At 41.8% G+C, this 144,179-nt stretch overlaps 5 protein-coding genes and 1 long non-coding RNA gene across 16 annotated transcripts in view; all 6 read left to right on the top strand.

Annotated features, from left to right (window-relative positions):
* The window catches only part of LOC112231742 (SLAM family member 5), an 18,476-nt gene extending 6,921 nt beyond the window's left edge, over positions 1-11,555 (top strand). The window contains exons 3-7 of one of the 3 annotated variants that reach the window (XR_002950510.2): positions 7,086-7,403; positions 7,822-8,100; positions 8,243-8,362; positions 9,668-9,738; positions 10,230-11,555. Coding sequence is in view for 2 of the 3 variants with exons in the window: in XM_024398499.2 (XP_024254267.2) it covers positions 7,086-7,403; positions 7,822-8,100; positions 8,243-8,362; positions 9,668-9,738; positions 10,230-10,346 (905 nt within the window). In the remaining variant the exon portion in view is untranslated. The remainder of the gene's footprint in view (positions 1-7,085; positions 7,404-7,821; positions 8,101-8,242; positions 8,363-9,667; positions 9,739-10,229) is intronic. The other 2 variants (XM_024398499.2, XM_024398500.2) reach the window with 2 other exon arrangements.
* Positions 11,556-35,673: 24,118 nt separating this feature from the next.
* Positions 35,674-45,165, top strand: LOC112231737 (T-cell surface antigen CD2-like). Of its 5 annotated transcripts, none has more exons than XM_042311837.1 (7): positions 35,680-35,829; positions 41,174-41,276; positions 41,534-41,854; positions 42,208-42,510; positions 42,936-43,037; positions 43,154-43,209; positions 43,467-45,165. In XM_042311837.1, the coding sequence occupies exons 2-7, from the start codon at positions 41,204-41,206 to the stop codon at positions 43,596-43,598; spliced, it is 987 nt and encodes a 328-aa protein (XP_042167771.1). In that variant the 5' UTR covers positions 35,680-35,829; positions 41,174-41,203; the 3' UTR covers positions 43,599-45,165. The 5 variants fall into 5 exon arrangements, with proteins under 5 accessions (XP_024254256.2, XP_024254254.2, XP_042167771.1 ...); XM_024398487.2 differs by lacking the exon at positions 35,680-35,829 and adding an exon at positions 39,497-40,093; XM_024398488.2 differs by lacking the exon at positions 41,174-41,276 and having other exon boundaries at positions 35,674-35,829; positions 43,560-45,165.
* Positions 45,166-56,503: 11,338 nt separating this feature from the next.
* On the top strand, positions 56,504-64,490 carry LOC112231774 (SLAM family member 5-like). Its single transcript, XM_042311836.1, has 6 exons — positions 56,504-56,642; positions 60,675-60,986; positions 61,226-61,507; positions 61,639-61,755; positions 62,180-62,250; positions 62,696-64,490. The coding sequence occupies exons 1-6, from the start codon at positions 56,588-56,590 to the stop codon at positions 62,813-62,815; spliced, it is 957 nt and encodes a 318-aa protein (XP_042167770.1). The 5' UTR covers positions 56,504-56,587; the 3' UTR covers positions 62,816-64,490.
* Positions 64,491-79,726: 15,236 nt separating this feature from the next.
* LOC112231740 (SLAM family member 5) lies at positions 79,727-103,430 on the top strand. Of its 4 annotated transcripts, none has more exons than XM_024398492.2 (6): positions 79,727-79,911; positions 97,953-98,270; positions 98,356-98,637; positions 98,766-98,879; positions 99,244-99,314; positions 102,894-103,430. In XM_024398492.2, the coding sequence occupies exons 1-6, from the start codon at positions 79,842-79,844 to the stop codon at positions 103,041-103,043; spliced, it is 1,005 nt and encodes a 334-aa protein (XP_024254260.1). In that variant the 5' UTR covers positions 79,727-79,841; the 3' UTR covers positions 103,044-103,430. The 4 variants fall into 4 exon arrangements, with proteins under 4 accessions (XP_024254260.1, XP_024254263.1, XP_024254262.1 ...); XM_024398495.2 differs by having other exon boundaries at positions 98,766-98,883; XM_024398494.2 differs by lacking the exon at positions 99,244-99,314.
* LOC112231773 lies at positions 85,589-87,845 on the top strand. The gene is made up of 3 exons (XR_002950520.2): positions 85,589-86,000; positions 86,671-86,764; positions 87,320-87,845. It is a non-coding gene; the product is annotated as an uncharacterized LOC112231773 (long non-coding RNA).
* A 23,052-nt stretch (positions 103,431-126,482) lies between the features above and the next one.
* The window catches only part of LOC112231747 (SLAM family member 5), a 30,868-nt gene continuing 13,171 nt past the window's right edge, over positions 126,483-144,179 (top strand). For both annotated transcript variants that reach the window (XM_024398506.2, XM_042311832.1), the window contains exon 1: positions 126,483-126,696. In XM_024398506.2, coding sequence (XP_024254274.1) covers positions 126,627-126,696 — 70 coding nt within the window. In that variant the 5' untranslated portion in view covers positions 126,483-126,626. The remainder of the gene's footprint in view (positions 126,697-144,179) is intronic.

The following is a 144,179-nucleotide window of genomic DNA, read 5'->3' as shown; positions in this document are numbered from 1 at the left end:
ACCATTATACCTCTCCCTAAAGGTTTTAGTCATACAAAAGTTATACTTAAATCCGAACTGGTTCTCCAGCGCAGTAGTAAGAATGTCTCACCCCATGTTCGAGAATGGCTTTTTTTTAACCTTCATTAAGATGACAACCATTCATTATTGGTTTCAGGTGTGATAGGCCAAGGCCAGAGTGACCCCAAGAACCAAGACTGAGCAGCCCGGCAGCTAAGGATTGCCTTACAGACTCCATTTATCATACAGTATTCCATATAAGGAATACAGACCTTATGAAAGTTGCACAGTATACCCTTAATTGTGTAATAAATCAAACCTAGTGATACATAACTTGACATTTCTGCCATCCATTGTGACATTGTGGGAGGATAACCAACCTTCCAATTAATGGCAATGCATTTCTTAGCCACTATAAATGCTAGGTTACACAGTTTCTTCTGATAACAGTCTCCAGTATCAACATTTCCAAGCAAACAAAAACAGGCACTATATGTGGACATGCTGAGTTAAAAGAACATACTCTTTGCCAGAATTCATCCACCCTTCACAAGGCAATAACATGTTCAAATATGCCCCCTTTTGTGCTTTACACCTCCAGCAGAATAATGCAATTTCTGAATGCATGATATTCAGTTTAACTTGCATATACAGTGGCAAGAAAATGTATGTGAACCCTTTGGAATTATCTGGTTTTCTGCATAAATTGGTCATAAAATTTGATCTGATCTTCATCTAAGTCACAACAACAGACAAACACAGTCTGCTTAAACTAATAACACACAAATTATTGTGTTTTTCTTGTCTATATTGAATACATCATTTAATTAAACATTCACAGTGTAGGTTGGAAAAACCCTAGGCTTTCTCCAAAAGCTAATTGGAATCAGGAGTCTGCTAACCTGGAGTACAATCATTGAGATGAGATTGGAGATGTTGGTTAGAGCTGCCCTGCCCTATAAAAACACTCACAAAATGTGAGTTTGCTATTCACAATAAGCATTGCCTGATGTGAACCATGCCTCGAACAAAAGACATCTCAGAAGAGTAACTGCTTCGTGATCGGTGTCCCTTCCAAGGGACGGTTGAGCTAACGTAGGCTAATGCGATTAGCATGAGATTGTAAGTAAACAAGAAAATTTCCCAGGACATAGACATATCTGATATTGGCAGAAAGCTTGAATTCTTGTTAATCTAACTGCACTGTCCAATTTACAGTAGCTAATTACAGTGAAATAATACCATGCTATTGTTTGAGGAGAGTGTACAGTTTTGATCATGAAAAGTTATTAATAAACAAATTACGCACATTTGGGATGTCTTGATATAATTATTCTAACAGAAATGCAATGGTTCATTGGATCACTCTATAACGTTGCACATACACTGTGCAATCTAGTGGCCAAATTCTAAATTGTAGCTGGGCTGGAATAATACATCATGTCCTTTTTCTTGCATTTCAAAGATGATTGTACAAAAAAATACAAAAGAACGGTTGTTTTTTTCTAAGTATTATCTTTTACCAGATCTATTGTGTTATATTCCCCTACATTCCTTTCACATTTCCACAAACTTTGAAGTGTTTCCTTTCAAATGGTATCAAGAATATGCATATCCTTGCATCACGGCCTGAGTTACAGGCAGTTAGATTTGGGTATGTCGTTTTCGGCAAAAATTGATAAAAAGGGGTGGATCCTTCATTTAAGCAGACTGTGTTTGTGTATTGTTGTGAATTAGACTCCAGGTAATTCCAAAGGGTTCGCATACTTTTTCTTTCCACTGTAGTACATTCTATGGATGATCTTAAACTGCAGTCATTTATGTCTGAGATTATATGAACATGATTGGGCATATCTGTATCCATTCATCATCATCAATAGTGTCTCCCTGGTCTTCCACACATTTTTATTTGACATGTTTTGTGTCATCGGGAAAAGCCACTATCAACCCATGATACAGTTTGGAAATCAACTTTAGAGGTTTGTCTGACTGCTTTAAAATAATTTTTATCTTGAAGCTTCTTGCCTGTCCAGTGTTTGCTGCACTGAGAGATAAAATTGTTGTATCTGCAAAAGTTCCCCTCTGCGCAGTATCAGACTGGTCTTCCCTGACTGCCTGACCCTGCTGAGTCCCCTTGTCACCATCTGATACTGCTCAGATGAGGCATGACAAAGAATTACCTTGGTGTGCATTTATACATTATATTATCCAAGAAAACAATCAATGGTTCAATAATTGAAAGTACCATTATTCCCAGATCACAGACAGTGGCTGGCTGTCTGACCCTGCTGGGAAACCTGTCACCATCTCATCCTGCTAAGACATGATGAGCATAGTGTACTGACTGTGCACCATGACAGTAGAGCTGTTCATACCGTGTCAGTGTGAAAAGTAGGGAGTTAGCTGGGGAAACTGATAGATCAATAACGTTACATTGCTATACTGACTAATAAAACTCACATTACGTCGGAATATATATATCTTTAATAGTTTGGCCACTTGTATCATTGTTTGATTCAGGTTTAGTGTGATTGAGTCAAAAATAATAGCTAAATTTAGTGAGCTAGCAAGCTAACGTTTGCCAACTTTTGCCTAGCTCTAGCTAATGGTACATCATAACATTTACTTCGGTATACATTGCCCTCCACTAATATTGGAACCCTTGGTAAATATGAGCAAAACAGGCTGTAATTTGTTTTGTTGTTGCTGTTTATCCTTATGGTCTTTCATTCAAAATGTTCACAAAAATCTGTATAATTATTGAGAAAAAAAAGGTGTAATAAATGTGATAAATATTTCTCTCCGAAACATGTGTGCCACAGTTATTGGCACCTCTAGAAATTCTTACGAGTAAATCTAACTGCAGTCTATTCCCATGAATATTTTAGGTTTTTAAGTTCACCTGAGTTATTAGGAACACTTAAGTGGTAAGCCATGACTTCCTGTTTCACCGGGGTATAAATAGGAGGTGACATACAGGCCAAGTTCCCATATTTATCCATCGCTATGGGAAAGACCCGAGAATACAGTAATGTTGTGCAACAAAATGTTGCTGGGCTGCACAAATCAGGAAATGGTTAAAAGAACATTGTTTAACGGTTGAAAATGCCCATAGAATAATAGTGAAAACTATGAAATAACACAGATCAAAACTATGAAATAACACATATGGAATCATGTAGTAACCAAAAATGTGTTTAACAAATCTACATATATTTTATATTTGAGATTCTTCAAACTAGCCACAGCTTTGCACACTGTTGGCATTCTCTCAACCAGCTTCATGAGGTAGTCATCTGGAATGCATTTCAAATAACAGGTGTGCCTTTTTAAAAGTTAATTTGTGGAATTTCTTTCCTTCTTAATGCGTTTGAGCCAATCAGTTGTGTCTTAAAAGGTAGGGTTGGTATACAGAAGATAGCCCTATTTGGTAAAAGACAATGTTCAAATTATGGCAATTTAGACATGAAAGTCAGTCAATCCGGAAAATTTCAAGAACTTTGAAAGTTCCTTCAAGTGCAGTCGCAAAACCATCAACCGCTATGGTGAAACTAGCCCTCATGAGACCATCACAGGAAAGGAAGACCCGGAGTTACCTCTGCTGTATAGGATAAGTTCATTTGAGTTACCAGCCTCAGACATTTTCAATTAACTGCACCTCAGATTGCAGCCCAAATAAATGCTTCACAGAGTTCAAGTAACAGACATATCTCAACATCAACTGTTCAGAGGAGACTGTGTGAATCAGGCCTTCATGGTCAAATTGCTGCAAAGAAACCCCTACTAAAGGACACCAATGAGAAGAAGAGACTTGCTTAGGCCAAGAAACAACAGCAATGGGCATCAGACCGGTGGATATCTGTCCTTTGTTCTGATGAGTTCAAATTTGAGAGTTTTGGTTCTAACCGTCATGTCTTTGAGAGACACAGAGTAGGTGAATGGATGATCTCCGCATGTGTGGTTCCCACCATAGGGCATGGCGGAGGAGGTGTGATGGTGTGGGGGTGCTTTGCTGGTAACACTGTCTGTGACTTATTTAGAATTCAAGGCACACTTGACCAACATTGCTACAACAGTATTCTGCAGCGATACACCATCCCATCTGGTTTGCGCTTGGTGGGACAATCATTTGTTTTTCAATAGGACAATGACCCAAAACACACCTCCAGATGGCCTGACCATCACATTCCCCTGACCTCAACCAATTGAGTTGGTTAGGGATGAGTTGGTCCGCAGAGTGAAGGAAAAGCAGTCAACAAGTGCTCAGCATATGTGGGAACTCCTTCCAGACAGTTTGAAAAGCATTCCAGGTGACTACCTCATGAAGCTGGTTGAGAGATTGCCAATAGTGTGCAAAGCTGTCTTCAAGGCAAAGGGTGGCTACTTAGAAGAATCTAAAGTATAAAATATATTTTGATTTGTTTAACACTTTTTTGGTTACTACATGATTCCATATGTGTTATTATTCTACAATGTAGAACATAGTAAAAATATAGAAAAACCCTTGAATGAGTAGGTGTGTCCAAACTTTTGACTGGTACTCTATATTTGAGAAAAAAATATTTGTTTTATGATAAGAATGTTTTTTATTCTTTCAATTATTCTACTTTAATTCAAGGTTGGATTTGTGTGATTTTTTAAATGAAAGACCAAGAGGATAAACAATAAAGACGTTTTATCACTGCCCATTTTGCTCGTATTTACCAAGAGTGCCAAAATTAGTGGAGAGCACTGTATATATTGTATCTGTCCCTAACAATATAAACAAAATCATACCGCTGAATTTAGCCTGTACAAAATATATTTTGGCCAGTTCTGAAGCTGTATGTTTAATTGTTTCTTAATGTTTCTTAATGTTCATAAGTCAGGCTTCTGAACAAGACATAGCACCATCTCGGCAGCATCATTGGATGTATATTAAGCAGTACTTGACTAAAAGTAAATAAACCTTAATAGAAAATGACTCAAGTAAAAGTGAAAGTCACCCAGTAAAATACTACTTGAGTAAAAGTATAAAAGTATTTTGTTTGAAATATACTTAAGTATCAAAAGTAAAATCATTTCAAATTTCTTCAATTAAGCAAACCAGACGGCATAATTTTCTTGTTTATTTTAATGTACGGATAGCAAGGGGAACGCTCCAACACTCAGACATCATTTTCAAACTAAACATGTGTTCAGTGAGTCATCAGATCAGAGGCAGTAGGGATGACCAGGGATGTTCTCTTGGTAAGTGTGTAAATGTTATCATTGTCCTGTCCTGCAAGCTTTCAAAATGTAAAAATAGTACTTTTGGGTGTCAGGGACAATGTATGGGGTAAAAAGTATATATATATATATATATTATTTCGGAATGTAGTGAAGTAAAAGTAAAACTGGTCAAACATATAAATAATCAAGTGAAGTACAGATACCCAAACAAACTTCTTAAGTAGTACTTTCAAGTATTTTATTAAGTGGTCAATTGATTGGATCAGTGTTAATTTTGTCAGCAAAAATAGTGACTAAAATATTTCCAAACGCCAGAGTCTCCCGTCTGTCATGAGCCGCCAGAGTCTCCCGTCTGTCATGAGCCGCCAGAGCCGCCAGTCTGCAAGGAGCCGCCAGAGCTGCCAGTCTGCATGGAGCAGCCAGAGCAGCCAGTCAGCATGGAGCAGCCAGAGCCACCAGTCAGCATGGAGCAGCCAGAGCCGCCAGTCTGCCAGGATCCGCCAGAGCCGCCAGGCTTCCAGGATCCGCCAGTCTGCCAGGATCCGCCAAAGCCGCCAGTCTGCCAGGATCCGCCAAAGCTGTCAGTCTGCCAGGATCCGCCAGATCCGTCAGTCTACCAGGATCCGCCAGTTTGCCAGGATCCGCCAGAGCCGCCAGTCTGCCAGCATCCGCCAGAGCCGCCAGTCTGCCAGGATCCGCTGCCCCTCAGTCCAGTGGGGCCCTTTGTTAAGGTTACTATTCCAAGGTCGGACGCTAAGTAAGCGGACTAAGACTGTGTTGGAGTGGGGTCCATGTCCCGCGCCAGAGCCGCCACAGTGGACAGACGCCCACCCAAACCCTCCCCTATGGGTTTAGGTGTGCGGCCGGGAGTCCGATTTATGTGTCTTGATTTATGTGTCTTGTTTTGTAGTCTATGGGGTTGTGTTCAGTTGAGTGTTCTAGGTAAGTCTATGGTTGCCTGGAGTGGTTCTCAATCAGAGGCAGGTGCTTATCGTTGTCTCTGATTGGGAACCATATTTAGGCAGCCACATGCTTTAGGTATCTTGTGGGTGATTATTCCTGTCTCTGTGTTTTGCACCAGTTAGGACTGCTTCGGTTTTTTCACATTTTCTTATTTTGTATATGTATATTGTTCACGTTATCATTTTATTAAAGATGTTCAACCATAACCACGCTGCATTTTGGTCCTCCTCTCCTTCCCAGGAAGAAAACCGTTACATGTTGCCTTTTCTACATTGCTTTGTTTTTGCAGTGATTTTATAGCCTGGTGTATTTTATTTGGATTCTCTGTATATACTGTACAGCATCACTGCATTTGTGAAGGACAACATGGAAAAAGGTCAAATAAAGCCTTCTGTTTCTGGATATTCATGTGCTTCAGTGACATTCTTTCTGTGTTTGTCATCTTTGGTTAAATCATTTTAGGAAAAAATAATACAACCCATGCTGTGATAATATATTTATTCGTCTTTTATGGTGCATACTATAATTATAGTATCAACAAATGGCACAGAAATATGAAAGAGGGTTAACGATGATAGAGTATATTTATAGTTGTAATTAGTATTTATTGGCCCATTGTGTGACAATTTATTGAAATTACTTTTCATTAGATAACAAGTTGTATGTTTTGATGGAGGGAGTTAATTTTGTGTCATGTATTTAATGTTTTGAGAGTCTTAATGCATTTTGCAAATTAAATGTGTCAACGTGTTTCAGTTTTGGGCTGCAAGTTAATTGTTTAGGAAACGTTAATTCTGTTTGGACACATTTTATCAAGAAAAACTGCAATTTGCTACATTGCTATTTTATTAGAGAATAACTATGATATTTAAGTCAATGTGTTGATATTGAGTCTCTCTTCCTCTCCACAGTACTCTGCTCAGCGCAGCATTCAGCCCAACCTGAGACTCGGCAGGTGAAAGGCATCGTGGGAACGGTTTTCTATTTTCCAGAAAGGGTGTTGAACTCTGGCAATTTACTTAATCAACATTTTGGCAGTATTGCACAGGTGTACCCTGTTAAACAAAGTAATACCAACCTTGAGAAGAGATTTCAAAACCGCCTTCACTGGAACAATGTTACTGGAGTCTTCACTTTGTCAGACCTACAAATAGATGATTCTGGGGTTTATACTGTGGAGAATACAGATGAAGGGAAGACGACACGTATATTTCAGCTTACTGTGTACTGTAAGTGTGTGTGTGTGCTGTAAATGACAAAATAATTAAAGTGGCAATCAGCAGTAGAAACAATACTAAAGCTGTCACCTTTTGGTTTGGTAAAACGCTGAGGGATGGGTCTGGAGAAATGTAACAACTCTCAAATTCATAGACCGAGCTATGGGTTCAAGGACTGATCAGCCATCATGTAAAAAATGATAGTGTGTCGATAGATAGTGTTTGTTTACAATTTCTTTGTTTACAAACACCGGAGTAAAACTTTTTTATGTGTTCTAAGCTCAAGAAGCATTTATAAATGTTATTCAAGAATCAATGGGTACATTTCATTCATTTCTAAGTCCAAAAATGAATGTACCAACTGCTCTTTGCTACTTTAAAGATAAGTTCCATTTCACTAATTCACATTTTTTCATTATTTGTCTTCCAGATGTTCTGTCCAAACCTCAGGTGACGGTCCATGATAAAATCTCCTGTAGCGTGGTGTGTTCTGTGGAGAACGGGAGAGAGGTGACCCTGTCCTGGTACAAAGGAGGGGAGATACTCAACCAGACCAGCAGCCCTGACCACAACATCACCCTCTCTCTACCTCTCAAGGTGGATGAACAGAACAGAGACTCTTACAGATGTGAGGCTGCCAACCCAGCCAGCAATGAGACAGCTGTTGTTCCACATTCCTGTATAGAGAGTGATCCCTCTAAGGTGAAAGGTAAACACATGTACAGTGGCAATGTTATATTGCAGACATCCAGACAATACCAACTACTATATGAAACAATAAGTATGGTAGAGCTCATTTTATGAAACCCAATGTTTTAATTAAAATATTGTTTTCTTTCTTTTTATATTAGATGGTGATGAGAGGACTCGAGATTGTCTTATTATTGCTGTAATCTGTGTTTTGGTGGCTTCAGTAGTTGTTGGTTTTGCAATATATCTGAAGAAGAGGAGAAACGGACACTCACATACAGGTATTTAGCTTTTAATGGGGTGAGGTCATTCTCCTTGTCAAAGTCAAAACATGTTGTGCACAACCTTTATTAATTACTATGGATAGTGTTTTATAAATGTAGGAAATGTTTGCCTGAACAACAGATGCAGGTCAAATGAAGTGGCTTATCTTCCACACTTCCTCTGCTTGGTCAGACAGTTGCATTGTCTCAGACCACTTCTCTAAATGTTGATAAAGGAGAAGGCACACACACACAAGCACAGTCTGACAATCATTACTTTATAGCTTCTCTGGTGCCAAAACGACAGCTAGCACAGACACAGGAATCCATAGTTGTCACGTTCTGACCTTAGTTAATTTTTTTATGTCTTTGTGTTAGGTTGGTCAGGGCATGAGTTGGGGTGGGTTGTCTATGTTCTTTTTTCTATGTTATATTTTCTACATGTTTGGCCTAGTATGGTTCTCAATCAGAGGCAGGTGTCGTTCGTTGTCTCTGATTGAGAATCATACTTAGCCTCCCGGGTGGTGCAGTGGTTAAGGGCGCTGTACTGCAGCGCCAGCTGTGCCACCATAGACTCTGGGTTCGCGCCCAGGCTCTGTGGTAACTGGCTGCGACCGGGAGGTCCGTGGGGCAACGCACAATTGGCCTAGCGTTGTCCGGGTTAGGGAGGGGTTTGGCCGGAAGGGATATCCTTGTCTCATTATGCACCAGTGACTGCTTTGGCGGGCCGGGCACAGTGCGCGCTAACCAATGTTGCCAGGTGTACGGTGTTTCCTCCGACACATTGGTGCGGCTGGCTTCCAGGTTGGATGCGCGCTGTGTTAAGAAGCAGTGTGGCTTGGTTGGGTTGTGTATCGGAGGACGCATGACTTTCAACCTTCGTCTCTCCCGAGCCCGTATGGGAGTTGTAGCGATGAGACAAAGATAGTAACTACTAACAATTGGATACCACGAAATTGGGGAGAAAAAGGGGGTAAAACAAAACAAAAGAGAATCATACTTGGGTAGCCTTTTCCCACCTGTGTCTTGTGGGTGATTATTATCTGTTTAGTTCTGCACCAGACAGAACTGTTTCGTTGTTTTTGTTCTCTTGTTGTTTTTTTGTCATTAAGTGTTCCGTTCTATTAAATACCATGAACACTTACAACGCTGCGTATTGGTCCGATCTCTCATACTCCTCGTCAGAGGAAGACGAATGCCGTTACAATAGTAACATGAGTTCTTAGTGTTTGTAGAACCTGTCTTGGGGATGAGCATGTGTGCATATCTGTTAGTTACTCCCACCCACACTGTATATTTCATTTACTTTATTTGCCTTTATAGATTCACCTGAAAGAGAGCAAGATGATGTTCAGTATGCAGAGATAACTCACATTAAACCAGCAGAAAACCAGGTTAGTAATAATTCTACAGGCTGATAAACATAGGAGATGTAATACAGCTGCTTTAGCAGCCCTCATGTCTACAACTGTTGGCTTTATCTCTGTGTCAGTGGGTTAATGTGGTATTGAGTTGCACAGACCACCTGAGTTTGATAACCGGCCTCATTGCAACCAGTTTTGCCCATATGAAATGTTTATGTTGGACAATTAGAAGAGTAATGCCTTTGATCTTCCTATGTCTTTTACAGTATTTGCCAAGTCTGTTGATTTTTAAGCTTGGCTTCATGGTTCCTCCCACTAGATGTAGGAATGGTTCTAGATGTGTTGACTGTTGAGTTACCTACTGCAGAACAATGAGAATAAACAACAGGGCATCAGTCTTGTTTCCTTATTCTGGTACAAAGTATCTGATGACGAAACATATGATCCTTTATTCTTTCCTACCCCCCCCCTTTCCTTGTCCCTCTCAATCCTTCCCTCCCTCCCTCCCTCTCCCTGTCTAGGAGGAGCGAACAGGTATACCAGAACTGGAGTCACTTAAAGACAACCCTAACCTGACAGTTTATTATACACTCCAGTTACATCACATGCCTGCCAGCAAGGATGTTGACACTGCATGAAGGTTGAGAGAGAACAGGAAGTTAATGAGAGGGTGACAAGATAATTCACATCCAAGAGAAGGCGTTATATCCTAAAGAGGACGTTAAGACAAAATTATAGTCAATATTCATTTTAGAAAACTTCATGGAGACACAGTTGTTCCTGGAGACAATTACCATTTAACCAATGCGCTGTTGTCATTTCAGTCATTTCAGACTTCCTTTGTTGGTCATTCTCACTGTCATTTGTTGAATTGAGCCTTGATGAGATTAACCGATGCAGACAAATTAAATAACTATGCCTAGGGTTATTAGTAGGATGATCCCTCTTTTCAAGTGCCCATTGTCCCAATGTATAGGTTAAAACAAATGGAACCTCTGTTAATACAATTCACTAGTGTGTTTGCTACGCTACTGCTGTGCCAAAGCTTCTTTTCAGTTCTGTCTGTTCTGTTGTTTAAATGTAGGTGCCTCCCCTGTATCGTTTTATAGCTGGTCATTGTTTATCTTGCCAGTGGATAGCAGCTGTGTACATAAAAAGCAGATGTTTGGTGAGATAAAGCCGCCTGCTGCTCAGCATAATGGCTATTAGGCTACGTTGGAAACCACCATATAGATTCTGTTGAAACACTTCTGAGTGGTAGATCTTGATTTGCCTTTTGACTCAGAAAGTGTTCTTGGTTGACATTTTACTCTCACAAAATGCAATCGTGATTAAGTGTAGTTCAGATCTTGCTTTGACAACAACTGTGTTCACGCAGTTTGAATGTACCAGAGTCAAAGTTTAGTTTATTATGATGGACCACTTATTGCTTGTCCTTATCTACACAGTATTTAGCTCAACAGGATATCCTGTTGGGGCTAGGGGGCACAAGGAGTTCCCTAAAGGGAACACTCCCTCCCATTCAGCTGAAAAAAATATTCTTTAGAAATATTTAACTTTCACACATTAACAAGTCCAATACAGCAAATGAAAGATAAACATCTTGTTAATCTACCCATCGTGTCCGATTTTTCAAATGTTTTACAGTGAAAACACAACATTTATTTATGTTAGATGACCACCAAATTGAAAAACACACAGAGCGATATTTCACAGTCACAAAAGCATGAATATAGATAAAATGAATCACTAACCTTTGATAATCTCCATCATGACACTCATAGGACATCATGTTAAACATGTATTGTGTGTTTTGTTCGATAATGTGCATATATATACACTGCTCAAAAAATAAAGGGAACACGTAAATAACACATCCTAGATCTGAATGAATGAAATATTCTTATGAAATACTTTTTTCTTTACATAGTTGAATGTACTGACAACAAAATCACACAAAAATTATCAATGGAAATCAAATGTATCAACCCATGGAGGTCTGGATTTGGAGTCACACTCAAAATTAAAGTGGAAATCCACACTACAGGCTGATCCAACTTTGATGTGATGTCCTTAAAACAAGTCAAAATGAGGCTCAGTAGTGTGTGTGGCATCCACGTGCCTGTATGACCTCCCTACAATGCCTGGGCATACTCCTGATGAGGTGGTGGATGGTCTCCTGAGGGATCTCCTCCCAGACCTGGACTAAAGCATCCGCCAACTCCTGGACAGTCTGTGGTGCAACATGGCGTTGGTGGATGGAGCGAGACATGATGTCCCAGATGTGCTCAATTGGATTCAGGTCTGGGGAACGGGCGGGCCAGTCCATAGCATCAATGCCTTCCCCTTGCAGGAACTGCTGACACACTCCAGCCACATGAGGTCTAGCATTGTCTTGCATTAGGAGGAACCCAGGACCAACCGCACCAGCATATGGTCTCACAAGGGGTCTGAGGATCTCATCTCGGTACCTAATGACAGTCAGGCTTCCTCTGGCGAGCACATGGAGGGCTGTGCGGCCCCCCAAAGAAATGCCACTCCACACCATGACTGACCCACCGCCAAACCGGTCATGCTGGAGGATGTTGCAGGCAGCAGAACGTTCTCCACGGCGTCTCCAGACTCTGTCACGTTTGTCACGTGCTCAGTGTGAACCTGCTTTCATCTGTGAAGAGCACAGGGCGCCAGTGGCAAATTTGCCAATCTTGGTGTTCTCTGGCAAATGCCAAACGTCCTGCACGGTGTTGGGCTGTAAGCACAACCCCCACCTGTGGACGTCGGGCCCTCATACCACCCTCATGGAGTCTGTTTCTGACCGTTTGAGCAGACACATGCACATTTGTGGCCTGCTGGAGGTCATTTTGCAGGGCTCTGGCGGTGCTCCTCCTGCTCCTCCCTGCACAAAGGCAGAGGTAGCGGTCCTGCTTCTGGGTTGTTGCCCTCCTACGGCCTCCTCCACGTCTCCTGATGTACTGGCCTGTCTCCTGGTAGCGCCTCCATGCATTGGACACTACGCTGACAGACACAGCAAACCTTCTTGCCACAGCTCGCATTGATGTGTCATCCTGGATGAGCTACACTACCTGAGCCACTTGTGTGGGTTGTAGACTCTGTCTCATGCTACCACTAGAGTGAAAGCACCGCCAGAATTCAAAAGTGACCAAAACATCAGCCAGGAAGCATAGGAACTGAGAAGTGGTCTGTGGTTATCACCTGCAGAACCACTCCTTTATTGGGGGTGTCTTTCTAATTGCCTATAATTTCCACTTGTTGTCTATTCCATTTGCACAACAGCATGTGAAAGTTATTGTCAATCAGTGTTGCTTCCTAAGTGGACAGTTTGATTTCACAGAAGTGTGATTGACTTGGAGTTACATTGTGTTGTTTAAGTGTTCCCTTTATTTTTTTGAGCAGTGTATATAAAAAATCAGTTTACATTGGCGCGTTGTGTGCAGTAATGTTTTGATTCCAAAACATCCGGTGATTTTGCAGAAATACTCATAATAAATATTGATAAAAGATGCAAGTGTTAATCACATAATTAAAGATAAATGTATCCTCTATGCAACCGCTGTGTCAGATTTTTTTTTAAACTTTACGGAAAAAGAATAATCTGAGAACGGTGCTCAGAACCCAAAGAAATAGCAGCCATTTTGGCGTCAACAGAAGCTACAAAAAACACCATAAATATTCACTTACCTTTGAATATCTTCATCAGAAGGCAGATCCAGGAATCCCAGTTCGACAATAAATGACAGATTTTTTCCATAAAGTTCCAAAAAGCCCATAATTTAGCCACTTGTTGTTAGCTTGTTCAGCCCAGCATTCAAACCTCAAAAAGCACGAGCAATTCCTTCAGACAAAAACTCAAAAAGTTCCGTTACAAGTCGTAGAAACAAGTCAAATGATGTATGCAATCCATATTTAGGATGTTTTAAACATTAATCAGCAATAAGGTTCCAACCGGAGAATTTCATTGTCTGAGGAAAAGCATAGGAACGCAAGAACACTCTCTCGTGACCGCGCATAATGAAACCGAGGCTTTCTGCCAGACCACCCACTCAAAGAGCAATTATGAGCCCCACCTTTATAGTAGAATCATACAACCAGAATCTAAAGACGGTGACATCTTGTGGAAGCCCTAGGAAGTGCATTCTCATCCATATCTAAGGTGGACATCCAATGGCACTGTTTTCTAAATTGAGTTCTCACTTCCTGTTTGGATTTCTTCTCAGGTTTTTCGTCTGCCATATGAGTTCTGTTATACTCACAGACATAATTCAAACAGTTTTAGAAACGTCAGAGTGTTTTCTATCCACCAGTAATAATACTATGCATATCGTCTCATCTGGGAAAGAGTAGGAGGCCGTTTACTCTGGCCACGTCTTTCATCCAAAAGTGAAAATGCTGCCCCTAGCCTCAACAGGATCTTAAGAATACAATCACTCGTGCTTCCCGAGTGGCGCAATAGTCTAAGGCACTGCATCGCGGTGTGAGCTGCGATCCAGGATCTCCACTAGAGATCCTGGTTGGAGTCCAGGCTCTGTCACAGCCAGCCGTGAACAGGAGACCCATGGTGCACAATTGGCCCAGTGTTGTCCGGGTTTGGGGAGGGTTTGGCCGGCAGGGATGTTCTTGAGCCATTGCGCTCTAGCGACTCCTGTGGAGGGGCGGGCGCAATGTACGCTGACACGGTCGCCAGACGTACAGTGTTTCCTCTTACACATTGGTGCGGCTGACTTCCGGGTTATGCGGGCATTGTGTCAAGAAGCAGTGTGCCTTGGCTGGGTTGTGTTTCGGAGGACACACGCCCCTTGACCTTTGTCTCTCCCAAGTCCGTACGGGAGTTGCAGTGATGGGACAAAACTGTAACTAACAATTGGATACCGCGAAAATAGGGGTACATTTTCTTTACAAATAAAATAGAATACAGTCACTGACTCCTGCAGACATTCCTTCTTTTAGAGCATTTTGTGCTCCACCTACATTAGCCCACATATATAACTGAAAAAATACCAAATCTACTGATACCATCGTGAGTTTTTGCACTGGAGGTCATTTCATTTTTAGACATTTCTATTTCAGAGTAGTTATTGAGACTGAATATTAAGATAATATTATTCACATTTCACTATTCTAAAATACGCTTATGACTTATTCAAACTGATAAAGATTTGTTTACTTTTTTTTTTTACATGAGCTTCAATATATTACGTCAGACTTACCTATACATTCCATTTAAAAGTATACAATCTTTGATATTTACTGACGTTATATAGTCGTCAATCCCCCATACATGCTTGAAAAATATACTTACCTCATCACAACCCACAATATGATTTAAGTTTACTCCATTGTTTATATTTGTGTTGACATTTGAATTTTTGTAAACAAAGATTGTACTGCTACAACATACCTGTGAAAAATGTCAGTCCTTGCAACCACAGCTACGTTCAAGAGTTTGAGATTGGGAACGTTTCTCCAGAGACACACAACCTCCAGATGCTGGTTTTAATGTTTGACCTAGATAGTTTGTGTGTGTGTATTTATATGTAGGCTTAGTGTGCCTTCTTTTTATTGATGTAGTTCTGTCCTTGAGCTGTTCTCGTCTATTAATGTTCTGTATTATGCATGTTTTGTGTGGACCCCAGGAAGAGAAGCTGCTGCTTTTGAAACAGCTAATTGGGATCCTAATAAAAATACCAAATACCAAATGTAGCCTACTTCTAGGGTCTAGGGGAGACCACTGCAATTGTTTGGTGGTTTTCAAGTGTGTTTGTGTATTTATTGAGTTTAAATGTATTTGGGATGTTTTGTCCTGTTACTTTTAATGCCAGGCAGCTGTATATTTAATTTGACAGTTATGACTAATCCTATTACATTTCAAGCATTGCTTTCAAGGAAACAATGTGTTTTTCTTTTAATGTATTTTCCTCATCTAGTGGTTGAATGTTTTTATCATTCAGCATACTGTACTGTACATACTACATTATGTTGTACTCTGAGCCAGTGTACTGTATATTGTAAGTGTAACTTAAATCATGTGTCAGCAAAATGTTCTCCAACCTTTCTATGCTTTTCCATTTGGACTGTGCTCATGCATTATTGTGCCAAATTATATTTGATATAAAAACATGTCTTGTAAATTATGACATGCCAGTAATGTTTTATCACATTTTGGTCAGAAAACATGAGTGCCTCATTTATCATTCTGTGTATTTATGTGATGTATTTTTCCACAAAGGTCAGATTGCGCAATGTTGTGACTCCAGTGTTTTGTTACAGGTAATTAGCAACACTGTACAAAAAACAGATCAGGCGTACACTCTTTCAGTCTGCAGCAGCATGTACAAGGTAGCTAGTACCTTTTACATTTCAACTTTGATTCCTGATCTTTAGCATTTATGGTCAATGTGAAGAATTCCCTTTGGCTCTCCCTAAAACAGATGTTTCTGCAGCACACACTGACAACCCCTCCTTCTAGTGCAGAGGTGTCTGGGTGTTTAACTTTTCCATATATATTATTAAGTGTATAAAATACATGTAGTGAACAAAGTGAAAACCAAATTAAGTAGAGCCTATACGTTGTGAAGAATTTATTCATATCATCAAGGAACTCAAGACAGGAATCCGATTGGGAGACATTCTATAGGCCTAATATAGAAGAGTTGGCAGAACAGTTGTCCTGTACTAAAATGTAAACATTTCATCTTATTGATTAATTGAATGAAGATACTGGGCGAATCATTTCCTTACACATATGTAAAAAAAACTTTACGATAAAGTGGTCTGACATAACATCACCATCGATAAGTTGTTATATTCAAAACACACACGCTCAAATGTACGTTTCCTCTTCTCTCCATCTGTTTTCTCCACAGTATAACCCCAGAATCTTCTATCTGAAACATTGTCCCAGTGTAGGCGGTTTTCTAATCTCTTCTCAGGGTAGTTAATGCTTTGTTTATCAGTGTAGGTGGTTTTCTAATCTCTTATCAGGGTAGTTAATGCTTTGTTTATCAGTGTAGGCGGTTTTCTAATCTCTTATCAGGGTAGTTAATGCTTTGTTTATCAGTGTAGGCGGTTTTCTAATCTCTTATCAGGGTAGTTAATGCTTTGTTTATCAGTGTAGGCGGTTTTCTAATCTCTTCTCAGGGTAGTTAATGCTTTGTTTATCAGTGTAGGCGGTTTTCTCTTATCAAGGTTGATACCTGTGCAATATTGCCCTTCATAAATTGAACTGCCCACTTCCAGCACCTGCTCTGGGAAAAAGAAAGACTTTCCCACTATCTCTTTCACCTACTCTATAGTTATTGTGCCAGACTGGACTCAATGGACAGATGTTTGGTATTTTACGTAAATCTTTGCCCCTCCAATAAGTAGTATTGATTATAAAGGCAGAAGTTTACTTAAGACAGAAATTATAGGAGGGAGTTTGGTCAGAGAGGATGGGTAGACGACCGTCTAGCAATCCAAAGGTTGTGTGTTTAAGTTGCATCCTCCAAGATGTATGATAGGTTACGTCTTCCAATTCGTAAGGACTGTGATGCCGTCCTCTAATTCGTGTGATATTGTACGACCGCTATTCCATTCATATTGTAACCTAAAGTAAAGTATCATAATAAATGGGGGGGGAACATATTGATATAGTAATCTTACAAATTCCCCTGAGACCAGGTTGCAGATATTGTGCAGACCCCAACCTGTAAGAGCTTCCTTCTCCCATGAAAGAGCAGAGCTCAATTTTACGACCCTATTTACCTCTCTCTCTCTCCAACAGAAGTAAAGAGCGAAATGGTTTGCAGTGAGATAAATAAAACGCACTGTTTCAATACAACAAAACAACCTATAGTTAAAATAGTAGAAATCATCAATGTTGCAATGAAATATAATTGAATGACTTTAATTAAAGTCTGTATCTACTTAACCTCGGCACCATCTTTCTTATATTAGCATAAATAGATCATGATTTAATTATTACATGATTGACAAAGCTATTTATTTATTAATTATATTGTGGAGGGGAATATGGAAAACCCTTTCCCCAGATGTCTAATAAGACACACGACTGCAAGCCTAATTCCCCCATACGGACGAGGACTACCTCAATAAATAAATCATCCGTGTCGTAAGCCTATGTCCTTTCATTTTAATTATATTATTAGGACATACAGGACTACACTTAAGGTTTAGGTGTAGCTTTAAAATAGGCTGCTGGTATGTTTAGCACAAATAGTTGCTCTAACATAATTCCCACCATGTTGGGCTGCAATCAATGAACCAAATGCACATAATTTAAGTAAATAAAGGTAAACCTGGGCCTACATACAGACAAGACATATCAGTCTCAACTTAAGTTTAGCTCTCCGTGTCCTAATGATTAGGAACTTACAGGTGCATGTGAGAGCTCAACAGACCTGATCTCACCATCAACCTAACCTCTCCCTCCATCTGGAGGTAGAGAGAGAACATTACAACTCCATTGACAGCTGGTTAGCTGCCAACCCTGTTAGTAACCAGACCATCACAGCCAACATCACTACACCCTGTGAAGATGGAGACCCGGGAGATGAAGAAGGTAAAATTAATTCATATCCTTTATTGCCATCAGCTCTGAGCTCATTACACTATTGTATAAATCTCTCTTGAGACAAAGGCTTAGTAGACTTGTTGTATTGTGATGAACCTGAGCTGAGATTGGTCAAGAGCACCTTCTATTGGAGAAAATTTAGAATTTCATTGTGAACTTATACAATTCTATACTTGAACTTTTGGACCCCAGGAAGAATATCTGCTGCTTCTTCAACTGTTTGCAGTTTACATTACCTTGTATGCTTCTGTGTTGTATTATGTGAGGTACAGTATATATGTAATGTATTGTATTTGTTTTTCACCCACACAACACCACACAACAGAGATGAGAGGCATGGACGAAGATACTATACTTTTATCCCAGCAGCCTTTGTGGTGTACCCAGGAATCTTTGCAGTGTTCGTCAAAGGACAAAAGGTTATTTTAAAACTGTCCCGCAACTCCTGCCGTGTCCACAGACATCCCCTAAATAATCAAAAACCGACTCTCGGAAAATGAATGCACCAGAGGAGGCTAGTGGAAGGAGCTATAGGAGGAGGGTCCTATGAAATTGAATGGTACCAAACACATCAAGCACATGGAAACAACGTGTTTGACTCCGTTACACTAATTCCGTTCCAGCCTTTACAATGAGCCAGTCCTCCTATAGCTCCTCCTAAAACCTCCTCTGGAGTGCACAACTGGTAAATAGTCGCCTATAGATATGTCAGTCAGTCAGGTGGCTAGCTGCTTCCATATACTTGTATTGCATTAATGTTGAAGGGCTCTTGCTAGTATTACTTAGCCAGCTAGAAGGATGAAATAAGTAAGGATGAAGTATCATGAAGTAACATTAAACAGAGCCTACCGCAGCAGGAGCAAAATAATACCCTACTAAGTTCTAATAACTTTGCTTTACAGAGAGTAGAACACCGAGACAAACATTGATGTAGCGCTCAGTGGTGAGGCTGAGGCAGGCTGCAATGCATGCAGGAGGAAGCAGAGGACACAGAGAGAAAGAGAGGAAGTAAGCAGAGAGAAGTTAGTACATTGTTTCCCAAACTTGGGGTCGGGGCTCTATGTAATACGCCGCTGATGCTACGTGTCAGTTTGAATCATTTCTCATATTTCCCTCCTTTCAGAGGTATAACATTACAAAAAATGTAGGTGGCCAAAAATGTTTTAATAATCAGAAAAGCATACACAATACCCTACTGTAATCGATCGAACACAACACATCATCTAACGTGATTTCACAATAGAGATAAAACAGTCTTGTAGGCCTACGACTCACATAATAAACCATAGGCCTATAATTAATAGACAATGAGACTAGAACATAATGACCTGAAATAGCAGTAATAATCACAATAAGCTGGACAACCTTATCGACCAGGAGAAGCTAGGCTAGGCTCAGTGACAAGGAGATAATAGGCTAGGATAGACTCAGCAACCAAGAGATAATAGGCTAGGCTCAGTGACAAGGAGATAATAGGCTAGGCTCAGTGACCAGGAGATAATAGGCTAGGCTGAGTGACAAGGAGATAATAGGCTAGGCTAGACTCATCAACCAATAGATAATAGGCTAGTCTTAGCAACCAGGTGATGGTAGGCTAGGCTCAGCAACCAGGTGATGGTAGGCTAGGCTCAGTGACCAGGAGATGGTAGGCTAGGCTCAGTGACCAGGAGATAATAGGCTAGGCTCAGCGACCAGGAGATAATAGGCTAGGCTCAGCGACCAGGAGATAGTAGGCTAGGCTCAGTGACCAGGAGATGGTAGGCTAGGCTCAGCGACCAGGAGATGGTAGGCTAGGCTCAGCGACCAGGAGATGGTAGGCTAGGCTCAGTGACCAGGTGATGGTAGGCTAGGCTCAGTGACCAGGAGATGGTAGGCTAGGCTCAGCGACCAGGAGATAGTAGGCTAGGCTCAGTGACCAGGTGATGGTAGGCTAGGCTCAGTGACCAGGAGATGGTAGGCTAGGCTCAGCGACCAGGAGATAGTAGGCTAGGCTAAGCGGCCACAAATGTTACCATTTAACACTTGCTGAGAGCGTCATAAATACATTTACTTTTTAAATTACTTAGCATTTTTAAAGTTATGTCCGCCCCGTTCTTGACTTCCTAAATCAGCCTATTTAACACACTATCATGGTTAGAATCTTAAATATCACAAACAGAATTTGTGTTATGAACAGTTTTACGAGGACGTGTCTTTTGGGGGGCTGATGGCCCATCGAAACTACACCTAAACTATATTGAAACTAATTTCACTCATATAATAATAGTCAGCCTAAAGACAAGATTAAATTGACAATAGTCTGATGGGGGAGAATATTATAAATTGTTAAATTGTGTATGAAGAATCTGATCAACAGCGCAGCTGGGAATTGACACAGAGGCAGGGAAATGAAATGGAGTGCCAAAAAGTGACTTTTGCTCATTCCTGTACAGAGTCGTAAGCAGATAAGACATTTCAACGTCTATATAGTATCATAAAGATCTGATTCTGACCCCTTGAGCTCTATTTCAACATTTTGGCAAGAATTTGTGCTGTTACACGTGCCCTTGCAACACTCAAAGCACAGCAATTTAAACTGAAAATATGCCATTCTGTTCTTTTGGAAAATCATTTTCTGAAATTCATGAATTAATTCCTTAAGACCTGCTCTTAACAAATGAATAATGAATTATATTTGTTATGGTGTTTATTTAATGGATTCTCACACTTGAGTTGTGGTGTTGTAGTGGTTTCTATTTTCTACATACAGCCTACAGTTACATAAACTAATGGAAATGCTATTGTGTTCTTTGAAATACATTTTTCTTTCGTATTATAATGTTACCTAAGACCTTCATAAACACAAGCAAATTATTATTTTTACCCTAGCATAAATTAAATGTATTTATTACACCGCTAGAATGTTGAATTTCAACAGGTTCGAAGGGGGCCCAACGATGCCAGACTTTTCTAGTGTTAATCACTGGCACAGAGGCCAATCAAAGTAGATCAGGTTTGCAATAGGTTACATGCTGCATATTATTAAAGCTTGCTGTTAGCTAGCCAGCTGACCTTAGATGGCTAGCTAGCTAGCTAACATTATGTGTATGACGTGTGTGTAGTGATGTTATCTCAGAATGCCATTTTGCATCTATTGTATAATAATGCTAAAATATTTGTATCTGGAATTTGTATCAGCATCAGTAGAACAGGCCTGACTCTCCTCCACCAGTCATACAAGGAGAATGGTCTAATGCCTCCCATCAAAAAAGAGAGCTGGCCCAAGCAAGCAAAGGCAGCAGCACAGTCATCAACTACATGCACCATTTCTTCACCAACTACAGAGTTGGGGAAACACGTGTGGACCTGAATTGTGAAAACTGCCGTGGCTAAAACAAGAACAAGTTTGTGCTCTGGCATTGTGCCTGGCGGACCATGCACACGCTCCACCACAGTCTGGACCTTCACTTCCTGATCACAGGCCACACCCCCGACTGGTGCTTGGGCCTCATCAAGCAGCGCTTCAGAAAGACCAGACTTTGTCTGAGATTGCTGGTGTTGAGAAGGACAGCACTGTGACAGGGGTCAACATCCCACAGCTGGTTGGACTGGATGATGGTACGGTGCTAGAGGAAAGCTATGGCAGGCAACAACACCTGACAGATCATGCAGTACCAGCACCTCAGGTGAAAATAATGTTCATTGCATTGCATGAGGTTATTCTTCTTCTCTAAACTTGGGAGGTGAATTGATGTTGTGCAGGGTTGTATGTCTTCTGATTTTTTTGTTGTTATTCCCTGTTTTATTCCCTGGAGCATTCAGACTGTACCACTTTTAGTCTTAATCTTTACTTCACTACTCACTGTTTAGCACATGACCTCATGTGAATCCTTAAAGAGATGGGTGGGGCTGGCTTGAGAGGGTGTGAACAATGCTGAATGGGTGTAGACAAAGGAGAGCTCTCCAGTAGGTACCAAAACATTCAAAGGCCCTTTTCTCAAAAGTGAGTTTACAAGTGTATGAACTTTCAAAGCAGAATTAGTGTCACATGAGTTGACGCTGGAGAGACGAAGTAGATACGGGGAGTCAAACAATGAGGAACGGACATGGAACGAGACAGGAACAGCATCAGCATACAAGAAAAAAATATAAAGATGTGCGTAATTGATGGCAGGAGTGTGTGATAAAGGGCAGCCTGGCGCACTCAAGCACCAGGGGAGGGAAGAGCGGGAGCAGACGTGACAGTACCCCCCTCTAGGGGAGCCCACCTGGGCAATTCGGCCAAGACATGGGCACTGGGCAAGCCGGTTGGGACGTGAGAGCCAAACGAACTGGCAGGAGCATGAGCCTAGCGAGCCGGCTGAGGCATGGAAGCCAGACAATCCGACTGAGGCAAGACACCTGTCGATCCTGCTGCAGCGAGGGAGCCCGATGATCCGGTGGAGAGTGACGTGGGATGGGAAGCTGCCGAACCAACCGAAGCAAGAAAACCTCTCGAACCAGTCAGGACGTGAAAGCCCGAAGGGTTGGCTTAGGCACCTCCGGTTCCATCGGGGTTGGAATCTCCCCCGAGGTCACCAACAAAAAACAAACAAAAACTCCTGGGTGATGTTTCAAGATGTTTCAAGTTTTAAGGGAGCATGCAATTGGCATGCTGACTGCAGGAATGTCCAGAGATTTTGCCAGAGAAAGTCATGTTAATTTCTTTACCCTAAGTTGCCTCCAACATTGTTTTAGAGAATTTGGCAGTACGTCCAACCGGCATTTCAACTCCAGATCACATGTATGGCATTGTGTGGGCGAGCCTTTTGCTGATGTCTACGTTGTGAACAGAGCGCCTCATGGTGGAAGTGAGGTTATGGTATGGCAAGCATAAGCTACAGACAACAAACACAATTGTATTTTATTGATGGCAATTTGAATGCACAGAGACGCCATGATGAGATCCTGAGGCCCTTTGTCGTGCCATTCATCAGCTGCCATCACCTTCAGCAATATAACGCACGGCCATATAGCAGGGATCTGTACACAATTCCTGGAAGCTGAAAATGGCCCAGTTCTTCCATTGCCTGCATACTCACCAGACATGTCACTCATTTCGACAAGATGGCACCGACAGAGATGGTTGCCTCGCTTCGAGTCCTTAGGAAACTATGCAGTATTTTGTTTTTTTATGTATTGTTTCTTACATTGTTAGCCAAGAAAATCTTAAGTGTTATTACATACAGCCGGGAAGAACTATTGGATAAAGGAGCGACGCCAACTCACCAACTATACGACCAGGAATGCGACTTTTCCAAAGCGGAATCTTTGATCGGACTACCAGCCAGGACAGTGGATCTAATCCCAGAAGCCGACCCAAAACAACGTTGGCGCAGAAGAGGCAGATGGAGAGGCCTCCTGGTCAGGCTTTGTAGGCTTGCACCCCACTCACCACTTCAAAGTATACTATTCACCAATGTCCAGTCTCTTGACATCAAGGTAGACTAAATTAGAGGAAGTGTTGCATTCCAGAGAGACATTAGAGAGTGTAACATTCTCTGTTTCACGAAATATGGCTCTCTCGAGATACATTGTCGGAGTTGGTTCAGCCACCGGCCTTCTTCAAGCGTCTCTCCAGCAGAGATAAACACCTCTCTGGGAAGAAGAAGGGCGGGGATGTATGCTTCATGATTAACGACATATGGTGTAATCATAACAACATGCAGGAACTCAAGTCCTTCTGCTCACCCAACCTAGAATTCCTCACAATCAAATGCCGGCCATATTAACTCCCAAGATAATTCTTGTCAGTTATCTTCACAGTGTATATACCCCCTCAATCAGACACCACAAACGCCCTCAAGAAATCATATATCCTGAGGCTGCATTTATTGTAGCTGGGGAATTTAACAAAGCACATTTGAGAACAAGGCTACCTAAGTTCTATCAGCATATTGATTGCAGCACTCGCACGGCCAATGCACTCGATTACTGCTACTCTAACTTCCGCGATGCATACAAGGCCATCCCTTGCCCTCTCTTCGGCAAATCCGACCATGACTATCTTGCTCCTACCGTCTTATAGGCAGAAACTCAAACAGGATGTACCCATGACTAGAACCATTCAATGCTGGTCTGACCAATCGGAATCCACACTTAAAGATTGTTTTGATCACGCAGACTGGGAAATGTTCCGGGCAGCCACAGAGAACATCGATCTATACCCTGACTTGGTGAGTGAGTTTATAAGGAAGTGCATTAGAGATATTGTACCCACTGTGACTAATAAAACCTACCCTAACCAGAAACCATAGATGGATGGCGTTATTCGCAGAAAACTGAAAGCGCGAACCACTGCATTCAACCATGGAAAGAGGACAGGGAATATGGCAGAATATAAACAGTGTAGTTATTCCCTCCGCAAGGCAATCAAAAAAGCAACATGTCGGTATAGGGACAAAGTGGAGTCGCAATTCAACAGCTCAGACACGAGACTACAAAAATCACAGACTACAAAAAAGAAAACCAGCCACGCCACGGACACCGTCTCGCTTCCAGACAAACTAAACACCTTCTTTACCCGCTTTGAGGATAATACAGTGCCTCCACCTAACAAGGACTGCGTGCCCCCTCTCCTTCTCTGTGGCCGACGTGAGTAAGACATTTAACCTCTTTGGGATAGGGGGCGGTATTTTGACGTCCGGATGAAAAGCGTGCTCAATGTAAACTGCCTGCTAGTCAGGCCCAGAAGCTAGGATATGCATATAGAAATGAATAGAAAACACTAAAGTTTCTATAACTGTTAAAAGAATATCTGGGAGTATAATATAACTGAAATGGCAGGACAAACCATCCTCCCCCCAAAAAAACAATTCAGCATAACACTGATTTCAATGGCTGGCATTTTTACTATAGGGCGAAATCCTCCCCGATTGCAGTTCCTAGGGCTTCCACTAGATGTCAACAGTCTTTAGAAAGAGTTTCAGGCTGTTTTTTTAAATGAGAGAGAAGTTGTTTTTCTAAGGGCTCCCATTTTGGCTGTAGTGTTTCTATGCACATGGCCGAGATGGTGTGTTATTTTTATCTCCTGTAAAGACAATGACGATTCTCCGTCTTAAATGTATTGTTTATTTGCGTATTAGGGTACCTAAGGATTGATTATAAAAGTTGATTGACTTGTTTGGATAAGTTTATTGGTAATGTTTGGGATGCATTTTGACCGATGGAAACCGAGTGGATTATTGTCTGAAGCGCGCCAGCTAAACTGAGTTTTTATGGATATAAAAAACAAAATCAAATCAAATGTATTTGTCACATACACATTGTTAGCAGATGTTAATGCAAGTGTAGCGAAATGCTTGTGCTTCTAGTTCCGATCATGCACTAATATCTAACAAGTAATATAACCTAACAATTTCACAACTACCTAATACACACAAGTGTAAAGAAATGAATATGAATATGTACATAAAAACATATAAATGAGTGATGGCTGAACGGCATAGGCAAGATGCAGTAGATGGTATAGAGTACAGTATATGCATATGAGATGGGTAATGTAGGGTATGAAAACATATGAAGTGGCATTGTTTAAAGTGGCGAGTGATAGATTTAATTACATCAAGATGCAAGATGCAGTAGATGGTATAGTGTACAGTATATACAGTGCCTTGCGAAAGTATTCGGCCCCCTTGAACTTTGCGACCTTTTGCCACATTTCAGGCTTCAAACATAAAGATATAAAACTGTATTTTTTTGTGAAGAATCAACAACAAGTGGGACACAATCATGAAGTGGAAAGACATTTATTGGATATTTCAAACTTTTTTAACAAATCAAAAACTGAAAAATTGGGCGTGCAAAATTATTCAGCCCCTTTACTTTCAGTGCAGCAAACTCTCTCCAGAAGTTCAGTGAGGATCTCTGAATGATCCAATGTTGACCTAAATGACTAATGATGATAAATACAATCCACCTGTGTGTAATCAAGTCTCCGTATAAATGCACCTGCACTGTGATAGTCTCAGAGGTCCGTTAAAAGCGCAGAGAGCATCATGAAGAACAAGGAACACACCAGGCAGGTCCGAGATACTGTTGTGAAGAAGTTTAAAGCCGGATTTGGATACAAAAAGATTTCCCAAGCTTTAAACATCCCAAGGAGCACTGTGCAAGCGATAATATTGAAATGGAAGGAGTATCAGATCACTGCAAATCTACCAAGACCTGGCCGTCCCTCTAAACTTTCAGCTCATACAAGGAGAAGACTGATCAGAGATGCAGCCAAGAGGCCCATGATCACTCTGGATGAACTTCAGAGATCTACAGCTGAGGTGGGAGACTCTGTCCATAGGACAACAATCAGTCGTATATTGCACAAATCTGGCCTTTATGGAAGAGTGGCAAGAAGAAAGCCATTTCTTAAAGATATCCATAAAAAGTGTTGTTTAAAGTTTGCCACAAGCCACCTGGGAGACACACCAAACATGTGGAAGAAGGTGCTCTGGTCAGATGAAACCAAAATTGAACTTTTTGGCAACAATGCAAAACGTTATGTTTGGCGTAAAAGCAACACAGCTCATCACCCTGAACACATCATCCCCACTGTCAAACATGGTGGTGGCAGCATCATGGTTTGGGCCTGCTTTTCTTCAGCAGGGACAAGGAAGATGGTTAAAATTGATGGGAAGATGGATGGAGCCAAATACAGGACCATTCTGGAAGAAAACCTGATGGAGTCTGCAAAAGACCTGAGACTGGGACGGAGATTTGTCTTCCAACAAGACAATGATCCAAAACATAAAGCAAAATCTACAATGGAATGGTTAAAAAATAAACATATCCAGGTGTTAGAATGGCCAAGTCAAAGTCCAGACCTGAATCCAATCGAGAATCTGTGGAAAGAACTGAAAACTGCTGTTCACAAATGCTCTCCATCCAACCTCACTGAGCTCGAGCTGTTTTGCAAGGAGGAATGGGAAAAATGTCAGTCTCTCGATGTGCAAAACTGATAGAGACATACCCCAAGCGACTTACAGCTGTAATCGCAGCAAAAGGTGGCGCTACAAAGTATTAGCTTAAGGGGCTGAATAATTTTGCACGCCCAATTTTTCAGTTTTTGATTTGTTAAAAAGTTTGAAATATCCAATAAATGTCGTTCCACTTCATGATTGTGTCCCACTTGTTGTTGATTCTTCACAAAAAAATACAGTTTTATATCTTTATGTTTGAAGCCTGAAATGTGGCAAAAGGTCGCAAAGTTCAAGGGGGCCGAATACTTTCGCAAGGCACTGTACATATGAGATGAGTAATGTAGGGTATGTAAACATTATATAACATTAAGTGGCTAGTGATAAATTGATTACATACATTTTTCCATCATTAAAGTGGCTGGAGTTAAGTCAGTATGTTGGCAGCAGCCACTCAATGTTAGTTGTGGCTGTTTAACAGTCTGATGGTCTTGAGATAGAAGCTGTTTTTCAGTCTCTCGGTCCCCGCTTTGATGCACCTGTACTGACCTCGCCTTCTGGATGATAGCGGGGTGAACAGGCAGTGGCTCGGGTGGTTGTTGTCCTTGATGATCTTTATGGCCTTCCTGTGACATCGGGTGGTGTAGGTGTCCTGGAGGGCAGGTAGTTTGCACCCGGTGATGCGTGCAGACATCACTACCCTCTGGAGAGCCTTCCAGGTACCGGCGGAGCAGCTGCCGTACCAGGCGGTGATACAGCCAGACAGGATGCTCTCGATTGTGCATCTGTAAAAGTTTGTGTTTTTGGTGACAAACCAAATTTCTTCAGCCTCCTGAGGTTGAAGAGGCGCTGCTGCGCCTTCTTCACCACGCTGTCTGTGTGGGTGGACCATTTCAGTTTGTCCGTGATGTGTACGCCGAGGAACTTAACTCTCCACAATCTCCACTACTGTCCCTTTAATGTAGACAGCGGGCTGCTCCATCTGCTGTTTCCTGAAGTCCACGATCATCTCCTTTGTTTTGTTGACATTGAGTGTGAGGTTATTTTCCTGACACCACACTCCGAGGGGCCTCACCCTCCTCCCTGTAGGCCGTCTCGTCGTTGTTGGTAATGAAGCCTACCACTGTAGTGTCATTTGCAAACTTGATGATTGAGTTGGAGGCGTGCATAGCCACGCAGTCGTGGGTGAACAGGGAGTATAGGAGAGGGCTGTGAATGCACCCTTGTGGGGATCCAGTGTTGAGGATCAGCAGGGTGGAGATGTTTTTACCTACCCTCAACACCTGGGGGCGGCCCGTCAGGAAGTCCAGGACCCAGTTGCACAGGGCGGGGTCGAGACCCAGGGTCTTGAGCATTAAATGCTGAGCTGTAATCAATGAACAGCATTCTTACATAGGTATTCCTCTGGTCCAGATGGTTTAGTGCAGTGTGATGGCAATTGCATCGTCTGTCGACCTATTGGGGCGGTAAGCAAATTGGAGTGGGTCTAGGGTGTCAGATAGGGCGGAGGTGATATGGTCCTTGACTAGTCTCTCAAAGCACTTCGTGATGAATGAAGTGAGTGCTACAGGGCAGTAGTCATTTAGCTCAGTTACCTTAGCTTTCTTGGGAACAAGAACAATGGTGTCCCTCTTGAAGCATTTGGGAACAGCAGACTGGCATAAGGATTGATTGAATATGTCTGTAAACACACCAGCCAGCTGGTCTGCGCATGCTCTGAGGGCGCGGCTGGGGATGCCGTCTGGGCTGCAGCCTTGCGAGGGTTAACACGTTTAAATGTTTTACTCAAGTTGGCTACACTGAAGGAGAGCCCGCAGGTTTTGGTAGTGGGCCGTGTCAGTGGCACTGTATTGTCCTCAAAGCGAGCAAAAAAAGTTGTTTAGTCTCTCTGAGAGCAAGTCATTGTGATCAATCACAAAGGTTGTTTTTTCTTTTTTAGTCTGTTATTGACTGTAGACCCTGCCACATACCTCTCTTGTCTTAGCCATTGAATTGTGACTCCACGTTGTCTCTGTACTGACACTTAGCTTGTTTGATTGCCTTGCGGAGGGAATAGCTACACTGTTTGTATTCGATCATGTTTCAGGTCACCTTGCCCTGATTAAAAGCAGGGGTTCGCTCGTTTAGTTTTGCACAATTGCTGCCATCAATCCACGGTTTCTAGTTGGGGAATTTTTTAATAGACGCTGTGGTTGCAACATCACCGAAGCACTTGTTAATAAACTCGCATGCCGAATCAGCGTATTCATCAATGTTGTTGTTTGACGCTATCCGGAACATATCCCAGTCCGCGGGATCGAAGTAATCTTGAAGCATGGAATCCGATTGGTCGGACTAGCGTTGAACAGACCTGAGCACGGAAGCTTCCTGTTTTAGTTTCTGTCTATAGGCATGGAGCAACAGAATGGAGTCGTGGTCTGCTTTTCCGAAGGGAGGGCGGGGGAGGGCCTTATATGCGTCGCGGAAGTTAGAATAACAGTGGTCTAGGGTTTTGCCAGCCCTGGTAGCACAATCGATATGCTGATAGAATTTGGGGAGCCTAGTTTTCAGATTAGCTTTGTTAAAATACCCAGCTACAAAAAATGCCTCAGGATATGTGGTTTCCAGTTAACATAAAGTCCAATAAAGTTATTTCAGGGCTGTCGATGTGTCTGCTTGGGCGGGAATATACACAAATATGATTATGATCGAAGAGAATTCTCTTGGTAGATAATGCGGTCAGCATTTGATTGTGAGGAATGCTAAGTCAGGTGAACAAAAGGACTTGAGTTCCTGTATTTTGTTATGATCACACCACGTCTCGTTAATCATAAGGCATACACCCCGCCCTTCTTCTTACGAGAGATGCTTGTTTCTGTCGGCGCGATGCGTGAAGAAACCAGGTGGCTGTACCGACTCAGAGAGCTTGTCTCGAGTGAGCCATATTTCCGTGAAACAAAGAACGTTACAGTCTCGGATATCTCTCTGGAATGCTACCCTTGCTCAGATTTCGTCTACTTTGTTGTCAAGAGACTGGACATTGGCGAGTAGTATGCTCGGGAGCGGTGCACGATGTGCCCGACTACGGAGCCTGACCAGTACCGAACAAAAGGACCATTTGTGATGTAACTGAGTCCTTTTGGAGTGCCAACAGAAGAAGAACTTCAAAGGTAAGGCATGACTTATATCGTTATTTCTGACTTTTGTGTCGCCACCTGCCTGGTGGAAAATGATTGTTATGCATTTGTAAAGTGGGGTGCTGTCCTCAGATAATCACATGGTTTACTTTTGCCGTAAAGCCTTTTTGAAATCTGACACCGCGGCTGGATTAACAAAAAGTTAAGCTTTTTTGACATATTTCATGTGTATTTTCAAGAATGTTAAATATTTACAATTCTGTAGTTTGAATTTGGCGCCCTGGACTTTCACTGGATGTTGGTCAGGTGGGACGGTAGCGTCCCATCTAGCCTAAAGAGGTTAAACGCGTTAACCCTCGCAGGGCTGCTGGCCCAGACAGCATCCCTAGCCGTGTCCTCAGAGCATGTGCAGACCAGCTGGCTGGTGTGTTTACGGACATATGCAATTGCTCTCTATGCCAGTCTGCTGTCCCCACATGCTTCAAGATGGCCACCATTGTTCCTGTATCCAAGAAGGCAAAGGTAACTGAACTAAATGACTACCGCCCGTGCACTCACTTCTGTCATCATGAAGTGCTTTGAGAGACTAGTCAAGGATCATATCACCTCAACCTTACCTGCCACCCTAGACTCACCTCAGTTTGCATACCGCCCCAACAGGTCCACAGACGATGCAATCGCCATCACACTGCACACTGCCCTATCCCATCTGGACAAGAGGAATATCTATGTAAGAATGCTGTTCATTGACCACAGCTCAGCATTCAACACCATAGTACCCTCCAAGCTCATCATTAAGCTGGAGGCCCTCAGTCTCAACGCCACCCTGTGCAATTGGGTCCAGGACTTCCTGATGGGACGCCCTCAGGTGGTGAAGGTCTGAAACAACATCTCCACTTCGCTGACCCTCAACACTCAATACTCAAGACATTTCAGCTTTTCATTTCGATTAATTTGTAAACATTTCTAAAAACATAATTCCATTTTGACATTGGGTTATTGTGTGTAGGCTAGTGACACAAAATCGATTTTATATTCAGACCTTAACACAACAAAATGTGGAAGACATCAAGGGGTGTTAATACTTTCTGAAGGCACTGTATATGTCTCTTTCTCCTCTTGTTTTGCAGTTGGAGTCCCAGCTCCCTATATTAGGAGCCCAGGTCAGCTGTTAGTCCATCAGTATTGAATGCTGTTCAGTGGTGTGTTCTGTGGAGAACTGAAAAGACGTTACCCTGGCCTGGTACAGAGGAGAGGGAAGACAACACAAATAGTCACAAACACACCAATTTGTCTCTACCCTCTGGAGAAAAAGGAAGAGGATAATGATACCTACAGTTGCCAAACCCGTCAGTAACCCGACAATCAATCTCAACATTGAGGACCACTGTCTGCAACAACATAACCAAAATCTATAGCATTAATACACTTGATGTGCTTCGAATATCCACAATTTGATTTCTGTACATTTATGCTCTCTCTCCCGCACTCTATACTGTATCTTCTCTTTTACAGAAGCAAACTCTCTATACCTAGGGAAATCTCCTACATGTCTTCTGTGACATGTCTTCAATGTGCTTTGGTAGTCTGTCCTCCTCAACTGTATCAGACACTAGAGGGAGCCATTGTATAACATGAGCTACTCTTTAGCAACTCTGGAAGATCTTATAGAGAGACTGGTATTTATTTTACCTTTATTTAACTAGGCAAGTCAGTTAAAGAACAAATTCTTATTTTCAATGACAAGCATGGTTAACTGCCTGTCCAGGGGTAGAACAACAGATTTGTACCTTGCCGGCTCGGGGGTTTGAACTTGCAACCTTCTGGTTACTAGTCCAACACTCTAACCACTAGGCTACCCTGCTGCCCCAAGCTGTTGAATCATGAACATATACAAACCCACAAAGACTTCAAAACAAATCCAATTTTGATAAACTCCCATGTCTATTGGGTGAAATACCACAGTGTGCCATGTACAATGGCACCGGAGAAGAAGGCAGACGTTTTACGTTCCCCCAACCGATTGTGTTTTTTTGTTAATTTATCTTCATTGTTTCTAACTTATTTATTTTTTTACAAATTTTGTACATAATGTTGCCGCTACCATCTCTTATGACCGAAAATAACTTCTACTCACCAAGGACTGGCAGAATCATTTTTCTTCTTTCCCGACTCTGACTAGCCCAAAGCAGAGGATATACACGGCTCCCTCAGGAACAGACCCCAACCCCTGTGATCTGCATGAAGAGGAGGCGGAGAAACGACGACAATATCAAACGACGACAATATCAACATACAGCTGGCTGGTTATACGATGTACCGGCAGGATAGAACAGCAGGGTCTGGAAAGATAAGAGGCGGCGGGCTATGTATTTTTGTAAACAACAGCTGGTGTACTATATCTATGGAAGTCTCAAGCTATTGCTCACCTGAGGTTGAATATATCATGATAAGCTGTAGATCACACTACCTACCGAGAGTTCTCATCTGTATTCTTCGTAGCTGTTTATATACCACCTCAGTCAGAGGTTGGCACTAAGATAGCATTGAATGAGCTGTATTCCGCCATAAACAAACAAGAAAACGCTCAGCCAGAGGCTGCGCTCCTAGTAGCCGGGGATTTTAATGCGGGGAACCTTAAATCAGTTTTACCAAATTTCTATCAGCATGTTAAATATGCATCCAAAGGGAAAAGAACTCTGGACCACCTATACTCCACACACAGAGATGCATACAAAGCTCTCCCTTACCCTCCATTTGGCAAATCTGACCATAATTCCATCCTCATGATTTCTGCTTACAAGCAAAAATGTATGCAGGAAGCACCGATGACTAGATCAATAAAAAAGTGGACAGATGAAGCAGATGCTAAACTACAGGACTGTTTTGCTAGCACAGACTGGAATATGTTCTGGGATTCCTCCAATGGCATTGAGGAGTACTCCACATCTGTCATTGGCTAAATCAATAAGTGCATCGATGACTTCGTTGCAACAGTGACCGTACGTACATACCCCTACCAGAAACCATGGATTACAGGGAGCATCTGCACTGAGATCAAGTCGTATGACACCGGCTCTGACGCTCGTCGGAGGTGCCAGGGCTTGGAAACCATTACAGACTACACAGCCAAGAGCTGCCCAGTGACAAGAGCCTACCAGATGAGCTAAGCCACTTCTATGCTCACTTCGAGGAAAATAACACTGTGCCGATGTGAGTTAGACCTTTAGACAGGTCAACATTCACAAGAACGCAGGTCCAGACGGATTATCAGGACGTGTACTCAGAGCATGCACTGACCAACTAGCAAGTGTCTTCACTGACATTTTAAACCTCTCCCTGTCAGAGTCTGTTATACCAACATGTTTTAAGCAGATCACCATGGTGCCTGTGCCCAAGAACACTAACGTAACCTGCCTAAATGACTACTGACTCGTAGCACTCACGTCTGTTGCCATGAAGTGCTTTGAAAGGCTAGTTATGGCTCACATCAACACCATTATCCCAGAAATCCTAGACTCACTCCAATTTGCATACCGCCTAACAGATCCACAGATGATGCAATCTATATTGCATTCCACACTGACCTTTCCCACCTGGACAAAAGGAACACATATGTGAGAATGCTATTCATTGACTACAGCTCAGCATTCAACACCATAGTGCCCTCAAAGCTCAACAATAAGCTAAGGACCCTGGGAGTAAACACCTCCCTCTGCAACTGGATCCTGGACTTCCTGATGGGCCGCCCCCAGGTGGTAAGGGTAGGTAACAACACATCCGCCATGCTGATCCTCAACACAGGGCAACTCAGGGGTGCGTGCTCAGTCCCCTCCTGTACTCCCTGTTCACTCACGACTGCACGGCCAGGCACGACTCCAGCACCATCATTAAATTTGCAGATGACACAACAGTGGTAAGCCTGATCACCGAAAACAACGAGACAGCCTACAGGGAGGAGGTCAGAGACCAGGCTGTTTGGTGCCAGGACAACACCCTCTCCCTCAACATGATCAAGACAAAGGGGATGATTGTGGACTACAGGAAAAAGAGGACCGAGCACACCCCCATTCTCATCAATGGGGCTGCCGTGGAGTAGGTTGAGAGCTTCAAGTTCCTTGGTGTCCACATCACCAACAAGCTAACATGGTCTAAGCACACCAAGACAGTCGTGAAGCGATTAAACCTATTCCCCCTCAGGAAACTGAAAAGATTTGGCATGGGTCCTCAGATCCTCAAAATGTTCTACAGCTGCATCATCGAGACCATCCTGACTGGTTGCGTCACTGCCTTGTATGTCAGCTGCTCGGCCTCCGACCGCAAAGCACTACAGAGGGTAGTGCAAATGGCCGAGTACATCACTGGGGCCAAGCTTCCTGACATCCAGGACTTGTAAACCAGGCGGTGTCAGAGGAAGGCCCTAAAAATGGTCAAAGACTCCAGCCAACCTTGTCATAGACTGTTCTCTCTGATACCGCATGGCAAGCGGTACCAGAGCAACCAAGTCAAGGTCCAAGAGGCTTCTATACACCTTCTACCCCCAAGCCATAAGACTCCTGAACATCTAGTCAAATTGCTACCCATACAATTTTCATTACCCCACCTCCTCCACACCACTGCCACTCTCTGTTGTCGTCTATGCATAGTCACTTTAACAACTCTTCCTACATGTACATACTACCTCAACTAACCGGTGCCCCCGCACATTGACTCTGTACCGGCACCCCCCTGCATATATTAATTCTTACTGCTGCTCTTTAATTACTTTTTACTTTTATCTGTTATTCTTAGCCATATTTTTTAACTGCACTGTTGGTTAAGGGCTCGTGAGCAAACATTTCACTGTAAGATCTACCTACACCTGTTATATTCGACGCTTGTGACTAATACAATTTGATTTTATTTGATAGCAGCAAGATTGTGAAGAACCAACAGCATTGTAAATACAACCCGTATTTCTGTTTGTACTTCAACTATTTGCACATCGTTAAAACATTGTGTATAGCAATATTGTGACATTTTAAATGTCTCTATTCCTTTGTAACTTTTGTGAGTGTAATGTTTACTGTTTACTCGTTATTGTTTATATCACTTTTGATTATCATCTATTTCACTTGCTTTGGCAATGTAAACATATGTTTCTCATGCCGATAAAGCCCTTTGAATTTATTTTAATTGACAAAAAATACAAAGGACACTCCCCACTTTCTCTAACATGTTTTCCTGATAGAGAGAGAGACAGCACACACAATGTGTGAAAGAGATTAAGAGGAATAAAGAGACTGGGCATACAATGCGTGTGAGAGAGCGAGAGAGTGTGAGTGAGTGAGAGAGCGACAGAGAGACAGAAAGACACAGACACACATGCGGAGCAATGACTTTAGAGTGCTGGTGAAAATGGATTTTGGAATTACACTTAATCTGAGTACCCTATTGAAATGGAAAATAATAAGATCCATTCTCTGGATATTACTCTTTCTCGAAAGTGGTAAGTCTACCTTGTCAAACTGAGAGTCAATTACAAAAGTAGGCTACTATCATGTTACATGACTCTCGTGTAATTGATTTGAATGTGCTATATTATTACTAAAGTGTTGTGGCAGATGGTGCAGAAAAAAATGCTGTTATATAATTTCCCTATCGCTTTTTGGTCATGTCGTTGTTTTAAAAGAGAAAATGTGTTCTCGATGACTTACTTGTTAAATCAGGGCTGCCAACTTTTGAAGAATGTTTGGAGTGAGATTTGCTATGTGAATTTCATTGCTCCCTGGCATAGATGAAAATTGTACTGTTTTAAAGCTAATTTCCTGCAATTCTATGTATTTTGACATGACTTAGGCGTATGACATGGGTAAAAAGAAACACACAAAAAAACACAAGTTGTATTCAAAATGATTTGTACATGAAATTAACACTCAAAATCCGACAAGGTTGCTACTTTGAGATTTTTTGGGGGGGTGAAATGTGAAGTACATTTTTAATATTCATGGTTGATGACAGTGGGGAACCAAATCATAGATTGCAGTCTCCTTATACATAGACTGCTTTCAAGGTAATGACACAAAAGTGCTGGGTGTTTGAAAATGTTCTTGTTATAACAATACATTTCTCAAAATCACCCAACCTTCAAGAAGCTTCGAATGAATATCAATATTCAGGTGGTTTATGTTTCCTAGTTGAAGATCCTTTACATCATCTTACTCTACACAGACAAAATATGATGTGTATATAAGTCCCCGTACCATCTCTGCATAGCATGTGCAGAATACTCAAATGTTCAGAATTATATTGATTCCTGGAGCATTCCTTTTCTTTATTAAATATTTTTTATTTATTTATATATTATTTATTTATTTATATATTTATTATATTTTTATACCTTTATTTAACTAGGCAAGTCAGAACAAATTCTTATTTTACAATGATGGCCTACAAAAAAGGCAAAAGCCCTCCGGCGAGGACGGGGATGGAGGCTGGGATTAAAAAATATATATAAAAGAAACAGGAACTAACACACATAACGGCAAGAGAGACACCACAACACTACATAAAGAGATACCTAAGAAACCAATCACATAACACTGTCAAATATACAGGTTACAAAAATTATTTTCCAGTTTAATAAATATATATATAGCAGTTTGCACCCACCCCAAAAATAACGTCAATTTCTGAGAACGGTAATATTTCACAGACACATGAAGGCACCCATAACCAATCATTTCTAATGAAGAAAAAAAAACAGTGGATATTGTGTTTTGTCCCTGAGTAAAGTAGTCATAGTTCTTGTTCCCAGTCAACATTCAAAATGTAAAGTTTCATCATGTCTGTTCAACTTACCCAGAACATCTGGCTTTACATCTGCAACGGTCCGATTATGACAGACACACTCATATGGGCCCTTGTCATTGTGCACAGCGGAGATGATTGTAAGAGAGAGGTCTTTGTTGATTTTCACCCTCTTCTTATTTGTACGACTTATTCAAAACTGTCCATGAATGGCTGCAAAAATACATATCCTTATATCATTTGTTTTCAAAGAAAAAAGCAGGCATATCAGATTTCAAACATGTGATTACAGTGGGAAAATAGGGAGGAAGTGAAATAATCAAATAACTGTAGGGAATAACAGTAGTTTTCTTGCTGACAAGTCAAGCACAGTAATTACCCAACATTTTAGCCCATTGTTATGAACCAGAATTGTGAAAGTGAATAAAGTAAATAAACAATCAAATCTCTTGAAGACAAGATTACATAAATCTGCCCCTACACCCTAACCAAATAATTTTTCTATGTATTGTCCCCACCCTATACTAAAACTTACACTGTAGGTAGGTCTGCCTGCTGCCTTTTCGTTGTCACAGCCTAAATGACAATCGCCAAAGGAGGGGACTAGTGTGGATTAAATCAACTTTTGTACATGCTGTCAAAATGCTGCATTCTGCAATACGGACTGGAGAAACAACCACCTAGTTTTGTTGACAACATATATAAAACAGTGGTACCATGCTACTCTTTTTTAGAGTTGTATAAACTCAGCAGAGATGGTTCTCTCTCCATTCAGCTCCACTCTAATCTTGAGGGGCGTTTCTTTTTCCATCCAATCCCCTTGATCCCTTAGATAACTAGACTAATCATATGCTTCAATGTGTGGCGGTTCACAGTGCTGTGGCACGACATGATGATGACAGAGGTTCAGATTGTGATGCGTCCTTGGTTATGTGCAGTGTTGCTCTATGTTATTCTTGTACAAACTAGCTTTGGTAAATGTGAAACTCCACTTCATTGTATTCAGAGTCTTTCTTATTATATATCCATTAGTAATAATAGCTAAGACACGACAGACAGTGTGTACTAAAGTCAATTTAATCCACACTTGCATTAGTCCACTCTTTTAGTGATTGGTATTTAGGCTGTGACAACGAAAATGCAGACAGATAGACCTACACTGCAATACGTTTTAGCAGGGAAGTTTGGTATGGTGACTTGATTTGTAACTATGAAAATATTTTTTTCCAAAAGATTGTGAACCCAAAAGTGTAAGTTTTATTCTAGAGAGGGGACAATAACTAGACAAATAATTTGGATAGGGTGTAGGGGCAGATATATGTAATCTAGTCTTCAAGAGATTTTATTATTTATTTACTTTCACTCTGATCAGTGGAACAATTCTCATTCTTAACAATGGGCTAAAATATAGGCTAATTACTGTGCTTGTCAGCAAGAACACTACTGTGATTCCCTACACTTATTTAATTATTCCACTTTTTCACAATTTTGTCAGTGTATAATCACTTATTCGAAATCTGATATGCCTACTTGTTGTAACGGTTGTCGTCGGGAGAAAGAGAGGACTAAGGTGCAGCGTGGGTAAGTATTCATTGTATTTTAATAAAGAATGAATACTGAAACAATACACGACAAACAAACAGTCCTAAACCGTGCAACAAAACACAGAACAGAAAATTAACACCCACGAAACACAGGTGGAAAAAGGCTACCTATGTATGATTCTCAATCAGAGACAATTAACGACACCTGCCTCGGATTGAGAACCATACTAGGGCGAACACAGAAAGCAACATAGAAAAACAAACCTGAACCTATAGGGGAGGGTCTGGGTGAGCGTCTGTCCGCGGTGGCGGCTCTGGCGCGGGACGTGGACCCCACTTCACCATAGTTTTTCTCCGTCTCTTTGTCCGCCTCCGTGGCCTCTTAAAAACCCTTGCCGCCGACCTCGGACTGGGGACCCAAGCCACGGGTCCCGAACGGACTGTAGACTCCGGCAGCGCCGGACAGGCGGGAGACTCCGGCAGCGCTGGGCAGGAGGAAGGCTCTGGCAGCGCTGGTCAGGCGGGAGCACCTGTACGGAGAAGACAGAGAGACAGCCTGGTGCGTGGGGCTGCCACAGGGCACACCAGGCTGGGGAGACCAACAGGAGGCCTGGTGCATGGAGGAGGCACCGGATGGACCGGGCTGTGGGGGAGCACTGGAGCTCTGGTGCGCAGCCTTGGCACCACTCCTCCAGGCTGGATGCCCACTTTAGCCTGGACCCTCCCGAGTGCAGGCACAGGTTGAACCGGGCTGTGGGTAGGCACTGGAGCACTGGTGCATACCACTCGCACCTCTCCCTTTGGCTCAATACCCACATTCGCCCGGCATGGGCGGAGCGCAGGCATAGAACGCACTGCACCCTCCCAGCACCTTGGAGACACAGCACGCAGCGCCGACGCAGGATAGCCTGGACCGAAACGGCGTACTGGAGACCAAACACGCTGGGCTGGCACAACACGCCCTGGCTGGATGCCTACTCTCGCATGGCACTTGCGGGGGGCTGGCCTATAGCCCACCGGGCTATGAGCACGTACTGGCGACACCGTGCGTTTGACCGCATAATACGGTTCCTGACCAGTACTGCGCTTCTTCCGATAAGCATGAGCACCCGTGTGCCCCCCAAAACATTTTTTGGGGGGCTGCCTCTCGTGCCTGTCGCACTGCAGTGCTGCCTCCTCATATCGCCGCCGCTCAGCTTTCGCTGCCTCCAGCTCTGCCTTGGGGCGGTGATATTCCCCAGCCTGTGACCAGGGTCCCTTGCCGTCAAGTATCTCCTCCCATATCCAGGAGTCCGGAGATCGCTGCTGCCCGATACCACGCCGCTTGGTCCTCGGTTGTTGGGTGTTTCTTTAACGGATCTCGTCCTCCTCTTCTGAGGAGGAGTAGCGAGAAGGATCGGAGGACCAATGCGCAGCGTGGTAAGTATTCATTGTAATTTAATAAAGAATGAATACTGAAACAAAAACAATACACGACAAACGAACAGTCCTGAACACAGAAACCAACATAGACTGCCCACCCCAACTCACGCCCTGACCATACTAAAACTAAAACAAAACAAAGGAACTAAGGTCAGAACGTGACACTTGTGTCTTTGAAAATGACTTGTATGAGGCTATTATATGCTCCAGGAATTAAATATAATTTTAACATTTTAGTATTGTGCTGAGATTATTAGGCAGAGATGGTAGGGGGACACAACTTATAAACACATATTTTACTGTGTAGAGTAAGATGATGTCAAGGATCTTCAACTAGTAAACATAAACCACATGAATATTGATATTCATTCGATTTTTCTTGACGGTTGGGTGATTTTGTGAAATAAATTTTTATAACAAGAACATTTTCAAACACCCAGCACTTGGGAAACACATTGGGGGAGTGGGGTGCTCCTGGAGAGCAAGCAGGATTTTCTTCCAGCATCCTATTTTAAATAGTTCACCCAAATGACAAAATATACAATGTTTGTGTCCTAACCTTGAAAGCAGTCTATGGACAAGCAGACTGCAATCTATTATTTGGTTACCCACTGCCATCAACCAATAACGTTTCCTGTGCAGAGCCTTGGTGTAGTGGTAACACTCCTCAGCATGTATCTCATATAACTTTCCACCTGAGAACAGAGATCAATGCCTGCATCCAACCTTCCCACTGTTTCTCCCATTTGCCTCTCTCCCCATCTCATTTCAGTACTGTCTGAATAAAATGTCAATCCCACCTAACAAATATTAGCAAACTTTACATTTCATCCCCCCCAAAATCTCAAAGTAACAAAGTTGTCGAATTTTGATTTAACCTTAAAAGCATCCTGAATATACCTAAATATTCCAACCTGATCATAGGCCTAAGCCATGTCAAAATACCTAGGATTACAGTAAATTTGCTTTCAAACAGTAATATCTCCCTGGGAAGGGACCCCGAGTCGCCCGTCTAGGGATTGTACCAGGGGCAATGAAATGCACATAGCAAACATCACTCAAAGCTTTTTTTTAAAGGTTGGCAGCCCTGCATGAGGTGTGCCGTGAATGTGTAAGAAGAGGGTGAAATGCGTGTCTCAAGGCCAATGCGTGGGAGTTGGCAACTCTGGGTTAAATAAAGGTAAAAACGTCTTATTTAGTGTTCACGTGTTAGAAATGTGAACTAGGCTACACCTAGTAGCCATAACTACAACTCAATGGATTAAAAAATAATGATTATTATGCAAAGACAAGTAAACAAAAATGTACGTAGGTCACTGCATGCAGTCTATCATGTGCTTGTCTTGGATCCAGGATCGCCTACAGGATTTAGTCCTGTTAATGCCTTGTATTGATGTAGCTACTGCCCTTAGCCAATGTTTTCTTTCTTCCTTTCAGATCTGATTGATGCTGTAAATGTGTCGGGAAAAGAGGGAATGAAAGTAACTTTACCGACTGGACTTAATGAACTACTTAGTGGCACTATTATGGCATGGTCTTTCCCATTGAATCGTTCAGATTCATTTGCTAACATAGCTATGCTGAATGCTGGTGTGATTACAACGAACTACAGTAGGAAGTTTAAAGACAGACTGAAGCTGGATACTCAGACTGGATCTCTCACCATCAGAAACCTCACCATCAACGACTCTGGACTTTATAAAATACTTATCATCAATACACCGAGTTCATCTAAGATTGCAAATCTAACTGTCTATGGTGCGTGTCTGGCTTCTTGTTTTACTTCCCTTTTTTCGATTCTCCCATTTAGTCTGTTACCCAGAGTTGTTTTCAATGAAGATCAAAAAAATACCTTTTGTATTTAGTTACTTGTTTTTAAACTATAACATGTACCATGGCTGATCTCAAAAATACCAGGAAATTCACAACATTTACACTGTAAACTTTACTGTGAGTCTGCCGCCTGCGTCTGCCACATGTTTGAAAAAGAAATAGCCCACTTCTTCATATATGTTCAGGACTCATTTATGACATCTTAGTTTTACTGTAAACACATTAGTTTAAATCTCTGTTTGTCATTGAGTCACTGCTAAATCATTCTGCTATCCCAGCCTCAGTGTCTGCTCCTCACATCAGTCCCTCAGTGGACAGTCCATTTGAAAAAGTCAGCTGTTCCTTGGTGTGCACTGTGAAGAACGGGAGAGAGGTGATCTTGTCCTGGTACAGAGGAGGGGAGATACTCAACCAGACCAGCAGCTCTGATCTTCTCGCCAATCTCTCTCTCCCTCTGGAGTTAAACAAAAGAAATGTTGACACCTACAGCTGTGAGGCTTCCAACCCTGCTGACTCAAAACCAACTCCGCTCAACATTGAAACGCTCTGCCCTCAATTGTCCTCACGCTCTGCCCTCAAAGGTATGTCAACACTGCATATAGCATTGTTTTTCCATTTTGTGGATCAGTGAGGCACCGTAATGACAGACCACTAAATAACAGGCTCTGTTTATAATGACCTCAGCAGGGATTTCATTGGACAGAGCAGACTCCCATACAGTGTCTGCTCTTTGTTTCCTCACTAACATCTTATATTGTAGGAGAGTAAGGGGAAATATAACCTATTTTATTTTTAACAGTAAAACCTGAAGGCAGTTTTTACAAAATCCCTCAACATGCATATTATCATATTGTATTTACTTTAACTTTTGTATTCCAGCAAGCTGATTTTGGTATTTATTTTCCTATGAGCCGTGTAGCCTACCTTATAATACCTCAATGTCATTCATTAGTATTGACTAAAGCACATGGCATGGGTTTGAACAGCTGCATTTTACTCCTGACAGGGTCTGGTCGCAATCCTGTCCCAATCACACTGGTCACATTGTTAGCAGTTGGGATAATAAGTGGTGGTATATTCTGGGCAATTAAAATAAGAAAATGTGGAGGTAAGTACAATCTGTTACAGTTGACATCATACAGAGCACCCTGAAGGCAACAAACACAGAACATACACTGTAGGTAATCATGTAATATTATGCCCTTTCCCTTTATTTCAATGCAGCCTGCAGGCAAAGAGAAGAAGCCCAACATTATACTGAAGTGAAATTTCATAGACTGGTAAGGTCTATGTGTATGGATGTGTGCATGCACTGTGTGTATATGTGCATGCATATAATGCTACTTTGTTTTCTGTGCATCTTCTGTATTGGTGAACACACACACACACACACACATACACATTTACGATGGAATTGGTCACTTGTTGTTGGCTTCTGAAAATACAGAATACACAAGAACAAGCACAGTTTGCAAATGGTTTGATCTTATTGAATTACAGGGTTCTGTTTCTATTTGTTTATGTGCTGGCTTTGCAGGTTGGGGATACACTGGTATCTGGCACCGGAGGAGTCTATTTACCAGAAGAGTCTGTTTTGTACTCAGATGTCAGAATCTTACCTTCTGTTCAGACAGGACTGGATTCAATCACTCCTCTCTCAAAGCTGTGACCTTGGCGTGGTTTAGAGCCTTGTGTGTCTCAATGACCCTGAGAGCTACGTCGGAGGGGGCTTGGGCCCCTGGTAGACTTAGCCATGCCGGATTCGTCACCAGTGAGGGACCAATAACAGCATTGGTCCTACATGTTTCAAGTCGTCATGATGCTATAGGTAGGCAACCATACCTCTGTGTCAATGTTACATGCTGTGTGTATGTCTTTTCCGTAATTTGAAATGTGTATTTTTCATAGTGCTGTACCTTACTTTGCAAGAAATGTGATTGATAAAAATGTAATATTATTGTTGTTATTTAGGTCAGAACATTTGTCTGAAAACCGGGTTTAGTAGCATGTAAACAAGCAAATGAGTTAAATCATGGCACCACATCCACTTCCTGAAACACTTTTACCATTTATTTTCAAAATGATTGTAACCGACTCTCGAAAACCTGCTGATCTCATGGGCATGTTTAAGCTTGTGGATGAATGTTTTCATGTAGGTTTGTCCTGCCTTTATCTTCCCTCTAGAGAGTCTTATGTTCTCCACTATTTACCAAACTACTGTGATGACTGTTCTGTGAGGATCCAAATAGGTCAGATTAGCTTGGAAACAGATGATTTCAACCAGACCCTCTCTCAGCTACAGAGAGGGGGAGGCGGGAGTTGGTGGGGGGTTGACACCTCACGCCCTGTTGTAAATTACAGGAGAGGAGATCCAGGGTCTCTCTCTACAAATTCACAAAGGAATGTGCTTTGTCTCCCCCCAAAACTCTAACTCGTTCTAAAGTGAATACTGGAACAATATTTTTAACATAGGGGAACATGGGGAATGGTCAGAGGCGATGTAATTAAAAATGCTATAAAGGAAATACTGTAACTTGAAAGTATATACACCACATGTACGAAGTCTCCATCCTTAACGTTGTGTATGAAATATGAACAATTGTGAAATTATTTTTGTTAAGATAGGAATGTGATTTTAGGAGGCACAAGAGATCATTTGTCTCCTATAAACTTTGCACAGTAAGTAGCCACGCCCGATTGAGGTGAGAGAGCGTGTCAGCCTGACCGAACCATCCCTTTTGACCAGAGTGGATAAACGGATTGGTAAAGAAATTAACATTTAGACTAGAAAGGAGACGAGCTGCAGCTCATGACCAAAGTGGCTCGAACTCTGAAATCTCAACACGAGGTAGAGACGATAACGTCAAATCCTGGACAATCACAACTATTGGACAATCAGAGCTTTACAAGCGTGCCGCAGAAAGGCACAACACTCTTCCTAAGAAGGCCTGGTTCCGAAAGATACACGGCGAACGAAGGCCTTTAAAGCGTAAATACATTCATGATTTCTTACTCCAAACAGGCGGCGGTTCATGTGCAAAGTATATGATTACTGTGACTGTAGTTCCTAAAATGTATCAACGATAAATCTCTCTCTTTCATTCGCCCTCTCAATGTCTTTTGTAAAAAGCTGCAATATTGTTTCAGTCCGCTAGGGATGTTTTTCTAATGTATTAAGTGTGTATTTTTATAATGTGTTATCATTTAGTTAGCTAGTAAATAAATAATTAAACCAATTTGTGTCGTACTGAATCATAAGTAAGGCTGGGTTTTTTGCAGATGCAGGAGGTTACGACTGATAAGAATGGTGATGTGATACAAGGTTATGATTAATACGTTGACTGTTTTATGGATGTGATAGGTAAAGACTTGTAGAGTTTAATTCTGGAGATGGTAACTCTTAAAACAACTGCTCTCCTGGTGCCCCATATCCTAAGTTCATTGTTAAATGATTAATTTAATCGGGTAACAAATTAAACATAGTTAATTGATTAGTTAAATAACAGTCATCAGATTAATTAAAGTCACAACAACAGGGTGAACAAGCGATACCTATTGGGAGTGTAGTTTCAGCATGATTCGCATTGTGAGGGCAGAGGTAGTCTGAATGAAACCTCGAAGTTTAGTGTCGCATCGTTCCGTTTATAACCTAAGTTTAGCTGGGTTCACAGCCTTTTTGAAATCAAAAAACAATATTCGATAGATGAGCGTCATTGTCGATTCCGAATCAATTAGCGCATCACCGATTAAGCAGTCCTCTAGGACTACTTCCAGGTAGCGACTTTCAGAGTTGCGTTTTGTGATCATATTACCCACAAAGTGGAGTGGTGGTTCGCAACGGCGTGATGGGTTCATTTGTGTTCATGGTGGAAACAGATTGACTTATTGGAGTTTGAATGGAATTGGCTAATGCAACGTTGTTTAGCTTGTGTGTCACAACATTTGTATCTGAGTATATAGTCAAGTGCCGGGAGCTTGTTTCTTGATCGAGCATAGATGTTCGAGTGAGAGCCGGGGTCATTTGATTGTTTACATCCTCGCTAATGGTGTTAATATCGGTGGACCTGTTCTTCTGCAAATCCGAAGTCATGGCGACTTATCTTTATCCTCTTTGTCTAATTTTTGGCGATTTTGTCATTCTCTCAGCAGCACTTCTAGAGAGCATCGGTCTACGTTTTGATCGTCATTGAAACCTTTGTTTGTTACCCTTGTGCCCTGACACTTTGTGTGGGTTGGGTAATTGTTTTGGTGGCAATGTTCTTTATAATTATTTGGACCACAGTGGTTATTGGTATTGTAGTTTCGTGGTAGATACCATTGTTGTGCGTCATCTCTCAACACTCCTATACCTGATAATGCACCATCTAACAGGATTGAGTGCTCATGTTCAATATTGAAAACTGAGATGTCAGGGCTCTTAGCGCAGCTTACTTTTGATGCCTCATAAACTGTGCTTGCAAGCTCTCTGAGTTCTGAGATTTTCAAGCCAACGTGGGCTGTAGTGCCCAAGTAGTTAATGAAGTTGGGATGCATGCTTGACAAGTAGTAATAGCGCTTCCATTCCTGTTTCAGTGAGTAAGCCAAAGTAAGCTGAACGAAAACTATGATAGTATACTTGTGGGTGTTCATTCCGAGCTTGTTTGACAGTGTTAGCCCAGCAAGCTGTCGTGTTTGGGAGTCGTAGAACCACTGAATTCTATTTTTAAAGCCGTGTCAAATTTTGCGTAGTCGTTTTGCACGTGTTGCTGTTGAAGATGGATGAACCTTGTCACGTGTTGAAGATGGATGAACCTTGTCACGAACCTTGTCACGTGTCATTAGACCGGTGGAAATCTGTCCATTGGTCTAATGAGTCCTAATTGTAGATTTTTGGTTCCAACCGCCGTGTCTTTGTGAGACACAGAGCAGGTGAACAGATGATCTCCACACGTGTGGTTCCCACCGTGAAGCATGGAGGAGGAGGTGTGATGATGTGGGTGTGTTTTGCCAATGACACTGTCAGTATTTTATTTAGAATTCAAGGCAGACTTCTTCTCCTTCTTTAGACTAGTTGAGTATCTGGAGCATCAACATTTGTGGGTTCGATTACAGGCTCAAAATGGCCAGAAACAAAGGAATTTCTACTGAAACTCGTCAGAGTGTCTAGTTTGAGAAACAGACGCCTCACAAGTCCTCAAATGGCAGCTTCATTAAACCTGTAAAACACCAGTCTCAACAGTGAAGAGGCAATTTCTTGGCAATTTCTCGCATGGAATGGCCTTCTTTTCTCAGAACAAGAATAGCTTGACGAGTTTCAGAAGAAATGTATTTCTTTCTGGCCATTTTGAGCATGTAATCGAACCCACAAATATTGATGCTCCTGATACTCAACTAGTCTACAGCAGGCCAGTTCTATTGCTTCTTTAATCAGTACAAAACTTTTCAGCTGTGCTAACATAATTCCAAAAGGATTTTCTAATGATCAAATAGCCTTTTAAAATGATAAACTTGGATTAGCTAACATAACGTGCCACTGGAACACAGGAGTGATGGTTGCTGATAATTGGCCTATGTAGAAATTCCATAACAAATCTGCCGTTTCCAGCTACAGTAGTCATTTACAACATTAACAATGTCTACACTGTATTTCTGATCAATTTGATGTTATTTTAATGGACAAAAATGTAATTTTCTTTCAAAAACAAGAACATTTCTAAGTGACCCCAAACTTTTTAATTGTAGCGCGTATATATATATATATATATATACACAGTGGGGAGAACAAATATTTGATACACTGCCGAATTTTGCAGGTTTTTCTACTTACAAAGCATGTAGAGGTCTGTTTTTTTATCATAGGTACACTTCAACTGTTAGAGACAGAATCTAAAACAAAAATCCAGATAATCACATTGTATGATTTTTTAAGTAATTAATTTGCATTTTATTGCATGACATAAGTATTTGATCACCTACCCAACAGTAAGAATTCCGGCTCTCACAGACCTGTTAGTTTTTCTTTAAGAAGCCCTCCTGTTCTCCAGTCATGACCTGTATTAACTGCACCTGTTTGAACTTGTTACCTGTATAAAAGACACCTGTCCACACACTCAATCAAACAGACTCCAACCTCTCCACAATGGCCAAGACCAGGGAGCTGTGTAAGGACATCAGGGATAAAATTGTAGACCTGCACAAGGCTGGGATGGGCTACAGGACAATAGGCAAGCAGCTTGGTGAGAAGGCAACAACTGTTGAAGAAATTCAAGATGACGGTCAATCATCCTCGGTCTGGGGCTTCATGCAAGATCTCACCTCGTGGGGCATCAATGATCATGAGGAAGGTGAGGGATCAGCCCAGAACTACACGGCAGGACCTGGTCAATGACCTGAAGCTGGGACCACGGTCTCAAAGAAAACCATTAGTGACACACAATGCCGTTATGGATTAAAATCCTGTAGCGCATGCAAGGTCCCCCTACTCAAGCCAGCGCATGTCCAGGCCCATCTGAAGTTTGCCAATGACCATCTGGATGATCCAGAGGAGGAATGGGAGAAGGTCATGTGGTCTGATGAGACAAAAATAAAGCTTTTTGGTCTAAACTCCACTCGCCATGTTTGGAGGAAGAAGAAGGATGAGTACAACCCCAAGAACACCATCCCAACCGTGAAGCATGGAGGTGGAAACATCATTCTTTGGGGATGCTTTTCTGCAAAGTGGACAGGACAACTGCACCGTATTGAGGGGAGGATTGATGGGGCCATGCATCGTGAGATCTTGGCCAACAACCTCCTTCCCTCAGTAATAGCATTGAAGATGGTTAATGTCTTCCAGCATGACAACAACCCGAAACACACAGCCAGTGCAACTAAGGAATGGCTCCGTAAGAAGCATCTCAGGGTCCTGGAGTGGCCTAGCCAGTCTCCAGACCTGAACCCAATAGAAAATCTTTGGAGGGAGCTGAAAGTTGGTTTTTCCCAGCGACAGCCCCGAAACCTGAAGGATCTGGAGAAGGTCTGTATGAGGGGTGGGCCATAATCCCTGCTGCAGTGTGTGCAGACCTGGTCAAGAACTACAGGAAACGTATGATCTCTGTAATTGCAAACAAAGGTTTCTGTACCAAATATTAAGTTCTGCTTTTCTAATGTATCAAATACTTATGTCATGCAATAAAATGCAAATACATTTCTTAAAAATCATACAATGTGATTTTCTGGATTTTTGTTTTAGATTCCGTCTCTCACAGTTGAAGTGTACCCATGATAAAAATGACATGCTTTGTAAGTAGGAAAACCTGCAATATTGGCAGTGTATCAAATACTTGTTCTCCCACTGTATATATATATATATATATATATTCCAGACTCTCACATTACTTGTTCTGATATTTCTTAATTCCATTCTTTTGTATGTTGGGGATTTGTGTGTATTGTTATAATTAGGGGGTAGTTTTTGATGGTCTGAATGGTCTGTTAATTGAATGATTCGAATATTCCGCCCTGAAACATGATTGTATGGAATTGATTCGATTGTATAAAATCATAATCAATAAATGTGTAGTCCTAGTCAGAATCAGGGTAAAACAATATGTCTTTATGGTATTTTAAACATAGACTGTCTGAGCTTGGTGCCAACCTGACTAGAGATTTGGGAGAGAACGGGGAGTACGTCTCAAGGACAAGGTCACTAATCTCTGTCGGCTGGGTAGTGAGACAGACAGTGTGTGCGTATGTTTGTGTGTATGTGTGAGAAGTCGGTATAAAATGAATTGTTTTGTATTCTTGACTTTAGAATGTTCCCGTGAATAAACATTTAACTGTGGTAGACTGGGCCTCCGTCTGTTTTCATTTCTATCAGTATCTTACAAATCCTGATACAGCAGACTGAGTAATTACAATTGAATTGGTTAATGAACACGAGAACATAATTCTCCTATCAGTTTTAGTCATGTCACACTGTATGTACAAGTTGGTAACCTGTACAAGTGTGAGGTGTGAAATGGAAATGTGTTTTGTTGCATATCCCCCTCCCCCCGAGACACCCTCAGAGAGTGGGGTTTCGACCAGGGATCGGCCAATACCCCTGGAGCAATTGGGGTTAGATGCCTTGCTCATGGGCAGAACGACAGATTGTACCTTTCGTTTACTGGCCCAGTGCTCTAAACTGCCAGGTTATCTGCTGCCCTAGTATTACAGTATTGCTCTTTTGGAGCTAGAAACATTAGCATTTCGCTGCACCAGCAATAACATCCGCAATATATGTGTATGTGACCAACAACGTTTGATTTGATCTGCTTTTTGATTAGGTGCAGTACTTTCCATGGTATCAATACACAACCATGCTGTTTTGAGACTTTACACTTTTACAGTGGAGTTTCACACAGCAGCCGTCCCTAATCTTTGCTAAGACTCCGCCATCTGCAAGAGACAAATAAGTACCATGTCCTCAAAATTAACGTAACTTTATTTGGCATTAGCCCTACCCTACTCTACTTTGCTGCTTGTCACCTTGGCCGTGTGGTTGATGATATCAGTCAGAGATGGTGTATTTCTCCCTGCCCCCATTATCTATCATCTCTGTTTCTCTGCAGCCCCACCACATCCTGTCTAGCTTAGAGACCCTAACTAGACGTCTGGTTATCTTACCCACTTTAGTTGAATGCACTTATTGTAAGTCACTATTGATAACAGTGTCTGATCAATTTAGGTGCAGGGGACTGAGAGGATGGTTTGTGGTGTCAGATCTCTTGCTTGAGAGAAGCTGTTCAGAGACAGAGGGATTTATCACATCTCCCCCTATAAGAAGAATGACAGCGACTGACCCATATAGGGTACTGACCTCAGAGAGAACAAATAAGCGATAACCACATGCTGACATAGATGGCGATCGTGCGTGAGCGTGCATGTACACTTCTCTAACACACACACATACAGACAATATGGGGGTGTTGTGGGGTTGACTGAATCCAAGTATGTTGACATTCGCTCATTTGTATACATTTATTAGTGTAGTTTTACTTGAGCTAAAGCAACCAGGTTAACTTATGAAGGGAATGAGAGAGTCAGAGACTGGTACAGCTATCTGCAAATTTGATGTTGATGATACATTCAGCACTGTTTGTCTGATTGTGGACAGGGTAAATGATTCATTTAAACGCTAAAGCAGTTGATGAGCTCTTTGCCAAGGCACATTTCAGCCCCCCACACAGCTTGTTTATCCCACCCACCCCTACCAAGTACAATCTACTAGGTTTAACCTGGCTGAGTTGTCCCAAGCAACACACCCACACAGATCTCTGGTTACCACACACAGGCCCCCAACCCTCCCATAATCTGGCTGCTCTTCCAAAATGTATTCCTGAGGTACATGTCTGTGTTGTCAGCTGCAGCCCAGCTGTGTGTTCATGTTTTTTTGTGTTTTTTTATTTTACCTTTAACTAGGAAAGTCAGTTAAGAACAAATTATTATTTACAATGACGGCCTAGGAACAGTGAGTTAACTGTCACGACTTCCACCGAAGTTGTTCTCTCTCCTTGTTCAGGCGGTGTTCGGCGGTCGACGTCACCGGCTTTCTAGCTGCCACCGATCCATGTTTCATTTTTCCTTTTGTTTTGTCTGTTTACACACCTGGTTCCCATCTCATGATTATGTTCCTTATTTAACCCTCTGGTTTCCCTTCCTGTTTTGTGCGTGATTGTCTTTCGTGTGTTGGAGTTCGTATCCTGTTTTGTATTTGTTTTATATATTTGTTTTATCATTTTTGTTCCGTTCTCGGATGGAGTAAATACAGTGATTTTACTCTTACCTGTGTCCTGCGTCTGACTCCTTCGCTATCCTCTAGATAGACTCTGACATTAACTGCCCTTTCCAGGGGCCGAATTACAGATTTTACCTTGTCAGCTCGGGGATTCAATCGAGAAACCTTTCGGTTACTGGCCCAACGTTCGCGGGTCTGATGGACCCACAACATTATTGGGTTTTTAAAACAATACAGACATAACAATTTACGTAAAAATACTTAATACTTAGATGTTGGCTTATATCAATTACAAGCAATATAGACAGCATACATTGTTAATATCTGCTAGATCACATTCATCAATAAATGCGCAGTTAGTTTTTTAAATAAAATGTGATTTTTGAACAAATATAAATGAAACAAGGTTTTCATCACTACTGATGTTTATTGCTTTGAACTGAACAAATTGGAAGGACAAATGTTACATTCAGTAATTTTTTGAAATGTTAAATGAGCCTCATTGAACACAAATTAAATCTGGTCTATACAAATCAAATCTAATGTATTTATATAGCCCTTCGTACATCAGCTGATATCTCAAAGTGCTGTACAGAAACCCATAGCCTAAAACCCCAAACAGCAAGCAATGAAGGTGTAGAAGCACGGTGGCTTGGAAAAACTCCCTAAAAAGGCCAAAACCTAGGAAGAAACCTAGAGAGGAACCAGGCTATGAGGGGTGGCCAGTCCTCTTCTGGCTGTGCCGGGTGGAGATTATAACAGAACATGGCCAAGATGTTCAAATGTTCATAAATGACCAGCATGGTCAAGTAATAATAATCACAGGCAGAACAGTTGAAACTAGAGCAGCAGCACGGCCAGGTGGACTGAGGGCAGCAAGGAGTCATCATGCCAGGTAGTCCTGAGGCATGGTCCTAGGGCTCAGGTCCTTCTCCGAGAGAAAGAAAGAGAGAAAGAGAGAATTAGAGAGAGCATACTTAAATTCACACAGGACACCGGATAAGACAGGAGAAGTAGTCCAGATATAACAAACTGACCCTAGCCCCCCGACACATAAACTACTGCAGCGTAAATACTGGAGGCTGAGACAGGAGGGGTCAGGAGGCACTGTGGCCCCATCCGATGATACCCCCGGACAGGGCTAAACAGGAAGGATATAACCCCGCCCACTTTGCCAAAGCACAGCCCCCACACCACTAGAGGGGTAACTTCAACCAACAACTTACCATCCTGAGACAAGGCCGAGTATAGCCCACAAAGAACTCCGCCACGGCACAAACCAAGGGGGGCGCCAACCCAACACATGAGGGACAGAGTTTTACTGTGTGTGTGTTACAAATGTATTTCTTGCACTTGATGCATGGGTACTGTGTCTTCCTGTCCTTCTTGGGTCCACACGCATCACAGCGCTTCTTCTTGTTGCCAAAAGCTGCAATGTAGAATGATGAAAACACTTAGTTCAGGAATTTTACTAACATCTCTCTCACGCACTTATAAAGTTACAGCAGGCCAAGGTAGGAGAGTCCGTCACACAGACATGCAACAACATCACTCACACTTACTTCAGGTATTGGAGTTGTTGGTTCTGAGGGTCGGGCAGATGGGGCACCAGCATCCTCCTCCTGAATGATCCTCATGATTGCTGCAGAAACTGGGGTCCTTGGGATATGTTGCCTCCTCTGGTTTGAGGTGTTACCAATACCTTGCCCAGCTCCTTGAGAAAGAGATGTCTCCTCTGGAGCTTTACTCTGTTCCAATCTGGGTTCAACACCATCCAGATGACAAACGAGTTGTCCGCCGAGATGTCCAAGATGTTGAAGAATATCACAAGTGGCCAGCGTAGGGTTCTTCTTTTTCAACTGTAGCCAGTCACTAGCTTGTCTAAATTGTCCACCCCTCTTTTTGTGGCATTGTAATCCATTATAATTTCAGTTTTTTTATGTAAAAAAAAAAAGGGGTTTTATGTTCCTGGCCACAGAATCTCCCATCCCTATGCAGCGTACTCGTGAGTACCACATTTTTGCCTTTCTTTGGTATGTAGGACAGTAGGGACATGTCGGCCGTGAACACAAACTTAGAGGGATTGATAGACCTGTTCTATGTATTCAACAGCTGAGGTCAGAGCTCTGGCATGTTTTTTTGTGCTGTTCCTACCATCATCAGGATCCTCTTGAGGAGCTACTGTCCCAGCTTGTGTGAATTAAAAAAGTTATCCTATGTGATGCTGTGGCCACGGAGTACCTGTGTCATGTCCAGGTCAACACGCATCCCTTGGTGTTTATCAGGGGTTCCTCCATCTGGCTTCCAGGCATATGATGAAACAGCATCACAGGCAACCCAGATCTTGATTCCATATTTTGCGGGATTAGACGGTATGTACTGCCTGAAGGGGCCCCTAAATGGCATAAACTGCTCATCAACAGTAACGCTGGGCCCAGGGTTGTAAAACAGGGGAAGGCGGTCCATCCACTTGTCCCACACTGACCTGCTTGCAGCTAGCTTGTCTTTCTGTCACCAGGCTGGTCTGGTGTCTCGGTTATCGAAGCGGATAATCCTGGATAATCCTAGATCTCCTCTAGAGCAGTGATGTTTTGGGGCTGTTGCTGGGCAACACGGACTTTCAACTCCCTCCAAAGATTTTCTATGGGGTTGAGATCTGGAGACTGGCTAGGCCACTCCAGGACCTTGAAATGCTTCTTACGAAGCCACTCATTCGTTGTCCGGGCGGTGTGTTTGGGATCATTGTCATGCTGAAAGACCCAGCCACGTTTCATCTTCAATGCCCTTGCTGATGGAAGGAGGTTTTCACTCAAAATCTCACGATACATGGCCCCATTCATTCTTTCCTTTACACGGATCAGTCGTCCTGGTCCCTTTGCAGAGAAACAGTCCCAAAGCATGATGTTTTCACCCCCATGCATCACAGTAGGTATGGTGTTCTTTGGATGCAACTCAGCATTCTTTGTCCTCCAAACACAACGAGTTGAGTTTTTACCAAAAAGTTATATTTTGGTTTCATCTGACCATATGACATTCTCCCAATCTTCTTCTGGATCATGCAAATGCTCTCTAGCAAACTTCAGATGGGCCTGGACATGTACTGGCTTAAGCAGGGGGACACGTCTGGCACTGCAGGATTTGAGTCCCTGGCGGCATAGTGTGTTACTGATGGTAGGCTTTGTTACTTTGGTCCCAGCTCTCTGCAGGTCATTCACTAGGTCCCCCTGTGTGGTTCTGGGATTTTTGCTCACCGTTCTTGTGATCATTTTGACCCCACGGGGTGAGATCTTGCATGGAGCCCCAGATCGAGGGAGATTATCAGTGGTCTTGTATGTCTTCCATTTCCAAATAATTGCTCCCACTGTTGATTTCTTCAAACCAAGCTGCTTAAATATTGCAGATTCAGTCTTCCCAGCCTGGTGCAGGTCTACAATTTTGTTTCTGGTGTCCTTTGACAGCTCTTTGGTCTTGGCCATAGTAGAGTCTGGAGTGTGACTGTTTGAGGTTGTGGACAGGTGTCTTTTATACTGATAACAAGTTCAAACAGGTGCCATTAATACATGTAACGGGTGGAGGACAGAGGAGCCTCTTAAAGTTACAGGTCTGTGAGAGACAGAAATTTTGCTTGTTAGTAGGTGACCAAATACTTATTTTCCACCATAATTTGCAAATAAATTCATTAAAAATCCTACAATGTGAGTTTCTGGATTTTTTTCCCTCATTTTGTCTGTCATAGTTGAAGTGTACCTATGATGAAAATTACAGGCCTCTCTCATCTTTTTAAGTGGGAGAACTTGCACAATTGGTGACTGACTAAATACTTTTTTGCCCCACTGTATTTAATCTATTTTGAATTTAGGCTGTAAAATGTGGAATAAATCAATTGGTATGAATACTTTCTGAATGCATTGAGTTAACAAAACATTAGGAACACCTTCCTAATATTGAGATTGCACCCACGTTTTCTCTCAGAAGAGCCTCAATTCGCCGAGTTATGGACTCTACAAGGTGTCAAAGGGGTCCACAGGGATGCTGGCCCATGTGGACTCCAGTGCTTCCCACAGTTGTGTCAAGTTGGCTGGATGTCCTTTGGGGGGTGGACCATTCTTGATACACACCGTGAAACTGTTGAGTGTGAAAACCTAGCAGCATGCTGGTTCTTGACACACTCAAATATATCCTCCCCTTCGTCTACACTGATTGAATTGGATTAACAGTGACCTCAATGAGGTATTACAGCTTTCACCTGGATTCACCTGGTCAGTCTATGCCATGGAAAGAGCAGTTATTCCTCACGTTTTGTGCACTCAGTGTTCATACCTCACATAATAGAACACAATCTACCATACAAGATCATTCAAAGTGCAAACCATTCACAGTGGAATTCTCTATTTTCTCCACTAGAAGGTGCCACTTTAACAACATACACTTTGGTTCATCACTACACAACAAGTCTACTAACCGGTATATCTCAAGAGGGATGGGCATTATATGTGTAATGAGCTCAGAGCTGATGGCAATAATGGATTATATGATTTCTCACACATGCGTCTTCTCCAAGGCCTCCGTCTCCACAGGGTGTTGTGATGTTGATGGTGATGATGTGATTACTGACAGGGTTGACAGCTACACCACTGTAGATGGAGTTGTAATCTCCTCTCTCTACCTCCAGAGGGAGAGACAGGTTGGTAATGATATTAGGTGTGTAATCATTAATCCAAACTGTTGCAACTAGAACCAGAGTTTCTATTGGACAATGTCAGGTAGGTCCCTACCTGTTCCGTTTGCTTACATTTTAAGTAACAGAATCGGCGTAATGAATACAGCCCAGAGAGCTGCTGGTCTGGTTGAGTCTATTCTCTCCTCTGTACAAGGACAAGATCACATCTTGCACACGTCTGAACAGTTCGAGCTTTAGAGCAATGAACCATTTGTTTGGATGGACAAGGCTCATGCTGCTATGTTTCGTAATTGATGGTATGTTTCTTTTGTTGTTACTGATTTGCGTCACTAACACAAAGTGTTCAATGTTTTAATTGGTAACTTTTGATCTATCATATGTTTGTACGCTTGTTGTGTTTCTTGACAAGGGAGCCAAGACTAGGGCTGTAGTGTGTGTAGCACAGACCGAATGGGAATATTTACATTAAGGGATAGATACAGACAGGGACTAGTTTCTAAAAAAAAGAGCTCTTTCATGGGATGAAAGAGGTGTAGGCTATAAAAGTGTGTGATCTATACACCAACTTAAGAGTATGCCAATACTTTATTGATTCATAAACTAATTGAGATGAGAGATGAACAATCTTTTGGAAACAACAGGCAGACAACCTTTTATAATTCTCTGAGACTGAGACTGTAGCTAGTCATTTGAAATGAACTCACAGAGCTCACAGGCTCACTGTGTTTAGGCTCACAGTGCCTGTCCAGGGGAGGCATGGCTTTTCAAATCTTATGGGGCTTTCACTACAAAACGGTTTGGAGTGTTTAATCCGAACTGTGGCGCATTTCCCCGTTATTTCGTATCGTTGAACTGGTGCGAACACTATCCCATAGTCAGGAGTGCATTAAACATAACAATAATCAAAACAATCAATTCATAATACATTAATTGCGACGCTCATAAGGTTGTTAACATACTCGTATCTTACTCAAATCAATCAGTCAGTTAAAAAAATATAATTTAGTTACAAATCATAATTAAACCCCAATTCATTATTCAACCCAAATTTAGAATGACAATGCTTAGTGTTTCACATCAGTCAAGCTATCACTTAAAGACAAAACCCTCAACTTAATGCACACCGACTCTGGCAGAATGTACATTTAACATACAGTATAATTATCCATAATTCTAATATTAACTTCCTAATCATGATCATAATTACAGATTAGTATCTCAATGCATTCTTAGTATAAATTACTATACATTTAGCAGTGTAAACCTCCACCATCAACCTGATACACCAAATGACAATTTTGGACATTCCGAAATCAATTACAACCATTCGATACATGAACATTATTAAAACATAATATCGTAATTTCAACCATAAGCCCTATTCTAAAATGTATGATTTCTCCCGTCATCAATCTACACACAATGCCCTATAATGACAAAGCAAAAGCTTCTTTTTTTTAAATTTTTTGCAAATTAATAAAGTCATCTTGTTTTCCATGTAAAATAGTCTTTGGGCCTCAAAAACATTATCCACATTAAGGATGTTCAAATAAAATGTTTAGAATTGGAGAAATGGTTGTTTTCTCTCTTGCAAGTCATATGGAGTGGAAGCTTTAGGTAAGTGTTAATGATTTAAAGTCAATTACATTCTAGTGGAAAATTCTAGTGAATAGGATCCTAAACCATTTTAGATGAAATTTGTTTGGTATGTGTGTTTGTGTGGGTGAGACACAAACATAGAAAGATATTAGTGTTACGGTTTTCTTCTAACTCCTCCTCTGATGAAGAGGTGTAGCAAGGATCGGACCAAAATGCAGCGTGGTATTCTTGATACATGTTTAATGACGATGAAAATAACGAACAATACCAAAAAACGTGAAAACCTATACAGCCTATCTGGTGCAAACAAACACAGAGACAGGAACAATCACCCACGAAACACTCAAAGAATATGGCTGCCTAAATATGGTTCCCAATCAGAGACAACGATAAACACCTGCCTCTGATTGAGAACCACTTCAGACAGCCATAGACTATGCTAGAAAACCCCACTAAGTCACAATCCCAAAACATACGAAAAACCCCAAGACAAAACACACCACATAATAAACCCATGTCACACCCTGGCCTAACCAAAATAATAAAGAAAACACAGAATATTAAGACCAGGGCGTGACAATTAGGCTTATACCGTATGCATACTTTATTATCATGTACCTGGAGTATGTACGCTGGAGGCTCCCTTAGTATGCAAATCGGTGATGATGAAGATCATGTTAATCTTTACCAATTTGCATATCTCATTCGCTTAGAAAATGTGAAAACAATGTTTCACAAAAGCACTGTACAGTTACACTCTCAGGCCTACACACTCATGCAGAACAGTCCTCCTTTTTCTGTGTAAAATGTTCACTTCCACAGACACCTATAGGCCAACATGGATCCTACAAACTGTAAAAAAAAATGTAAATCAAAATCAAATCAAATCAAATTGTATTAGTCACATGCGCCGAATACAACCTTGCAGTGAATTGCTTACTTATGAGCCCCTAAAAAACAATGTAGTTTTAAAAAATACGGATAAGAATAAGAAATAAAAGTAGCAAGTAATTAAAAACAGTAGTAAAAAACAATAGCGAGACTATATACAGAGGGATACCGGTAAAGAGTCTATGTGCTGGGGCACCGGTTATATGTACATGTAGGTAGGGTTATTAAAGTGACTATGCATAGATGATAACAACAGAGTGTAGCGGGGGGGGTTATGGTCTGGGTAGCCGTTTGATTAGATGTTCAGCAGTCTTATGGCTTGGGGGTAGAAGGTGTTTAGAAGGAGGAGCCTCTTTGACCTAGACTTGGCGCTCTGGGTACTGCTTGTTATGTGGTAGCAGAAAGAACAGTCTATGACTAGGGTGGCTGGAGTCTTTGATCATTTTTAGGGCCTTCCTCTGACACCGCCTGGTTTACAAGTCCTGAATGGCAGGAAGCTTGGCCCCAGTGATGTACTGGGCCGTTAGCATCCACCCTCTGTAGTGCCTTGCGGTTGGAGGCCGAGCAATTGACATACCAGGCAGTGATGCAACCAGTCATGCTCTCGATGGTGCAGCTGTAAAACCTTTTGAAGATCTGAGGACTCATGCTAAATCTTTTCAGTCACCTGAGGAGGAATAGGTTTTGTCATGCCCTCTTCATGACTGTCTTGGTGTGCTTGGACCATATTAGTTTGTTGGTGATGTGGACACTAAGGAACTTGTAGCTCTCAACCACTGCAGCCCCATTGATGAAAATGGGGGCATGCTCAGTCCTCTTTTTCCTGAAGTCCACAATCATCTCCTTTGTCTTGATCACGTTGAGGGAGAGGTTGTTGTCCTGGCACCACACGGCCAGGTCTCTGACCTCCTCCCTATAGACTGTCTGGTCGTTGTCGGTGATCAGACCTACCACTTTTGTGTCATCTGCAAACTTAATGATGGTGTTTTAGTCGTGCCTGGCCGTGATGTCATGAGTGGAGTATACAATATAGTTCAGTATATAGTTTTTTTTTTGCTCATCTTTATCATGTGATCCAATAATTCCCGAGCACACTGTACATACAATTTATACAGTTCACTATAGAAGGACAAATACATTATGTACATTGAGCTAATAACCTGGGTAACCTAACCTAACCACATGCGGTAAGCCTATGTCTCTTCAGAGGATGTGACAATGAAACCAGTGCTTCATTTGAGAACAGGATCCAGCATCTCTCAGTTTCGGACTGTTTCATTCCGAAACCTATTTTCCAGGATCCAGTACCTCTTGTGGCATGAACAGTGGCTGCCCGTCAATCAAGGCAGGTGAGGCACAGTTTTGAGCCTCACCTGTTTAGCTAGTGGAAATGTGTTGAATATCCCTCTATCATTTGCTTTTCAATGATACTTGAATTTTTTATTTTGGAGGAAAAGAAAACAATCAATTGGTGAAAGATTTTCCCTTGCTCAGAGAATGTATGTGAACTCAACTACAGACAAAATATTAAACTACCAGTCCTAAAACTTTGTTTCCTGACCTTCACCATCACATCAGACCTGTTATTTGCTAAGAAGACCTGTGATACTCAAGTCAATAGTGTTGTTCCAGGCTACTACATTGTAGACGTGCTGCACAAATCTACTAATGATTGAATGTCATTGTTATCTTCTGACATCAGATTGCAATATCATATGGATGCGGTTACTGACATGTTAAACACTTATCCAGGTATTGTGAGATTTATTGTGCGACTGTTTTGCAGACATCCTGGAATAGTGTTATTGTGTTGACATTGAGTCTCTCTCTGTCCACAGTTCTCTGTGCTTCCCAGCAAACAGTCAACTCTGAGACTCAGGAGGTGAAAGGCATCGTGGGAAAGTCTTTATCTTTTCCAGAGAGAGTGTTTAAAACTGGATATGTAAGGTATGGAGAAGACACTACTGCAAGTGTGATCAATGGACAAAGCCATATAGATTCAGATGAGAGATTTAAAAATCGCCTTCACTGGGACAATGTGACAGGATTATTCAGTCTGTCAGACCTACAGATAGAAGATGCTGGGGTTTATTCTGTGGAGAATAAAGACGGAGAGAAGAGGATACCTAAATTTAACCTCACTCTTTACTGTAAGTGTGTGTGTGTGTGTGTGTGTGTGTGTGTGTGTGTGTGTGTGTGTGTGTGTGTGTGTGTGTGTGTGTGTGTGTGTGTGTGTGTGTGTGTGTGTGTGTGTGTGTGTGTGTGTGTGTGTGTGTGAGAGTGTGTGAGAGTGTGTGTGAGAGTGTGTGTGTGTGTGTATGTGTGCTATATTACAAAAACATTCAATATAAGTTCCATTCCTCCAATGTATTTGCTATTTGTCTTCCAGATGTTGTTTCCAAACCTCAGGTGAGAGAGTGTGACAGCAGCTCCTGTAGTGTGGTGTGTTCTGTGGACAATGAAAAAGAGGTGACCTTGACCTTGTACAGGGGAGAGGAAATACTAAACCAGACCAGCAGTCCTGACCTCACCACCGATCTCTCTCTCCGTTTGGAGGTAGAGGGAAAGAACTACAACTCCACCCACAGCTGTGTGGCTTCCAACCCTGTCAGCAATGAGACAGTTCTTGTTCCAAAATGTTGCAGTGAAGATGGTCATCCCAAGGAGACAGGTAAGAGTATCAATTCTGAATTAAAGCCATCCAGAAAATAGCAACTACCAAAATAATTAAGAGGAACTATTAGTTCAGCCCATTTAAAACATACTTTACACAAATTGTTTCCTTGTTTTTATTTATTTCAGACATGAATGAGAGGACACGGGGTGTGCTTATTATTGCTGTATTCTGCGTTGCGGTTGCCTCAGGACTGGTTGGACTTGCAATCAATCGAAAGAAGAGGGGAAATGAACACTCACAAGGCAGGTATTCATCTTTTAGAGGTCTGAGGTCAGTCAAAACATGTCATCATCTGCCCTTTTTTATTATCAAGAATAGTATTTTGGAAAAAGTAGGAACTGTGTACTTGTACTGTGTACTGGATGCAGGTCAAATAAAGTGGCACACTTCCTCTGCTTGGTCAGACAGTATTATTATCATCTCAGACCTTCCTGATACACCTCTCTAAATGTTGAAAAAGCAGAAGGCACAAACACACTCTGACAATCATTACTTTAAAGATTGGCTTCTATGGTGCCAAAAAGACCGCCAGCAGAGAGACAGGTACCCATCGTAACAGTAGTCGTGAGGGTTTACAGAACCTGTTCAGGAGATGAGCGTCTGTACGTCTCTGTCAGTTAGTCACACCCCCGCCTTATATCTAATTGACTTTATTTGTCTTCATAGATTCATCCGAAGGAGTGCAAGTTGACAATGAGTACGCAACGATTACTTACATAAAACCAACAGATAACCAGGTTAGTAATAATGCTACAGGCTGATAGACAATAAACCAGCTTTTGCAGCCCTCATGGCTACAACTGTAAGCTTGAACACTATGCAAACATCTTCTATCTGTAGGCCTGAAAGACTGAATGATCCTGTCATATTGTCCAAGGCGATTTTTTAAGTCTTGAGTTGCACAGACCACCTGATTTTGATTCCAGGCCTGATGTCATTGCAAGCAGTTTTGCCCATATGATATGGTTGGGTTGCACAATGAGAAATGAGAAGCAACACAGCACATATGGTATATGGTAATGCCTTCGATCTTCATATAGTCTTTTAGAGCATGTGCAAAGTCTGTGAATGAAACATATTATTCTTTTTTGTTGTTGGTGCTCTCCTACCCACTTTCTCTGCCCCTCTTTCCCTGTACCTCTCATTCCTCCCCTCCCTCCCTACCTCCCTCTCCCTGTCTAGGAGGAGCGAAGAGGTATACCAGAACTGGAGTCGCGTAGAGACAACTCTGAAATGGCATCCGTTTATGATTCACTCCAGTTACATCGCATGGCTGCCAGCGGGGATGTTGACACAGCATGACGGAACAAAACTGGAAGTCACTGAGAAGCCAACATGATAACTCATGAAGAGGACATTTAAACAAAATGAAAGTTTAAAAAAAAATATTCACCCAGAAAACCTTTTCGAGGCACAGTTGTTATGGGAGAAAATTTCCCTGCAACTGTTGCACTGATATAAGTTCAGGGTTTCTTTGTAGGTCATTCTCACAGACCTGTCAAATAGAGACCTCGATGGCATCCACTGATACGGACCAATTCAATAACTATTGAGTTAGTAGCAGGATCAGGATAATCCTTATTTTCAGATGCCTTTTGTCCCAAATCCCCATGTATGGGTTAAAACAAATGGAACATATATTTAAATACTGGGCGCAACTTTGGTTTTGGAATGGGGGGGGGGACATAACTTTTTATCCTCTCGGATAAACACTCCAAACAGCCTACCCGCCCACTCGGAGGCGTCCGCATGGCCCTAAAGCACACCATAGCATAGTTTTGTATCACATTCCAATGATAAAACTGGGGGGGGGACAAAAATGCTATTTCAGAATGTGGGGGGGAATGTGGCACCCTTGGTGTTTGCTATGCTACTGCTGAACCAAAGCTTCTTTTCAGTAATGACTGTTCTGTTGTTTAAATGTAGGTCCCTCCCCTGTATATTTTATAGCTGCTCGTTGTTTAGCTTGCAGCTTTGTATAGTACATAAAAGAGCAGGCGTTTGAGATAAAGCCACCTACTCCTTGGCAGCTATGACTGTTAGACTACTTTAGGTCCATAGATTTAAGAACAAAAGGTCCATAGATTTACTTTTTTTTATGTAGATCTTGATTTGCCATTTGATCTTGAGTGTTTTTTTTACTCTTCTTATCACTATTCGCAAAATGTTGTTCTGGCCTAACTTGTCTCTCTTAATTAGCTTGTTTCATTTATTATGATGGATCATTTATTTTGCTGAAATATGTTGATCTGTCATTCTTATTGAGAGCAAGTCTAAGAAGCAGTAGATATTTTCTATGTGCACTATTTCTATGCTTGCCGTGCTTGAGGTTTGTTTTTGTGTATTTTACTTTTGGTTTTGTACAACAGCTTCAAACAGAGGAAAACACAATATGTTTAGTTATGGAAAAGATATTCCACAGCGGTTTAGATGGTACAATGATTCTCTACACTATAGTTGCTTGTTTTGTCACATAAACAACCAGGAAATGGAAAGAGTGATTTCTGCATAGAGCATCTATAACATGAGAAGGTTTTGCGGAAAGAAAGTATTTCTGTCAACCCAATAGATGGTTATCACGTCAACTGGCTTCACACGGAGTGATAGACAAACGCGAGCATCACACAGACAGACAGTGGCAATATTGCTGGAAATTAATTGGCAGATATTGTGTTTAGTTATTTTAACAACCAATTAATCCAATAGCAAAAAAAATATGACACATGTTTCAAAATTGCCCTTTGAATGTAGTATGTTACAGTTCTGTAAAATCCAGTACATTACACAGCTTTCACATTAGGCAATACACTTAGGCACTACCCATAACAATTTACTGAACATCCAATTTCCATAATTCAGGCCAAAGAGTTCAATCTTGGTTTCATCACACCAGATAATCTTGTTTCTTGTGGTCTGAGTGTCCTTTAGGTGCTTTTTGGCAAACTCCAAGCAGGCTGTCATGTGCCTTTTACTGAGGAGTGGCTTCCGTCTCGCCACTCTACCATAAAGGCCTGATTGGTGGAGTGCTGCAGAGGTGGTTGTCCTTCTGGAAGGTTCTTCCATCTCCACAGAGGAACTCTGGAGCTCTGTCAGAGTGATCAAGGCCCTTCCCCCCCCGATTACTTAGTTTGGCCGAGAGTCCAGCTCTAGGAAGAGTCTTGGTGGTTCTAAACTTCTTCCATTTAAGAATTATGGAGGCCGCTGTGTTCTTGGGAACCTTCAATGCTGCAGACATTTTTTTGGTACCTTCCCCCAGATCTGTGGCTCAACACAATCCTGACTCTGAGCTCTACGGACAATTCCAACAACTCCTATCAAGTTGTCCAAACATCTCAAGGATGATCAATGGAAACAGGATGCACATGAGCTCAATTTCGAGTCTCATAGCAAAGGGTCTGATTACTTATGTAAGTCATGTATTTCTGTTTTTCGTTGTCATTATGCGGTATTATGTGTAGGCTGTAACGTAACAAAATGTGGAAGAAGGGAATGGGTCTCAATACTTTCCGAATGCACTATGTATATTATAATTGTTTTGTGTATTTTGTTGTACATTTCAATTCACCCCAGAATAAATTCTTAAAGCATAGCTATGTGGTTAAGAGGGTACAATTCCAAGGAAATGTACCATCTTACCCCCCCTCCTGTTTCCAATCTGTCTTAATAAAGCATAGAAAAAATAAAGGTGGAATTCTACAAAAAATATTCTCAATGGGCCCTTAAAATCAATAAATATTATGCTTTAACCATTTGCATTTCTAAACCATTGATTGTGTTATTGTGTTTTGATGCTGCCTTTTACATGCACTAAACCCCCCAAAAAAAAAACAATGTTTTTACAACACTCTCTTAACAATTCCAATATGTAGGTTTAACACTTAATTTCTGTGTATTAAAACACTTACGTTGAGTTCACATACAAACACCAGATCTCAGTTTACTGCCTGCCCAACTGTACAGCACCCACTTTCACAGGAAGGCTGAGGCGATTATATCATGTACCTCAGTCACCCGAGCCAAGGCATGTTCACCTTGCTACCATCTAGAAGACTGAGACAGTATTGGTGCATCAAAGCTGTGAACGAGAGACTGAAAAACAGCTTCTACAGTTGATGGTGGAAGTTTACATACACTTAGGTTGGAGTCATTAAAACTTGCTTTCAACCACTCCACAAATTTCTTGTTAACAAACTATAGTTTTGGCAAGTCGGTTAGGACATCTACTTTGTGCATGACACAAGTAATTTTTCCAACAATTGTTTACAGACAGATTACTTCACTTATCATTCACTATATCACAATTCCAGTGTGTCAGAAGTTTACAGACACTAAGTTGACTGTGCCTTTAATAAACAGCTTGAAAAATTCCAGAAAATGACGCCATGGCATTAGAAGCTTCTGATTGGCTAACTGACATCATTTGAGTCAATTGGAGGTGTACCTGTGGATGTATTTCAAGGCCTACCTTCAAACTCAGTGCCTCTTTGCTTGACATCATGGGAAAATAAAAAGAAATCAGCCAAGACCTCAGAAAAACAATTGTAGACCTCCACAAGTCTGGTTCAACCTTTTGAGCAATTTCCAAACGCCTGAAGGTACCTCATTCATCTGTACAAACAATAGTACGCAAGTATAAACACCATGGGACCACGCAGCCGTCATACCGCTCAGGGAGGAGACACGTTCTGTCTCCTAGAGAACGTATTGTGGATCGAAAAGTGCAAATCAATCCCAGAACAACAGCAAAGGACCTTGTGAAGATGCTGGAGGAAACAGGTACAAAAGTATCTATATCCACAGTAAAACGAGTCGTATATCGACATAACCTGAAAGGCCGCTCATCAAGGAAGAAGCCACTGCTCCAAAACTGCCATAAAAAAAGCCAGACTGCCGTTTGCAACTGCACATGGGGACAAAGATCATTATTTTGGGAGAACTGTCCTCTGGTCTGATGAAATAAAAATAGAACTGTTTGACCATAATGACCACCGTGCGAGACGTTCTACTTGTACAGTGTAGTTTCACTAAGCAGTCAAAAATTAAGAAAAACCCTTGAATGAGTAGGTGTTCTAAAACTTTTGACCGGTAGTGTATGTTCCTGTAAAACATCCAGTGCCGGTCTACACCTTTGAGTGCACGGACAGGAAGAGCTGTCTTCTTCACCTCAACTCAACTCAAAGCATGTGTTTGTGCTTTCCTCTGTGTGTTTGTCTGTGTGTCAGTCGATGAGGAAAAATCGTGGAGCTGAACGTGGAGCTGACGTTTCTGGAGCATCGGACGTGTGATTGCAGATAATTAAGCATAATATCGTCTGACATGTAATGCAATCGAAGTCATTCAAAATATGAACAGCACTTTCACCCAGGCACATTCTCTTTAAAACTGGGTTGTATTCACTGGGAACGAGATGGAAGCAACAGGCCGATTCGACCATATCGAATAAGAAAAGCTTGCTTTCATTTTCCGTTGCCAAACGTTTTGAAATGGTGTGCGCTAATGATGGTGAATTAACCTGATGAGACTCATAACACCTGTCGTCTTGTTTTTAGACTCAGGAAGATGCATTTGAATGAGAGGTGAGGAAATAAAGGATTACTTCTATGGATACAGATCTGTAATTATGTAGCACTTTATTTGACAGTACAGTAACGGTAAAACGGTAAAAATGTTTGTTCCGGTGGATTTCTTAATTCAAGCACCACTCCTTTCCCTGCTCTGTCTCCGCAGTCCCAGAGTCAGCATCCATCCCAGTAGGAGGAAGCACAGGAAGAGATCCAAAGACTGTGGCAAGTAAGTGTCACTAGACTGCCCTCAGCTGGTGATGGGAAGTCTTACATGCACACATAGATAGATACACCAGAGAGAGTGAGAGAAGAGAGAAGAGAGAAACTTAACTGCCTACACATAATACTGATACAATTGCGGTGGTGGGAGCCTACAGCTCAGCATTCAACACCATAGTGCCCTCAAAGCTCATCACTAAGCTAAGGACCCTGGGACTAAACACCTGGTCAGAGTAGGTAACACCACATCCGCCATGCTGATCCTCACCAAGGGGGCCCCTCAGGGGTGCCTACTCAGTCTCCTCCTGTACTCCCTGTTCACTCATGACTGCATGGCCAAGCACCACTCCAACACCATCATCAAGATTGCAGATGACACAACAGTGGTAGATCTGATCACAGACAACGATGAGACAGCCTATGTGTTATGAGGTCAGAGACCTGGCCGTGTGGTGTCAGGACAACAACCTTTCTCTCAACGTGATCAAGACAAAGGAGATGATTGTGGACTACAGGAAAAGGAGCATGCCCCCATTCTCATCAACTGGGCTGTAGTGGAGCAGGTTGAGAGCTTAAAGTTCCTTGGTGTCCACATCACCAACAAACTATCATGGTCCAAACACATTAAGACAGACGTGAAGAGGGCAAGACAAAGCCTATTCCCCCTCAGGAGACTGAAAAGATGGGTCCTTAGATCCTCAAACGGTTCTACAGCTGCACCATCGAGAGCATCAACAATTGCACCAACTGCACCAACTGATTGCATCACTGCCTGGTATGTCAACTGCTCAGCCTCCAACCTCAAGGCACTACAGAGGGTGGTGCGAACGGCCCAGTACATCACTGGGGCCAAGCTTCCTGCCATCCAGGACCTCTATACCAGGCAGTGTCAGAGGAAGGCCCTAAAAATTGTCAAAGACTCCAGCCACCCTAGTCATAGACTGTTCTCTCTGCTACCGCACGGTAAGCAGTACCCAGAGCGCCAAGTCTAGGTCAAAAAGGCTTCTTAACAGCTTCTACCCCAAAGCCATAATACTCCTGAACAGCTAATCAAAGGGCTACCCAATCCCCTATTTTACGCTTCTGCTACTCTGTTTATTATCTATGTATAGTCACTTTAGCGCTACCTACATGTACATATTACCTCAATTCACTGTAAGGGCTACACCTGTTGTACTCCTGAAGAGGAGTAAGGATCGGACCAAGATGCGGCGTGGTAAGTGTTCATGACGATTTTAATAAGAAAAGCACTGAACACTATGGAATACAAAAACCATAAACGAATACATGAAATAACCAAACCGAAACAGTACCGTGTGGCGACAAACACACACACACGGAAACAAACACCCACAAACCAACAGTGAAACCCAGGCTACCTAAATATGGTTCTCAATCAGGGACAACAATAAACAGATGCCTCTGATTGAGAACCATATCAGGCCAAACACAGAAATAGAAAAAACATAGAAACACAAACATAGACTGCCCACCCCAACTCTGACCATACTAAATAAAGACAAAACAAAGGAAATAAAGGTCAGAACGTGACATCATCAACTAGATTCAGCCGATTGCCGATTTTTTTCTTGAGCGGATGGGAGGCCGAAATAGCACGTACCATATCCTCAAAATGCGAAATTCTTTACAATTAATATTACTTTATTTGGCATTAGCCATACTCTGAATCCTGACATTTTAACACATTCAATGAATCTAGTTTGAACAGGTTTTTGGTGCTTGTCACCTTGGCCGTGTGGTTGATGATATCAGTCAGAGATGGTGTACTTCTCCCTGCCCCCGTTTTCTATCATCTGTGTTTCTCTGCAGCCCCACCACATCCTGTCTAGCTTAGAGACCGAGACCCTAACTACACTACTCCATAAAGAGAAAAAAAACATAATTCACCCTTGTATCTCAAAATGATTTTATGAGCATTCAATCCAATTAAGATACTATTGGTGAGCTTGTGGTGGTGTACTTCACAGCAAAAAGAAGATAGTTTCAAACCTGAACACATCTCAAATACATCTCTTACCCTCCTGTCTGTGCATGGCAACCACACTTTCCAGTTCCTGCTGAGCCTGGCAAATCATTATTACCACACCATTCAAGCACTTTCAAATGTTTTCCAATTGTTAATACATTCTTTATTATCGTGATTGTCACCGCATAGCAACGTTTTCTACTGCACTCTGAATTGTCTTACTGATGGAGCTCTCAATCTGACTCTCTATCTCTCTCTCATTGTGTCTGTCTCTCTTTTCTCTTTCTCCATCTCTCTCCTCTGAAAGTGAGAGGAGAGGCCATATAATGTTAAAATGTCAGCACGCAGCTAAAAGTCTATTCGGTATACATTGTAGAATATTGATGTAATTTAGCAGACACTTTTATACAAGGTGACTTACAGTCATGTGTGCATACATGTTTTATGAACGGCTGGTCTCGGGAATCAATCCCACTATCCTGGGGTTGCAAGAGCCGTGCTCTACCAATTAGATATGGAAGACTATGCTCCCCTGAGAACTAACAGAGGGGCACTTTGATAACAGGTCACAGTTGGAAGCCGTCCTATTGCCTCTGACCAGAGAACAACAGAAGTTATTTCCCTTTCTGTTCAGTTAAAACTAAGCTTAGGTTAAAGGTTAGGCACAGAAGTCCTTCATTTGACCAGTGGTGTAAAGTATTTAAGTTAAAAAAATACTTTAAAGTACTACTTAAGTAGTTTTGGGGGGTATCTGTACCTGACTATTTATATTTTTGACAACTTTTACTTTTACTTCAATACATTCCTAATTAAATGTATTTACTTTTTACTCCATACATTTTCCCTGACTCCCAGAAGTACTTGTTACATTTTCAATGCTTAGCAGAACAGAAATAGTCCAATTCACGCACTTATCAAGAGAACATCCCTGGTCATCCTTACTGCCTCTGATCTGGCGGACTCACTAAACACAAATGTTTTGTTTCTGAATGATGTCTGAGTGCCCCTGGTTAACCATGAATAAAAAAAACAAGAAAATGGTGCCATCTGGCTTGCTTAATAAAATGATTTTAAGTGATTTATACTTTTACGTTTGATACTTAAGTATATTTAAACCCAAATACTTTTAGACTTTTACTCAATTAGTTTTTACTGGGTGACTTTCACTTTTACTTGAGTCATTTCCTATTAAGGTATATTTACATTTACACAAGTATGCCAATTGGGTACTTTGTCCACAATTGAATTTGACTAGCTTACTAGCACATATCAGACTTGTAGGTCACTCTTTATGAGAGTGTCTGCTAAATGTGGGTGCAGGGGACTGAGAGGTTTGTGGTGTCAGCTCTCTTGCATGAGAGAAGCTGTGCAGAGATAGAGGGCGGTTCCACATCTCCCCTATAATGAGAATGAAAGCGACTGACCCATATAGGCTACAGACAACAGAGCGAACAAATAAGCGATAACCACACGCTGACATAGATGGCGATAGAGAAGAGTACATACAGACGTACTAACACACACACAGACAATGTGGGGGTGTTGTGGGGGTTGATGGAATCCATGTATGTTGACACGTTCATTTTGATACATGTATTTGTGTAGTTTTACTTGAGATATAGCAACCACAAGGCTCCCACTCTCTATCCGTTTGTGGGTGTTGTTTTGAGACTAACATCAGGGCCTTATTCAAAGAACCTTGCAGAGTGATGTACAGAAGAGGTCTGTACAGTTCTATACAACACATTTCTATCAGGACCACACCATGCTTACAGAAAGAGACATGCTACTCTGATCTGATAGAGGAAACATGTGTAATAACTTTACAGAGTGATGTACAGAAGAGGTCTGTACAGTTCTATACAACACATTTCTATCAGGACCCCACCATGCTTACAGAAAGAGACATGCTACTCTGATCTGATAGAGGAAACATGTGTAATAACTTTACAGAGTGATGTACAGAAGAGGTGTCTGTACAGTTCTATACAACACATTTCTATCAGGACCCCACCATGCTTACAGAAAGAGACATGCTACTCTGATCTGATAGAGGAAACATGTGTAATAACTTTACAGAGTGATGTACAGAAGAGGTGTCTGTACAGTTCTATACAACACATTTCTATCAGGACCACACCATGCTCACAGAAAGAGACATGCTACTCTGATCTGATAGAGGAAACATGTGTAACAACCTTCAAATACATTATTGAAAAGATGTAGCAGCTGGACTTCTTATAGCATTTTCTTTTGAACTGCATTTATTTGTCTTGACACATGAACTACCATTTACCATTCTCTCTGATGGACATTAACATTCAGTAACCTTCATTGTAATCTATATAATATTCTGGCCTGATACCCTGGCCTAACACCTGGTCTTCAGGCAGTTTTCTTTCTGTCTAACGCATCATATTTCATAGGCTGATTGAAAATATGATGCAATAGATAAGCAGCAGGTGATGGCTTTATCAATGTGTCATAAAGAGCAGTGTTTCCCAAACTCGGTCCTGGGCCCCCTCCCCCTGGGTGCAAGTTTTGAGTTTGTTTTGTGTAGTGCTCGGGGGAAAAACAAACCTGCCCCCAGGGGGGGCCCCAGGACTGAGCTTGGAAAACCCTAATCTAGAGATACACCAGAATAACCTGTTCAAGTGTCAAAACACCTTGATATCATATCCAATGTAAACACATCAGATCAACCACAACAACCTTCTGAATAACATTTTGAAAATAAATATTTTTTCCAGTGTCTTTATGAAAGCAAAAATCTCTACATGTTATTACAAATTGTTGGATTTACTTTCCTTTACAACAGTTAATTATACTGTATGTCAAGTCATATTACAGCTAAACAATAATACACAATGCTACTTTTACTGTATTGCAACAAACACCATGAAGGGAATGAGAGAGTCAGGTACCGGTAAAGTTATATGCAAATATAATATTGATGATACATTCAGCACCATGTCTGATTGCGGACAGGGTAAATTATTAATTTAAACGTTAAAGCAGTTGATGAGCTCTTTGCCAAGACAAATGTCAACCCCCCACAAAGCTTGTTTATCCCCCCCACCACTACCAAGTAAAATCTTCTAGCTTTCACCTGGCTGAGTTTGCCAATGCAACACACCTACACAGATCTCTGGTTACCCCACACAGGCCCTCAGCCCTCCCACAATCTGTCTTCTCCTCCCAAACGTATTCCTGCGGCAGATGTTTTCTTTATTCAGTCACCTGAAGCCCAGCCTCAAATCAGGGAGATTCCAAAGACTCTTCCAAGCAGCATTGTGTTACAAGTCCATTGGTTTTCCATTTCAACCAAACTACTTTCTCTCACCATCTTTGCTCTCTGCTTTTCTAAGGTTGATTGGTCATCCATCAACATTCAAAGATTCTCTGGAGAATATGGAGTGAGAAAATGAATGCACACAGAATGGGTTAGACAGAATCAGCTATTTGAGAGGGACACGTACAGGATAGGTGAACTGTGTTGGCATGTCCCTATGGTGAATAATACTGCAAAGATGTCTGGGAACACCACCAAGGCTGCTGCTGGGATAACAGGATAGTATCTTCCTCCATGCCTCTCGTCTTTGTTGTGTGTAGTTGTGTGGGGAAAAACTAATACAATACCTGACACAGTGTTTTCAGAACCAAAACTTCAATGAAACCTTAGTCCTATATATACTGTATACACAGTGTCTTCAGAAAGTATTCACACTCCTTTACTTTTTACAGCCTGAATTTAAATTTAAAATTAATTAAATGTAGATTTCGTGTCACTGGCCTACACACAATACCCCATAATGTCAAAGTGGAATTATGTTTTTAGACATTTTTACAAAATAATTAAAAATCAAAATCTGAAATCGAATCAAATTTATTTATATAGCCCTTCGTACATCAGCTGATATCTCAAAGTGCTGTACAGAAACCCAGCCTAAAACCCCAAACAGTAAGCAATGCAGGTGTAGAAGCACGGTGGCTAGGAAAATCTCCCTAGAAAGGCCAAAACCTAGGAAGAAACCTAGAGAGGAACCAGGCTATGTGGGGTGGCCAGTCCTCTTCTGGCTGTGCCGGGTGGAGATTATAACAGAACATGGCCAAGATGTTCAAATGTTCATAAATGACCAGCATGGTCTAATAATAATAAGGCAGAACAGTTGAAACTGGAGCAGCAGCACGGCCAGGTGGACTGGGGACAGCAAGGAGTGATCATGTCAGGTAGTCCTGAGGCATGGTCCTAGGGTTCAGGTCCACCGAGAGAGAGAAAGAAAGAGAGAAAGAGAGAATTAGAGAGAGCACACTTAAATTCACACAGGACACCAAATAGGACAGGAGAAGTACTCCAGATATAACAAACTGACCCTAGCCCCCGACACATAAAATACTGCAGCACAAATACTGGAGGCTGAGACAGGAGGGGTCAGGAGACACTGTGGCCCCATCCAAGGACACCCCCGGACAGGGCCAAACAGGAAGGATATAACCCCACCCACTTTGCCAAAGCACAGCCCCCACACCACTTGAGGGATATCTTCAACCACCAACTTACCATCCTGAGACAAGGCCGACTATAGTCACATCAGTGACTCAACCCACTCAAGTGACGCACCCCTCCCAGGGACGGTATGAAAGAGCCCCAGTAAGCCAGTGACTCAGCCCCTGTAATAGGGTTAGAGGCAGAGAATCCCAGTGGAAAGAGGGGAACCGGCCAGGCAGAGACAGCAAGGATGGTTCGTTGCTCCAGAGCCTTTCCGTTCACCTTCCCACTCCTGGGCCAGGCTACACTCAATCATATGACTCACTGAAGAGATGAGTCTTCAGTAAAGACTTAAAGGTTGAGACCGAGTTTGCGTCTCTTACATGGGTAGGCAGACCATTCCATAAAAATGGAGCTCTATAGGAGAAAGCCCTGCCTCCAGCTGTTTGCTTAGAAATTCTAGGGACAATTAGGAGGCCTGCGTCTTGTGACCGTAGCGTACGTGTAGGTATGTACGGCAGGACCAAATCAGAGAGATAAGTAGGAGCAAGCCCATCTATTGCTTTGTAGGTTAGCAGTAAAACCTTGAAATCTGCCCTTGCCTTGACAGGAAGCCAGTGTAGGGAGGCTAGCACTGGAGTAATATGATCACATTTTTTGGTTCTAGTCAGGATTCTAGCAGCCGTATTTAGCACTAACTGAAGTTTATTTAGTGCTTTATCCGGGTAGCCGGAAAGTAGAGCATTGCAGTAGTCTAACCTAGAAGTGACAAAAGCATGGATACACTTTTCTGCATCAATTTTGGACAGAAAGTTTCTGATTTTTGCAATGTTACATAGATGGAAAAAAGCTGTCCTTGAAATGGTCTTGATATGTTCTTCAAAAGAGAGATCAGGGTCCAGAGTAACGCCGAGGTCCTTCACAGTTTTATTTGAGACGACTGTACAACCATTAAGATTAATTGTCAGATTCAACAGAAGATCTCTTTGTTTCTTGGGACCTAGAACAAGCATCTCTGTTTTGTCCGAGTTTAAAAGTAGAAAGTTTGCAGCCATCCACTTCCTTATGTCTGAAACACATGCTTCTAGCAAGGGCAATTTTGGGGCTTCACCATGTTTCATTGAAATGTACAGCTGTGTGTCATCCACATAGCAGTGAAAGTTAACATTATGTTTTCGATTTGACATCCCCAAGAGGTAAAATATATAGTGAAAACAATAGTGGTCCTAAAACAGAACCTTGAGGAACACCGAAACTTACAGTTGATTTGTCAGAGGACAAACCATTCACAGAGATAAACTGATATCTTTCCGACAGATAAGATCTAAACCAGGCCAGAACTTGTCCGTGTAGACCAATTTGGGTTTCCAATCTCTCCAAAAGAATGTGGTGATCGATGGTATCAAAAGCAGCACTAAGGTCTAGGAGCACGAGGACAGATGCAGAGCCTCGGTCTGATGCCATTAAAAGGTCATTTACCACCTTCACAAGTCTTGAAATGTCTTGAGTCAATAAGTATTCAACCACTTTGTTATGGCAAGCCTAAATATGTTCAGGAGAAAATAATTAGCTTAACAAGTCACAGAACAAGTTGCATGGACTTGTGTGCAATAATATTGTTTAACATGCTTTTTGAATGACTACCTCATCTCTGTACCCCACAACAAACAATTATCTGTAAGGTCCCCTCAGTCGAGCAGTGAATTTCAAACACAAAGAGAATTTAGGCTTTCAAATGGCTTGCAAAGAAGGCCGCATTTTAGCAGATTGGGTAAAAATATTTTTTTTAAACGTTGAATATATCCCTTTGAGCATGGTGAAGTTATTAATTACACTTTGGATGTTGTATCAATACACACAGCCACTACAAAGATACAGGCGTCCTTCTTAACTCAGTTGACGGAGAGGAAGGAATCAGCTCAGGGATTTCACCATGAGGCCAGTGGTGACTTTAAAACCATTACAGAGCCATTAATGGATTTGATAGGAGACAACTGAAGATGGACCAGCAACATTGTAATTAATCCACAATACTAATACGAAGCCAGTACAGAATAAAAATATTCCAAAACATGCATAATGTTTGCAATAAGCCAAAGAAATGTATTTTATGTCCTGAGTACAAAGTGTTATGTTTGGGGCAAATCCAACACAACACATCACTGACTACCACTGATTACCAATATTTTCAAGCATGGTGGTGGCTATATCATGTTATGGGTATGCTTGTCATCGGTTAAGGACTTGGGAGTTTGTTTAGGATAAAAAAGTGGAATAGAGCTAAGCACAGGCAAAATCCAAGAGGAAAACTTGGTTCGGTCTGATTTCCAACAGACTGGGAGACAAATGAACCTTTCAGCAGGACAATAACCTAATACAAAAGGCCAAATATACACTGGAGTTGCTTCCCAAGACTACATTGAATGTTCCTGAGTGGCCTAGCTACAGTTTTCACTTAAATCGGCTTGAAGATCTATGTCAAAACTTGAAAAAGTCTGTCTAGCAATGATCAACAACTAACTTGACAGAGCTTGAAGAATAAGAATAATGTGCAAATACTGTGAGAAGCTCTTAGAGACTTACCCAGAAAGACACAGCTGTAATAGCTGCCCAAGATGCTTCTTCAAATCATTGTCTCAGGGGTGTGAATACTTGTGTAAATTAGATTTTTCTGTATTTTATTTTCAATAAATGTGTAAACATTTCCAAAAACATATTTTTACTTTGTCATTATGGGTGGGAAATCTGAGGTTTGTAGTTTTTCAACTCAGCCCCTATTGAAGATACAGTGGTATATTGGTCATGTTCCACTTCCTAAGGCTTCCACTAGATGTCAACAGTCTTTAGAAAGTTCTACTGTGAAGGGTGCTGATTGAGAGGGAAATGAGTCAGGTGTCTGGCAGAGAGCCACGGCTCGTGACGCGGGTCATGAGAGTTAGCTCGTGTTTCATTGCTTTTCTACAGACAAGCGAATTCTTCGGTTGGGACATTATTGAAGATTTATGTTAAAAACATCCTAAAGACTGATTCTATACTTTGTTTGGTATGTTTGTACGACCAGTAATATGACTTTTTGGACTTTTCGTCCAAACTTTCCGCTTGACTTGCACACGCGTTTGGATTTGTTTACCAAACGCCTTAACAAAAGGAGGTATATGGGCATAAATTATGAACTTTATCGAACAAATCAAACATTTATTATGGAACTGGGATTCCTGGGAGTGCATTCTGATGAAGATCATCAAAGGTAAGTGAATATTTATAATGCTATTTCTGACTAATGTTGACTACACAACATGGCGGATATTTCTTTGGCTGGTTTGGGCTCTGAGCACCATACTCAGATTATTGCATGGTAAGTTTTTAAAAAATCTGACACGGAGGTTGCATTAAGGAGAAGTTTATCTAAAGTTCCTTGTATAATAGTTGTATCTATTATCAATGTTTATTATGAGTATTTCTGTCAATTGATGTGGCTCTCTGCAAAATTACCGCATGTTTTGGAACTACTGAACATAACACGTCAATGTAAAATTAGATTTTTGGATATAAACATGCACTTTTAGAACAAAACATACATGTATTGTGTAACATGAAGTCCTATGAGTGTCATCTGATGAAGATCATCAAACGTTAGTGATTAATTTTATCTGTCACCTTAGATATCCTTTTTATGTCTCTATTTTTGTTTGGTCAGGGCGTTAGTTGGGGTGGGCATTCTATGTTTTGTGTTCTATGTTTTCTATTTCTGTGTGTTTGGCCGGGTGTGGTTCTCAATCAGAGGCAGCTGTCTATCATTGTCTCTGATTGAGAACCATACTTAGGTAGCCTTTTCCCACGTGTAGTTGTCACGGTCTTCCTCCTCTTCATCTGAAGAGGAGAGGCGAGAAGGATCAGAGGACCAATATGCGGCGTGGTATGTGTTCATAGTGAATTTTAATAAAGAGAACACTGAACACTATACAAAAGAGTAACAAAAAAACAATAACCCAAATACGACCGTGAAGCTACAAATGACACCTGTGCTGACACAAGCCACTAACATAGACAATCACCCACAAACAAACAGTGCAACCCAGGCTACCTAAGTATGATTCTCAATCAGAGACAACTAATGACACCTGCCTCTGATTGAGAACCATACTAGGCCGAAACATAGAAATCCCCAAATCATAGAAAATCAAACATAGACTGCCCACCCAACTCACGCCCTGACCATACTAACTAAATACAAAACAAAGGAAATAAAGGTCAGAATGTGACAGTAGTAGGGTAGTTGTTTTCTGTTTTTGTGTCTGCACCAGACAGAACTGTTTTGGTCGTTCTCTTTGTTATTTCAGTGTTCAGTTAATAAAAATCATGAACACGTACCACGCTGCACCTTGTTCCACACCTTCCAACAGCCGTTACATTATCTATATTTCTGCTTTTTGTGACTCCTATCTTTGGCTGGGAAAATGGCTGTGTTTTTCTGTGACTTGGGGGTGACCTAATATAATCATTTGTGGAGCTCTCTTCTCTGTAAAGCCTTTTTGAAATCAGACACTGTGGCTGGATAAATGAGAATTTTATACCTGTATGTTTGAGAAATTTGATTTATGAGATTTCTGTTTGAATTCGGCGCCCTGCAATTTCACTGGCTGTTGGCGAGGGGTTCCGCTAGCCGAACCCCATTCCCAGACAGGTTGTCTCCTCCCCTTCATCTACACTGATTGAAGTGGATTTAACAGGTAACCGTGACATCAAGGGATCATAGCTTTCACCTGGATTCACCTGGTCTGTCTATGTCATGGAAAGAGCAGGATTTCCTGATATTTTGTACACTCGGTGTATATACCTCACACAATAGCATACAGAAGGCTACCATACACGATAATGCAAACTGCAAACAGTTCACAGTGAAATTCTCTTTTCTCCACTAGAAGGTGCTCTTTAACCGATGTCCCTTCCACGGGACGTTTAGGCTAACATAGGCTATTGCGATTAGCATAAGTTTGTAAGTAACATGAACATTTCCCAGGACATAGACATATCTGATATTTGCAGAAAGCTTAAATTCTTGTTAATCTAACTGCACTGACCAATTTACAGTAGCTGTTACAGTAAAATAATACCGTGCTATTGTTTGAGGAGAGTGCACAATTGTGAACATGAAAGTTTATTAATAAACAAATGAGGCACATTTGGGCGGTCTTGATACAGAAATGCAATGGATCATTGATCAGTTTATAACCTAGTAGCCAAAACCGAAATGGCACCTGAGCTAGAATAATACACTGTGGCCTTTCTCTTGCATTTCAACGATGATGGTACAAAAAAATACAAAATAAAGTTTTTTTTTCTTCTTTGTATTATCTTTTACCAGATCTATTGTGTTATTTTCTCCTACATTCCTTTCACATTTCCAAACATGTCAAAGTGTTTCCTTTCAAATGTTACCAAGAATATGCATATCCTTGCTTCAGGGTCTGACATACAGGCAGTTAGATTTGGGTATGTCATTTTAGGTGAAAATGTAAAAAAAGGGGCAGATCCTTAAGAGTTTTTTAACAACCTACACTCTGGTTCATCACTACATAACAAGTCTGCTAACCACTCTCTTTATCTCAAGAGGGATGGGTATTATAATGTAATGAGCTCAGACATGATGGCAGTCATGGATTATCCAATTTCTCACACATGCTTCTTCTACAAAGCCTCCATCTCCTCAGGGTGTTGTGATGTTGTGAGTACTGACAGGGTCATCAAATACACCACTGTAGATGGAGTTGTAATCTTATCTCTCTACCTCGAGAGGGAGAGAAAGACTGGTGATGAGATGAGGGGTGTAAACATTTGCCCAAACAGTTGCAACTAAAACAGCCGTTTCTATTGGATAAATTCAGGTAGGTCCCTCCCCTTTCTGTTTCCTTCTGTTTGAGAAACATTTTGCAACAGAATCGTCTTAATGAATACACCACAGAGGGCTGCTGGTCTGGTTGAGTCTATTCTCTCCTCTGTACCTGGACACGATCACATCTTTCCAGTTCTTCACAGTGTGCACCACTGAACAGCTGGAGCTTTAGAGGAATGAACCATTTGTTCAGATGGAGAAGGCTTGCCAGACTGATGTTCATGCTGCTATATTTTGTCATTAATGGTATGTTTCTTTTGTTTTTACTGATTTGTTGCACTAACTAAAATTGTATGTGGGAGATGACAGATAAGTAGGCAAATGTTTTTATTTGTAAATGTTTTAATTAGCAACATTGGTCAAATTCAAAAATGCTAAATCATTTAAACAGTGCAACATTTATACTGTGTGTAGCCTATCGCTAAGACTCATTCCAAAATAACATTCCTCCCTTTCTGGAGAGACGTGCTCCTGTATCCTGTCCGAGCATTAGACAAATATTTAAAGTAAGGGATAGATACAGACAGGGATAGGTTCTTTCACAGGAAAAAAGAGTTGTAGGATATAAAAGTTTGTGATCTATACACCAACTACAGAGTATGCCAATACTTTATTGATTCATAGACTAATTTAGATGAGATATTAATAATATTTTTGGAAACAACAGGCTGATAACCTTTTATAGTTCACTGAGACTGAGACTGTAGCTTGTCATTTGAAACTCATTTGTGTTCTATTACAATTTTTGACAAATGACAGAAGTCATGTGTTTAGGCTCACAGTGCCTGCCCATTGATGTTTGAAAAGACTGACTATGGATGTGACAATAAAACATGCACCTTTATGGACATGACTTCATCCCCAAAATGATGAAATTCTTTAATGGATATCAATATCTAAAAGTCATTAGGTAAAATGAACATTTAAACTCAGTGGCATTTAAGCTACTTTCGAGGGGGACATTAAACAGGAAATGTTTGTGGTTTCCTGTCATTATGTGGTCAGAGGCTGTCTGTCACATAGACGGTTGGAAGAGCGAGAGGCAGGTCTTTGGAACAGGCGATGTACTTTTTGACAAAATTCATGGTCTGGTCACAAGTCAGCTCACCACAAATGTGATGTTCCTCTGTTCATAGCGTGAGACAAAAAAGTGGTGTTTTTTTAGGGTGTAAGTGTCTCACATGAATGTCTTAAAACTGAGAATGAAGACGTTCAAGAGAAATAAGAGCTTCTCTACTTGACCAAAAGTATGTGGTCAGCAGTGCTGTAAAGTACTTAATTAAAAATACTTTAAAGTACTACTTAAGTAGTTTTTGGGGGTTGGCCTTATGAATTCGAGCAGCGTTCTCTTGGCATCCGCCAAACCCAGATTCATCCATCAGACTGCCAGATGGTGAAGCGTGATTTCCAATGCTCAATAGTCCAATGGCGGTGAGCTTTACTTTAATCCAGCTGATGCTTCGCATTGCGCATGGTGATTTTAGGCTTGTGTGTGTGGCTGCTCGGCCATGGAAACCCACAGTTCTTGTGCTGACGTTGCTTCCAGAGGCAGTTTGGAACTCAGAAGTGAGTGTTGCAACCGAGGACAGACAATTGTTACACGCTATAGGCCTACTATAGGCTAACGTTAACTAGCTGGCCTGGCACATCATTGCCATTGAAAGGAAGTTAGGCTAGCTATAGCAAGCTTTTTAGCCAGGCAGCCTAGAACAACATAAACTAAAAGTGTGTAGCCTACTGTATGACCTACTGTATGACAGTTTCTAATATGAAAGAGGAGGATGTCATTGGCGTTTCTCTACAAGTAGGGTGAGTCAATGAGTCATGTATTTTCTACTTGCATGCAAGCACGCACACACACAGAAATCATTACCATGGACAACCACATTATATTTAGCTTACGTTGATTGGACTAAATTAACTTGCTGGACCATGCTGTAGGTCATGTAACTGTTTATTATATGCAATAATAAAAGTATCATACACTGCAGTTGAGGAACAATGTGAAGGTAATTCTGCTTTGAAAGTTGATTAACTTGTAATCCCACTTTTGAGAAAATGGCCATTGAATGTTTTGGTACACCTACTGAGAGTTCTTCTTTGTCTACACCTATTCAGCATCGTTCACACACTCTTAAGCCTTAGCCCCACCCAACCACTGATTTCAAGACTAAAACTGGTGAAAGTAGTAGCCTACAATAAGGAAAAACTCGTAAAAATATACTTCATATACACTTTGGTCTATTTCTTAACTTCTTAGTGATTCCTTCCCGCTCGAATCCCGTTAATGGGATTGATTTGACAACATCCAGTGAAATTGAAGTGCGCCAAATTAAAAAACAGAAATACTCATAATAAAAATGAATAAAACATACAAGTGTTATACATCAAAATAAATCTTAACTTCTTGTTAATCCAGCCACTGTGTCAGATTTCAAAAAGACCATGCGATTATCTGAGGACAGCGCCCTGCATACAATCACATGAAAATCAGATTTCAACCAGGCAGGTGTGTGACAAAAGTCAGAAATAGCGATATAATTAATGCCTTACCTTTGAAGATCTTCTTCTGTTGGCACTCCAAAATGTAGATACTACAAAGTATCTAATAAGTTACCTGTAAACTTGGTCCAAACATTTCAAACAACATTCCTAATCCAACCTTATGTATCCTAAAACTTAAATAATTGATCAAATGTAAGACGGAATATACTGTGTTCAATACCGGATAAAAACAACGTGAAGCGCGTTCCAGTTCACGCGCACCAAACAGAAGAGTCCACTTGTCTTGACACTCATAAAGAACAGCCGTACCCCATCATTTCTCAAAAGAAAAACATCAACCAATTTCTAAAGACATCTAGTGGAAGCCATAAGAACTGCAACCAGGTTCCTACTAAATAGAGCTTCCCATAGAAACCTAAAGGAAAACACAGTGACCTCAATTTCTTTTTTTTGTCCTCTGGGTTTCGCCTGCCAAATCAGTTCTGTTATACTAACATACATTATTTTAACAGTTTTAGAAACTTCAGAGTGTTTTCTTTCCAAATCTACCAATTATATGCATATCCTAGCTTCTGGGCCTGAGTAACAGGCAGTTTACTTTGGGCTAGCTTTTCATCCAAACGTGAAATTACTGCCCCCTATCCCTAAGAAGTCCAGATAAAAATATTTTGTAATTATTAGATGATGCTTACCCAGACACATGTCTAAATTGATGGGGAAATCAATGCTATAACCACCCCCCAGATGGGTCACTACTGTCTTGACATGTTCATGAAATAGCAAGTTAGCTAAACAATGAACCATAATACCAACCCATAGCTTCATTAAAAATGGTTTGGTATAGCTAGCCACCATTCATGAAGTTTGAATCTGCAGGTAGCTAAAGCTAACCAACTAGGTTCAATGTTAGCCCAATTTTTCAGTTTTTGATTTGTTAAAAACATTTGAAATATCCAATAAATGTCGTTCCACTTCATGATTGTGTCCCACTTGTTGTTGATTCTTCACAAAAAAAATACAGTTTTATATCTTTATGTTTGAAGCCTGAAATGTGGCAAAAGGTCGCAAAGTTCAAGGGGGCCGAATACTTTCGCAAGGCACTGTATATACACTATTATATACTATCTACTGTATCGTAGCCTATGCCGCTCTGACATTGCTTATCCATATATTTCCATTCCTTTACTTAGATTTGTGTATATTAGGTATTTGTTGTGAAATTGTTAGATATTACTTGTTAGATTTCTGCACTATCAGAATTATAAGCACAAGCATTTCGCCTCACCCGCAATAACATCTTCTAAACATACAGTATGTATGTGACCAATATAATTTGATTTGATGACCAAGTTTAATCTTAATAAGTGTATGAATTTGACAATTTCCTGTCCTGCTAAGCATTCAAAGTGTAAAGTGTTTTTGGTTGTCAGGGAAAATGTACGGCGTGAAAAGTACAATATTTTTTTTAGGAATGTGGTGAAGTAGTAAAAGTTGTCAAAAATATAAATAGTTGAGTAAAGTACAGATACCCAAAAAACAACTTAAGCATTACTTTAAAGTGTTTTTACTTAAGTACGTTACACCACTGCGAGAGGTCTGTCCATAATAAAGAGATGCTCTGCTTTGATGACACCACACTCAAAAAAGCAAGTCCTGCAGGCTCTAGTTGTCTTATCTTGATCATTGTCTAGTCATGTGGTCGAGTGCTGCAAGGAAAGACCTAGTTAAGCTGCAGCTGGCCCAGAACAGAACGGCACGTCTTGCTCTTCATTGTCATCAGAGGGATGATATAAATACTATGCATGCAAGTCTATCTTGGCTAAGAGTTGAGGAGAGACAGACATGCCACTAGGGGTCTTTTCACAGTACCCAAATCCAGAACAAATTCATTACAGTGTTTTGTATTATCTAGAGCCATGAGTGCATGGAACTTCCATCTCATAATGCTCAAATGAACAGCAAACCTGGTTTCACAAAACAGATAAAGAAACACCTCACGGCACAACGCCTCTCCCCTATTTGACCTAGATAGTTTGTGTGTATTTATTGATATGTAGGCGACATGTGCCCTTTTAAAAAATGTAGTTTTGTCCTTGAGCTGTTCTTGTCTATTAGTGTTCTGTATTATGTCATGTTTCATGTTTTATGTGGACCCCAGGAAGAGCACTGCTATCGCAACAGCTAATGGGGATTCTAGTAAAATAAAATACATTTTTAAAAAGGCACATACATGAAAGTTCACCTGTTCCAGAATGCATTTTTTGGGGAAAAACACGTTTTGATAAAATTAAAATAAAAGAAACATTCAAATGCCTCTCCAGTGAAGTAGTGACATGCATTATTTGAAGCCCGAAACTTGCACTGACAGTCAGGATAAGGATGAGTCTGTGACAGTAGGAGTGACATTTTTGGAGGTGGAACCCTACCTTTTGGCTGATCCATTTGTGGTTGCAGGGTGAGTACAAACGGAGTTGGGTGCTGTGGAATTGATGAAGGTAACCTGAAGTGGTCTTTTTATAATTGTTTGTGTTTCTGCTGGTCAGAGGGCAGAGGCGCTTCTCACCAAATTAATTGGGACAAGAGATGTGACTTGCTTTGCTCTCAAGAAAATGGTGCCATTGAAAGGAGTGATTATGGGGTAGCACTGAATGTGAAAGTGGACCAACTGAAAGGGAAAGATTCCTGGCATTTTGTGATACTCGTCATTTGGTGCGATGCAGACAGGGTGGCATGAGTGGTGAAACAGAAGAGTCATTGTCTGTTCTTTTGAATTTTCATGATGAGTCTCTGCCCGACAAAGTGATGTTAGGATATTTCAGTTATCCCGCACAAGCTTATGTGCCAAATACATTATGCTGTTACAGGTGTCAAACCTATGGGCATGTAGTAGCAGTGTGTAGGAGGGAGGTTCCTAGGTGTGAAAAGTGTGCAGAAGGCCATGAGATAACGGAATGTGTAGCATTGGGGGGAAATGTGGAATGTTTTAATTGTAGGGGTGTCCATTGTTGCTATGACAATCAAGTTGTAACTGTTGCTTCTATGGAGAGATCGTTTTCTAAACTAAAACTCATAAAGAACTACCTACACTCTAAAAAAATGCTGCGTTGTTTTCTGTTACGAACCGGCTCGAAGCACGTAACAAAAAGGGAGACAATGTGGAGATAAGGAATAACAAAATTATATTTAATAACTGAAGTAACCTATATACAATAAACAATGGTGTATGTAGTCAGTAGTGTAAGTGTGTGGTTGCACACATAGATGTAATAATGAGGGTTGTTGAAAGGTGCCAAAGCAAACGCCACAACACCAAAAAACACAACACAACACAACAAAAAAACACCACCAAAAAAACACAGGACAACACAACACAACACAACACAACACAACAAAACAAAACAAAACAAAACAAAACAAAACAAAACAAAACAAAACAAAACAAAAAAACACCACCAAAAAAACACCACAACACAAAATCCAGCAGTGTGTCTGCCCGCTGAGTCTCCTCAATGAATGGGGAAAAAGTGTATTTATCCCGTGTCCCATTTCAGTGACGACCGTCCCGGCTCCGCCCACCGACATCCTAATAAGGAAAACAAGAACAAAGAGAAAGAATTCGGCAGACAGAGTGGGAGGGTCGTCACATCTTTAAAAAGAGAAAGGTTGGGTTGTTAATGCTGGGTTAATTCTCCTGCCAAATCAAAGTTATCCAGCAAGCTCTTGAATGAGGATTGTTGCAGCTGTAGCAAGTCTAGCAGACAGTGCCGCCTGCTCATAGTGGAATTACTTTGAGGGATAAATGGGCAAGGCGCTATGGCTGACCAAAAACTGTGAGTAAAAAACTATCTAACATTGTTTATTATCCATTCAGGTTAAATAGACCTAGCTAACAAAATTACATATCTCAGTCATTGACAATATTAGAAAATGTTGGCAACCCCATGCATGCTAGCTCAAACATTAGTTAGCTAGTTAACTAACGTTACTTAGCTAACATGTTCTAACTTGGCTGGCTAACTATTTAACAATCAATTGTTCTGTGCTGTGTGCCTGGAAGCAAAAAATGTAATGTCGTTTTGGCTGGCTAGTTGTGTCAGTGCCTGTAGAAAGCATGTCTTCTGTAAGCCTAACTTTAACACTACTGCATTGTTTCATGTCAGGTAGTTAGCTCAAACATTTGGTTTCCCATCTGGTTTGACAGGTCTAGCTTAGTAAAATCTAGCCAATTCCCTGTCTATGAGTTCATATAACATGATTGGAGCTAGTTGGCAAGTTTATAGCTAGTGCTTTTATGGTGGTTAAGTTACTGTATGCTTTTTTGTTTGCCTAATTGTTTCTGAGTTTACAGGCTAGGTAGTAAATCTGGATGCATACAGTTACTTTAGGTACATGTCTCAATTCACTAGGTACATAGCTAGGTACATGTCTCAATTCACATGTTTAGGCTATCAATTTTGACTCCACTTAATGTGTTAGCTATCATTTGTCTTTGTCCCCCAGATACTAAAGATGACACGATCCCACCACCAGTGTAACGAGTTGGAAAGAACACTGCCCGCCCAAACATTGAGGCCTGAATCATATTTGAGAATAAGTATACATGTGGAATATTGACTAATTAATATGTAATACTGTAAACCAGAGGTGGAAAATAACTCATGATAAATTCTCGTTACTGTAAATGAGTTAATTCAGTAATTTTACTTATAATTGAGTAAATGTAAAGTAACAATACTTGATTAAGATATTTCAGTAGCCTTTCCCCCACTGATAAAAACGTCTTAATGTTTAATTTCTTTTCAAATGTTAATAGTATATTTTACAGATGTGCCTTGTTGCAACTCATAAAATAAATGACCCTAGATCAAACTGTATGTTCCTTTTTCAATGTAATGCATGGAAGATCTGTAAGATGTGTAACTGTAGCAACATTAGCTAATTGTCAACATTAACTCAATTACTTTTACTCTGGGAACATATTAAATGAGCTACTTTGGACTTTTACTTAAGTAGTTTTACTTTTATCTGCGTCAAATTTAATTGAACTGACTCAGTGCAGATTAGCATCCTTCACACAGGCTTGTGCAAGCGTTTGATGAGTGTCTTGATTATTGTTCAATGTTTTATAATCCTTTTCTAAAATTCCCAGGCTGGAACCAATATGGCTGAATATCTCTACCAAGCAACTGAATATCTCTGCCAAGAACAAGATACCTGACCCTTTGTTCTGATTCTGGGGACAGTCACCTCTACTCCCTGGAATTCATCATGAATGAGCAAGCTCTGGAGCAGGAGACTTTGTTTTACAAATTCCACTTGAACATGAACTGTAGGGGTTGGGGGGAGTAGTGTAAACTTTACTTTTCTTCAGCCCCATTACTCAGCTGTAATTGGTAGGGCCGCTGTGATTTTTAAAAGTATGGTTGTGCTTCTAAAGTTAATTTCTGTTCTTTATTTGTTTTATATTTTGCATGACTTCATTTTGTAGCTAAAATGTATATCTTAAACATTTTGTATTGTCTACAATTTGTTGTGATTGGCCATATGTCATTTTAAGAATGACATGTTGTAACACTTATTTTTGGAAGTATTTGTAAATTAACACCTTCTGTAAAAGGTAAGAATTAACCCACTGCTGGGTCAAATGAATAACAATAAAACTGTAAAAAGCAACCAACTGCTGGGTCAAAATAACTTAATTTTGGGGGTAAATCAAGTAACCCAATGTGTTGGGTCATTCAACAGTGTTGGGTTACAATAACCCAGTGCTGTGTATGTAATATAGTGACCCACCGCAGTATTTTAAGTGAATGACGCATTAGGCTTTTGGTCTGTGTTTTTGAACACCCGAGTAAGTAGTAGCTTAAAGTAAAAATACTTTAAAGTACTACTTAAGGCTAGGGGGCACTATTTTCATTTTTGGAAAAATAACGTTCCCGACGTAAACGGGCTATTTCTCAGGACCAGAGGCTAGAAGTTGCATATAATTGACAGCTTAGGATAGCGAACACTAATGTTTCCAAAACTGTAAAAATATTGTCTGAGTATAACAGAACTGATATTGCAGGCGAAAGCCTGAGAAATCCAATCAGGAAGTGGCTCTTATTTTGACACCCCTGTGTTCCTATGCATCACTATTGCCCATTGAAAGTGATATAAACTAGATTAATTTTTCTATGGCGTCCCTAATGTGTCTACAGCCGCTAGACGGTTACAGGATTTTGAAAAATTAGCGTGAACAACATTGCGTCAGTGGTCAGGTGGTGGCTCTCAGTGATTTGTGCGTAATAGACAAAGGCGGCCATTGTTCCTCTCGCTCCTACTGAAAAGCTAATTGTCCCGGTTGATATTATTGAATAGATATTTGAAAAACACCTTGATTGTAACGTTTGCCATGTTTCTGTCGATATTATGGATCTAATTTGGAGGGGGTTTTTCGGCATTTGCCGTGACCGCAATTTCCGGTGGACAAGAAACGGTATTTCGGCTATAAAAATAATCTTTATGGAACAAAAGGAACATTTGCTGTCTAACTGGGCGTCTCGTGAGTGAAAACATCCGAAGCTCATCAAAGGTAAACTATTTAATTTGATTGCTTTTCTGATTTTCGTGGCCAAGCTTCCTGCTGCTAGCTGGACATAATGCTATGCTAGGCTATCGATAAACTTACACAAATGCTTGTCTTGCTTTGGCTGTAAAGCATATTTTCAAAATCTGAGATGACAGGGTGATTAACAAAAGGCTAAGCTGTGTTTCACTATATTTCACTTGTGATTTCATGAATATGAATATTTTCTAGTAAGATTTTGTGTCTGTGCCGTTATGCTAATTAGTGTAGTTGATGACAATTCTCCCGGATCCGGGAGGGGTAGTTAGTTGTTTTTGGGGTATCTTTACTGTACTTTTTTAAATAACTTTTACTTCACTACATTCCTAAATTTAAAAAAAATTTACTTACTCTACATTTTCCTTGACACCCAAAAGTGCTCATTACATCTTGAATGCTTAGCAGGACAGGAACATTTTCCAATTCAAGTACTTGTCAAGAGAACATTCCTGGTCATCCCTACTGCTAGGAAGCTAAGTGTTTGTTTCTTGGGCTTCGGGAATGTGACTGAAAAAGCAAAAACTAAACTGATTGAAAGTATAAGGGGATATCTGTGAACATGGTGACAGTACAATGATTGGAGCATACTCACTGTGGTGGGAAAAGTACCCAATATTATACTTGAATAAAAGTAAAGTTACTTAATAAATTACAAAAGTGAAAGTCACGCAAGTATAAGTCAAAAGTATTTGGTTTTAAATATACTTGCGTATCAAAATAATAAATATGGGCTCCCGAGTGGCGAAGCAGTGTAAGGCACTGACACTAGAGTAGTTTGATTCCAGCCTGTATCACAACTGACCGTGATTGGGAGTCACATAGGGTGGTGTATAATTGGCTCATCGTGTCCAGTTTTGGCCGGTGTAGGTCGTCATTGTAAATAACAATTTGTTCTTTATTTATTTCACCCTTATTTAACCAGATACGCTAGTTGAGAACAAGTTCTCATTTACAACTGTGATCTGGCCAAGATAAAGGAAAGCAATGCGACACAAACACAGTTACACATGGAATAAACAAGCGTACAGTCAATAACACAATAGGAAAAAAATAACGTCTATATACAGTGTGTGCAAATGGTGTGAGGTAGGCAATAAATAGGCCATAGTAGCGAAGTTATTCACAATTTAACAAATTAACACAAGTGATAGATGAGCAGATGATGATGTGCAAATAGAGATACTGGTGTGCAGAAAAGTAAAAAACAATATGTGGATGCAGTAGGTAGATTGGGTGGGCTATTTACAGATGGACTATGTACTGCTGCAGTGATTGGTTAGCTGCTCAGATAGCTGATGTTTAAAGTTAGTGAGGGAAATGTAAGTCTCCAGCTTCAGTGATTTTTGCAATTTGTTCCAGTCACCAGCAGCAGAGAACTGGAAGGAAAGGCAGACAAAGGACGTGTTGGCTTCGGGGATGACCAGTGAGATATACCTGCTGGAGCACGTGCTACGGGTGGGTGTTGTTATCGTGACCAGTGAGCTGAGATAAAGCGGAGCTTTACCTAGCATAGACTAAGATGACCTGGAGCCAGTGATCCTGGCGATGAATATGTTGCGAGGGCCAGCTGACAGTTCGCAGTGGTGGGTGGTATAAGGGGCTTTGGTAACAAAATGGATGGCACTGTGATAGAATGGCACTGTGATAGAGTGTTGGAAGCTATTTTGTAGATGACATCGTCGAAGTCGAGGATCGATAGGATACTCAAGTTTTACTAGGGTAAGTTTGGCGGCGTGAGTGAAGGAGACTGTTGCGAAATAGAAAGCCGACTCTAGATTTGATTTTGGATTGGAGATGTTTAATATGAGTCTGGAAGGAGAGTTTACAGTCTAGCCAGACACCTAGGTATTTGTAGTTGTCCACATATTCTAGGTCAGAACCGTCCAGGGTAGTGATGCTAGTCGGGTGGGTTGGTGCGGGCAGAGAACGGTTGAAAAGCATGCATTTGGTTTTACTAGCGTTTAAGAGCAGTTGGAGGCCACGCAAGGAGTATTGTATGGCATTGAAGCTTTATGGAGGTTAGTTAACACAGTGTCCAGAGAAGGGTCAGATGTATACAGAATGGTGTCGTCTGCGTAGAGGTGGATCAGGGAATCACCCGCAGCAAGAGCGACATCATTGATATATACAGAGAAAAGAGTCAGCCTGGGAATTGAAACCTGTGGTACGCCCATAGAGACTGTCAGAGATCCGGAGAACAGGCCCTCCGATTTGACACACTGAACTCTGCGAAGTAGTTGGTGAACCAGGCGAGGCAGTCATTTGAGAAACCAAAGCTATTGTCTGCCGATAAGAATACGGTGATTGACAGAGTCGAAAGCCTTGGACAGGTCGATGAAGACGGCTGCACAGTACTGTCTTTTATCGATGGCGGTTATGATATCGTTTAGTACCTGGCTGAGGTGCACCTGTGACCAGCTCGGAAACCGGATTCCACAGCAGAGAAGGTACGGTGGAATTCAAAATGGTCAGTGATCTGTTTATTAACTTGGCTTTCGAAGACTTTAGAGAGGCAGGGCAGGATGGATATAGGTCTATAACAGTTTGGGTCTAGAGAGTCACCCCTTTTGAAGAGGGGGATGACCGCGACAGCTTTCCAATCTTTAGGGATCTCGGACGATACGAAAAAGAGGTTGAACAGACTGGTAATAGGGGTTGCAACAACGGCGGTGGATAATTTTAGAAAGAGAGGGTCCAGATTGTCTAGCCCAGCTGATTTGTACGGATCCAGGTTTTGCAGCTCTTTCAGAACATCTGCTATCTGGATTTGGTGAAGGTGCTGGGGAGGCTCAGGCAAGTAGCTGCAGGGAGGGGCGGGCTGTTGGCCGGGTTTGGGGTAGCCAGGAGGAAAGCATGGCCAGCCGTAGAGAAATGCTTATTGAAATTTTCGATTATCAGTGCAGTGGGCAGCTGGGAGGAGGTGCTCTTGTTCTCCATGGACTTTACAGTGTCCCAAAACTTTTTGGAGTTAGAGCTACAGGATTCAAATTTCTGTTTGAAAAAGCTAGCCTTTGCTTTCCTGACTGACTGCGCGCGCGTATTGGTTCCTGACTTCACTGAACAGTTGCATATCGCGGGGACTATTTGATGCTATTGCAGTCCGCCACAGGATGTTTTTGTGCTGTTCAAGGGCAGTCAGGTCTGGAGTGAACCAAGGGCTATATCTGTTCTTAGTTCTACATTTATTGAAAGGCGCATGCTTATTTAAGATGGTGAGGAAATTACTTTTAAAGAGGGACCAGGCATCCTCGACTGACGGGATGAGGTCAATATCCTTCCAGGATACCCGGGTCAGGTCGATTAGAAAGGCCTGCTCGCAGAAGTGTTTTCGGGAGCGTTTGACAGTGATGAGGGGTGGTCGTTTGACCGTGGACCCATCGCGGATGCAGGCAATGAGGCAGTGATCGCTGAGATCCTGGTTGAAAACAGCGGTGGTGGTGTATTTGGAGGGCTAGTTGGTCAGGATAATATCTATGAGGGTGCTGTGCCCGTGTTTCCGGATTTGCGGTTGTACCTGGTGGGTTCCTTGATGATTTGTGTGAGATTGAGGGCATCTAGCTTAGACTGTAGGACTGCCGGGGTGTTAAGCACATCCCAGTTTAGGTCACCTAACAGAATGAACTCTGAAGATAGATGGTGTCCAGGGCACAGCTGGGAGCTAAGGGGGGTTAGTCTTAAACTGACTTGCCCTGTGAAATAAAGGTACAATTTAAAAAAATTATCCTGATTTTAAGCTAACAAGACGAGGCGAGGGGTTCCCCTACGGGAACTCCACCCCCCCGTTCAGCTGAAACGGTGGCACAGGGAATGCAAAAATATTCTTAGAAATATTTAACCTCCACACATTAATATTATTAACAAGTGCAATACCTCAAATGAAAGATAAACACCTTGTTCATCTACCCAGCGTGTCAGATTTTTCAAATGTTTTACGGCGAAAACACAGCATATATTTATGTTAGACCACCACCAAAACAAAGAAAAAACGTAGCCATTTTGTCCAACAAAAGATAAAATGACAAAAGCAGGATTTTTTTTAAACTCTTGAAAATCTTCATCAGATGACAGTCATATGACATGTTACACAGTACATTTATGTTTTGTTCGATAATATGCATTTTATATCCATAAATCTCGGTTTACATTGACGCCATGTTCAGAAAATTCTCCAAAAATATCCGGAGGAATTATATAAAGCTAAGCCAGATAACAGAAATACTCATTTCAGTTTGTCTGTGATGTGTACGCTGAGGAACTTATAACTTTACACCTTCTCCACTGCTGTCCCTTCAATGTGGATAGGGGGGTGCTCCCTCTGCTGTTTCCTAAAGTCCACGATCATCTCCTTTGTTTTGTTGATGTTGAGTGAGAGGTTGTTTTCCTGGCACAACACTCCGAGTGCCTTCACATCCTCCCTGAGGGCTGGCTGTAGTTGATGGTAATCAAGCCCACTACTGTTATGCCATCTGCAAACCTCATGATTGAGTTGGAGGCGTGCATGGCCACGCAGTCGTGAGTGAACAGGGAGTACAGGGAGGGGGGGGGGGTCAGCGAAGTGGCGATGTTGTTTTCTACCTTCACCACCTGGTGGTGGCCCGTCAGAAAGCCAAGGACCCAATTGCACAGGGCGGGGCTGAGATCCAGGGCATCCAGCTTGATAATGAGCTTGGAGGGTCCTATGGTGTCGAATTCTGAGCTGTAGTCAATGAACATAATTCCTACATAGGTATTCCTTTTGTCCAGATGGGATAGGGAAGTGTGCAGTGTGATGGCGATTGCGTCGTCTGTGGACCTGGAGCGGGACTCTAACCCGGAAGCTTATAAGAATGCCTATGCCCTTCGACAAACCATCAAACAGGCAAATCATCCAAACATGACTTAGATCGAATTGTACTACACCGGCTCTGACGCTCGTCGGATGTGGCAGGGCTTGCAAACTATTACAGACGACAAAGGGAAGCACAGCCAAGAGCTGTCCAGTGACACGAGCCTACCAGATGAGCAAAACTACTTCTATGCTCACTTCGAGGCAAATAGCACTGAAACATGCATGAGAGCACCAGCTGTTCCGGAAGACTGTGTGATCATGCTCTCCGCAGCCGATGTGAATAAGACCTTTAAACAGGTTAACATTCACAAGGCCTCAGGGCCAGACAGATTACCAGGACGTGTACTGCGAGCATGCGCTGACCAGCTGGCAAGTGTCTTCATTGACATTTTCAACCTGTCCGAGTCTGTAATACCAACATGTTTTAAGCAGACCACTATACTGCCTGTGCCCAAGAACACTAAGGTAACCTACCTAAATCACTTCCAGCCCGTAGGACTCACGTCTGTTGCCACGAAGTGCTTTGAAAGGCTGGTCATGGCTCACATCAACACCATCATCTCAGAAACCCTAGACCCACTCAAATGTGCATACTGCCCCAACAGATCCACAGATGATGAAATATCTATTGCACTCCACACTGCCCTTTTCCACCTGGACAAAAGGAACACCTATGTGAGAATGCTATTCATTGACTACAGCTCAGTGTTCAACACAGTAGTGCCCTCAAAGCTCATCACTAAGCTAAGGACCCTGGGACTAAACACCTCCCTCTGCAACTGGATCCTGGACTTCCTGATGGGCCGGCCCCAGGTGGTAAGGGTAGGTAACAACACATTCGCCGCGCTGTTCCTCAACACAGGGGCCCCTCAGGGGTGCATGCTCAGTCTCCTCCTGTACTCCCTGTTCACTCATGACTGCACGGCCAGGCACGACTCCAACACCATCATTACATTTTCAGATGACACAACAGTGGTAGGCCTGATTACCGACAGCCTATAGGGAGGAGGTCAGAGACCTGGCCGTGTGGTGCCAGGACAACAACCTCTCCCTCAACGTGATCATGACAAAGGAGAGGATTGTGGACTACAGGAAAAAGAGGACTGAGCATGCCCCCATTCTCATTGCGGGGCAGCAGTGGAGTAGGTTGAGAGCTTCAAGTTCGTTGGTGTCCACTTCATCAACAAACTAACATGGTCAAAGCACAGCAAGGCAGTCGTGAAGAGGGCACGAAAAAACCTATTCCCATTCAGGAGACTGAAAATATTTGGCATGGGTCCTCAGATCCTCAATAGGTTCTACAGCTGCACCATTGAGAGCATCCTGATTGGCTGCATCACTGCCTGGTATGGCAACTGCTCTGCCTCCGACTGCAACGCACTACCCTCTGTCGTATTCTGCGCATGTGACTAATACGATTTGATTTGTTGGGGCGGTATGCAAACTGAAGTGGGTCCTGGGTGGCCGGTAAGGTGGAGGTGATATGATCCTTGACTAGTCTCTCTTAGCACTTCATGATGACAGAAGTGAGTGCTACAGGGCAGTAGTCATTTAGTTCAGTTACCTTTGCCTTCTTGGGTACAGGAACAATGATAGCCATCTTGAAGCATGTTGGAACAACAGACTGGGATAGGGAGCGATTGAATATGTTCATAAACACACCAGCCAGCTGGTCTGTGCATGCTCTGAGGACGCGGCTAGGGATGCCGTCTGGGCCAGCAGCCTTGCGAGGGTTTACACGTTTAAATGTTTTACTCACGTCAGGCACGGAGAAGGAGATGGGGGAGCAGTCCTTGTTTAGCGGGCCATGATAGTGGCACTGTATTATCCTCAAAGCTTGCAAAGAAGGTGTTTAGTTTGTCTGGAAGCGTGAAGTCGGTGTCCGTGACGTGGCTGGTTTTTCTTTTTGCAGTCCGTGATTTCCTGTAGACCCTACCACATACGTCTTGTGTCTGAGCCGTTGAATTGCGACTCCACCTTCTCCCTGTACCAGCATTTCTCTTGTTTGATTGCCTTGTGGAGGGAATAACTACACTGTTTATATTAAGTCATATTCCCAGACCTCTTTCCTTGGTTATATGCGGTGGATCGCGCTTTTAGTTTTGAGTGAATCCATCCACGGTTTCTGGTTAGGGTAGGTTTTAATAGTCACAGTGGGTACGACATCTCCAATGCACTTCTTTATAAACGCACTCATTCAGTCAGCTTATAGGTCGATGTTGTTCTCTGAGGCTGACCGGAACATATTCCAGTCAGCGTGATCAAAACGATCTTGAAGCGTGGCTTCCGTTTGGTCGGACCAGTGTTGAATGGTTCTCATCACTGGTACATCATGTTTGAGTTTCTGCCTATAAGACCTCGGATCATTACTGTTCTGTTATTATATTCTTTAATATTACATTTTGGGGTTGTGTCCACATACAATTGTCTCATGGTCGTGTTTCCACACATTTTAAGATGTTTGATTGCCTTGCCCAGGGCTGCATGCCAAGAACTTGAGAAGATCCACCTTGATTTCTTCCGTCTTAGTTTATTACAGCTGGTTACAGTATATGTTACAGCTGATTTGCACTTGGCTAGATGTAGCTAGATGTTTTTGAATGTAAGCAAAGCCTACCTCAATTGTTTTCTGTCTGAATAGTTCTCTCTTGCTTGTGTAAGTCTAGGTACTAGTTTTCCTGTCCTTCCTCCTGTGCTTTTTGATTGTCCTTTTTTTATTTGTTAGCTAGCTAGGTTTTTAAGCTAACAGCAGGTAGCCAGTAGCTAGAAACTCTTAGCAACTCCATAGAAATGTGTATGCAACTGTTAGCTTGTTAGCTATCCAGTTGAGTTATCTGGATAAAAGTCGTCTTCTGATGTTGTATTCTTAGTCCTTCTTTATCTTTCTTTCTTTCTTGTTTTTCTCAAATGTACTCTTCCTCAAAATAATTTGAAATATGATATCTAATACTAGATATTAGGAGATCATCATTTTACCAGCTGCTCTTGGAACTTGGAACAATAACTCAGTAACTCAGAACTGATGTTTTGAAATGATCTGATGATCTGAAATACACTGCTCAAAAAAATAAAGGGAACACTAAAATAACACATCCTAGATCTGAATGATATATTCTTATTAAATACTTTTTCCTTTACATAATTGAATGTGCTGACAAAATCACACGAAAATGATCAATGGAAATCAAATTTATCAACCCATGGAGGTCTGGATTTGGAGTGACACTCAAAATTAAAGTGGAAAACCACACTACAGGCTGATCCAACTTTGGATGCAATGTCCTTAAAACAAGTCAAAATGAGGCTCAGTAGTGTGTGTGTGGCCTCCACGTGCCTGTATAACCTCCCTACAACGCATCGGCATGCTCCTGATGAGGTGGCGGATGGTCTCACAAGGGGTCTGAGGATCTCATCTCGGTACCTAATGGCAGTCAGGCTACCTCTGGCGAGCACATGGAGGGATGTGCGGCCCCCCAAAGAAATGCCACCCCACACCATAACTGACCCACCGCCAAACCGGTCATGCTGGAGGATGTTGCAGGCAGCAGAACATTCTCCACGGCGTCTCCAGACTCGGTCACGTGCTCAGTGTGAACCTGCTTTCATCTGTGAAGAGCACAGGGCGCCAGTGGCGAATTTGCCAATCTTGGTGTTCTCTGGCAAATGCCAAACCTCCTGCACGGTGTTGGAATGTAAGCACAACCCCCACCTGTGGACGTCGGGCCCTCATACCACCCTCATGGAGTCTGTTTCTGACCATTTGAGCAGACACATGCACATTTGTGGCCTGCTGGAGGTAATTTTGCAGGGCTCTGGCAGTGCTCCTCCTGCTCCTCCTTGCACAAAGGCGGAGGTAGCGGTCCTGCTGCTGGGTTGTTGCCCTCCTACGGCCTCCTCCACATCTATTTATTTATGGATATCGGTGGTAATGAAATATCTCTGTAAAGTCATGTGATTTTTCGGTGATATCCTTGACTTTTATTTGGGGGGAAAAACAATCAATTGGGGAAGAAGAACTTTCCTCACTCAGAATGCATTTCCACGTGAACTTAATTTCTGACAAAATATTGAACTACGAATCCTAACAATCATTTCCTGACCCCCAACCATCACATTAGGCCTGTAAATAACTAAGAAGGACTGGGATACTCAAGTCACGAGTGTAATTCCAGTCGACTACATTGCAGACGTGCAGAAAACATGAACTCATTTCATGTCATCTTCAGTGCAGTCTGACATCAGATCACAATATCATATGGATGCAGTTACTGACATGTTAAACACTCATCCAGGTATTGTGAGATTTATTGCAGTCATTGTGTTAATTTTGAGTCTCTCTTTCCCCAGTTCTCTGTGCTTCCCAGCAAACAGTCCAGTCTGAGACTCAGCAGGTGAAAGGCATCATGGGACAGTCTTTCTCTTTTCAAGAGAGGGTGATCAAGACTGGCAATTTACTTTATGGAGAACTTGGCAGTATTGCAAATGTGTACCCTGATAAAGAAGGCAAAATCACCCTTGAGAAGAGATTTGAAAACCGCCTCCGCTTGAACAATGTTACAAGATACTTCACTCTGTCAGCCCTTCAGATTGACGATGCTGGGGTTTATACTGTGGAGAATACAGATGAAGGGAAAAAAACAACAAAATTTGAGCTCACTGTATACAGTAAGTGTGTGTGTGTGTGTGTTGTATATTACAAAAACATTTAATATAGGTTCCAATTCCAATTTATTCCATTTTTTTCTTCCAGATGTTGTTTCCAAACCTCAGGTGACAGAGTGTGACAGCAGCTCCTGTAGTGTGGTGTGTTCTGTGGACAATGAAAAAGAGGTGACCTTGACCCTGTACAGGGGAGAGGAAATACTAAACCAGACCAGCAGTCCTGACCTCACCACCAATCCATCTCTCCATTTGGAGGTAGAGGGAAAGAACTACAACTCCACCTACAGCTGTGTGGCTTCCAACCCTGTCAGCAATGAAACAGTTCTTGTCCCAAAATGTTGCAGTGAAGATGGTCATCCTAATGATGCTGGTAAGAGACATTTTGAATTAAAACCATCCAGAAAATAGCATTTACCAAGTCAAACTGAAGTGTAGTTGAACTCATTCAAAACATACTAAGGAAAATAAGGAAAATAATTTCCTTGTGTTTTATTTCAGACAGTGATGGGATGACTCTGGGTATGGTTATTTCTGTAATCTGCGTTTTGGTTGCCTCTGGGCTGGTTGGACTTGCAATCTATCTAAGGAAGAGGGGAAATGAACACTCACAAGGCAGGTATTTACAATCAAGTGTAGTGTTTTGGAAAAGGTGTGAAATGCATGTAAAATAAGGTGTAATCTTCAACACTTCCTCTGCTTGGTCAGACAGTGTCATTATCCCAGACAACTTCTCTAAATGTTGAAAAAGCAGAAGGCACACACACTCTCTGACAATGATTACTTTAATAGCTTGGCTTATCTGACACCAAAATGACTGCAAGCACAGAGACCAGTACTCATAGTAACAAAAGTCCTGAAAGTTTACAGAACTTTCAGGGGTGGGCGTTTGTATGTCTGTCAGTTAGTCGTATGCTTCTGCCAGTTAGTCGCACCTCATCTTAGGTCCATATTTACTTTCCTTTATCTGTCTTCATAGATTCATCCGAAAGAGTGCAAGTTGACATTGAGTATGCAACGATAATTCCTAAAAAACGAACAGATAACCAGGTTAGTAAAAAACCTACAGGCTGATTGACAATACAGCAGCTTTATCAGCCCTCGTGTCTACAACTGTAGGCTTTATCTCTGTGTCAGTGGGTTAATGTGGTCTTGAGTTGCACAAACCACCTAAGTTTGATACCCGGCCTGATATCGTTATATGGTTTGGTTGCACAATGAGAAGCCACACAGCACATACTGGAGTGCCAGTTCTAGGTCCAAAAGACTTAACAGCTTCTACCCCCAAGCCATAGACTCCTGAACAGCTAATCAAATGGCTACCCAGACTATTTGCATTAACACACACCCCCCCCTCTTTTACGCTGCTGCTGCTCTCTGTTTATTATCTATGCATAGTCACTTTAACTACCTATATATATACACATACTACCTCAATCCTCGACTTACCGGTGCCCCACACATTGACTCTGTACCGGTAGCCCCTGTATATAGCCCCACTATTGTTATTTTACTGCTGCTCTTTAATTATTTTTTACTTTAAAAAAAATAAAAAATACTTACCTATTTTTTACTTAATACTTTTTTTCTGCATTATCGGTTAAGGGCTTGTACAGTAAGTAAGCATTTTACTGTAAGGTCTACAGTGCCTTGCGAAAGTATTCGGCCCCCTTGAACTTTGCGACCTTTTGCCACATTTCAGGCTTCAAACATAAAGATATAACTGTATTTTTTGTGAAGAATCAACAACAAGTGGGACACAATCATGAAGTGGAACAACATTTATTGGATATTTCAAACTTTTTTAACAAATCAAAAACTGAAAAATTGGGCGTGCAAAATTATTCAGCCCCCTTAAGTTAATACTTTGTAGCGCCACCTTTTGCTGCGATTACAGCTGTAAGTCGCTTGGGGTATGTCTCTATCAGTTTTGCACATCGAGAGACTGAAATATTTTCCCATTCCTCCTTGCAAAACAGCTCGAGCTCAGTGAGGTTGGATGGAGAGCATTTGTGAACAGCAGTTTTCAGTTCTTTCCACAGATTCTCGATTGGATTCAGGTCTGGACTTTGACTTGGCCATTCTAACACCTGGATATGTTTATTTTTGAACCATTCCATTGTAGATTTTGCTTTATGTTTTGGATCATTGTCTTGTTGGAAGACAAATCTCCGTCCCAGTCTCAGGTCTTTTGCAGACTCCATCAGGTTTTCTTCCAGAATGGTCCTGTATTTGGCTCCATCCATCTTTCCATCAATTTTAACCATCTTCCTTGTCCCTGCTGAAGAAAAGCAGGCCCAAACCATGATGCTGCCACCACCATGTTTGACAGTGGGGATGGTGAGTTCAGGGTGATGAACTGTGTTGCTTTTATGCCAAACATAACGTTTTGCATTGTTGCCAAAAAGTTCAATTTTGGTTTCATCTGACCAGATGTTACGCACGCCTCTATGAAGAGGGAACGCAACACCCTGCTACAACTAAACTCTGTGAAGCGAAAAAAGGTATGGACTGTAGGTGCAAGTAAGAATGACAACAGGCAGAATGTGGTACCGTTTACAAGGACTTTTTATTCCTTTACACGGTAATATGGGGAAAAGGGGCTGGACGGAACCAAAGCAAAGAAAGTAAATCTCAAAGCCCCCCCCCCCTCTCCTATCTTACCTGCCTACCCACTACTTACCTAATTTAGCACCACCTGGTGCCCTAACCAAAATACAAGGGGTGGTCCGCCCAGGTCTTACCTAGTGTGCCTAGACAGCGAATATGCTACGGGTATATGTATGCCCCGGGCCTCTTGCCTAAGCACTCCCTAGGTGCCTTCCCCTTTCCCCCTGGGAACAAATGAAACAGAATATTAAACAATTTCAAACAAACTAAGAAACAAAAGGATGTCAAATAAGCTCTCTGAGCAACAAACTGACAGAACATACCACTTTCCAGCAAAATCAACCTCTATCACAATCAATCTCAGCAATCCCTACCCCCAGCAAAATCTCTACCTCCAAAAAGAAGAGACCTCTACCTCCAAAAAGACCTCTACCTCCAAAAAGACCTCTACCTCCAAAAAGACCTCTACCTCCAAAAAGACCTCTACCTCCAAAAAGACCTCTACCTCCAAAAAGACCTCTACCTCCAAAAAGACCTCTACCTCCAAAAAGACCTCTACCTCCAAAAAGATCTCTACCTCCAAAAAGATCTCTACCTCCAAAAAGATCTTCCTCCTGAACAGAACACTGGCTTTTATATAGCTTCAGAAGGAATGGGTAATTGGAGACAGCTGTGTCTTGACGAGGGGGCGGGGTCAGCTCTCCAATTAGCCCTGGAGTCGACCAATCAGCTGCTTGAGGGATTTCAGGAAGCCATTTCCTGAAATAAACACATGCAAAATACACAATCTACAACACATAATCTGGGGAATGTAACACCAGAGCACCTTCTTCCACATGTTTGGTGTGTCTCCCAGGTGGCTTGTGGCAAACTTTAAACTACACTTTTTATGGATATCTTTAAGAAATGGCTTTCTTCTTGCCACTCTTCCATAAAGGCCAGATTTGTGCAATATACGACTGATTGTTGTCCTATGGACAGAGTCTCCCACCTCAGCTGTAGATCTCTGCAGTTCATCCAGAGTGATCATGGGCCTCTTGGCTGCATCTCTGATCAGTCTTCTCCTTGTATGAGCTGAAAGTTTAGAGGGACGGCCAGGTCTTGGTAGATTTGCAGTGGTCTGATACTCCTTCCATTTCAATATTATCGCTTGCACAGTACTCCTTGGGATGTTTAAAGCTTGGGAAATCTTTTGGTATCCAAATCCGGCTTTAAACTTCTTCACAACAGTATCTCGGACCTGCCTGGTGTGTTCCTTGTTCTTCATGATGCTCTCTGCGCTTTTAACGGACCTCTGAGACTATCACAGTGCAGGTGCATTTATACGGAGACTTGATTACACACAGGTGGATTGTATTTATCATCATTAGTCATTTAGGTCAACATTGGATCATTCAGAGATCCTCACTGAACTTCTGGAGAGAGTTTGCTGCACTGAAAGTAAAGGGGCTGAATAATTTTGCACGCCCAATTTTTCAGTTTTTGATTTGTTAAAAAAGTTTGAAATATCCAATAAATGTTGTTCCACTTCATGATTGTGTCCCACTTGTTGATTCTTCACAAAAAAAATACAGTTTTATATCTTTATGTTTGAAGCCTGAAATGTGGCAAAAGGTTCAAGGGGGCCGAATACTTTCGCAAGGCACTGTACACCTGTCGTATTCAGTACATGTGACAAATAACATTTGATTTGATTAGTAATGCCTTCGATCTTCATGTAGTCTTTTACAGTATTTGCAAAGTCTGTGGACTTTTAAAGTTAGGCTTAGTGATTCCTTCCACTAGCTTTAGGAAAGGTTCCAGATGTGTTGTGTTGACTGTTGAGTTCCCTACTGCAGAACAATGAGAGTAGACAAGAGAGTGTCAGGTTTGTCCTGTTTCCTTCCTCTGGCACAAAGTTTATAATAAAGAAGCATAAAATCCTCTTTTATTTTTGTTGTTTTCCCACCCCTTTTATCTCTCCTCTCTCTGCCCCTTCTTCCCTGTCCTTCCCTCCCCTACCTCCCTCTCCCTGCCTAGGAGGAGCGAACAGATATACCGGAATTGGAGTCACACAGAACAGACATACCAGAATTGGAGTCACGTAGAGACAACCCTAACCTGACATCAGTTTATGATACACTCCTGTTGCATCGCATGGCTGCCAGCGGGGATGTTGACACAGCATGAAGGAGAAAAACGGGAAGTCAATGGGAGGCCGAAATGATAACTCACATTCTGTAGAGCATAAAAGAGGACGTTGAAACAAAATGAAAGTAAAACAATATTCATGCTAACAACCTTTTAGAGGCATAGTTATGGGAGAAAAATCCCCTGGAACTGTTGTGCTGATATTATAATTTCAGGCTTCCTTTGTAGGTCATTCTCACAGACCTGTCAAATAGGGGCCTCGGTTACATCCACTGATACTGACCAATTCAATAACTATGCATTGAGTTGTTAGCAGGATCAGGATATCCTTCTTATCAAGTACCTTTTGTCCCAAATCACAATGTATAAGTTAAAACAAATGGAACATATCTTTTAATACAATTCACTAGTGTTTTTGCTATGCTACTGCTGTGCCAAAGCTTCCTTTCAGTACTGTCTGTTCTGTTGTTTAAATGTAGGTGTCTCCCCTGTATTGTTTTTATAGCTGGTCATTGTTTAGCTTGCCAGTGGATAGCAGCTGTGTACATAATTTAAAAAGAGCAGGCGTTTGAGATAAAGCCACCTACTCCTTAGAAGCAATGGCTGTTAGGCTGCTTTAGGAACAAAAGGTCCATAGATACATTTTTTCCTTTCAACATTTAGGTTGTATTGAGGGGTGGCCAGCTCTAGGAAGAGTCTTGGTGGTTCCAAACTTTTTCCATTTAAGAATGATGAAGTCCACTGTGTTCTTGGGGACCTTCAATGCTGCACCCTTCCCCAAATCTGTGCCCCGACCTCGTGGCTTGGTTTTTGCTTTGACATGCAATGTCAACTATGGGACCATATAAAGACAGGTGTGTGCCTTTCCAAATCATGTCCAATCATATGAATTTACCACAGGTGGACTCCAAGTTGTAGCAACATCTAAAGGATGATCAATGAAAACAGGATGCACCTGAGCTCAATTTCTGATTACTTATGCAATTAAGGTACCTGTTAATACATTTGCAAAAAAAATGTTTACGCTTTGTCATTATGGGCTATTGTCTGTAGATTAAGGCTGTAACATAACAAAATGTGGGAAAAGTCAAGGGGTCTGAATACTTTCCAAATGCACTGTATATCCATAATTTAGCTGGAATGTAATGTTCATATCCTGTATAATTTCACTTTCATTTTTAGAAATCCAAACACCCATATCAGGTCTACATTGATTTGTCAACTGTAAGAATAAGAGTCAGGAGTAGACCTTTAGCATTACTGAGAACTATTCTGTTCGCTGCAGTGAAAAGTATTCATTGCAGTGGAAATGTATTTCACCACATAGGCCTGAAGACTGTGGGGCTGCTCGTCAGTGTGGTCAAGCCACTGACGTGACAGAAAAAAGGCAGACCACACGTTGTAACAGACTGATAGGAAAGGAAACAAGTGATCACAAGCAGAGACAGTCACATATTCAGACAATGTAAACAGTTCGCTATTGGATGACAAATATATTGTTGGTAGGGTGTGCATGACTTCGCTTCTATTCACCTGTAGAACTAATACTGAAAAGTTGCTCCTGTACAAGCCCAATAATATGCTGTTGGGCCTATGAGTCAATAACCAGATTATTAAACTAATGACCTGGGTAACCTAATGCCTAATTGAGCCCACCTGCTGCCTACATTAAGACTGTGTCTCCTCAGAGGATGTGACACTGAAACATTTGTTCTACCTTACAAGGCCTAAAACCAGTAGGGGTCCTGCAAATTCAGAAAGAAAAAAGTAATGTACTGGGCCTTTAATAGTCCTGCATTAGCGGACCGATATAGCCATCTGCAATGCGGGGAAAAATATCACACCACACCCAAACTACTTCCTGTGGCTGTGTCTAAAACCTTTACATCTTTTACAGTTGAGAGTTTTTAATTTAGGAAAAAAAAAGTATTCTTGACAGTGGTGTAAAGTACTTACAGTGGGGCAAAAAAGTATTTAGTCAGCCACCAATTGTGCAAGTTGTGCCACTTAAGATGAGGCCTGTAATTTTCATCATAGGTACACTTCAACTATGATAGACACAATGAGGGGGAAAAAATCCAGAAAATCACATTGTAGGATTAATGATTAATTGCAAATTATGGAGGAAAATAAGTATTTGGTCAATAACAAAAGTTTCTCAATACTTTGTTATATACCCTTTGTTGGCAATGCTCTACCTCTCTGGTGCTCGAAGGCGCCAGACTGCCTTCGCCTCGTACACCTGTCACCACTGTTACGCGCACCTGTGCTTCATCACCGGTCACCATCACACGCAGCAGCACATAATTGGACTCCTTTAATTTGTCGATTGCCCCTCTGTCTCTGTCTTTGGTTAGATCCCGGTGTCGGCATTAAGGTTGTGTTCCTGTCCAGACGCTGTCCTGTTCCATGTCCGTTGCCATTAAATGTTCACTCCCTGTGCCTGCTTCTCATCTCCAGCATCGTGCTTACAGCTCTGGCATTTTCCTTTGTAACTGGTGTTTCTCTACAGCCAAGGTGTTGTAACGTGTTTGTAGCTGGGCTCTGTTTCTAGTCATTGTGTTAAAAAAAGGCCTGTTACTGGTTGAAAGAAGTCTCCAGTTGGTCTCTCTCCTTAGTCAGGTTTTCGTAACTAGTTCTTCCTTCTCTGAAGTATGGTTGGCCGTTAGAGTCCTGGACAGGTTTTTGTAGTTATCGTCATCTGTGATGAAACAGAGAACAAATGTATCATTTTATGTTTCTTTACACACACAAACATACACACCTGTGATTTTTGAATACTCACAGTGTACAGAGAGACTTGACTGATCAGCATCAGAAGACACAGCAGTCCCAGAGAAACTGAGGCCAGTCTAAGGCTGACAGTTCTGATTCTCATGCTTCAGTCCTGCAGGTGTAGAGAAACAAGCGGTTACATACATCTGACCTCATCCCATCTATTCTCTTCTACCTCACACCAAGACGAAGTGATGCTGTGGTCAATAATAATTCTGTCCTCCTCTACTCGGTCCCACTTCCATATGACTGAAAACAGATTCCAAACAGAGGTGTCATGCCCATAGGGTGCATTTTAGTTATTTAGCAGAAAGTCTTATCCAGAGCGACTTAGTTGCTCTCTCTCAACCCTGGCATTACAAGGGCCATAATCTACCAACTGAGCCATATATCATGTAAAATATATGGCAGGGAGCCAACTTAAAATTGATAGGTACCTGGTATTACAGAGAAACAACCCCCATAAAATGAACAATTTTATCTATACATAAATATAGTAAACAAAATGGGGGTTGTTTCTCTGTAAAAGGCACAAGACAGCCCTCTTGGAGTGAGAAACAAGACTCTGGTCTGATGAAACCAAGATTGAACTGTATGGTCTGAAGCCAAGCATCACGTCTGGAGGAAAGCTGGCACATCCCTATGGTGAAGCATGGAGGTGGCAGCATCATGCTGTGGGGATGTTTTTCAGAGGCAGGTACATGCGAGAGACTAGACTGAAATGAGGCAACGATGATCAGAGCAAAGTGCAGAGAGATCCTGATAAAAACCTGATCCAGAGCGCTCAGGACATCAAACTGGGGGGAAGGTTCACCTTCCAACAGGACAACAACCCTAAGCACACAGCCAACATAACGCAGGAGTGGCTTCAGGACAAGTCTCTGAATGTCCTTGAGTGGCCCAGCCAGAGCCCGGACTTGAACCCGAGCGAACATCTCTGGAGAAAATAGTAAAAATAAAGAAAAACCCTTGAATGAGTAGGTGTGTCCAAACTTTTGACTGGTATATACCTGTATAAATATATATTTATATTGATTTATGTATGTTTTTTTTTTTTTAAAGCTACATATAAATCATGGTCTCTTTTTTGCTTTCTTGAGTAAGGCAGCTCCAAAATGCAGAGGTTTCCACTCAGAAAGCTGAGTGCTTTCTGTGGTAGTGGGGCAGACAGTAGAAAATACAGAGTGTGGGGGTTGGTAATGTTGGCTAGTTGCGCCATGATTGGCTCAGTGTTCTGCCACTCATGAGGACACTACATCCCTGTAAAATCTATGGGTAGAGCAAAACAAATTCAAGCCCTTTGGGTGCTGCCATAGATTTACATTAGAAGTAAATCCAAGAAGGCTCAAGGTCATTGGCCACATATAAAATGATGTCAAACCACGTTAGATCTATCATAGCTTCTATTGGACTGATCATGTCAACATCACACTTTCAAAATCTTAGCTACCAAGCTAGACAAGCAGTCATTATCCTGAATCAAGTCAACAATCTACTGGCAAATCCTTTTCAATCCTTGTCATATGAAGAGAAATTATAGATCAAATGTATCAGTGCTCCTCGGCCCTTGGCCATAAACATTACGTAAGTTGGAAATCGCAAATTCAGCAATGAGTGGCTGGGAAGGAATCAGTGGCTGACTGCAAGCGTTGTAAAACATTCACGAGCCTGCTATTCAGTGGAGATGGGGTGTGGTCAAAGTCTGGGTTTAAGGGTCTCTTTTCCAAGCTTAAAAGGATAAACATTGAAATGTTGAATACATTGGCCATGCTGTCAATCCAGCATGTCTTCTACTGTGTTCAAAACTGGAAAATCTCAGAATCCACACAACTGGGAACTCTGGGAAAAAAAGTTTTGAACGGTCATCCAAGTTGGGAACTTGGGCCTCTTTCCTGAAGATCACTGACATCATCATTCAACCTTGTTCCCCCCAGAGTTCCCAGTTGTCTTGAAAGACGCATAAATCCAGAGAACCCCAGACTTTGATGACAAAGTTTGGTGACAATTTGCCCATAGATAAGGATCACTGCGCCACTGTCCTGTTGAAGTAAGTACTGCACAAGGTGAGTCCAAATATGTATTGTATGCTGCTGCATCAAGTATGTAATATGCATAGTGTAACTAAGAAAGTAATACTACATGTGTTGTGTAGTAAGGTGTTAGTAGCCCATGTGCCACACCTTAACAATATGGTCCCTTTCCCCTCATAATTTAGCCTACTGTTCTGACTTGATGGTGCACATGTAGCTTATAGCCTGTTTTAGAGAATTGTCATCTAATATTGTAAGAGCATTCATCGTCTGCTTATATGCCCCCTTTATTGATCCTACGGTTCTGACTTGGTGTACCAGGAGAATACGGTAAGAGCAGCCCATGATCTGAATTCTGTCCCTGTACATTTCAAAAGTACTGAACAAATAGTTATATTGACTACGTCCGTTTTAGCTTTCGCATTAATGTCTCAATCGAAATGATGGATTACCTCTTATCTGCTCATCGTTCCCTTATGCAATAGTTTGCACAACTCAATTGTCAGTAGAAACCACATTTGTTTAAGAAAGTCAGCCATACCAGCTATGATTTTTTTTAAAAGGTATTAAATTAGTCTGAATGAACCGTTTTGCTGCCAGACAGCTTTATGTAGGCCCTAACCATTTGTGGGCACAGTTTGTAACCATTATAGTGCAATTAATGTATTGCTTAGTGTTGTATAGTGGCATGCATCTGAAAAAAAAAATGTGGGTTAGTTTGCCCCACCAAGATGTACATACTAAAATCACTACTGTTCCTGTCACTTAAACTAAAATTCTAAATCCTGTAGAGGGTGTAGGGAATGGAAGTCAATTCCAAAAATATGAATTGAGCCCAACCCTGATTCACAGCTAATAGTACAAACCTGAGAGAGGATCAGATAAATGCCATGACCTTGTTTGCACCCTTTTCATTGTTAACCTGACTCTAGGACTTGGGGGGAAACAGTTTAGCTCAAACCATTCGGAGTAGACAGATGATTTCGTGGAAAGTAACTTGTTGGTACCCTCGCAGGTCTGACAAACTCAGGTGCTGATGAGCACCTATCTGCCACGTGTGCGAATGGCCGATACAGGCGGAGTCACCCCAAGCAAAAATGGATCTCTAGCATAAACACAAGGGGGCTTGTTCTCAATTGCATTTGTTCAACTCCTGCGTGGCGTCGGGACAGTGGGCAAAAATGCTCTTGGATTAAATGAGACGCTGTTGCACATCATCAGGCAAAATGGAATCCCAAAAGAAATGTATAGAGTGAGAAACTAATTTAGCTAGTTGTGCAAGACATTTTATACATAAAACGATGAGTAGCACAATTTTAAAATGTTTGCATGATTTCTCCTTCGAGAAAACAGCTGATTTAAATGTGGTGTGGCAGATTTCAAAACTCAGGTTGGATACACTTGTACTTCATCGCCAAAAGGCTATCAAGGTGGGGAGGACCGCCTTCTGTTTGCCTAGTAACCACTACCCAACCACTTTCCGGGTTATGGAGGAGAGACTGCAGACCTTTGCCCAAATGAGAAAAGACAGGGCTTTTATTTAACAAAACATGATGACGTCACCCATGTGAGGTGAGGACATCAACAGCTAATTGTTCCTCACAGAATAACGTTTCACAGCAGCCACATATCTCTAATGCCGTCGTACTCAGTCAATTGGCACCAAGTTTGCCTTGTTAATTCTCTTAAATTAACTACATGACTGTTTTCTAATTAGCTATGATTGTTGTTTGAAATATCCGATACAACATAGTTTGTTGATATCAATCTACTGCTACTCTTCCTGGGGTCCAATCACGATTACATACAAAATAGAACAGTACATAACATATTATTACACTCTACCACAACATATCTACAATACAAAAATCAACAACAGTAATGTAACAATATTAAAATGAACATAAATAACAAATACACAGGCTGATAAATGAGGCTCTCATTTTGCAACCAAATGTGATTTAAACAATAAAAATAGCATCGACATGGCAAATTATACAAATGTTTTAATTTTAACTCACAATAATGTTGTAACGGTATTCGTCGTCTGAAGAAGAGGAATCATCAGACCAAAGCGCAGCGTGGTAAGTGTTCATGCTTTATTTAAAACTGAACACTATAACAAAATTGACAACGCGCATGACCGAAACAGTCCTGTAAGGTACTAAACAGAAATTAACTACCCACAAAAACCATGTGGGGAAAAAGCTACCTAAGTATGGTTCCCAATCAGAGACAACGATAGACAGCTGTTGCTGATTGAGAACCCTACCCGGCCAAAACAAAGAAATACAAAACATAGAAAAAAGAACATAGAAATCCCACCCAAATCACACCCTGACCAAACCAAAATAGATAAAAAGCTCTACGGTCAGGGCGTGACAAATATTATAATAATGGTACATTGGCACAAAAATGTGTGACCACAGTCTAAGGCATAGAAAGGTTAGAGAACATTTTGGTTGCACATGATTTAAGATACACAATTCACAGTACACTGTCTTAGAGCGAAACAGTGCATTATATACAGTATACTGAAGTATAAAAACATTCAACCACTAGATGGAGGAAAAGGATTTGAAGAGAAGGCCAACGTTCTTTCTAAACAACGCTTGAAATTGAATAGGATTTTTAAATAAAAAGTTAGTCATTCACTGTTTACAGTCATAATTGTTTTCAAATTTGAAATGTATAGCTGCCTGGCATGCAAAGTGACAGGACAAAAGGTCACGCACACTTAAACTCACTAAATAGAGAATCCACCAACCAATTACAGTTGTCTCTCCTATTTTACCCTAGAAGTAGGCTACATTAAAACCACAACATGGAGTTGTGTTTCTGGAGAAATGTCTCTGGATAAATGTTTCCACTCTCAAACTCATAGAGGCAGCTATGAATTCAAGGAATGACAGTTTACTCCTTCAGTTTTGCTCCTTCATTCTGCTTCAACATCCCTGCTGGCAGCCATGCAATGTAACTGGAGTGAATCATTAACTGATGTCAGGTTAGGGTTGTCTCTATGCGACTCCAATTCTGGTATACCTGTTCGCTCCTCTTCGGCACGGAGTGTGAGGGAGGTAGGGGAGGAAAGGACAGAGCAAGAAGGGACAGAGAGAAGGGAGATTAAAGGGGTCAGAAAGCAACAAAAATAAAAAGTATTTTATGCTTCTTTGTTAGAAACTTTGTGCCAGAGGAAGAGAACAGGACCACGGCGGATGCTCTCCTGTCTATTCTCATTGTTCTGCAGTAGGGAACTCAACAGTCAACACAACACATCTAGGATCTTTCCTAAAGGTAGTGGGAGGAACCACGAAGCCTAACTTTTTAAAAGTCCACAGACTTTGCAAATACTGTAAAAGACACAGGTGAACAAAGGCATTACTATATACGCTGTGTGATTTATCATTGTGCAACCCAACCATATCACATAGGCAAAACTGGTTCCATTGACATCAGGCCTGGTATCAAACTCAGGTGGTCTGTGCAACTCAAGACCACAGAGCTAAACACAGAGCTAAAGCCTACAGTTGTAGACATGAGGGTTGCTGAAGCTGTTCTATTGTCAATATCCCTGTAACATTTTTACTAACCTGGTTATCTGTTCGTTTTTTAGGAGTTATCGATGCATAATCAATGTCAACTTGCACTCTTTCAAATGAATTTATGAAGACACATAAAGGAAAGTAAATATGGGCCTACGGTGAGGTGCGACTAACTGGCAGAAGCATACAAACCCTCACCCCCCTGGACAGGTTCTGTAAACACTCAGGACTCATTTGTTACTATCTATACTGTACTGGTACAGTACAGTACAGAGTACTGGTCTCTGTGCTTGCAGACTTTTTGTCACTAGTGTCTCTGTACTTGGCATCAGATAAGCCAAGCTATTCATGTGTGTGTGTGTGTGTGTGTGTGTGTGTGTGTGTGTGTGTGTGTGTGTGTGTGTGTGTGTGTGTGTGTGTGTGTGTGTGTGTGTGTGTGTGTGTGTGTGTGTGTGTGTGTGTGTGTGTGTGTGTGTGTGTGTGTGTGTGTGTGTGTGTGTGTGTGTGAGAGAGAGAGACTGGGTAATGACTCTGCCTGGAAGATAAGCCACTTTATTTGACCTGCATCCTGTGTTCAAGCAAACATTTCCTACCTTTTCCAAAACACGACATTGGTTGTAAAATCTAATCATATTTTGCCTTTGGGGAGTGATCTCACACCTCTAAAACATAAATACCTGCCTTGTGAGTGTCCATGTCTACTCTTCTTTTGATAGATCAGAACATCAGAGCTTCATTCAAATAACTTTACAGAATGATGTACAGAAGAGGTGTCTGTACAGTATGTTCTATACAACACATTTCTATCAGGACCCCACCATGCTTACAGAAAGAGACATGCTACTCTGATCTGATAGAGGCAACATGTGTAATAACTTTACAGAATGATGTACAGAAGAGGTGTCTACAGTATGTTCTATACAACACATTTCTATCAGGACCCCACCATGCTTACAGAAAGAGACATGCTACTCTGATCTGATAGAGGAAACATGTGTAATAACTTTACAGAATGATGTACAGAAGAAGTGTCTGTACAGTTCTATACAACACATTTCTATCAGGACCACACCATGCTCATAGAAAGAGACATGCTACTCTGATCTGATAGAGGCAACAAGCGTAATACTCTTTACTCCCCCACAGTATTGAACAGATGTAGCAGCTGCACTTTTTAGAGCGTTTTCTTTTTAACTGCATTTGTCTTGACACATGAACTACCATTTACCGTTCTCTCTAACGGACATTAACACTCAGTAACCTTCACTGTAATCTACATAATACCCCTTCAGTAACCTTCATTGTAATCTACATAATATTCTGGCCTGATACCCTGGCCTGATACCCTGGCCTGATACCCTGGCCTAACACCTGGTCTTCAGGCAGTCTAATGCATTATATTTCATAGGCTGTTTGAAAATATGATGCAATAGATAAACTGCAGGTGATGGATTTATCAATCTGGGTTTCCCAAACTCAGTCCTGGGCCCCCTCCCCCTGGGTGCAAGTTTTGAGTTTGTTTTGTGTCGTGCTCGGGGAACAAACAAACCTGCCCCCAGGGGGGGCCCCAGGACTGAGCTTGGGAAACCCTGATCTAGAGATACACCAGAATAACCTGTTCAAGTGTCAAAACACCTTGATATCCTATTCAATATAAACACATCAGTCTTTATGAATGCTAAAACCTTTACATATTATTACACATTTTGGGATTTACCTTTCTTTTCAAAAGTTCATTATACTGTATGTCAAGTCATGCTACAATGCTACTTTTATTGTATTGCAACACACACCAGGTTAACTTATGAAGGGAATGGGAGAGTCAGGTACCGGTAAAGTTATATGCATGTATGATATTTATGATACATTCAGCACTGTATGTCTGATTGCGGACAGGGTAAATTATTAATTTAAACGTTAAAGCAGTTGATGAGCTCTTTGCCAAGACAAATTTCAGCCCCCTACACAGCTTGTTTATCCCCCCCACTCATACCAAGTACAATCTTCTAGGTTTCACCTGGCTGAGTTAGCCGACACAACACACCCACACAGATCTCTGGTTACCACACACAGGCCCCCAACCTTACCACAATCTGTCTGCTCCTCCCAAAAGTATTCCTGAGGCAGATGTTTTCTTTGATCAGTCACCTGCAGCCCAGCCTCAAATCAGGGAGATTCCAAAGACTCTTCCAAGCAGCATTGTGTTACAAGTCCATTGGTTCTCAATTTCAACCTACTTTCTCTCTGTAACCTTGCTCTCTGCTTTTCAAAGAATAACAGGATAGTATATTTCTCCATGCCTCTCATCTTTGTTCTGTGGTTTTGTGTTGTGTGGGGGGAAAACAAATACAATACATGACATACAGTGCCTTCAGAACCCAAGCTTGAATGAAACCCTTGTGTATTCAGAAAGCATTCAGACCCCTTGACTTTTTCTACATTTTGTTACGTTACAGCCTTATTCTAAAATGTATTAAATCGTTTTTCCCCCTCGTCAATCTACACACAATACCCCTGTCACTACGTTGGCCTCTTTGAGTATATCAACCCCATCCCCCTCTCCTCGTAAATTCCTGAGAATACCTCATGGACACACAGTTATAGAGAGTAGTTTTTCATGGAGACAAAGGAAATCCTTCCACCTCACAGAACTTGAGGTACGAACAAATATCATGTTCCAGAGAAAGTGTAAAAGATCGTGAGGAATCCAGCTACGAACTGGTCCGTTTGTCACAACTTGGGAGAGACGGTGTGGCCACATTACCATAACACTGTTTATATAATAGCCTCAGATATGAGGTTTACATCTAGTTGTTGTATAAGATGAATGAGTGAGTATGATACTGTTTATACAATTTTACAATGTGATTTTGGACTGTTTAATGAAGGAAAACTCAAAAAGGGAATTGGATTTGAATTCAATCAGAGGACCGCCCCTGAGCCCAGTTAGGGTCAGACATCCTGGGACAGCCCTCTTCTGCCATTCCGAATAAAACCCAACTTTGAGAAATTATCAGGAGACCATGTTTCTCTCAATCATGGGAGTACAAAGGTTGCAGACCATTGCTGAATCTTTTAACCATACCACGTGGTTAAACTCTTAGACTATCGATACCGACAGAATAAGAACAAGTCTTTGATATTAATTACTAGTCTGCTGCTAGGAATTCGTTATCATTGAACGCGAAGAACGACATCCGCCGAAACATCCATTCTATAACGTATGTCACTTTGAACTATCCCCTCTAACCAAGACAGAGAGAGAGAGAGGGAGAGAGACGGACAATTCTACAAAATAAAGATTTTTCACCAGCGACCAAGACGACACACTGAGCGTAAATATATATATTGATTGCAATTGTTCCCGAATGAGTGAGCGTTCATGTGTAAAGGATTAGCATTTTAATTGTTATAATTAACTCTGTAGTGACTTCTTGGTCGAACCCCCATTTCCCCTTTGTCTAACAAGCCGCCATGCCGGTTCAGCCCACCAGGGCACATTCTCCTATCATTTCATGTAACCACATTTACCAAGTTGATTTGTTTGTTTATGCATTTCTGTGAATTACTTAGTTAGTAATAAATAAATGATTTAAGACAATTGATGTATGGATCTCATAGTGAAGACTGGGTTCATGCAGATAACCAACAATTTACGACATTTGGAATGAGACTAATGTGAGGTAAAGTAAATAATTAATTAAGTCGAAGACTAATTGATCAGATAAAATATCTGAAAAATAATTTTAGGATATGATAACTTTGTAATCTGAATATTTTTCCTTGGTGCCCCGATTTCATAGTTAATTAGTTACGTGATTAATCAGTTGATCGCATAGTAAATAATTACAGAGAATCTTTAATAAAAACTATCAGTCTTCAGTTAATGATAGTAAAGACACGACACCCCATAAAGACAAAGCAAAAACAGTTTTGTAGGTATTTCTGCAAATGTATGGAAAAAAAGGAAATATCACATTTTCATAAGTATTCAGACCCTTTATTCGGTACTTTGTTGAAGCGCTTTTGGTAGCGATTATAGGCTTGAGTCTTCTTGGGTATGACACTTTGTCATTATGGGGTATTAGGTGTAGATTGATGAGGGGGGGGAAATCAAATCAAATTTATTTATATAGCCCTTCGTACATCAGCTGATATCTCAAAGTGCTGTACAAAAACCCAGCCTAAAACCCCAAACAGCAAGCAATGCAGGTGTAGAAGCACGGTGGCTAGGAAAAACTCCCTAGAAAGGCCAAAACCTAGGAAGAAACCTAGAGAGGAACCAGGCTATGTGGGGTGGCCAGTCCTCTTCTGGCTGTGCCGGGTGGAGATTATAACAGAACATGGCCAAGATGTTCAAATGTTCATAAATGACCAGCATGGTCGAATAATAATAAGTCAGAACAGTTGAAACTGGAGCAGCAGCACGGCCAGGTGGACTGGGGACAGCAAGGAGTCATCATGTCAGGTAGTCCTGGGGCATGGTCCTAGGGCTCAGGTCCTCCGAGAGAGAGAAAGAAAGAGAGAGGGAGAGAATTAGAGAACACACAACGCAAAAACAATTTAATACATTTTATAATGAGGCTGAAATGTAATAAATATGGAAAAAGTGAAGGGGGCTGAAAACTTCCCAAATGCACTGGATGTACAATGCCTTCAGAAAGTATTCACACACCTTGACTTTTTCCACATTTTGTTGTTACAGCCTGAATTTAAAATTGATAAAAATTTGATTTTGTGTCACTGATGTACACCCCATAATGTTGAAGTGGAATTATGTTTTAAGACAAATTAATTTCAAACGAAAAGCTGAAATGTCTTAATTAATCAACCCCTTTGTTATGGCAAGCCTAAACAAGTTCAGGACAAAATAATGTGCTTAACAAGTCACATAATAAGTTGTATGGACTTGTTAGGTTCTAAATATTTGTGTAAGAACTCAATGGACGCTATGAAAGCTTAAACCAAGTTTAATCATCCCAAAGGATCGAACAGCTGAACCGACCAAAACACATTTCCAATAGTGGTGGACTATGTACCCCAATTTGGGGTGGAATCTCCTCCTTCTATCCAAACACTACATCTCTGTTGCTAGGCAGGAAATTAAGTGACGCATTGAAATAAACTGCTACTTCTCCCTTAATGTGACCTGTCTCCTAGAGATGAACGTACGTTGGTGCGAAAAGTGCAAATCAATCCCAGAACAACAGCAAAAGACCTTGTGAAGATGCTGGATGAAGCAGGTACAAAATAATCTATATCCACAGTAAAACGAGTCCTATATCGACATAACCTGAAAGGCCGCTCAGCAAGGAAGAAGCCATTGCTCCAAAACCACCATAAAAAATCCAGACTACGGTTTGCAACTGCACATGGGGACAAAGATTGTACTATTTGGAGAAATGTCCTCTGGTCTGATGAAACAAAAATAGAACTGTTTGGCCATAATGACCATCGTTATGTTTGGAGGAAAAAGGGGGAGGCTTGCAAGCCGAAGAACACCATCCCAACCGTGAAGCACAGGGGTGGCAGCATCATGTTGTGGGGGTGCTTTGCTGCAGGAGAGATCGGTGTACTTCACAAAATAGATGGCATCATAAGAAAGGAAAAGTATGTGGATATATTGAAGCAACATCTCAAGACATCAGTCAGGAAGTTAAAGCTTGGTCGCAAATGGGTCTTCCAAATGGACAATGACCACAAGCATACTTCCAAAGTTGTGGAAAGATGGCTTAAGGACAACAAAGTCAAGGTATTGGAGTGGCCATCACAAAGCCCTGACCTCAATCCTATAGAACATTTGTGGGCAGAACTGAAAAAGCATGTGCGAGGAATGAGGCCTACAAACCTGACTGGGTCAAAATTCACCCAACTTATTGTGGGAAGCTTGTGGAAGGCTACCTGAAATGTTTGTCCCAAATTAAACAATTTAAAGGCAATGCTCCCAAACACTAATTGAGTGTATGTAAAATTCTGACCCACTGGGAATGTGATGAAAGAAATAAAAGCTGAAATAAATAATTCTCCCTATTATTATTCTGACATTTCACATTCTTAAAATAAAGTGAGGATCCTAACTGACCTAAGACAGGGATTTTTTACTAAGATTAAATGTCAGGAATTGTGAAAAACTGAGTTTAAATGTATTTGGCTAAGGTGTATGTAAACTTCCGACTTCAACTGTATATGCATGAAAACCCAAAGTTTGATAACATGACAATTCCCACTCTCTCTTTACCTGACTATGCTTTCAGGATACTTTTCTGCAGAGTTTGGCAAAAATGAAAGCCCTAAAAAGCCTCCTCATGCTTTCGCCCAGTCTTCCCCATCAGACCACAGTATGCAAGAGGTGTTCCCAAGCCATGTCATTTGCAATTTCTTCCTCCTTCTTCCTCCATTGCCACCTGATAGGCACATCACCTGATAGGCACATCACCTGATAGGCAATTGCATATCCCTAATCAGCGCTACATCCTCTTGAGGTAACTCAGCACTGTATATGCTTTCACATCAATGCATCTAACATTTTGTTTAGAGTACAATTAACCCAACATCTATCATTTTATATGATGCATTGACCAATAAAGCAGCTAACCCAAACCAACTATGGTGTTTAAAGTGGCTCCCAGTCCCAACCCATCTACATGTCTACAGTGGAATCTAGTCTCTCTCTCTCTCTTTAGCTCCAAATCCTCTGTCATGGCGTCTTCAAGCTCACCCATTATGCAGCTGGATCTCACTTCACATGAGAAGTGTGAACCCACTGAGGAGAGACATAAAGATCTTTACAGCTGCAGGTGCTGCAAGAAATACTGTGTGTGGACCAGACCAACGCTGTCCCAACACCCCCGCCTGGTGTATCTTTATGTACACTCAATCTCCAGAATTCAGCCTGTGCTCTCGGGTATATCTCCTGCTCCCAATGTGCCGCTTTCACCTGGAATATACACACTGCAACACATGGGTCACTTCCTGACAACAGGACAACATAGACTCTCTCATTTTGGCCAGATCACTAATTTGTGACATGTGAAGAACAGGCCCCGTTACTCCCATCAGTCTCCCAGTTACCAGCTACCAAGCCATGTGGCATGAATCCTCATAATGATATCCTAACAATGCTACTAAAGTAACCCCTGCTACTACTGACACTGCCCATGACGCATACCTCAAAATCCCTCATTTGCGCCATTGTCCAGTTACATGCTGTTACTATATCCTCCTTCAATTATTGTCCCTACAGCAGCTGCCGTGAGAATAACTACTGCATGGAATCTGTTAAGTGTTCGCTGGCTGTTATAAATGGGGCAGAGATTAATGACGTTGAAAGAATATCCAACCTAGAAAAACTCTGAGTCACAGGTTTCCTGAAAGTTGACAATAGTGTCTGAAATGCCAACCCTATCTCTGCTACTTTCAACATGATCTGGGTATGTGTAATAGTCCTAATATTGTGCACAGTTAGCTCGTAAGAGAGGGAGGACAGCTATCTCCTGTAATATTATACAGAGTGGTATCGTAGTCCCAGAGACTATCATCCCAACCTCAATTTTACGAGCCCCCACAGATCTCCACCCCAGTCACATTCCATCCCAGTTAACAGCCTTATGTAAACATTCTGACTCAAACACAGGCCTCATGTGCACCTTGCCTCCTGCTACAGATACATTTGACCACTCTTACGTTCCACAACACCTAAAAACATATTGACTTGAGAGGGAAAGAGAAAAAGTACATGTTTAATCATTTCATCACCATCCATGATGCGACTAAAACTGGGGACAGAACCATCCATCCGTTCTGTTCTATGCCCATGTCATGCTGGTCTCTATACCAGACTCCTTCATTTTCATTCTTGGGTGTTAACGCAAAACACAGACTATGAGCCTTGTATGCAATTAATTGTACCGTATCATCCAGAAATCAATATGTATTGATGCGATTTAACATAAAAATTCTGATGACATGGTAAAACAACAACAAAAATGTCATGGTTGAACCAAGCTATCATCCAGTGAGTTCTCTAATAACCTCCCTCTCGGAGGACACATAATGTTTCAAGAGAAAAACCCTCCCAAGGCCCAATGAAAACCCTCTCCTTTGTTTTGTTGACGTTGAGTGTGAGGTTATTTTCCTGACACCACACTCCGAGTGCCCTTACCTCCTCCCTGTAGGCCGTCTCGTCGTTGTTGGTGATCAAGCCTACCACTGTCGTGTCATCTGCAAACTTGATGATTGAGTTGGAGGCGTGCATGGCCACACAGTCATGTGTGAACAGGGAGTACAGGAGAGGGCTGAGAACACACCCTTGTGGGGCCCCAGTGTTGAGGATCAGCGGGGTGGAGATGTTGTTTCCTAACCTCACCACCAAATGCTGAGCTGTAATTGATGAACAGCATTCTTACATAGGTATTCCTCTTGTCCAAATGGGTTAGGGCAGTGTGCAGTGTGATTGCGTCGTCTGTGAACCTATTGAGGCAGTAAGCAAATTGGAGTGGGTCTAGGGTGTCAGGTAGGGTGGAGGTGATATGATCCATGACTGGCCTCTCAAAGCGCTTCATGATGACGGAAGTGAGTGCTACAAAGCGATAGTCATTTAGCTCAGATCCCTTAGCTTTCTTGGGAACAGGAACAATGGTGGCCCTCTTAAAGCATGTGGGAACAGTAGACTGGGATAGGGATTGATTGAATCTGTCTGTAAACACACCAGCCAGCTGGTCTGCACATGCTCTGAGGATGCGGCTAGGGATGCCGTCTGGGCCGGCAGCCTCGCGAGGGTTAACACTTTTAAATGTTTTACTCACATTGGCCTTGGAGAAGGATATCCCGTAGGTTTTGGTAGCGGGCCATGTCAGTGGCACTGTATTGTCCTCAAAGCGAGCAAAGAAGTTGTTTATTTTTTCTGGGAGCAAGACGTCGGTGTCCGCGACAGAGATGGTTTTCTTTTTGTAATCCGTGATTGATTGTAGACCCTGCCACATACGTCTCGTGTCTGAGCCGTTGAATTGTGACTCTACTTTGTCTCTATACTGACACTTAGCTTGTTTGATTGCCTTGCGGAGGGAATAGCTATACTGTTTGTATACTGTCATGTTTCCGGTCGCCTTGCCATGATTAAAAGCAGTGGTTATAGGCTTTCAGTTTTGCACGAATGCTGCCATCAATCCACAGTTTCTGGTTGGGGAAGATTGTAATAGTCACTGTGGTTACATCACCGATACACTTGCTAATAAACTCGCTCACCGAATGAGCGTATACATCAATGTTGTTGTCTGAGGCTATCCTTAACACATCCCAGTCCACGTGATCGAAGCAATCTTGAAGCGTGGAATCAGATTGGTCGGACCAGCATTGAACAGGCCTGAAAACTGGCGTTTCCTGTTTAGTTTATTTCTATAGGATGGAAGCAACAAAATGGAGTCGTGGTCAGATTTGCTGAAAGGAGGGCGAGGGAGGGCTTTGTATGCGTTGCGGAAATTAGAGTAGCAATGATCTAGAGTTTTGCCAGCCTGGGTCGTGCATTCGATATGCTGATAAAATTTAGGGAGCCTTGTTTTCAGATTAGCCTTGTTAAAATCCCCAGCTACAATAAATGCAGCCTCAGGATATGTGTTTTCCAGTTTACATAGAGTCCAATGAAGTTCTTTCAGAGCCGTCGGGGTGTCTGCTTGGGGGAGGGGTATACAAGGCTGTGATTATAATCGAAGATAATTATTTTGGTAGATAATGAGGTTGGTATTTGATTGTAAGGAATTTTAGGTCAGGTGAACGAAAGGACTTAAGTTCCTGTATGTTGTTATGATCACACCACGACTCGTTAATCATAAGGCATACACGCCCGCCCTTCTTCTTACCAGAGATGTTTGATTCTGTCCACGTGATGCGTGAAGAAACCAGGTGGCTGTACCGACTCTGATAAGGTATTCCGAGTGAGCCATGTTCCCGTGAAACAGAGAATGTTACAATCTCTGATGTCTCTCTGGAAGGCAACCCTTGATCGAATTTAGTATTAGTAGTATCCCTGGTTGTAATGTTGGTAAGTTGACATTGCTCTTACAGTGGGGCAAAAAAGTATTTAGTCAGCCACCAATTGTGCAAGTTCTCCCACTTAAAAAGATGAGAGAGGCCTGTAATTTTCATCATAGGTACACTTCAACTATGACAGACAAAATGAGGAAAACAAATCCAGAAAATCACATTGTAGGATTATGGTGGAAAATAAGTATTTGGTCAATAACAATAGTTTATCTCAATACTGCTATATACCCTTTGTTGGCAATGACAGAGGTCAAACGTTTTCTGTAAGTCTTCACAAGGTTTTCACAAACTGTTGCTGGTATTTTGGCCCATTCCTCCATGCAGATCTCGTCTAGAGCAGTAATGTTTTGGGGCTGTTGCTGGGCAACACGGCCTTTCAACTCCCTCCAAAGATTTTCTATGGGGTTGAGATCTGGAGACTGGCTAGGCCACTCCAGGACCTTGAAATGCTTCTTGCGAAGCCACTCATTCGTTGCCCAGGCGGTGTGTTTGGGATCATTGTCATGCTGAAAGACCCAGCCACGTTTCATCTTCAATGCCCTTGCTGATGGAAGGAGGTTTTCACTCAAAATCTCACGATACATGGCCCCATTCATTCTTTCCTTTACACGGATCAGTCGTCCTGGTCCCTTTGCAGAAAAACAGCCCCAAAGCATGATGTATCCACCCCCATACTTCACAGTAGGTATGGTGTTCTTTGGATGCAACTCAGCATTCTTTGTCCTCCAAACATGACGAGTTGAGTTTTTACCAAAAAGTTATATTTTGGTTTCATCTGACCATATGACATTCTCCCAATCTTCTTCTGGATCATCCAAATGCTTTCTAGCAAACTTTAGACGGGCCTGGGCATGTACTGGCTTAAGCAGGGGGACACATCTGGCACTGCAGGATTTGAGTCCCTGGCGGTGTAGTGTGCTACTGATGGTAGGCTTTGTTACTTTGGTCCCAGCTCTCTGCAGGTCATTCACTAGGTCCCCCCGTGTGGTTCTGGGATTTTTGCTCACCGTTCTTGTGATCATTTTGACCCCACAGGGTGAGATCTTGCGTGGAGCCCCAGATTGAGGGAGATTATCAGTGGTCTTGTATGTCTTCCATTTCCTAATAATTGCTCCCAATGTTGATTTCTTCAAACCAAGCTGCTTACCTTGCAGATTCAGGCCTTGAGGTTTGAGGTTGTGGACAGGTGTATTTTATACTGAAAACAAGTTCAAACAGATGCCATTAATACAGGTAACGAGTGGAGGACAGAGGAGCCTATTAAAGTAGAAGTTACAGGTCTGTGAGAGCCAGAAATCTTGCTTGTTTGTAGATTACCAAATACTTAATTTCCACCATAATTTGCAAATTCATTCATTAAAAATCCTACAATGAGATTTTCTGAATTTTTTCCCTCATTTTGTCTGTCATAGTTGAAGTGTACTTATGATGAAAATTACAGGCCTCTCTCATCTTTTTAAGTGGCAGAACTTGCACAATTGTTGGCTGACTAAATACTTTTTTTGCCCCACTGTATATCCAATAGTTCTTCCCAGCTGTATGTAATAAGACTTCAGATTTCCTGGGGTAACAATGTAAGAAATAATACATAAAAAAACAAAATACTGCATAGCGCCATAGTCCAAAGTTCACTATCACTGTTGTTGATAACACACATTACCAAAATAATTCACACTTGTCTTCCTATTTCCACATAATCTGTCACGGTTCACCGCACCAATAGGGCATAACCATCTCCTTATTGCTACTGCTCATTAACTCTAATCATGTTATCTTTTTCCTTTTCTAACCATGGATGAGGCTCTCCTCCAGACACTTTATCCATCCACTGGCACTATGCTGCCTCACAGCCACTGCAGCTGAGACATTCAACCTCTCATTACAGGTTTAGCAGGGAACCAACTCCCGGAAGGACTTTGCAGGTATAGACTGCTCGGGTTTATCTTCCGGGACTCACCCTATTCTTATAGTACTCACAGGAACCAACCAATTCGAAAGTTACCCCCTAGGACTTACCCTCTGCAGGTACCAGCCTGCTCGGGCTTACCTTCCGGGACTTACCCTATACTTTATATTAGTCACATTAACTAACCCACTCTGGATGTACCCCCTAGGACTTACCCTATACAGGTACCAACCTGTTTGGGATTACCTTCCGGGACCATATACCTCACCGCTGAATAAGCTCAGGCTTTATAGGTCCATATCCTATAATTGGTTCAGACTCTATAATTGGTTCAGATCTCCCCAAGATGTCAGAATTAGTGATAACAGGTGTCAGAACTGTGCCTACCTTGTCTCTGGTGCCGGCTCCTGTTTCACTGATCCAAAATATCTAGTTCAACTGCAAATCGTGGTGAACCCTGCTCTCAGCCCCAACTGTTAGGTTCTAAATATTAGAGCAAGAACTCGACTGAGACTATGAAAGATTAAACCAAGTTTATTCATCCCAAAGGAACGAACAGCTGAACCGACCAAAACACATTTCCAATAGCGGTGGTAAATGTACCCCAATTTGGGGTGGAATCTCCAAACATTACATCTCTGTTGCCAGGCAGGAAATTAAGTGGCGCAGGCAATAAACTGGTCCTTCTCCCTTAACAGACCTGTCCTCGACCCCCTTCATCACTAATCCACGGCTCTCTCCCCTTATCAGTGCTGCCACATGTGATCATTTCCCCTGCAATCAGCACATTCCAAGCTCAATTGCACCCACCATATACATTCCTCCTACAGATAAGCATTAACTTCTGGTGTAGACCCTCTAGACAATAGCACTCAATATTTCAATAGGATACCTGATAATTAACCCTATTCCAAGTTTAGAAGTTAGAACCCAGTATCCATCAGACTGATGCACAGTATGTGCATTAATGATGTTTAACATGATTTTTGAATCACTACCTCATCTCTGTACCCCACAAATACAGTTATCTGTAAGGTCCCTCAGTCGAGCAGTGAATTTCAAACACCACAAAGTCCAGGGAGGTTTTCTAATAACTCACAAAGAAGGCCACATATTGGTAGATGGGTAAAAACAACATTGAATGTATCCCTTTGAGCATGGTGAAGTTATTCATTACACTTTGGATGGTGTATCAATGCACCCAGTCACTACAAAGATACAGACGTCCGTCCTGACTCAGTTGCCAGAGAGGAAGGAAACCCCTCAGGGATTTCACCATAGGGTGAATGATGACTTTAAACAGTTACAGAATTTAATGGATCAACAACATTGTAGTTAATCCACAATACTAACCTAAATGACAAAGGAAGGCCAGTACAGAATAAAAAATTTCCAAAACATTGAATCCTGTTTGCAATAAGGCACTAAAGTAAAATTGCAAAAAATGTGGCAAAGAAATTAACTTTATGACCTGAATGCAAAGCGTTGTGTTTGGGGCAAATCCAACACAATAAATCACTGAATACCACTCTTCATATTTTCAAGCATGGTGGTGGCTACATCATGTTATGGGTATGCTTGTCATCGGCAAGGTTTTAGAAGTTTTTTTAGAATCAAATAAACGGAATAGAGCTAAGCAAAACCAAAATCCTAGAGGACAACCTTGTTCAGTCTGATTTCCAACAGACTGGGAGACAAATGAACCTTTCAGCAGGACAATAACCTAAAACAAAATGCCAAATATACACTGGAGTTGCTTACCAAGACTACATTGAATGTTCCTGAGTGGCCTAGCTACAGTTTTCACTTAAATCGGATAGGAAATATATGGCAGGACTTGAAAAGTCTGTCTACCAATGATCAACAACTAACTTGAAGGAGCTTGATGAATAAGAATAATGTGCAAATATTGTACAATCCAAGTCTGCAAAGCTCTTAGAGACTTACCCAGAAAGACACAGCTGTAATTGCTGCCAAATATGATTCTACAAAGTATTGACTCAGAGGTGTGAATATGTCAATAAGATATTTCTGTATTTCATTTTCAATAAATGTGTAAACATTTCTAAAAACGTATTTTCACTTTGTCATTATGGGGTATTGTGTGTAGATAGATGGGTGAGAGAAAAATATATTTAAATCCTTTTGTAATTTAGGCTGTAACACAACAAAATGTAGAATAAGTCAATGGATATGAATAGTTTCTGAAGGTACTGAGTGTATGAAACATTAGGAATAGCTACCTAATATTGAGTTGCACCCTCCCTCAGAACAGCCTTAATTCGCCAGGGCATGGACTCTACAAGGTGTCGAAAGCGTTCCACAGGGATGCTGGCCCATGTCGACTCCAATGCTTCCCATAATTGTGTCAAGTTGGCTGTATGTCCTTTGCGTGGTGGACCATTCTTGAGTGATGAGTGTGAAAAACCTAGCAACATTGCAGTTCTTGACACACTCAAAGCAGTGCACCTGGCACCTACTGCTATACCCTGTTCAAAGGCACTTAAAATATTTAGTCTTACGCATTCACTCTCTGAATGGAACACATACACAATCCATGTCTCAATAGTCTCAAGGCTTAAAAATCCTTCTTTAACCTGTCTCCTCCCCTTCATCTACTCTGATTGAAGTGGATTTAACAGGTGACCATGACATCAATAAGGGATTATAGCTTTCACCTGGATTTACCTGTTCAGTGTATGTCATGGAAAGAGCAGGTTTTCCTAATGTTTTGTACACACAGTGTATATACCTCACATAATAGAACATATAAGGTACCATACCATACAAGATTGTGCCAACAGTTCACTGTGAAATTCTACATTTCTCCACTAGAAGGTGCTCTTTAACAACCTATAATACACGGGTTCATCACTACACAACAAATTTACTAACCGCTCCCTGTCTCAAGAGGAATGGGTATTATAGTCCAATGAACTGATGGCAATAATGAATTATATGATTTCTCACACATACGTCTTCTCCAAGTCCTCCATCTTCACAGGGTGTTGTGATGTTGACTGTGATGATGTGATTACTGACAGGGTTGGCAGCTACACCACTGCTGGTGATGAGATCAGGGGTGTAATCATTAGTCCAAACAGCTGCAACTAAAATGAGAGTTTCTATTGGATAAATTCAGGTGGGTCCCTCCCCTTTCCATTTCCTTCTGTTTAAGAAACGTTTTGCAACAGAATTGGCTAAATTAATAAACCCCAGAGTACTGCTGGTCCGGTTGAGTCTATTCTCTACTCTCCTCTGTACAACGACAAGATCACATCTTTCAGGTTCTTCACAGTGCGCACCACTGAACAGCTCGAGATTAATAGCAATGAACCATTTGTTCAGATGGAGAAGGCTTGCCAGACTGACGTTCATGCTGTTGTATTTTCTCATTGAAGGTATGTTTCTTTTGTTGTTACTGATTTGCTGCACTAACTAAAAGTGTAAGTAGGAGATGATAGATAAGTAGCCTAAACATTATATTTTTTAAATGTTCAATGTATTAATTAGTAACTTTGGAAAGAAAAAAACATTTAGGTCTATCTTTGTATGTTTGTTGTATATCCTAATAAGAGAGGCTAGCAGCCATAGTGCGTTGAGCACAGACCGACTGGAAATTTCCCTAATCCCCCTCCCCCTTACTAAATATGGTCAAATTTGTAAATGCTAAATCATTTAAACAGTGCCACATTTAAACAGTGGCACTTAGCCTATCGCTAAGACTCATTCCAAAAGAACATTCCTCTCTCTATCCTCCTGAATCCTGTCTGAACTTTAGACCAATATTTTTAGTACGGTATAGATACAGACAGAGACTAGTTTCTAAAAAAGGCTATAAACGTTTGTGATCTATACACCAACTACAGAGTATGCCAATACTTTATTGATTCATAGAATCATTTGGATGAGAGATTAATAATATTTTAGAAACAACAGGCTGACAACCTTTTCTAGTTCTCTTAGACTGTAGCTTGTCATTTGAAACTAATTTGCAATCTATTCAAATTTTGGCCAACTGACAGAGCTCACAGTGCCTGCCGATTGATGTCTGAAAAGACTAAAGACTATGGATGGGATAGTAAACATGCAACTTTATGGTGTTGTGACTTGGGAATTCCCTCAACAATGATGAATCATTGAAGGACAATGGGCATGGCTTTATCCCCAAAATGAAGAAGTCAGACGAAGAAGAGAGAAACTGTGTTTCCAACGGCGCAGTTTATTAAACAAAAACCACTGGGAAACATAACAATAATAACATGGGTAAAAAAAAAAAAAACCTACGAACGCCAGAACAAACGTGCACAAGCACTTACGAAAGAAAATCACAGACAAAGACATGAGGGGAAACAGAGTGTTAAATACACAACATGTAATTGATGGGATTGGAACCAGGTGCGATATACAAGACAAAACCATTGGAAAATGAAAAAAGGATCAGTGATGGCTAGACGGTCGGTGACTTCGAACGCCGCCCAAACAAGGAGAGGGACCAACTTCGGTGGAAGTCGTGACATTATTTCATGGCGGTCATTATCTAAAGGTCATTAGGTAAAAATAATATTCAGACTCAGTGGTATTTAAGCTACATTCAAGTGGGACATTAAACAGGAAATGTTTGTGGTTTCCTGTGATTATGTGGTCAGAGGCTGTCTGACACACGGAAGAGCGAAAGGCAGGTCATTGGAACAGGCGATGTACTTTTTTTTTAAAAGGTCATGGTCTGATCACTGGTCAGCCCACCACAAATGTGATGTTCCTCTGGTCATAGTGTGGGACAAAAAAGCTGTGTTTTTTAGGGTGTAAGTGTCTCACATGAATGTCTTAACTGAGAATGAAGACGTTCAAGAGCCACACGACATGACCAAAAGTATGTGGTTAGCTGCTCGTCAAACATCTCATTCCAAAATCATGGGCATTAATATGGAGTTGGTCCTCCCTTTGCTGCTATAACAGCCTACCCTCCTCTGTGAAGGCTTTCCATTACATTGCTGCTGGGACTCCCAGCATTAGTGAGGTCGGGCACTGATGTTGGGCGATTAGGCCTGGTTCGCAGTCGGCGCTTCTATTCATTATAAAGGTGTTTGATGGGGTTGAGGTCAGTGCTCTGTGCAGGCTCTGTGCTTCCACACCAATCTCGGCAAACCATTTCTGTATGGGCCTCACTTTGTGCACGGGGGCATTGTCATGCTGAAACAGGAAAAGTCCTTCCCCAAACTCTTGCCACAAAGTTGGAAGCACAGAATCATCTAGAAAGTCATTGTATGCTGTAGTTTAAGATTTCTCTTCACTGGAACTAAGGGGTCTAGCTCTAACCATGAAAAACATCCCCAAACCATTATTCCTCCTCCACCAAACTTTACAGTTGGCACTGCATTCGGGAATGTAGCGTTCTCCTGGCATCTGCCAAACTCAGAATCATCCATAGAGCTGACAGATTGTGAAGCATGATTAATCACTCCAAAGAACGCGTTTCCACTGCTCCAATGAGTCCAATGATGGCGAAATGTACATTAATCCAGCCTACGCTTCGCATTGCGCATGGTGATCTTAGGCTTTTGTATGGCTGCTCGGCCATGGAAACCCATTTCATGAAGCTCCCAATGAACAGTTCTTGTGTTGGCATTGCTTCTAGAGGCAGGAACTCGGAAGTGAGTGTTGCAACCGAGGACAGACAATATTTACATGCTATAGGCCTACTATAGGCTAACATAAACTAGCTGGTCTGACACATCATTGCCAATTAAAGGAAGTTTGGCCAGCTAGCAAGCATTTTAGCCAGGCAGCATAGAACAACAACAACGACCTGAAAGCTTTTAGCCTACTGTATGACCTACTGTATGACCTACTGTATGACTGTTTCCAACATGAAAGAGGAGGATGTCATTGGAGTTTCTCTACAAGTAGTGTGAGTCTACGTTTTTTTCAACTTGCATGCCAGCACGCACACTCACAGAAATCAGTACCACTGACAACCACATATTTATTTAATTTTATTTAACCTTTTATTTAAGTAGGCAAGTCGTTTTTTTCTATATATATATTTTAGTTGTCACTGTTTTAGACTAAGCATAGTTGATTAGATGATTCTGAAGTTGAAATGGTGCTTGAATAGGAGGCAGCACCTGTTTTCTTTGACTTTTGGTAATTCTGTGATTCTAAATCAACAGTTGTTTAGTAGTCCGAAAATGTCAGAAACATTAACTTGACCATGCTGTAGGTCAATGTAACTGTTTGTCATAAGCAATATGTTTTGTGGACTTCACCTGACAGATATTGCTCTACGGTTTTTGATCAAATTAAGGTGTGGTTAAATGTATTCTATCATTGTGTCTTCTTAATGTCTCAGCCTTATAGGCCTGGCCTATAGAACTGGATTCAGTCTGATGTGGCAACATTTGAAATTGTTTTTTTTTCTACATTGGATAAACGTAGAGACTCAGAGCTGGAAAATGGTATATCATGCAATGCAGGTGAGGAACAATGTGAAAGTAATTCTGTTTTGAATGTTGATAAACTGTGACCCCACTTTTGAGAAAATGTACCTTGAATGTTTTGGTACACCTACTGGAGAGCTCTTCTTTGTCGAGACTTATTCAGCATTGTTCACACCCTCTTAAGCCTTAGCCCCACCTGTTGTTAGCATTGTCCGGCTGGAGGGTCATGAGGGAGGAGGATGTCTTCCCTGTAACGCACAGCGTTGAGATTGCCTGCAATGACAACAAGCTCAGTCCGATGATGCTGTGACACACCGCCCCAGGCAACCTCCAAATCGATCCCGCTCCAGAATGAAGGCCTTGGTGTAAACGCTCATTCCTTTGACGATAAACGCGAATCCGATCATCACCCCTGGTGCGACAAAACCGCGACTCATCAGTGAAGAGCACTTTTTGCCAGTCCTGGCTGGTCCAGCGATGGTGGGTTTGTGCCCATAGGCGACGTTGTTGGCGGTGATGTCTGGTGAGGACCTGCCTTACAACAGGCCTACAAGCCCTCAGTCCAGCCTCCCTCAACCTATTGCGGACAGTCTGAGCACTGACGGTTGATTTGTGTATTCCTGGTGTAAATCGGCAGTTGTTGCCATCCTGTACCTGTCCCGCAGGTGTGATGTTCGGATGTACCAATCCTGTGCAGGTGTTACAGGTGGTCTGCCACTGCGAGGATGATCAGCTTTTCGTCCTGTCTCACTGTAGCGCTGTCTTCGGCGTCTCGCAGTATGGACATTGCGATTTATTGCTCTGGCCACATCTGCAGTCCTCATACCTCCTTGCAGCATGCCTAAGGCATGTTCACGCAGATAAGCAGAGACCCTGGGCATCTTTCTTTTGGTGTTTTTCAGTCAATAGAAAGGCCTCTTTAGTGTCCTAAGTTTTCATAACTGTGATGTTAATTTCCTATCGTCTGTAAGCTGTTAGTGTCTTAACGGCTGTTCCACAGGTGCATGGTCATTGTTTATGGTTCATTGAACAAGCATGGGAAACAGTGTTTAAACCCTTTACAATGAAGATTTGTATTTTTGCGAATTATCTTTAAAAGACAGGGTCCTGAAAAAGGGATGTTCATTTTTTTCAGATTTTATGCATATATATATATGTGTGTGTGTGTGTGTGTGTGTGTGTGTGTGTGTGTGTGTGTGTGTGTGTGTGTGGATATATACACACACACACACACACACACACACACACACAGTTGAAGTTGGAAGTTTACATACATCATTGCCAAATATATTTAAACTCAGTTTTTCACAATTCCTGACATTTAATCTGAGTAAGAATTCCCTGTTTTAGGTCAGTTAGGATCACCACTTAATTTTAAGAATGTGAAATGTCAGAATAATATTAGAGAATGATTTATTTCAGCTTTTATTTCTTTCATCACATTCCCAGTGGGTCAGAAGTTTACATACGCTCAATTAGTATTTGGTAACATTGCCTTTAAATTGTTTAACGTGGGTGAATTGTGGTCCATTCCTCCTGTGTAACGGCTTTCTTCCATTGAAAGAGAAGCAGACCAAAATGCAGCGTGGTGGTTACTCATGTTCTTTAATGAAAATGAACAAACATGAAATAACTTAAATATACAAAACAACAAACGGACCGTGAAAGGCTGTATAGGTTATCTTGTGACAACAAACACAGAGACAGGAACAATCACCCACAAACACACAGTGAAACCCGGGCTACCTAAATATGGTTCCCAATCAGAGACAACGATAATCACCTGACTCTGATTGAGAACCGCCTCAGGCAGCCATAGACTTTACTAGACAACCCTACTCAGCCTCAATCCCAATACCTACTTAAACCCCAAATACAAAAACACAACACAAAATAAACCCATGTCACACCCTGGCCTGACCAAATAAATATATAAACACAAAATACTAAGACCAGGGCGTGACAGAATTTCCCCCCTTCCCGGCCGCACACTAAAACCCATAGGGGAGGGTCCGTGTGGGCGGCTGTCCACGGTGGCGGCTCCGGCTCGGGACGTGGACCCCACTCCAACCAAGTATTAGTCCCCCTGTAACGCGTCCTTTGATTGGCGACCCTCGCCGCCGACCTTGGCCTAATAACCCTCACCCAGGACCCCACTGAACTGAGGTAGAAGCTCGGGACTGAGGTAGAAGCTCGGGACTGAGGGGATGCCTAGTACCGAGAGGAAACTCAGGCAGGTAGTAGGCTCTGGCAGATCCTGGCTAACTGGCGGATCCTGGCTGTCTGGTGGATCCTGGCTGACTGGCGGATCTGGAAGATCATGGCTGAATGGCGGATCCTGGCTGAATGGCGGATCCTGGCTGACTGGAAGATCATGGCTGACTGGCGGATCATGGCTGACTGGCGGATCCTGGCTGACTGGTGGATCCTGGCTGAATGGCGGATCTGGAAGATCCTGGCTGACTGGTGGATCCTGGCTGAATGGCGGATCTGGTGGATCCTGGCTGAATGGCGGATCTGGAAGATCCTGGCAGACTGGCGGCTCCTGGCTGACTGGCGGATCCTGGCTGAATGGTGGATCTGGAAGATCCTGGCTGAATGGCGGATCCTGGCTGAATGGTGGATCCTGGCTGAATGGCGGATCTGGAAGATCCTGACTGACTGGCGGATCCTGGCTGACTGGCAGATCTGGAAGATCCTGGCTGACTGGCGGCTCTAGCTGCTCCATGCAGACTGGCGGCTCTAGCTGCTCCATGCAGACTGGCAGCTCTGGCTGCTCCATGCAGACTGGCAGCTCTGGCTGCTCCATGCAGACTGACTGCTCCCTGCAGACTGGCATCTCTGGCTGCTCCCTGCAGACTGGCATCTCTGGCTGCTCCCTGCAGACTGGCATCTCTGGCTGCTCCATGCAGACTGGCATCTCTGGCTGCTCCATGCAGACTGGCATCTCTGGCTGCTCCATGCAGACTGGCAGCTCTGGCTGCTCCATGCAGACTGGCAGCGCTGAACAGGCAGGAGACTCTGGCAGCGCTGGAGAGGAGGAAGGCTCTGGCAGCGCTAAACAGGCGGGAGACCCCGACACGCTCAGTCAGACGAATATCATACCTAAAGCACCAAACTAGCAACTCCCTCATAACTCTCTCCTCCACTTTCCCCATTAACTCCTTCACAGTCTCTGCTCCACTCACCTCCAACACCGGCTCTGGTTCTGGTCTCCTCCTTGGCTCCTCATGATAAACAGGGGGAGTTGGCTCAGGTCTGAACCCTGACTCTGCCACACTCTCCCTGAGCCCCCCCCCCCAATACATTTTTTGGGTGGACTCTCGGGCTTCCATCCGCGTCGCCGTGCTGCCTCTTCATACCAGCGCCTTTCCGCTTTCGCCGCCTCCAGTTCTTCTTTGGGGCGGCGATATTCTCCAGGCTGTGTCCAGGGTCCTTTTCCGACCAATATCTCCTCCCACGTCCAGAAGTCCTGTGATCGCTGCTCCTCACGATAAACAGGAGGAGTTGGCTCAGGTCTGAACCCTGACTCTGCCACACTCTCCCTGACCCCCCCAATACATTTTTGGGGCTGACTCTCGGGCTTCCTTCTGCGCCGCCGTGCTTGTCTCTTCGACTCCATTCTCCTATAGCCCTCTTCGCACTGCTCCAGTGAATCCCAGGCGGGCTCCGGCACTCTCTCTGGGTCGACCGCCCACCTGTCTATTTCCTCCCAAGTCGTATACTCTATACACTTGCTGTCCATAATGTCCTCCGATGTCCATTCCTCTTTTCGCTGCTGTTGCTGTCGCTGCCTGTCACCACGCTGCTTGGTCCAGTTGTGCAGTTGTGGGTGATTCTGTAACGGCTTTCTTCCGTTTGAAAGAGAAGTGGACCAAAATGCAGCGTGGTGGTTACTCATGTCACCCAGGGCGTGACATCCTGACAGAGCCGGTGTAATTGATTCAGGTTTGTAGGCCTCCTTGTTCGCACATGCTTTTTCAGCTCTGCCCACAAATTTTCTATGGGATTGAGGTCAGGGCTTTGTGATGGCTTTAACTCCAATACCTTGACTTTGTCGTCCTTAAGCCATTTTGCCAGAACTTTGGAAGTATGCTTGGGGTAATGGTCGCAAATGGGTCTTCCCAATGGACAAAGCTTAAACTTCTTGACTGATGTCTTGAGATGTTGCATCAATATATCCACATAATTTTCCTTCCTCATGATGTGAAGTACACCAGTCCCTCCTGCAGCAAAGCACCCCCACAACATGATGCTGCAACCCAGTGCTTCACGGTTGGGATGGTGTTCTTCAGCTTGCAAGCATCCTCCTTTTTCCTCCAAACATAACGATGGTCATTATGGCCAAACAGTTCTATTTCTGTTTCATCAGACCAGAGGACATTTCTCCAAAAAGTACGATCATTGTCGCAATGTGCAGTTGCAAACTGTAGTCTGGCTTTTTCTTATTGCGGTTTTGGAGCTGTGGCTTCTTCCTTGCTGAGCGGCCTTTCAGGTTATGTAGATATCGGACTCATTTTACTGTGGATATAGATACCTTTGTACCTGTTTCATCCAGCATCTTCACAAGGTCCTTTGCTGTTGTTCTGGGATTGATTTGCACTTTTCGCACCAAAGTAAGTTCATCTCTTGAAGACCGAATGCGTCTCCTTCCTGAGCGGTGTGATGGCTTCGTTTATACTTATACATGGTGTTTATACTTGCATATTGTTGTTTGTACCTTGCATATTGTTTGTACAGATGAACGTGGTACCTTTTAGGTGTTTGGAAATTGCTCCCAAGGATGAACCAGACTTCTGGACGTCTACAATTTTGAGACCTGAGGTCTTGGCTGATTTTCTTTTTATTTTCCCATGATGTCAAGCAAAGAGGCACTCAGTTTGAAGATAGGCCTTGAAATCCATCCACAGGAACACCTCCAATTGACTCAAATGATGTCAGTTAGCCTATCAGAAGCTTCTAAAGCCATGACATAATTTTCTGGAATTTTCCAAGCTGTTAAAGGGCACAGTCAATTTAGTGTGTGAACTTCTGACCCACTGGAATTGTGATACAGTGAATTATAAATTAATCTGGCTTGTAAACAATTGTTTGAAAAATTACTTGTCTCATGCACAAAGTAGATGTCCTAACCGACTTGCCAAAACTATAGTTTGTTAACAAGATATAAGATATTGGTGAGTGGTTGAAAAATTGTATGTAAACTTCCGACTTCAACTGTGTGTGTATAAATATTTATTTATCCCAAAAATATATGGGGGATTTGAAATGATGCAGACAATTACATTGATGGAAGCGACAATCTATCCACATTATTAAAGCTGATCCACTCCTAGAAAAATAAAATAAAAGAGAAGTAGTGAAGTGCGAAATACACCTAGCTTCTTGAAACGGGTCACATATCACGGTGTCAAGGTATATGAACAAACAGGTTATAGAGCAAACAATGCAATTATCACAACACAGGTTGTAATATGTTTGTTTTTTTCCCTGGCTTGGCTTCCGCATGATTTTACCCATGCACCCCTACTGCTGGACCCGTACAAATCAGCTGGGCTTGACAATCTGGACCCTCTATTTCTGAAACTATCCGCCGCCATTGTCGCAACCCCTATTACCAGCCTGTTCAACCTCTTTCATATCGTCTGAGATCCAAGGATCGGAAAGCTGCCGCAGTCATCCCCCTCTTCAAAGGGGGAGACACCCTGGACCCAAACTGTTACAGACCTATATCCATCCTGCCCTGCCTATCTAAGGTCTTCGAAAGCCAAGTCAACAAACAGGTCAATGACCATCTCGAATCCCACCGTACCTTCTCCGCTGTGGAATCTGGTTTCCGAGCTGGTCACAGGTGCACCTCAGCCACGCTCAAGGTACTAAACGATATCATAACCGCCATCGATAAAAGACAGTACTGTGTAGCTGTCTTCATCGACCTTGCCAAGGCTTTCGACTCTGACAATCACCATATTCTTATCGGCAGACTCAGTAGCCTCGGTTTTTCTGATGACTGCCTTGCCTGGTTCACCAACTACTTTGCAGACATAGTTCAGTGTGTCAAATCGGAGGGCATGCTGTCCGGTCCTCTGGCAGTCTCTATGGGGGTGCCTCAGGGTCCAATCTCGGGCCGACTCTTTTCTCTGTATATATCAATGATGTTGCTCTTGCTGTGGGCGATTCCCTGATCCACCTCTACGCAGACGACACCATTCTATACACTTCCGGCCCGTCCTTGGACACTGCTATCTAACCTCCAAACGAGCTTCAATGCCATACAACACTCCTTCCGTGGCCTCCAACTGCTCTTAAACGCTAGTAAAACCAAATGCATGCTTTTCAACCATTTGCTGCCTGCACTGTTCCGACCTTGAATATGTGGACATCTATAAGTACCTAGGTGTCTGGCTAGACTGTAAACTCTCCTTCCAGACTCATATCAAACATCTCCAATCGAAAATCAAATCAAGAGTCTGCTTTCTATTCCGCAGCAAAGCCTCCTTCACTCACGCTGCCAAACTTACCCTAGTAAAACTGACTATCCTACCGATCCTCGACTTCGGCGATGTCATCTACAAAATTGCTTCCAACACTCTACTCAGCAAACTGGATGCAGTTTATCACAGTGCCATCCGTTTTGTCACTAAAGCACCTTATACCACCCACCACTGCGACTTGTATGCTCTAGTCGGCTGGCCCTCGCTACATATTCGTCGCCAGACCCACTGGCTCCAGGTCATCTACAAGTCCATGCTAGGTAAAGCCCCGCCTTATCTCAGTTCACTGGTCACGATGGCAACACCCATCCGTAGCACGCGCTCCAGCAGGTGTATCTCACTGATCATCCCTAAAGCCAACACCTCATTTGGCCACCTTTCGTTCCAGTTCTCTGCTGCCTGTGGCTGGAACGAATTGCAAAAATCGCTGAAGTTGGAGACTTATCTCCCTCACCAACTTCACACATCTGCTATCTGAGCAGCTAACCGATCGCTGCAGCTGTCTTGCTCCCAGGCAGACTAAATAACTTTTTTGCCCGCTTTGAGGACAATACAGTGCCACTGACACCGCATGTTTTAGTTGCAGGCAGACTCTCCTTCAATGCAGCCGACGTGAGGAAAACATTTAAATGTGTCAACCCTCGCAAGGCTGCAGGCCCAGACGGCATCCCCAGCCGGGCCCTCAGAGCATGCGCAGACCAGCTGGCTGGTGTGTTTACGGACATATTCAATCAATCCCTATCCCAGTCTGTTGTTCCCACATGCTTCAAGAGGGCCACCATTGTTCCTGTTCCCAAGAAAGCTAAGGTAACTGAGCTAAACGACTACCGCCCCGTAGCACTCACTTCCGTCATCATGAAGTGCTTTGAGAGACTAGTCAAGGACCATATCACCTCCACCCTACCTGACACCCTAGACCCACTCCAATTTGCTTACCGCCCAAATAGGTCCACAGACGATGCAATCTCAACCACACTGCACACTGCCCTAACCCATCTGGACAAGAGGAATACCTATGTGAGAGTGCTGTTCATCGACTACAGCTCGGCATTTAACACCATAGTGCCCTCCAAGCTCGTCATCAAGCTCGAGACCCTGGGTCTCGACCCCGCCCTGTGCAACTGGGTACTGGACTTCCTGACGGGCCGCCCCCAGGTGGTGAGGGTAGGCAACATCTCCACCCCACTGATCCTCAACACTGGGGCCCCACAAGGGTGCGTTCTGAGCCCTCTCCTGTACTCCCTGTTCACCCACGACTGCGTGGCCACGCACGCCTCCAACTCAATCATCAAGTTTGCGGACGACACAACAGTGGTAGGCTTGATTACCAACAACGACGAGACGGCCTACAGGGAGGAGGTGAGGGCCCTCAGAGTGTGGTGTCAGGAAAATAACCTCCCACTCAACGTCAACAAAACTAAGGAGATGATTGTGGACATCAGGAAACAGCAGAGGAAACACCCCCCTATCCACATCGATGGAACAGTAGTGGAGAGGGTAGTTAGTTTTAAGTTTCTCGGTGTCCACATCACAGACAAACTGAATTGGTCCACCCACACAGACAGCATCGGGAAGAAGGCGCAGCAGCGCCTCTTTCAACCTCAGGAGGCTGAAGAAGTTTGGCTTGTCACCAAAAGCACTCACAAACTTCTACAGATGCACAATCGAGAGCATCCTGTCGGGCTGTATCACCGCCTGGTACGGCAACTGCTCCGCCCACAACCGTAAGGCTCTCCAGAGGGTAGTGAGGTCTGCACAACGCATCACCGGGGGCAAACTACCTGCCCTCCAAGACACCTACACCACCCGATGTTACAGGAAGGCCATAAAGATCATCAAGGACAACAACCACCCGAGCCACTGCCTGTTCACCCCGCTATCATCCAGAAGGCGAGGTCAGTACAGGTGCATCAAAGCTGGGACCGAGAGACTGAAAAACAGCTTCTATCTCAAGGCCATCAGACTGTTAAACAGCCACCACTAACATTGAGTGGCTGCTGCCAACACACTGACTCAACTCCAGCCACTTTAATAATGGGAATTGATGGGAAATGATGTAAAATATATCACTAGCCACTTTAAACAATGCTACCTAATATAATGTTTATATACCCTACATTATTCATCTCATATGTATACGTATATACTGTACTCTATCATCTACTGCATCCTTATGTAATACATGTATCACTAGCCACTTTAACTATGCCACTTTGTTTACATACTCATCTCATATGTATATACTGCACTCAATACCATCTACTGTATCTTGCCTATGCCGCTCTGTACCATCACTCATTCATATATATTTATGTACATATTCTTTATCCCCTTACACTTGTGTCTATAAGGTAGTAGTTTTGGAATTATTAGCTAGATTTCTTGTTGGTTATTACTGCATTGTCGGAACTAGAAGCACAAGCATTTCACTACACTCGCACTAACATCTGCTAACCATGTGTGTGTGACAAATAAAATTTGATTTGATTTACATAGTCTCGGTAAATAGCCCACCCATTTTTACCTACCTCATCCCCATACTGTTTTTATTTATTTACTTTTCTGCTCTTTTGCACACCAATATCTCTACCTGTACATGACCATCTGATCATTTATCACTCCAGTGTTAATCTGCAAAATTGTAATTATTTTGCACACAATGTATATAGACTCACCTTTTTTTCTCTACTGTGTTATTGACTTGTTAATTGTTTACTCCATGTGTAACTCTGTCTGTTCACACTGCTATGCTTTATCTTGGCCAGGTCGCAGTTGCAAATGAGAACTTGTTCTCAACTAGCCTACCTGGTTAAATAAAGGTGAAATAAAAAAATTAAAAAAATAAACTGCTGTCCTGTATAGGTTACCTGAACCTGTATGACATGAGCCGTCCTCATGATCTCTCCCAGCTTGGACAGAAAGTTGAGCGTAAAACCAGTCTATTAATGCCAAATAATACAGTCAGTCCACCCTCAAAACACCAACTTACTCGGGAATGTGTCATTGTGCAGTGTACTATATAAAGCTATATACCGTATTTAGCTGCTAACTTTAATAAACATTACATATCAAATTGGAAAAAAAGTTATCGGCTTGAGGATAAATTTCACCCGCTATTTATTGTTGAACTCAACAAGTTTCATCTGGATAACACCTTACACAAATGGGCTGCAATATTCAAGGTAAATTAGATCTAATTAAATACAATTTGGTGTCGTGAAGTCCTCTATTTTTGTGTGCAAATGTTTTCACCACGGCCTGTAGAACCAGTTTGCGAGCCAGACTGTTTTCTATACTGAGCTTTGCCACGCCAGACAGTCTTTCCTGAAAAAATGTGCATTATATATCCACTGCGCAGCACACAATTTAAACTTAGTCTTGAATTATGCATGCCAAGATATACCAGAGATAACGGCTGTTGATATTGCAACCACATAACTCAAACGCCGGTTCACGAGGAAATCACAAACAGCTTTTTTTCAACTCTCAAGAACTGTTTATCTGCTCATTTATTGGCTGTCCAGTATCTAGATGGCCTGTCCCCAGGCTGGCAGTTAATGAGAATGGGGGGCACAATTTAAAAATGTCACAGAATTGCTGTATTTGAAGCACAACACAACTTCTGCTCAGTTTCCCAGTTGTTGCTACGACAATCAAGCGGTAACTGTCGCTTCTGTGGAGAGATCATTTTCTAAACTAAAATTCATAAACTACCTACACTCTAAAAGATGCTGGGTTATTGATATATGACCAGTGGGTGGGTTAATTATCCAGCCATATCAAAGTTTCCAGCAAGCTATTGAATGAGTATTGTTGCAGCTGCCGCCTGCTCACAGTGGAATTATTTTGACGGATAAATGGGCAAGTAGTTATGGCTGACCAAAAACTGTCAGAAAAAGTTAGCTAACAACGCTAATTATCCATTCAGGTTAAATGGACCTAACTATTAAAATGACATATCTCAGTCATTGAACATTTTAGATAATGCAAGCTAACTAGCAAACACCATGCATGCTAGCTTAAACATTAGCTGGCTAGTTAACTACTTAGCTAACGTTTTCTAACTTAGCTGGCTAGCTTACAATTTATTTTATGTGCTGTGTGGTATCAAAAATGTAATTTTTTTTTTTGTCATTTGGCTGGCTAGCAATGTCAGTGCCTGTAGAAAGCTTGTCTTCTGTAAGCCTAACGTTAACTCTACTTTGTGGTGCATTGTTTCACGTCAGGGAGTCAAGTTTAGAGGTCGACCGATTTTTAATTAGGGCCGATTTCATGTTTTCATATCAATCAGTAATCGGCATTTTTGGACACTGATTGTGGAATATTTTTTTTTACCTTTTATTTAACTATGCAAGTCAGTTAAGAACACATTCTTATTTTCAATGACAACCCACCGTTCCTAGGCTAACTGCCTTGTTCAGGGGCAGAACAACAGATTTTTACCTTGTCAGCTCGGGGATACGATCTTGCAACCTTCCGGTTACTAGTCCAACGCTCTAACCACCTGCCTTACATTGCACTCCATGAGGAGCCTACGTGGCAGGCTGACTACCTGTTACGTGAGTGCAGCAAGAAGCCAAGGTAAGTTGCTAGCTAGCATTAAACTTATCTTATAAAAAAAACAATCAATCTTAACATACTCAATAGTTAACCACACATGGTTGATGATATTACTAGTTTAGCTAGCGTGTCCTGCTTGTTAATTTCTCATCTAATCACAGCCTACTTCGCCAAACGGGTGATGATTTAACAAGCGTATTCGTGAAAAAGCACTGTCGTTGCACCAATGTGTACCTAACCAAAAACATCAATGCCTTTCTTTAAAATCAATACACAAGTATATATTTTTAAACTTGCATATTTAGTTAATATTGCCTGCTAACATAAAAAAAAATTAACTAGGGAAATTGTGTCACTTCTCTTGCGTTCTGTGCAAGCAGCCAGGGTATATGCATCAGTTTGGGTCGCCTGGCTCATTGCGAACTGTGTGAAGACTATTTATTCCTAACAAAGACCGTAATTAATATCCCAGAATTGTACATAATTATGACATAACATTGAAGGTTGTACAATGTAACAGCAATATTTTGACTTAGGGATGCCACCCGTTAGATAAAATACGGAACAGTTCCGTATTTCACTGAAAGAATAAACGTTTTGTTTTCTAAATTATAATTTCTGGATTAGGTCATTAATATGGTCAAAGGCTCGTATTTCTGTGTGTTATTATGTTATAATTAAGTCTAGGATTTGCTATCGCTGACTGAACGGTGGTAGGCAGCAGCAGGCTCGTAAGCATTCATTCAAACAGCACTTTCGTGCGTTTGCCAGCAGCTCTTTGCTGTGTTCCAAGCCTTGAGCTGTTTATGACTTCAAGCCTATCAACTCCCGAGATTAGGCTGGTGTAACCGATGTAAAATGGCTAGCTAGTTAGCGGGGTGCTCCCTAATAGCGTTTCAATCGGTGACGTCACTCGCTCTGAGACCTTGAAGTAGTTGTTCCCCTTGCTCTGCAAGGGCCGCAGCTTTTGTGGAGCGATGGGTAACGATGCTTCGAGGGTGGCTGTTGTCGATGTGTTCCTGGTTCGAGCCCAGGTAGGGGCAAGGAGAGGGAAGGAAGCTATACTGTTACACTGGCAATACTAAAGTGCCTATAAGAACATCCAATAGTCAAAGGTATATGAAATACAAATGGTATAGAGAGAAATAGTCCTATAATTCCTATAATAACTGCAACCTAAAACTTCTTACCTGGGAATATTGAAGACTCATTTTAAAAGGAACCACCAGCTTTCATATGTTCTCATGTTCTGAGCAAGGAACTTAAACGTTAGCTTTTTTACATGGCACATATTGCACTTTTACTTTATTCTCCAACACTTTGTTTTTGCATTATTTAAACCAAATTGAACATGTTTCATTATTTATTTGAGGCTACATTTATTTTATTGATGTATTATATTAAGTTAAAATAAGTGTTCATTCAGATTGTTGTAATTGTCATTATTGCAAATAAATAAATAAAATTGTCAGATTAATCGGTATCTGCTTTTATTGGTCCTCCAATAATCGGTATCGATATTGACGCTGAAAAAAATCATAATCGGTCGACCTCTTAAGTTAGCTCAAACATTAGGTTTCCGACCCAGTTTGACTAGCTAGACCAGCTAGCTAGCTATATATTTTACTAAGCTAGGCCTATTCCCTGTCTCTGAGTTCATGTAACATGGTTGTAGCTAGTTGGCAAACATATAACTCATGCTTTTCGTGACTTTTTTTGCCTAATCGTTTATATTAGTTAGCTGGCTATGTAGTCTCAATCTAGATGCAGACACAGTTACTTTAGGTAGCTATAGCTAGCTACATATTAAAATGAAAGGAGTGTCTCAATTGTTCACACATGTTTAGGCTATCCATTTTGACTCTCCACTTAATGGGTTAGCTAACATTGTCTTTGTCTCCCAGATACTAAAGACGACATGGCCCTGAGAGTGCTTCTCCAACCACCAGTGTACTGAGTGCACATATTGAAATGAATGTAGTGTCTCAAATGTTTATCCATTTTGACTGTCCCCTAAAACCTTGTGATGCATTTGTCCCCCAGATACTAAATATGACATGATCCTAAGAGTGTTCATCCAACCACCAGTGTAACGAGTTGGAAATAATACTGCCTGTCCAAGCATTGGTGAGGCCCAAAAATCATATTGTAGTGTAAGTTTACATGTGTAATATTGAATATTATGTAATACTGTAAACCAGAGGTGGGAAGTAACTAATTACAAATGATCTCGTCACTGTAATTGAGTAGCTTTTCCAAGTACTTGTACTTTTGAGTATTTTTCAGTCAGTAATTTTAATGTAATTAAAGTAACAGTACTTCTACTTGATTAAGATATTTCAGTAGCCTTTCCACCACTGATATAAATTTCTTGAAATGTTTCATTTCTTTTCAAATGTTAATTGTATATTTTACATGCAGATCATTAAATAAATGAACCTAGTTCATACTGTACATTAATTTCCTCTATTACCTTTTTCATTTTAATGCATGGAAATATCTGTAACAAGATGTGTAGCAACATTAGCTAATTGTCAAGGTCAATGTTTATGCTTTAAAAGTAACTCAATTACTTTTACTGAGTACATATTAAATTAGCTACTTTTGACTATTACTTGAGTATTTTTTTTTACACAAGTAGCTTTACTTTTACGTGACTCAAATTTAATTGAAGTAACAGTACTTCTACTTGAGTAGGATATTTCAGTACTCTTCCCACCCCTGCTGTAAACCATGCACAAAGTGGATGGACTCAACTCAGTGCAGATTAGCATCCATCACACAGGCTTGTGCAAGAGTGTGATGAGGTCAACATTTTATAATCCTATCCTATTCTAGGCTGGAACCAATATGGCTGAATATCTCTGTCAAGTGACCAAAAAAACAAGATGCCAAACCCTTTGTTCTGACTCTGGGGACAATTGCCTGGCTTTCATCATCATTGTTTATCTTTTGCATGACTTCATTTTATAGCTAAAATGTATATCTTAAAATAAACATTTTTTATTTGTCACGTTCGGTCCTTTGTTTTGTCTTTATTTAGTATGGTCAGGGCGTGAGTTGGGGTGGGCAGTCTGTTTTTCTATTTCTGTGTTTGGCCTGATATGGTTCTCAGAGGCAGCTGTCTATCGTTGTCCCTGATTGAGAACCATATTTAGGTAGCCTGTTTTCCTTTGTGTTTTGTGGGTGGTTATTTTCAGTCTGTGTGTCTGCACCAGATAGAACTGTTTCGGTTGTCAATTTGTTGTTTTGTATTTTTGAAGTGTTCAGTTTATTAAAAAGATGAACACTAACCACGCTGCGCTTTGGTCCTCTCCTTCTTCCACCCAAGACAGCCGCTACAGTATTTTATCTAGAATTTGTCATGATTGGCCATATGTCATTTTAAGA

This window comes from Oncorhynchus tshawytscha, linkage group LG34, assembly GCF_018296145.1.
Source record: "Oncorhynchus tshawytscha isolate Ot180627B linkage group LG34, Otsh_v2.0, whole genome shotgun sequence".
Taxonomy (NCBI): Eukaryota; Metazoa; Chordata; class Actinopteri; order Salmoniformes; family Salmonidae; genus Oncorhynchus; species Oncorhynchus tshawytscha.
The sequence above is the reverse complement of the archived record's forward strand: the minus strand, read 5'-3'. Positions and strand labels throughout refer to the sequence as shown.

Bases quoted from the DNA above. Each gene is read 5' to 3' on its own strand.
- LOC112231737 (XM_024398486.2), top strand. From the start codon at position 35,706: ATGCGGAGCAATGACTTTAGAGTGCTGGTGAAAATGGATTTTGGAATT. The intron at 35,830-41,533 runs GTAAGTCTACCT...TCTTCCTTTCAG, and splicing joins ATTACTCTTTCTCGAAAGTG to ATCTGATTGATGCTGTAAAT. The intron at 42,511-42,935 runs GTATGTCAACAC...TACTCCTGACAG, and splicing joins CTCACGCTCTGCCCTCAAAG to GGTCTGGTCGCAATCCTGTC.
- LOC112231774 (XM_042311836.1), top strand. From the start codon at position 56,588: ATGAACCATTTGTTTGGATGGACAAGGCTCATGCTGCTATGTTTCGTA. The intron at 60,987-61,225 runs GTAAGTGTGTGT...TTTGTCTTCCAG, and splicing joins ATTTAACCTCACTCTTTACT to ATGTTGTTTCCAAACCTCAG. The intron at 62,251-62,695 runs GTTAGTAATAAT...CTCCCTGTCTAG, and splicing joins TAAAACCAACAGATAACCAG to GAGGAGCGAAGAGGTATACC.
- LOC112231740 (XM_024398492.2), top strand. From the start codon at position 79,842: ATGAACCATTTGTTCAGATGGAGAAGGCTTGCCAGACTGATGTTCATG. The intron at 98,638-98,765 runs GTAAGAGACATT...GTTTTATTTCAG, and splicing joins TGGTCATCCTAATGATGCTG to ACAGTGATGGGATGACTCTG. The intron at 98,880-99,243 runs GCAGGTATTTAC...CTGTCTTCATAG, and splicing joins GGGAAATGAACACTCACAAG to ATTCATCCGAAAGAGTGCAA.